A 127500-nucleotide genomic window follows, 5' to 3' on the forward strand; every position below is an offset into this window, starting at 1 on the left:
GTGAGAAATAAATTACAGAATTTTTAATCTGGGGTGAACTAATCTTTTATAAACAAGGTGGTATATCCCCAATTTTTTTTTCTACGCCTTCAATGATGTCACTTTTTTCATCTTTGTTTATAACAAATGCCACAGTAATTTCTGTTTGTTTTATAATTATATTTATCATTACAGTTGTTTTCGAACAAAAAAAGTTAATTTATATAGTGTTTCTTTTGTTAACATATTACATTAACTCACTAAGTCAAAAATATGCCATTTATCTGTTTTTATTCCCATCATTTCTATCATGTGTAGCTCACTACCTGAAAAATACATTCATAATCCATAGTGAAAGTAAAGAAATGGGATGCAATACTGTTCTTATATAAAAGCCCACTTTCATGTCAAGGTTGCAGATTCTCATCCAACAGCATAGGTGATTTATAAAGAGACAGACTTAAAACTGCAACGACATTACAGTGTGAAATGTTTCCTCTTTTTACAGCTTGCACTGGAAAACACAAAAGGCCAGGCAAAAGATACAGAGGGCAGTAGCACAAGGAGGCAGAATAGCTGACGTTGCTTATTTTGAGGCCTTGCTGGTGCTATTGCCAAGCCTGACTACATATGGCAGTGTACAGTCTGCTGTGGAGTGGGGGGGCACATTTCAGGAGAAAGTAGGAGTGACCTTCATGGTAATAAATACTCTCGCCCTAAATACTAGCTACAGTCAGACAAGAAACCACACTGTAGTTACTAGTGTGTTTAAATTTGTACACGTGCCATGAACAGAAACACAAAAATGAGCAGCAGAGCCATATCAGCAGTGTTACTGTTTAAATTGCAGTATGTCCACTAAAAGCTGTTGTTTGCCGATCAGTACTTTGAACTACATTGTTTTTCAATAACAACCCAATGTCGTTTCCTTTTGTGATGTGTGTAAAAGGGAGGCGTAGTGGGTGTGTTTAAGCAACAGTTTAACTGTCAATAAGGAGCATTTGTAATGATAAAAGGAAAAGGTCTTATCTGTTTTTGTCAACTATTGCTTATTCACCTCTGACTTGTGGGGATGCACATTAGACCCACTTTACAACACCACATACAGTTTGTAGTGCAAATTTGCCAGTCTAGCATGTGTATTTCACTTTATGATATGAATTAATAACAGAGAGATAAAAAAAATATAAGCAATTATCCATTTAGGGTCCATGATGTCCAATCAGTTTGCTTCATGCTGAACAAAGACACATTTTAAACACTTTAAGCTCGTCCAGTCAGTGAGAATGCTGTAAAATACCAGTCATGTTTAAAATTTATAAAACCACATAAATCAGGTTAGTTAGAAAAGCAATAAGCATCTAGGGTAATTTTCCTTCTGAACTAAAATGTAACGACATGTGATACACTACCAGTGTGCTAAAATGTTTTCATGACAGGCAACATTTCAATGTTTTCACATTAAAAATTATTAAAGGAGAATGCAAAGTTTTTTTTTCCTCACTAACACAATCATTGGGCTTTGTATTATTTGTGTAAAAAAGTGCACATTTAAATTTTTTACTTTTGCAAAAGATTTTTCACCAAAATCACCACTAGACAAAAAAGATTGATCATTTATATGTGAAAATATAACTACCACAATCAGTAACTGTATCTTTATTATGCAAGGCTGCTCTTTACCAAACATTCGATCTAGTAACAAAATGTTTAATTGTGTAAAAGAACAACAATTAGTTATTGTTTCAGTACATAAAGGTGTAATAGAAGGGACGTATTGAAATACAAATCTTTTTTTAATGTATTAAATAAATATCAAATGAGGTAAATGACAATACAAGGTATGTAATTTTTTTGTTATAATTATTTTAAGACTTGCACAGTTGTACATTTTTACAACATTAAATTTTAAATCAGGTAATTAAAGTATTTTTAACAACAAAATAAATCAAATGTAATATTAATGTATTATTTAAGTTAATTTTTATTAATAACAAATAAAAAAATAGACAGCACAAACACGTTGGATGAATAAGCTTTACAAAGCCTACAAAAATAAGTTTGACATCAGATTAGAAATACTCATGGATGCCAAGTTGTGTGTGCAATCAAAAAACCTTGTCGAGCATAACTATACAATGACTAGATTAGCCAGATCAGCAAACAGTCATGACACGTTTTTGTGCACTTTAAATGCATTTTCTATTTGAGATCATTGTGCAATAACCAGGGCAGTTCAAATAAGCACATACATATCTGATTAAACTTTTTTGTAAAATGTATCTAATTTCTATGTTTGCAAGGGCAATTGTGTTCATAGTTTTCAGTAATATTTTATTTATTTATTTTGGTAATTAAATGCATGTGTCTGCTGTGTGTTGGGCTTGTGTGTACTGTATTTACGCCATTTTAATTTAAGAAAAGCTCGAAAACATTACCTGAAGTAAAATACAAAACACACATTTAAACTCACGTGGCATAGAAAAAAACAACATCCGGGTATCTCAACAAGGGGGCGTAGTGTTTAATATTGTAACAAATTTTCATCAACAAAGACGATCAATGGTTATATCGTATACATGAAAACATGCAAAGAGAAGTGATTGGCAAAGGGGTGCGTTTAAATATGTCACTGGCCATTCAATTTTTCTGTGTTAATATGTCAATATACCAGGAACAAACACTGGCTTCCTATTTGCAAGCCCGTTGGTCTTTAACTGTGCTTTGGCAAGTTGAAGAGAATCAATGTAAAATCGGTGTAAATTCTCATTTAATGGCTATACCGCGTATATTTGACTGTTTTGTTTGTATCACATTCACCTTTGAAAAAAAAACGATTTTCTAAAATAAGTTTGCATTAAAGATTTATGAACAAACAATAGCACCCAATAAAATATTTTCATTGACACAACTATGCATCGTTTACTTTGACTGTGGTTTATAGCACACACGCGATATTCAAGTCTTTCTGCCAGAGCACATGGTGGAACAAGACTGCAACACAAGTCCGTGTCGTCTGCAGAAACGACATCTTGAAGAGCCACTACCGTGTGGATTAATTAACCAAATGCAAGCGGAATGCATAAATAGGCAATTGTTAAGACAATTAGAGAATTAAAGCTCGTACCATCGTTTTGGGGGGCAGTGGTCCATGCTTCAATCTCAGTCGCCATTGTACGCTTGTTTACCGTCCTCCTAAGCCTGCAGATCACGGAAACAAGTAGTCACCATGTCAGTAGCAAACGAGCAAAAATGGTTTGTTTTACACAACCATTAAACAGCAGTGCTCGGGTCAGAAGGAAATATCTGACCGTCTTAATGTACATTTCATTCGTAAATGCGTGGAGCTTAGCCTTACCTTAAATTGAAGGCTCGCTTGTGACTAAAGATTTAACAGTAATGTTGCTGGTGGTGTAAACAGTCCTTGAGGAAAAATAGAAGAATCGAGAAAATATCGTATTTAATAATTTAAGTCAAAAATGTCTACAAAAATAATGTATTTTTTTGCATGAGAAGTGCAGCAAGCACGTTGCAGAGGGGGACCAATAACATGGGGCAGTGTTTTCAACTTCAGACAGCTCAGAGTACGTCACATGAGTTGCGTGAGCCTCATGCATATTAATGACGTACCCTGTCATTCGTCCAGTAGGACCGTGAACTCTTCGACAGTGGACGAATGAGCGAAGCCTGTGGCTCATGAATATTGATTTTGTAACGTGACTGGTCACACACTGGCCCGACGCTACAGGAAGCCTACAGAGCAACGTCACAACACAAATTTAATATTCATGAGGGGAGGAGTAAAACGGATTCTTTGGTAAACAAACTTCAGTTTTTGTTTACTTTTTTTTACATACATTTTGATACCTAATGTGTGATATACTGAAACTGCTTAAACAATTATATAATTCAAAATTATATCTATCTATCTATCTATCTATCTATCTATCTATCTATCTATCTATCTATCTATCTATCTATCTATCTATCTATCTATCTATCTATCTATCTATCTTTCTATCTATCTATCTATCTATCTATCTATCTATCTATCTATCTATCTATCTATCTATCTATCTATCTATATATATATATATATATATATATATATATATATATATATATATATATATATATATAATTAAAATAATTAAAGTCTCTTTCTTATTTTAGGCAATACATGTGTTTGTCAACGTAAATTTCTTTTAATCCAAAATTGCATTAAAAGAGTAAAAACATGAGATATGCCTCAACTAGGGTTGATTTCAGTTCTGCATTCTACAAAAACTGCTTGTGCGTGCGTGTGTGTGTGTGTGTGTGTACCTATGGTGTGTACACTTCCGCCTTTTGGCAATTATTTTAAATTCCCCATTACGACACCAGATGTCGCTATGACCACATGGTTTCAATAGATTTTGCCCACTTGATTTCAGTGTATGGGTATGGATGGGGCGATTTACACAAAATATATAGAATAATAACTATACAATTGCGATTTACTTCTGGATCTGTTATAATAATCAATAGTATTTTCATACTTTTATATTAACTTGATCTTGAACTTAGATCTCATGTTTGTTTTATTAATCCTTAATGTTTTTGATCCTTTTCCAATTTTATTTTATTTTATTAATGTTTATTTACATGGGCATTTAGTAGAGACATGCTAATCAGCACATTTTGTATTGTATTGTATAGCATTGAACAAATTTATAAGCCATGAATATGTAATCATTTAGTGAAAAAGAGAATAAAAAAAATTACAGGTAGATGCACACGCATTAACTCCAAATTGTATTATGTTAATTTAATTCAGTTAAACTTAACAAAAGTGTGACCTATGGCACCATGTACAATTCTGAAGTAATATAATGTCGAGAGATACCAATAATCTGTTATATTACTATTAATCTATCTAATTTTGTTATCTGTGTTTTCTCTGTGTATTATATTTTGTATTCATATTATTTGCAATACTGCCCTTGTTACACTGTCTTGTTTATAACCAGCTACACTGCACTGCTTTAGCAATACAAATGTAGTTATTTGTCATGCTAATAAAGCACTTAAAATGTGTGTGTGAGATAGAGATAGAGAAAGAGAGAGAGACGATTATTCAAACAAATGTTTTGAATGCCACACATCAAATGTTTTGCTTGTTGTGCAAAGCCTAAATGTATGTAAAAAATAAATGTAAAAAAGAATTGTATCTAAATTGCTTAGAAAATGATTAGTTTTTCTTATTATATACATTTTAACACTTTTTCATTATGATTACATTGAATCTATAGATGATCATTATTTCTGTTTTATTATTTGATAATCATAACTTTACCAATTTGTATTTCATTGTTTGTTTAATACAACTGTGTTTTTATTTATTGTGGTTTGTTATTTAAATTTTAGAAGAGAAATGTGTCTCCTGCAGAATTGTATCTCTTGCCTCTCAGATATTCATTAACCATTTCCATGGACCCAAGTTTGAAAACTTCTAGTCCAAGATTCTTCAACAGCAAGGGTATGCATGGTCTGTTTTCTCTCTCCCTTATTTTGGAGTCCATTAAGTGGCCCCAACCCCCGATTTGGTGACGTGCACAGCTGCACTTGTGGGTTGGAAAAACACATTCACAGGCATGCAAAGGCAGTGGATCTTAAGTTTTCTTTTCATTCTTACTTGCAGGTTAGAATAAAGCATTTTGCATTCCTGTTTTTTATTAGAATTTATAAGATCTATATTAGAAATGCAATTATAGCAAATATTTCGTAAACAATAGTACGGTGTGTGCAATGTAGTGCCATGTTTTGAATAAAGCATACTTTTGTAAAATCCTTTTCTTGATCCTTTATGCATGCTTAAACTACTGCAAGAAAACTAGAAAATAAATTAAAATATAGGGAGAATCCTTTTTTTTTAAATGTGAAAGAACTACTTGTCTGTATGTTATCCTTGAGATCTCTTGACACCCCTCTGTCCTCTGTGCTCACACAGAACACAAAATAACTCCCTCAAGCCCAAAGTATACTTTGGCTATCCACATTGGCTATCCAATGATTTTCATCATTAAGAGAGTCTGCGGACATTCATGTAAACTGTCCAGATGTAGCCAAGGACGCAGCAATAACAATGCATGCAAGTGAATGTTGAGACAGAAGTGCTAACAGTACACGTGGAACTTGTCTATCCACAAGCACCTGCAATTGACTAAATGAAATAAACCAAGACTTTTAAAGGAAGACTAAACCTTTTTGTGTGTGGAAATAGGCTTATTTTACAACTCTCCTAGAGTTAAACAGCACGCAGAGTTGTAGAATTATTGAGCACTTTCAGCTTAGCTTAGTTTAGCATAAATCATTAAATTAGATTAGACCAATGGCATGTCTCTTAAAATATACAAAAAAGTGTTTTGATCATTTCAATATTTAAAGCTGGACTCTTCTGTAGTTACATTGTTTACTAAGATGTAGGTCTTTATGGCTAGGAACTATACTCTCATTCTTTTTTCATTCATTATTTTTTTTCGGCTTAGTCCCTTTATTAATCAGGGGTCACCAGAGGGGAATGAACCGCCAAATACCCAGCATATTTTTCATGCAGTGGATGCCCTTCAAGCCTTAACCCAACACTGGGAAACACCTACACTCATGCATTTACACATATGCACTACGGCTAATTTAGCTTATTCAATTCACCTTTAGCGCATGTCTTTGAACTGTAGGGGAAACAGGAGCATGCAGATTAAACCCACGCTAACACAGGGAGAACATGATAGATTGATTGATTGATTTTATTTGACAATTTTAGCAAAAATATACGAACAAGTCCAGTTAGACTTATTCATACATATTTTAAAAAACTGTCGAGGATAAAATACACAAAAAAGTCACAGGTTTATTTCCATTGTGGTCCTCGATATTCTTAAAAAATGAAGGAGCAAATCATGAATGGAGTGCAAACATTATCAGCTCAGCAACTCGGCACAACAAAATTTTCAACTGCAAAACAACCATTTAAATTTCCCTTCTAAAAACACTCTTAATTTGAATCTCTTTAAAAATCGTGGGCAAAACATTCCAAACAGCAGAGCTCGTACACAAAAAAGAATTTCTACCTGATTCACTTTTTAATCTATATGGGTAAATATATAGATTTTTTATAAATATATCTATTTATAATCTGCGTGGAGTTCATGCAACTCCACACAGAAACGCCAACTGACCCAGCCGGGGCTTGAACAAGAGACCTTCTTGCTGTGAGGCAATTGTGCCACCCACTGCGCCACTGTGACGCCCAAAACTCTTCCAGTCTAATCCAGTCTAATCTAGGGGTGCCCAAACGTTTTTGTATGAAGAGCCAAAAACCGAATAATATCACTGAGAGCCGTTAAAGCCGCCATGGGTAATTTTCCAATTTATTTCATAATATTTCAAAATAAATAGAAAACAATACTTTAAATTATACTATCTAATGCGATAAGTTAAATAATAACTTATTGCAATAAAAACATAAACAATCACTTTTATAATACAGTGACGTTTAATGCTGAATACACTAGTCAAGCAGAATCTGTCTTTGACTTGATTTTGCTTACCAATTCTCTGCATTGTAGGGTCACAGGATATGAACATTTAAACAAATCCTGACTTTTTTTACACCATTTAATGGAAACATCCATTAAAAGCAAATCAGTTTGCTTTTAACAATGAACAAATTAAAGTAATCATTAGATTTTAACTGGCAATCTTGAATCTATCCCTATCATTCTCCTTCTCTTCTAAGATGGAATGGTGGGAAAAATCAAAGGTCATCATTGGTCAACTTTGGCCCACAGGCCCTAGTTTGTTTTGGCATCTTTGTTCAATGATCTATGCTAAGGGGAGTTGTGGTAATAATATTACAATTTGTTATGGTAATAATAATAATATTTAAAAAAAAGAAAAAAGTACTTCAGTGTCATAATTTTGGGGCTTATTTGCTGGCCTTCAAGGGGGTGTTATGGTAGTCTCTGACTTGAAAAATATATAAATAAGACAAAATAAAAATTAGAGCATGGTATAATGTCTTCATTTGTACTTTAACTAAATCATCACCTTGGAATTTTAAGGTTCTATCTGTGTTCTGAATGATTTTGAGATATTGAGCTTTAAAGTTTTTGCATTCCATAGCAAACAGTATGTGTGTAACATTTAAAAAAAAATAAAAAGTCTTAAAATGTAAACAACTTATAAAAACATCCCATAATGTAAATAAGATGTCATTTAATAAGAATATGTCAATAACTCAGTTTTGACAAAAATGTCAGATAGCACCTTATAATTCTAAGGTGACAAAATGTAAACCAGATTGTACTTTTTAATTTAGACAATGAGCTCATTAGCAGAATAGTTGCATGAGTTTAATGGTTTGTCAGATAAAAGAGACCAACAAGTATCGCAAAGCCAAAGATCCCAATAGGAGATAAAAAAAGACGTAATGCCAACATTAACATACAAGTGGACAGGTCATGAGACCTTTTATTGTTTTGCACAATGAGGGGCTTGCACTATGCAGCCCAAAAGGATGAGATTAACTGCCCTAAACTTTCTGTGCATCTTTGCAATATAATACACTTGCAGGAAGAACCATTTGAACTCTTTCAACTGACCTAGTTCCTGCAAAAATGAGTCATAATATGTGCCATGATCTTAAAATTACACGTGTGTTTTCATGTCATTGTTGAACATTAACATTCTTAGTGGAAACATTGTGATATAAAACCAATGACGTCTAAAAGCTAAATGGAATAGAGCAAGCTAACTTGAAGTCCAAATAATGAATTGTGATAAAAACCCTGTAAAACATTTTGAGTTTGCAGTTTGCAAGAAGCATTATCTTTTGCAAACTTTGTGAAAAACAGTTCTCTGAAATCTCAAGATTGCATAAAAAGTCACAAAGTATTTTTAAATGCCTTTTTATCAGACTATTGTAAGATTAATAGTCTCTGAATAGATATTGTTCAATGGTGCTGCTGCACTTTTTATGAGTGGGTGTCCTGCAAAGATGTTTGCAAGAGCACAGTGCAGAATTTCTGCACAGATATGTATCTTAAACATGCAAATATGTTTCTGTTATTTGGCTGATCTCAACTGCAAAGTGTGATTGGAAATCAGAAATAAAATGACTTCTGAAGACCAATTCAAGACCTTAACCCAACTAAAATGCTTTGGCATTGAAAGTGCATCACAATTATCGTAATCATAAAGCTGCAGAATAGATTTAGGTTATTTCTAAAGAGTCCAGACAAATTTTTCCCTCATACAGTTTATTCTTCATATAAGAAGAATGACTTGTACACACAGGCATGCAGACACACACACACAGAATGGGTTCTTCACCATTTTTGGGTTAGTCGAGGTGCTATTTAGCACCAACAAGCGATTTTGGGGCTTTTATTATGGGAAACCAGTTTAAGTGCTATATAGCACCAGTATTCATTCTTTGATTTACATTTGGGGTGATTAAGTTGCAAAATATCACCATCATCAAATAGGTTTTATGTTGCATTTATTTAAAATATATGATTATGTAAGAACCACCTTTTTAAAGTGTAAAAGGAGAGTTCTCCATGATTTAATTACCTTGCTGTCATTGCAATTCTTTCTATTGTGAAATACAAATCTTGTAAAATTTATTTTTCGTCAACACAACCATTTTAGATGAATAACCCTCAAATTTCAAATTATCCCTCACACATTTTTAGTAGATTTGTATCAGTAAAATGGCAATTTGATTGAATTGTGTGCTAAGAATGCACTAGAATAGACTGTGTTTACATAACAGATGAAAAATGCAGGGCTGGATTAACCATATGGGCATTTAGGCATCATGCAGCGTTGTGTGAAGAAAATGTTTTTAAACGAATATGAGTTGACTAGGTAACTGTAAAAGAAAACTTTGGTCTGTTGAGCATCACTGAGTAACATGCAAAGTGAATATCTAACGTCAGTCATATCTTCATTCATTCATTCATTTTATTTTCTGGTTAGTCCCATTATTCATCTAGGGGCATCACAGTGGAATGAACCGCCAACTTATCCAGCATATGTTTAACACAGCAGATGCCCTTCCAGCGGCAACCCATCACTGGGAAACACCCATACACTCTCATTCACACACATACACTAGGGACAATTTAGCTTACCCAATTCACCTATACCACATGTCTTTGGACTGGGGGAAACTGGATCACCCGGAGGAAACCCATGCGAACGCAGGCAAAACATGCAAACTCCACATAGAAATGCCAACTGACCCAGCTGAGGGTCGAACCAGCGACCTTCTTGCTGTGAGGCGAGAGTGCTACCCACTGCGCCACTGCGTCGCCCTGTGATATCTTATTTTATCAAATAATATCCACTTTCTAAATACAAACACATGGTAAATCTGTAAAAAAGCTGTTTTAGTAAAAGATTCACACAATTCATTTTAAATCACACAATGAAAAACAACTGGTGACGAGCAAACAAACAAAATGAATACACTACTGTAGAAATTATTGTAGACACTGGTTAAGTTTATTCATTTACACATAAATATTGTTTTTCTGTAACTTCCTATTTAACTCCTCCACAAATCAATCCTTATGGTTCTTCACCTCAGTTGTCTCCTTTTCCCATTTTCTCTCCTCTGCTGAGTTCAGAATCTCCAGCAGAATGTAGGTCAGCAGTCGGTGCCGAGTTACCAATTAGAAACAGCTGTGTTTTTTTTTTTTTTTTGTCCACAGAGTAAGCGGAGGTCAGCAATTTCTGCTTTTTGTCTCATTTTTCTCTGGCTTTCGTACTTCTTTCTCATTTCCAGACAAAAAATTATGTGTTTACTCCCCATTTTCACCGATTTATGCCATTACCCCCTCAGCTCAATGTTTACACTCATTCTCCCCTGAAGAGATTGCTTATTATGTTTAACCATGAGTAATCTCAAAACTTTATTATATAGCGAGTAAAAAAGTATTGAACACGGCACCATTTTTCTCAGAAAACATATTTCCAAAAGGTGCCGTTTCTCAACATTTTCACCAGATGTCATTAACAACTTAAGTAATCCATACATAGAAAGAAAAACTTATTTGTTTAGAAATTAAGTTGTGTGTAATAAAATGGAATGCATAATGAAATGTCAAAGGGAAAATGTTTTGAACACTTGAAGAAAGGGAGTTGTAAATAGGCACTGAAAGACCAGACAGCAGCTGAAATCTCCCAGTAAATGAATATTAGCTGCTTCAGACCCAACACCTTATTAGGATGACAAAGGTGAAACCAGGGTGGAGATTTCACCAAGACCCAAAACAACGCCAAGGAAACTCTCAGCTGGTTTCACAAATGAAAATAAAGCTGCTAGAATGGCTCAGCCAATTACCTGACCTGAATCCAGTTGAAAATAAGAACTAAAGATCAGACTTTATAGAAATAGACTTTATATAGCCTCAAAGCTGTCACTAAATATATTTCAGTAGTTCAATGTCTTCTTCTTGTGCCACTACATTGTTATTACACATAATATTTTTTTCTTTTCTCTTGGTTTATTTATTTGTTTGTGTTTTATCAACATCTGGGCCATTTTATGTCAACAGCACCTATAAGCCTATATATCTACCAGGAAAAATCATGACATGTCCAATACACGTTTTACCCGCTTGATATATGTATAAATACTATTAATATGTGTAAACTATTATTTATTTTTATAGATTTTTTTTGCAAATGTCCTTGTAATCACAACTAGAGTGTGAGTATGTAATCACAAATGATATTTGAGTAAACTGCACAAACAAACACACACTGAAACATTTTTTTAGCAAGTTCTTCAGAGAAAAATAAAAAAAATAATAAATATTTATTTACTGCCATGCAGATACTTTTATCTATTCTATACTTTTTTGGCAAATCAATAATAAATTACTAGTTTGTTACCTTTTAAATAATACATAATAAACACACACACAGCAATCTATAGCTACAGGATCAGAAAAGAAGTCTTGCTTTGGAAAGTAGCCACTTGTAGTAACTTACATAAAGATGACCCGAGAGCCGACCGCGCCCTACACGTAATTATGTAAGTATCAGCAAACTTTGACGGTTTCATTTAATAATAAATATGTGTCCAGTATGACCTTACTTTTATAACTCGAATCAGTGATTTGCGCTCGTATTTTAATGTGAATGTACCTTAGTGAACGATCAGAAACTTGACTTTGAAAAACATTTTCTATCCGCTAAGTTCTTCCAGAGACAACTTTGCCACTGCCAGCATAAGTTTACTAAATGGGGTTATATGAAAACACGCCCTGTGTTTCTTTCAGCCAATCATGGGTACGTGGATGATACGTCAGACCAATGAGCGATATGGGGGTTGGGTCGCACGTACTGTTGCTAGGGCATGGCTTCAACATTGTTACTATCACTGACTAGCCAATCATATGACATTTCGCAATGTGTCAACATCTTTCCTGTGAATTTCTCTCTTTGAAGTCGTTGATTGGATACAAATGTTTTTAAGGCCCGCCTTTCATACTTTTCTGTCGTCTTATTGGACACAGAAACCATCAATCAATTACCAGATTTTAGTTTACGTGCAGTCTGCATTAATTTTTGTTGAGAGTCTGTACGACTCAGAATTGAACCGTTCATATCGAGCGTCATCACTTTTTTGTTTATTTGTTTGTTTGTTTTTATTTTGTTTCTCTCTTTGATTTATACCTTTTGTTAAAGTGTGCATTCGTTTTTGTTGTGTGTAATTTTATTTCTGCAAATACACCAGGATGGAACTTAATTCTCTTCTCCTACTTCTTGAGGCAGCAGAGTATTTGGAAAGAAGAGACAGAGGTATCATGATTATATCTGCTGAACTAAAACTATTCTTTGTGATATTTCGTTGATTTACCGGTCGACTGACACTTATAAACCTGTCTGTAGATCAAGTGTATCTTCATTGAAGCCCTGAGGGAAGATATGATCTCGTTGTCGTGGGATTCTAAGTCTGTTAAATAATCGGAAAGATTTGACTTACCAGCATGTCATTATTTCTAGCACTGTTAAAATGTTGTTTCGTTTTCAATATTAGGTCAAATGTAACCAGGGGGTGGGGGTGTTTGCTTTACAGTAAGTTAAGTTGGAATCATGATTCGTCAACTGTGAAGCGGGTTGCTATAAAATATATAAATTGTCCAACTTTATAACTCTGATTTTTGTTCATTAAAGCCCATACGTCTGTATTCAATGCTATTTACGTTGACTTTCTCACTAGAAGCTGAACACGGTTACGCATCTGTTTTGCCGTACGATAGTGACTTTTCCAGAAAGAAAACTAAATCACCCATTTCAAGAAAACCCCACAACAACAGGTAAATACAATGCAGTGACATTGCTATTATAATGGATGGACATATTACAACAGTGTATTCTAACGTTACATGTATTCGCCATTTTTGTTGTTGGGCTTGGCTGTGTATAAACATTGCCACGCGTACAGCGTCAACTTTCGGCCGCTGCTGCTTTCCCTTTTCCACTGCTGACATTTGCCTTCAACTCAATCATTTGTCTTGTAGTAACACCGGTCGTTTAATTTAGCACAAACTTTTTGGTGACCGAGGACGACTGCACAAATTAGTTATCGTACGTGCATGAAGTAACTAGAAGCGTATAGCTATTTACTGTACTTTACATTGTGTTATGTAAGCATGAATATTTTCAAATATGTGCCAGTGATGTTTTTTTACACATCAAAAAACAAACAATGAGTTGCAACAATGTTTTGACCAATCATTACATCTGAACTCAAAATTGTGTCACATGCTTATGTCATAGACAGTATGCTTATAGTAGTGAGGTTAGTTTAGGTGTGGTTAAACTCTTACTGCTGGGTGTGGTGTGAGCAGACCCAAGTCAGCTGCTACAGAGCTTTGACCCCTGGATCTGTTTTGCTGCATTAGCCCCCTTTTCCTTGCAATGTCAAAGCAAAACAGCAGGAGCCCAGTGTGCAGCCCTTCCCCCACAATATGCATAGAAAGCACTGAAAAAAAGGGGAAATCTACGGATCTAGGGCTGTCTAAGAAATTCATGACTTAAATTTGTTTTAATAAAATAAAAACATACACTCAATAATGTGCTTCTTATTAAACCCAAATTCCCATATTGAAGCTAACAAATAAACAAACAAATAAAACATCTGGCATTGCAGACGTGTAGTTTAATTTCAAAGCTTTTATTCCAAGCAGCAACATATTTTCTACACTAGCTGCAGATGCTAAAATTGAGCTTTAGTCGCACTGTTATCACAAATGACATTTTGACTTACAACTTTGTCTTGCTTTGCTATCACATGCATGTCATTTGCATTTATTTAATACTCAAAAAAGCATATAAGGAAAATGTGGGGGAAAAATCCATATTATGGCCTTGATGGAGCCGAAACTGTACACTGCAGTTTTGACACAATTATCAACTGATGCTATGACCTACATATTTTGCTTTTATCTTGCTTTCACTGCAATCCCTCAATGTCTTTGTTGGTTTGTTTGTTTGGAGAAAATGTAATTGCCCGATCATACACCCTAGCATTCATACTCTGGACTAAAATAGCAATGCGTTGTAGCGTGCTGAATTTCCTCTGCGTCATTGGATGCATGCTGATAGAGCTTTACTTACTGTGATATTGGCTTAATAGACACAGTAAAGATATGGGGAATGATTTAGCTAAAATCTAGATAGAATGTAGTGTGTGCGTGTATGTGAGTAGGGGCCAGGGAGCATCAAAATCATTCTTTCGTTCTTTTATGCATTTATTACAGTCCTATTGTATTTGTGTAGTGATCTTTTTTTTTTTTTAGATTATTTATATTTTGCATGACAATAAGGATGCTTTTGTATATTAACTGTGTATAACGCCTAGTTTAATAACAAGATTGCATATGTAATGCTAAAAGCAAATGCAGCAGTTTTGCAGTACTTAGGAAGATCACTATTATGCCAGATCGGTTCACTTTATCACCATTTCATTAGTATTATATATATATATATATATATATATATATATATATATATATATATATATATATATATATATATATAATTTATAGAGTCAGTGCACTTTTTAAAGTATATATACTTACATATATTTTATCTATTTTTACAGCTAAAATTAAATCTGTTTACTTTCTTTTAAGGTCATCACACAATGAGCTGGAAAAACACAGGTAAGAACATATCAGATATACTATAAGAGCCTGCATGTAATCACTAAATAAATGTTTCATATTTATATACAAAGTTCTTAACAGCCGCTGTCTTGTAGTAACGATTCCAATTGTATAATAGGTCAGCAGGGTTTAGTCAACATTTGCTTGGCAGCCATCTGTGATTATTATTATTCTCAAAAAGCTTATTATCCTTAATATTATAGCTTATTATATTAACGCTATTATTCATAAATTATGGTTGTGTCATTAGTTTACCGACTCAGCGGCTATGACTATATTATCATCCAGAAATAGTTGCTTGGGTATAATTTTGTCATCATCACATGATATTTTGGGTCATGATTTTTTTATCTTATTATCAGTGAGCATGGGTTGCACTTTTTTATATCATTCTGAGTGAAGTAGAAGCTTTAGGACTTTTTGTGTTTGGTGATGCAAACAAAGATAATAATAAAAGAATTACAAATCCTGATAAATGTAATTGTCTAAATAGCAATATGTAGTTAAAATAGGCATATAGGCAATTGTAGTTAGTGACTTAAATAGTTGAATAAAGTTTAAGCAAGTCATGTTACAACTTTTCTCTTTGTGCCAGGGTTTAAGAAGTGGATTTTCATATGTGATATTGATGTCGCTTGTGCTTATTTCTTATAGTTGCCAGTCACATGTTTGCGTTTGAGGAATTGACTGCTGCTCTGTGAGAAATATATGCGGTCATGTCATGTCTGTATATGTCTTTTTTTTAGCAATTGGGCTCCTGAACTATTGATAACACTATTCAGGAAAACAGGAAAACTATACAGGCAGGTTTATGACAAGTTTTGAAGGGACATACTAATACAAAGGAGATAAAAAGAGCATTCCAGAATCAAGCTTCCACAACTTCCTGGTTTGTTAAGTCTGTGAGGGCATAACACTTGATTGTAAATTTTGCAGTAACATTTGGCAAAAATAGTTGTTGCAACAGTTGAATGATTAATTTAAACTTTAGTTTGAATAGATGCCATATTGTATCATTTTGGAATAGCTTGAGCTGTGTCTATATATTAATGAAGCTTTTATTTCTGTTCATGAACCTGGATAAATTGAAGTCCATTTCTATGTGCTACACTGATTGACCGGCAGTTAGAGTTTTAATTGCACTGACTGTGACATATACTGCTAAATGAAAACGTTTGTGCTCTGTTTTTGAGTATCTAAGTCTGATAGTGTTTTCTATGGGAGTGTTATGGTACTTTACAAATCAGTTACAATGTCACTAGTCATTTTAAACTTTATTAGTTCAAATGCTCTGGTAGTATATAGAATAAATGTCTTTGTGTAGAGCAGGAAGTCGATTAATTCTATTGATTTTGTTTCCTTATACTGCTTTAGAGATATTTTTATCCTTGATTATGTCATCTGGCAGAATATCTGAAGTCAAAAAAGGTCAGGGTTTTCTCTAATATCATACTTCACACTGCTTGCAAAACCTAGACTTTCTCATTTCAATTTGAAAGGTGTTGTAGATTTATGTTCGCACATGACAGATAATATCAGAGTAGTCTAAATTAGAGAATTGTCTACATTAACATTCTAAAGTAAAAAAAAAAAAAAAAGTTTGCCATCTCACTTTTTAAACAGTACTGGTTCTCATTTCCCCCCAAATTTTCATTGGGATTCAAAATGTCTTTGTGAGATGTGTTGATAGGCCTCAAAACATACAAACCTGCTAGAAATGGTGAATCACATTATTATATTATTTGTATTACAAAATATAAATAAACACTGTGAATCTGATTGGTGGTATTTCCAGCATCCCTGCTGGTTTAAAAATAGGTTGAAGCAATGTGATATACATAGGTTCAACAAAAGCATATAGAATTGATTACTGTCCTTTGAACTCACAGCAGGTCTGTTTATCAAGCACTGCTAATCAATGCTTTCCCTGGATGTAGTTTCAGAACAAATTTAGCTTTTTTGTTGGGCTTTCTAGTAGCTTATCAATATGTTTTATACTCTTCACAGTCCTATGTTTTTTTAGCCTTAAAGTCTGCAGTTTTGTACAGACATATACTCTCTCTCTCTCTCTGTCTGTCTTGGTTATTTTTATAAAACACATGCTAAACTATAAACTGGCTTTGAGCAGGATTCAGTGCTACACAGATAATTATTGCTGTTTGTACTGAAGCGTTGACTGTAAAATTAAGTTTGTTTTGCAAGGCTGAAGTTCACTCACTTGGCAAGCTCTCAGAAATCATTTTCACCCTTTAGAAAGTTTGCAAAAAGAATATGTTGTTGACTTTGAATTAAATTAAGCATAAAGTCGTGCCATGACTCTCAGGTCAGATATTAGGAAGAAGGAAAAATATAATAAAAACAATCAAAGCAAAACCATTGTTTCCTGTTTCCATCTGGTGTGAAGATGCAACTTTCTTTGTTTATTTGTGTGATATTGCCAACTCGAAGGGCATTTTTTCTGTTGACTACTTGTGAGTGAATCACCATAGGCATCTTAATTCTAAACAGGGCCTCTCTGACATGCAGATGATTCCAGAAAGCACCACAGAGAAATGAATGCTGGTCAAATTTACCATTTTGAATAGCTTTTTACTATTATTACTATTAACTTATTATCATCGCCTAAAGGACATGGGCAGAGCTAAATAGGCATTTAAGGAAAGAAAAATCTTCAAATATCCAGTGTCCTTTTTCAATTGTTGTCCCACATCATGTCATTCACTAAAAATTATCACATCAAAGAAATTATGCACATAATAATTTCTAAATATTCTTGTGTAAAAGAGATCCTTACTGTGCGGTGACCACAGTGCTGTTTTGCCAAGTGTTTTAATGTGTGTTTTCATTGTTGCGTTAGGCGAAGAATATCCTCTAAAACACGAGAGCCTCATTCATTTATTTGAACTTATTTGCACTTATTAATGCCAATTTTAGGATTTTTAACTAATAAAAGAAGCCTATAGTGGTGTACTGTCTTGATTATTTGTGAGCTAAAACAAATGTCATCTTCAGGTTGAGTTTACGTGCATTTGATTGAGTTTACCCAAATTCTAAAGGCAACAAGTGAGCTAGTTTCAAGTTTAACTAACTGAAAATGTTTTGACATCTTGCATTTTTGATTCTAATGTGAAACATTCTATTATATTGTTGTTTCTCTGGTCTATAATATATATCTATTAATTTATATACATAGGCGATGTGGTGGCCTCACAGCAAGAAGGTCACTGCTTTGAGCCTCAGCTGGGTCAGTTGGCATTTCTGTGTGGAGTTTGCTCCGGTTTCCCCCACAAGTCCAAAGACATGTGGTACAGGTGAATTGGGTATGCTAAAATTGATCGTATTGTATGAGTGTGTGTGTGAATGACTGTGTATGGATGTTTGGCTGGGCTGTGGGTGGAAGGGCATCTGCTGCGTAAAGAGTGTATGCTGGATAAGTTGGCGGTTCATTCCGCTGTGGTGATGCCAGATGCCAAATTAATAATGGGACTAAGTTGAAAAGAAAATTAATGAATTTATATATATATATATATATATATATATATATATATATATATATATATATATATATATATATATATATATATATATATATATATATATATGAATATTCTTGTTCTGATTATCAGCCATTGTCCAAAATTTAAGCTGTTTTGTTGTGAATTAGCTGAAAACAGAGTAGTGATAGTAAGTAGTAGGAGGGGAGAGGGTTAAGGGTTTGGGAAAGTATCTTGAGGCGGAACTCGTCTTTGGTTATCTAGTGCTGGTGTGTAGCCATAGACTGTTAAAAAAGATGGACACGCGTCTTCACTTCCTTCCGCTGTTGAGAAGTGTAACAAAAATCTCCCACGCTGGCTACTGTCATCTTTTTGAATTGTAACTTACTAAATCAAGCACACAGTTACACCACACCCATTTTTTTGTAAAAACTAAACTATATATATATTTATATACACACACACACACACAAGCAGATGAACATGTTGCAAACTACCTAAAGTTATTGAAATAATATTTAAGCAAAAATATTGAAAATATTTGAAGTAGTATCTTATTTAATTATTATTTTTTGCTTTACTCATGTCCCACTTGGCTCATGTTTATATGAAGCAGTGAGTGTTTAGGACCTGTATCAATATAGCAACAAGGAGGTGATCAAAATGTTTTGACCTCACTTTACAGGATGCGTGATGCCATGGCTTAGTTACTTAAACTTACACAATAGGTTGGGCTTGGGCTGGGCAATTAACCGACACTGACCCCTCAAAAAATGTAACTACACGTTTCGACAATGCATAGCAAAAGCTCAGTGATTGTTCAGCCTGGTAGGGTTGACGAGTGTAGGTGGCACGGAGAGGGCAAAAAACATAAAATAAATAAATAAAACGTTGATTAATTGTAATCGAGTTAAAAATGTTCAATTAATCAAGATTTTGATTTTAGGCCAAATCGCCCAGCCCTAGGTTTGGCTCTAATGCTCCATCTTTTTAAACTGAAAATAAGCACTGTTTTTAGATACTTTCTTAACTAATGTTTTCCTACTGCTGTAAGTTTAGTTGTAGTTTTAGGTTTGTTAGCAGCAATTTTGCTTTAGGAAACTCCAGTGGTGAGGAGTGATGACATCTGTTTTTGTCCCACCTTGTCTGTTACACAGCAGAAGACACCTATTTCATGTCTCTTTTCTTTTTTACCTCCTCCCTTTCTAGAGTTGCCTCACTTTGCTAACTGGATGTTTCGGTACACAAGGAGGTGCAGTGTTTAGTATAACAAGAATCTCTAGTTTAGTGACCATTTATCAGTGCTCATCTTTTACCTATACAATAAAATAATACCCTGTAGAATAAATAGGGAAAGTTCACCCAACAATGAAATGTACTTACCCTTCACTTGTTCCAAACTTTTTTGAGTTTCTTTCTTTTTTAACATAAAGGAAGGTAGAAGAATACTGAAAACCTGGAACTTTGACTTTCAAAGTATTATTTTTTACTATGGGTATTTATTAAAACATGTTAAAATGTGATTATATTATGTAAGTAAAATAAAAAAAAGACATTTGTTGTCATGTAATTTTATAATTTTTTGGTTTTAAAATGAAATAAATCTATTCATAAATTCATATATTTGTATGTAAATATACATGCATGCACACACACATGAATAAAAATAAGGTATAGATCGTCAAAAAGCTTACAAGAAGTAAAGAGTGGCTGCTATACAATAAGTCATTTATGTTTCTTTGGTTTACACAAAAAAAAAAAAAAAAGTTTTTAATATATTTGGGTCACATGATTCATATTTGACACTTTCAAACTTACATTAAGGGCACATCGATAGTGCATATTGACGCAGGCTAGTGACCTGATCAGTGCACTGATTGAACAAGTGTACTGCTGATTGAGATGCACTCAAAATGGGTGGCCATCTTTGAAATGTCTTTCAGGCATGCAAATGCAACTGTTGTCTCTTTGAATAGACTGTACCTTGGGTTCGAATCATACTGACTACGAAACTTAAGAACAATAGTTTTCAAGTGAGCTTGGCTTGTTGAATGGTAAAAATTGCACACTTTGTTATATTTCTTAGTGAGCACATTCGCTGTAGATTAAGCTCTTCTTTTTCTAATGCCACTTTCGACCTCTTAATAGGGACTTTCCTTCAAGAAATTGTGAGTCTATACTAATTGATAATTGGCTCCTTTACTAGCAGATGTGGCTTCGCTCTCTACATTGGCTATGCTGACTATTAAATTTTTAGAGCAGTGCTTTAAAGGGAATAATTTTAGTTTTCTCTCCTGTTTTTGAGAGCATTTAAAGCTGTGGTTCTTAACCTTTTAGAGGCCCCTTTTTGTCTAATAAAAAATGGAAACGCCTTCTTAATATGTGCTTATGTTATTGTAAAAAAAATAACCCAATCATTTTGCAGAAATAACTAAACTCAATCCAGTTTGGTGTTGTGCATTTTTTGATTTTGTTTTTCACAAGGTAGTCAGTGTACTAGTCAGTTTTTGAAACGAGTAACCTGTTGGTGAACAACTAGTCAACCATCCCAGCTCCTCCCTCATCAGTTTAACTTACATTCAAAGAAAATAATCCCTGTGCTGGAATGGTCAGTAGCGATCTGTGTTAACACTGTAATCCAGTTCACTGAAGATGTGCCTGAACCTGCACCTTCACCATAGGCATTTGAAGCGGAATTCACACCGTGCTTTATGTGTTACCTGTCATTTCTGTGTCATTTTGAAATACTTTCAAGTGTAAATTGATTATTTTTAGAGTTGTTTAGCAGCTGATCTAGCATTTAGTAAAATGTCATTACAAATGGAATTGTTTTCCAGTTATGTAAAGTTCATTGTTTTGATTAAATATAATCTGACATCCTTTGACCTGAATGACCTCAAACCTTCATGCACATGTGATCATACTTTTGGCTAGAAGGCAGTGAGACAAACAAGACTGATCTCTGAAACACAGAAATGCAGGTCATACTCACATATGCTACAATTTCTGATGTCAAAGGCTGAAGGAATTTTGTTTATCACAGATCTGTAATTTCTTTAGGCCAGAAACATTTAAAACATTTACGCTCAATTCTACTACTGTTAAAGCGTAGTTCAACCAAAAATTCAATTGCATACTATTTGTTAACATGCAAATGGCATTTATTTATTGCTCTTAAAGAGCTGGTATTCTTTTCTAGTATTTTTTCAGTGATTTTTTTTTAACCTAAATTTGGACGGGGTGTAGATAAGCAAATTGCGAGCAACATTTTGTTTGGGGGGATTGGGGGCTTCTCATCTAATAAATGTAATTTCACTTTAAAAGAAGTGAATTATAACATGAGATTTGAAGCAATAGTTCTCCCCAGAGTAAACATTTGTTCATTATTTACTCACCCTCAAGCGGTTATAAACCTTTATGAGTTTCCTTCTTCTGTTGGACACAGAGAAAGATACTTTGAAGAAAGCTGAAAAGCTGTAATCATTAACATCTTTCGGAAAAACAAATACTATGGAAGTCAATGGTTAGGTTTTGAGCTTACTTCAAACTATATCTTAGTTTTTGTTCAAGAAAGACAAGTGAAGGGCCTGTAATTGATGACAACTTATTTTTTAGGGTAAAACCATCCCTTTAATGACAATAATAAAATAGAAAAAATATATTGTACAAACACTGAATATTTTTAAAAGTTATGTTGTACTATTTCGCTCGTGAATATGTATTTCAGTTTATGTCTGCAACAGGCTCCCCCAGTCTAGTTGCTTTGAAATACTGTATCCGTTTTATTTTTTATTTTTATTATTCCATATCCTTGAGATTTTAAGGGAATGTTTTTTTTTCTTGTCACAGTCTAATTACACTTATTGAGAGGAGGTTTACAACTCCATGCTCCATGCTATCTACGCTTGAGTCACTGGGCGTTGCGGGCACTGTTATACAATGGTTCAGATCTTACCTCACTGACAGGTCATTCAGGGTGTCTTGGAGGGGAGAGGTGTCCAACCTACAGCATCTAAACACTGGGGTACCTCAAGGCTCTGTTCTTGGGCCACTTCTCTTCTTCATCTACACATCATCTCTAGGACCAGTCATCCAGAGACATGGATTCTCCTACCACTGCTATGCTGATGATACCCAGCTATACCTCTCTTTTCATCCTGATGAACCCTCGGTTCCAGCTCGCATCTCAGCCTGCCTGTTGGATATTTCACAGTGGATGAAAGATCATCATCTTCAGCTGAACCTCGCAAAAACGGAAATGCTTGTAGTTTCTGCCAACTCGACTCTACACCATAACTTTTCAATCCAGATGGATGGGGCAACCATTACTGCATCCAAAATGGTGAAAAGCCTTGGAGTAACGATTGATGACCAACTAAACTTCTCTGACCACATTTCTAGAACTGCTCGATCGTGCAGATTCGCACTCTATAACATCAGAAAGATCTGACCCTTCTTATCTGAACATGCAGCTTAACTCCTTGTTCAAGCTCTTGTTCTCTCCAGACTGAATTACTGCAACTCTCTACTAGCTGGGCTCCCAGCTAACTCTATCAAGCCTCTTCAACTGCTCCAGAATGCAGCAGTACGAGTGGTCTTCAATGAACCTAAACGAACACATGTCACTCCGCTGCTAGTCCGTTTGCACTGGCTGCCAGTTGCTGCTCGCGTCAGATTCAAAGCACTGATGTTTGCCTGCAAAGTGACTTCTGGCCTTGCTCCTTCTTATCTGCTCTCACTTCTGCAGATCTGTGTGCCCTCCAGAAACTTGCGTTCTGTGAATGAACGTCGCCTCGTGGTTCCATCCCAAAGGGGGAAGAAATCACTTTCGCAAACGCTCACGCTCAATCTGCCCAGTTGGTGGAATGAACTCCCTAACTGCATCAGAACAGCAGAGTCACTCTCTACTTTCAAGAAACGACTAAAAACTCAACTATTTAGTCTCCACTACCTTTCCTAATCTGCAATTGCCTCTCTGAATATCACACTAACTGTACCAAAAAAAAAAAAAAAAAACTAATACCACTAATACTTCCCTTCTTAGACTTTACAGACCTGAAACTTGCCTATAGCACTCATTCATTGTTGCTCTTAGTTGTGTAAATTGCTTCCTTGTCCTCATTTGTAAGTCGCTTTGGATAAAAGCGTCTGCTAAATGACTAAATGTAAATGTAAATGTAAAGATGCTTTGACTTGTGCTGTTTGAACCAGAATTCAGAAACCGAATTGGATATTTTAGATAAAAATGGTACAATTGTTGTCATCATTCATTTGAATTATTTTATTCTTTGCATTATTGTTCATTATTACTGTAAAAGGGCACAGGACCAGACAAAGAATCTATACAGTACTATTCATTTTACTCATGTTAATCATTCACAGAGTTATGATGATGTGATGTTTGGCATGTTGTATACAGTGTATTTCATAGTTCATTTGCTTGCCATAGCCATATTGTTCTGATCAGTAAATCAGTATGGTTGCAAAGGGAATTGGACCCAGTTTTGTAGCAGCTCATGTGATGCCAGTTGCTTTAAGAAGAAGAAAAAATTCAGTATAACCGCCTGTCCTGTGGCAAAGGGAAGTTTTTTTTTTTTTTTTTTTTTAATTTAGCATATATAGCTTCTACAAAGTTGGTGTTGTTAGTTAGATATATAGATATACATATTTAGATGTCACCTACGCTATTGGTGTCTATTGGAAAGAATGTGTCAATAGAGCCACCATTTTAGTACAGGGCAGGTCTCCTTCAAAATTAGTGTGAGACCAAGGTGCAATGGAAGACTGGCCATCCAGAGTCACAGATATATAAACATATATACATATATCCATGATCGGGAGTTTTTCCTGTGGTCAGTATGCAAATATTTTTTAAAATTGCAAAAATTACAATTTTGCATCACTTTTCTATATCGATGTATAAGTGACCGCAAGCGTATTAATGACAGAGCATGTGTTTATGTGCATGGAAATGTACTATCCTCACTCCCTGTTAAATCTGATCTAATCCATGTCCTGAAACACACTTCCTTCCCTGCTTTCACTTCTAATTCTGATGGAGGGAGTGATTCGTTTGTGAATAAATCTCTTAGCTGACAATAATACAAGTTTCAGGCAGCGCAGCATCTTGTTGTCATATTTCATTTACATTGTTTGCTGATTTTATTTAACCAAACTAGCATAAGACTAATAGTGCGAGTTGGTGTCACTTTCCTTATGATCAGTGCAGTAAGTGACTGTTTTATCAATACTTGTTTAGCTCAAAAGTTTGTAACATACAAAAAACAAAATCTTACCCATGAAATGTTCTGCTTTTGTGCTCTGTTTTCTTTGTCTGCTCATTACTACACCAGTACGCAGGACTAAAGTCCAGCATCTTCACTTTGGCTTTAGTCTTGACTAGTGCGGTTGAATGACTTTTGTCCTGGGATCACTGCTCAAATGTGGTAGCGCTATTGACAAATGCTCCGGATCCATATGCATTATCTAGTGTATATATCTATGTTGTCAGTTTACACCATAACAGTTTTCCAGCAAATGCTTTTCCTGGTATTCTAATATTAATTCCTAATAAATGCTAATTTTTTACTTTTTGCTTCTTGGGTATCCTGTTGTGTTTGCACATTTATTGTGGATTAGATTTTTTTTCACATATAGGCAAATATCTCTTTGTTATTAATGGTTATAACAAAAAAAAGTGTAACTTTGGTTTACATGTGTCAAACCGTGGTCATCGTCTGAATTCGTACTTTTGTAAGCAAATAATGCAGATTTTCTCAGTTGTGTGCATTTTAGCTGTGAAGTTTTCTGTGGATTTACACTACAGAGCCAGTCACATATAAATAGTAAGTTAAGGACTCATTTTTGAGAGGTGCAAAAAGACTAACCTTGCCCACACCAGCTCTACACATTACAGTCAATGGCCTGTTTCTCAAAAGAGGGTCACTTCCTCCAGATCAGTGCCTCACAATGATGGGCTCTATCAATGTCTGTCTGAGAGAGGTCGGTTTATTTGGCAACTGTCTTAGTAACTCCCTCCCTACAGCTATTTATAACTTACTTTAAGAAAGAGAGAGAGACTGAAGTGATTTTGCCTGCCTTACCCAGTAATATATCAACAACAGATAAAATATTTAGAAAAAAGGTAAGATTTTGCAATAAAGTTCCATTAGTTAATGTATTTACTAACATGAACAAACTTTAAACAATACCTTTATTAAAGTATTGATAGAAAATTGTAGTTCTTGTTAGCTTGAAGTGCATTGATTAATGCTAACTAGCACAGCTTTGGATTTTAATGTGTTAGGAACTATTGAATTATGATTAATAAATATTTTACAAGTATTGTTAATCTTTAGTTCATTTAAAAAGAGACACACTTTATTTTAAGGTAGAATGTGTGCTGTTAGCAAACCATTAACTATGACTTTTGCCTCAATTATTCCTTGATTTGCAACATCTTATATTTATTGAAGTAGTATTTTTCGGTATTTCGTTTTTACAGTAGGCAGGATTAGGGATGTAGAATTAGATCATACAGAATATATTCTCTCTCTATAAGTAAACAGCCAACATCTCAATGAGAAATGTTACCTAAAGTGTTCATAAATAAGGAGTTGAGTCAGATAATCACACAAACAGTTCTCATATAAAGCTGCAATCACAGTCCATTTAATGTAGTTTCTAAGTTATGGTTGCATGATTTCAAACCCACAACCTCAATGTTAACAACCAACAGCATGATCCTAAATCATTCTCTTTGGTTTCAAATTTGTCCTCGTCTAATTCTCCCCTCCACCCTCTTCTTTGTTTCTTGCAGACGTGCCAAACTGCGATTGTACCTGGAGCAGTTGAAACAGCTTGTGCCTTTGGGTCCTGATAGCACCCGTCACACCACACTGAGCCTGCTCAAACGTGCCAAAATGCACATCAAGGTACAAACCAAATCAGCATTTCTTTGCACAATATCTGTTTGCACAGCAGTAAAGAGGCTAGAGCAGTTCCAGTCAGAAGGGAAGTTAATCAGAAACTGTCCACAGGAAATTTATGCCACTCTCCATGTTGCAAATCAGATACCTCACAGTTCCTGACATGGTGAAGATGGATGGTGATACTTTAGCTGTGCTTAAAAAAATTATGAACAAAAAAAGTGTCATCGAAGTGTGTGATGCATCTGACAATTCAGTTCAGAGAATCAGTGCATCCTGTGTGTGCAGTTTTTTATTTAAGGTTAATATTGATTTTTGAGTTGTATGAAGTACAAAATGTCAGAGTGTTGCAAATGTTCAGTTATCATTAAAGAAAAAACCCTACTAAATCATAGTTTAGTAGTGTGATCACAACCAACAGGGCGAAGCAGTGGCACAGTAGGTAGTGCTGTCGCCTCACAGCAAGAAGGTTGCTGGTTTGAGCCTCGGCTGGGTCAGTTGGCATTTCTGTGTGGAGTTTGCATGTTCTCCCTGCGTTTGGGTGGGTTTCCTCCGGGTGCTCCAGTTTCCCCCACAGTCCAAAGACATGTGGTACAGGTGAATTGGGTAGGCTAAATTGTCCCTAGTGTTTAACTGTGAATGAGTGTGTGTGTGTTTCCCAGAGATGGGTTTTGGCTGAAAGGGCATCCGCTGCGTATAAACGTGCTGGATATGTTTGGGTTCCATTCCGCTGTGGCAACACCAGATAAATAAAGGGACTAATATGAAAAGAAAATGAATGAATGAATGAATCACAACCAACATACATAATGAGTTTTATGATGAGACAGGTTAAAGGGTTAGTTCACCCAAAAATGAAAATATGTTCATTAATTAATTTTATTTTTCAGCTTAGTCCCTTTGTTAATATGGGGTTGCCACAGCAGAACGAACTGCCAACTTATCCAGCACATGTTTTTTTATGCAGCAGATGCCTTTCCAGTTCCAACTCATCACTTGAAAACACCCATACACTCTAATTCACACACATACACTACAGACAATTCACCTACACCGCATGTCTTTGGACTTTTCGGAGGAAAGCCACGCAAACACAGGGAGAACATGCAAACTCCACACAGAAATGCCAACTGATCCAGCCGTGGCTCAAACCAGCTACCTTCTTGATATCAGGCGACAGCGCTACCCATTGCACCACCGCATCGCCCATAAAAATATATGTTATTCTATAAGATATTAACCTCATGTTGTTTCAAACCTCTGAGATCTTCGTTCGTCTTTGGAACACAAACTAAGATATTTTTCTTTATAGACAGCAATAGTCCGATCTCGTTCAAGGTCCAGGAAAATAGGAAGAAAAAACATTACATAAATAGACCACATGCATTCAGTGGTTCAGTTGGAATATTGTCAAGCTACGAGAATACTTTTGTGTGCACATAAAATAAGAAAACAACTTTATACAACCTTTTTTTCTCTTTAGTGTCAGTATAGACCATTTTGAGGGATATAAACAATAACAATAGTCCAGACGTGTTTTCTGTTTTACATTTTACATTTCCATAGCTTCTTAGAGTCCAAAAAGTTCCATGTATTGATAAATAATGTTACAATAGCTGTTATAGCTTCGAGTTAGGATTGAATTGCCTCTTTTTACAGATATGAAATAGTTTGACAACAAGAAGGAAATTGTTTATGGGCCAATGAACTCACCACATTAAAATGGTCTATAGGACGCACATTAACAAGCAAAGGTCATGGATGCCACTTTAGCTATGAAGCCATTTTAATTCTGTCAAAAAGTTATTGTAGTCAGTTATTACTTAAAAACTAATTGTAAAAAATTTTCAAAATATAACTGCAGTGTACAAATTCTTGCCTTGCAAATTTATTTTTGTTAAATACAAACAAACACTCTGAATGCCTTTGTGTGACTTCCAATGTTTGAAATTGAGGTTTGGTGTACCTCAGCAGTGCAACATGAAAGCAGAATTCATAAAAAGCACAGCACTCTTCTGAACACTCATCTTATAGACCTTTTGCTTGGAATGAAAAATTACCCTTTATGCTTTGCGTGTATGCGCAGGGAGAATTGCTAAGAACTCCGGTCGGCAGCTTATGCATGTGACACGTGAACTAGGAGAATGTTTTTCTCATATTTTTGATGTGCTTGAACCACATGTGACAGATTAAATCGTCTTTAACGGACACATTTCTAAGTGTAGTGTCACAAAAACACTCTGTAATCTATTAAAAACACTATTGAAATCCATTTTTTTCTATTGTAAATGCTGTAAACGGAAGTTCTGACCATTCTACCGGAAGACGCTAGTCGCTATGGCGCTCTCCAAGCAGCAGCCAAGAAAAAGGTCTATACTAGCTTGACAATATTCTGATTAAACCACTAGTCATATGGTCAGTGTTGAGGATGTCATTTTGTGTTTTTCTGGTTTTATTCTAAAATCTCTTCATTTGTATTCTGAAGATGAACACAGGTCTCAGGGTTTTAGAACAACGTGAGGGTGAGTATTTAATAACACTAAACCCTTAAACCATGATATTTTGTTGTTGTTGTTTAATGTTATACAATCTCATTTAGTATAAGAAACTGTTATCACTTTTTTGCTTAATGTGTATAACACACTGCACAGTTGAGCTTTCAATTTGAAACTTTTCTTGAAAATGACATAAATGTTTCAAAAATACACAGAATACTCTTTTAATAGCTACATATTTTCCTTGTCCCTTTCTATATCACTAATGTCTAGTGAATGGAAGTGGTTCAACAACTGTCATTGTGTAGACAATGGCAACCCAGTGCCATGTGTCTGTTGACCCTTTTTCTTCTTTCCTGTTTGCTGCGCAGTATTTTTGCTCAATCTGCCTGATTTCCTGTCGTGCAATATAGATCTGTCTTTATATAAATATGTTTGTTTCATTTTTAGCTCCGAGAAATAGTGAATTTATGGCACCGTGCATGCTCTAGTCGACTGATAGATGGTACATGTCATACAGTGTGGCGTCTCTGTGCTCTGTGGTTTGATCAGTGGATACATGTGCTCTGCAGAAGCTAGAGGAACAGGACAGGAAGGCTCTAAACATGAAGGAGCAACTGCAGAGAGAACATCGCTACCTCAAACGGCGTCTGGAGCAGCTGTCTGTTCAGGGCTTAGAGCGCATTCGCACTGACAGCATGGGCTCCACCATCTCCACTGACTCTGAGCAAGGTACGGCACAGCTCAAACAAGCGCATATACTTTTACATCCAATAAAACATGTAAAAAAAACATTGCAGGGCGCAAACGCTTTCAGGGCGTGTCAGAATCCATATTTGCTAATATAAGGACGGGAAAATCCGCTTTGCGCCGTGGCGCATGGTCTAAAAGGGTTGAGTTTATTTTCTTAATGAGTTATAGGTGTGTTTTGAGAATAAACCAATCAGAGTTTCATCTCCCATTCCCTTTAAGAGTCAGCTGTGTCATGCCATAAGCGCATTCGCTATTTACAGGACGTAAAGTGGAAGTGGAAAAACTGAGCATTTCACAAGCAAACAGTTAACCGTTTCTTTAACAGAAAACAGTTAAACAGAGCATCTACCGCGCAAGAATGAGAGAAAATCTACTGTCACTTTCGCTCTCGTGGATAGGGAAACCTTTACGCACAGACATCAGTTAGCCTGTAAATAATACATTTCGTTTGTTAAGCGCAAATATTTGTTTCAAAACTATTTCTAAATTCAGTTCTAATTTCCAGCAAACGAATAAATGAACAATAATAACGAAGTGTGTTCGAAAACAGTGGTTTTTCATATATATGTAGGCTAGAAAATAATATGTTTTGTAATATTTTAATCCTTTATATTTATATCCTATATATATTCTTATTAAATCCTATATATAGGCCTATCCTTAATATTTTACATTTTTATATGTAAAGATATTTGCGTATTGCTCTACATCTTGTGTGTAGGCTATTAAGCAGTGTGTAAGCGAGGCGCAACTCTACCCTGGAGTTTAGATCGGGTTTGTTTTGGTCTAATGAAAAATCTATTATAGTTTCTCAAAATAGCAGATTTTGCTTCAGAACGCCTTCCTTTTTAGACCAGAACGCCTATGGGCGCACATATGAGCGCAAATGCATTTGCTATTAAAAGAGTGAGGCGCAACGCCTCAAAACGACTCTTGCGCCAAGCTGAAACTAGCAAACAAGTATTGTGCCGCGCCTTGCGCCACATTGCGCCGGCTGTATGATAGGGCCCATACTGTTAATTATGCTACACATTTCTGTACAGGCTATGGGAGATGTTTATCTTCACCATTTATTCACATATGTTGATATTATGTTGATACTGTCAGTTTGTGCATGGAAAATGCTACATTTTTGTATGTCCTCTTGGTTTCAATTGTATCTATTGTATATATCGATAGATAGATGGATAGAAGGATAGATAGACAGATAGACAGATAGATAGATGTACAGACAGACAGACAGACAGACAGACAGACAGACAGACAGACAGACAGACAGATAGACAGATAGATAGATAGATAGATAGATAGATAGATAGATAGATAGATAGATAGATAGATAGATAGATAGATAGATAGATAGATAGATAGATAGATAGATAGATAGATAGATAGATAGATAGATAGATAGATAGATAGACAGACAGATAGATAGATAAATAGATAGATGTATAGATAGATAGATATTTATATTTTAGTAGAGATATTACATTACAGACCAAATAAAGTGGATCTAATTGGATTTGAATTGTAAACATTAAATTAATGTTAAAAAGGTATTTTATATATATATATATATATATATATATATATATATATATATATATATGAAGTTTTTAGTTATGATTCTCCCCAAATCATTCTGCATAAATCTGCAGATTTTAAACAAAAGTCTGCACAGAAATAGCCAAAAATGTCTGCAGATTTTATCTGGCCCTACCTATGAGTATTTTATTTGCATTTTATGCATAGTAAAAGAAAAGTGTAGTTTCTTTGTTGGCGAAATTATTTTGTCAATGAAGTACATCACCATAAATGTAATATAACATGCTTTAAAATTGTCTCATTTCAGTTACACCTAAAGGGTCTCCTTCAGCTTTTGTTGAGTGGCCAAGTTCAGTCCTTGAGAGCCACACTAATCTCTTTCTCACATTAGTCCACTAATACCGGTCACTTGAAAGGTGTGTGCAATATCTGTGTCAGTGGTGTCCAAACTCGGTCCTGGAGGGCCAGTGTCCTAGAGAGTTTAGCTCCAACCCTAATCAAACACACCTGACCCGGCTAATCAAGCTCTTACTAGATAAACTGAAAACCACCTGGCTGATGTGTTGAAGCAAGTTGGAGCTAAACTCAGAAGGACACCAGCCCTCCAGGACTGAGTTTGGACACCCCTGGTCTATGTGTATACATGCATAAAAGCCTTAATTGATCAATTAAAGGTTTAGTTTACCCCCAAAATAAAAATGATATTATTAATAACTCGCCCTTATGTTGTTTCAAATCCATTCAAAGATATTTATGTGAAATCTGAGAACTCTCTGATCCTCCATAGACAACAAGAGTCCAGGCTCGGTACAGTAAAATACCAAAAAACATCCTCAAAACAGAGCATATGGCTTCAGAAATGTTTCGATCAGAGTGATATCAAGCTACAAGAATTCTTTTGTGTGAACATAAAACAAAAATAGTAACTCTGTTTAACAGTTTCTTATCCTCAGTGTCAGTGCACTTTAAAAGAGCCAGGATCGTTTCTGTCTATGGAGGATGAGGGAGCTCTCAGATTTCATGTAAAATATCTTAATTTTTTTATGGGAGTTCATTCATTACTCAGCTTATACAGTACACTACTTTGACTAGTATTCTTAAGTGTGCACCAGTTACAAATTCATCATTGCAGTGCATTGTGGGATTTAATGAGTACACCTGAAAACGTCAACTACAGTTTCAAACACCTTATCAAATGGTGTAGGTAAGGGTTGCACAATATTGGAAAAAACTTACATCGCAATATTTTGATTTACTGTGGCTTATATAGCAATTTTATACAGGATAACTCGAATAGCTGTATTTGCGAATATATCATTTTAGATCGAATGAGATGGTTTTTGTAGGGTTTAATAAGCATAATAATCTGTATGATAAAAAATTACAAGCGTAGATAAGTACAGTAGAGCCAATATGAAAAATTAAGGAGTCTTAACTGTATATATTGTCAGAAATGAAATAATCAAATGTACAGTAAAGTTGTATAGTCTTCATTGTATTAATAATTCAATACAATTAATCATTGGTGATGCTGCAAATGTAATATGTCCTTGTGCCCAAATGCTTTAAACTCTCCTAAAATGTTTACACAGGTCTTAAAAATACACACAATGGATAAACTTATACTTTATTATGGTTAAACTGAAATTAATTATTGAATGTCCTGCGATGTGACTATTGCAGATTCACACATGATATCAATGCTAAAATTATATATTGTGCACTAGTGTAGGGGGTGATTTCAGGCACACATGTTGGTTCGCATGTTTGGTTAAGGCTGGAGTGAAAATCTACAGTATTGTGGCTCTACAGGATCCAATGTGGCTGCCTCTGGTATAATCAAAGGACAAAATAGGCTTTTCTGTAAATATATCTGCAACGGAACACCAGTAGATAAGCAAGGAAACAGATGACCACTAATTCACAAGCATAACCACAACATTGACATTGCCAACGTTTTATGTCTCTGTTCATTAGAAAAAACAACCGTATGACTTTATCTTGGCATCTTTGGTTAATGAGCTTTTATTTCTTTGTGTGGACAGAAGTGGACGTTGACATAGAGGGGATGGAGTTCATGCCAGGTGAAGGTGATAGTGTGGACAGTATTAGCGATGGCGAGGACCACTACAGCCTGCAGAGCAGTTCCAGCGATGGAGGCCACCATTCGCATTCTCACAGATTACAAGCTCACATCTGCTAGGCTGCAACAGTGTATCACCTCCAACTTACCCATCAGCCACTCCCAGCTGGCAGGAAGCACCTGGTTGATTTCCACTCTTCTGAAAACCCTGTCCGCTTTATATCGGAACCCTTTCCCCCACAACACCCCCTGCTCCAACCCCACAAATGCACACAGGCAAGCAATATGTGGTTTAAATAAGTACGTGTGTGGTAACGCAGTATTATCTTGTCTGTTCTGCTGTGTGAGTGTGAGACTCTATGGCTCTGTTTTAAAACCATAGTAACTGCTTTTACTGTCTAGTATCTAAACAGGTAGTCCTATCATCAAAGGCAGAATCTGTACTGACCTTATATGTGATTAAAAGACACTCTAAAGTTGCTTATATGCATCACACAAATAGCGCCCTTCATGAACCAGTGACTTCATGAAATGTGTCGTCACTTTATTGAAATTTTGGCAAAAGATTTCGATTTGTGTAGTGCATTTTAGCTGCATTTACACTAAAACAAAATCAGAAAGAACAGTTCATTGTGACACAAATTGTTATGCTTGAGTAAACAAAAAACTGCCTCCATTCTGAGCCACTTTCAAAATTGATTTTAGATAGAAATAAAAAAAAGTAAAGGCACAATTCATCCAAAATTTACTCACCCACAAGTGGTTTCAAACAAGAGAAGATATTTTGACGAATGTTAGAAACTGGAACCACTGACTCCATAGGACGAAAAACAAATGCTGTGTATGTCAATGTTTACCAGTTTCCAACATATTTTGTGTTGAACATAAAAAGAAACTCAAAAAGGTTTCTGACAAGTAAATGGTGAGTAAATCTTGACTGGTTTTTGGGTGAACTGTCCCTTTATGATTCACTAGTTGGTTCCTTATTTGTGAACGTAAAGAGAAAGTCCTTATTGGTTGAAAGTTGCGACAGCAGCGAAAACACAAAAATGACGCTATCCAAAATGCATTAGTGTTTTAGTCTTTATGTTAAACCTTGAGTAGTAAATGATGTAGCAATAAACATAGAAAGCAATGGCTTTCTTATGCAGTGAAATGATTCTGGACCAAACCTTCAAGACATGAAAAGCTTACTAATTCCGTTCGTCTTTTCACCTGATTTGTTTAGATTGTATGCACTCAAACTGACAAGTCAAAATTTGTAAGACTGTAAGTTTTAGGGGGTGGGCAAAACTCTTTGTTGAGTTGTTGGTACTATCAGAAAATGACAATAATGCTTATAGTTCCACGTCTTTCCCCTTAACTTAATTGCTTACGTATGTTTTGAAGCCTTTGTTCCTCAGCAGTATATATGCAGTGCAGTGTGCAATATTCAGAATATAAAAGAAAGGTCTTTGTGCTGGGAATTCCAAATCTTCACAGACAGCCCCAGTTATCAAAGCAGGTCAGACCAAAATAAATTAGGAAACAAATAAGTATGTAAAAGACAAATGTACGTTTGAGAAAAGAAAAAGGTATATTCATCACTGAAAGTGATTTAAACAAGCGTAGTTTATATTTTCTGTAGTAGCTTTTGTATTATATTTTCCTAAATAGTCCTTCATTAAAAGACAAATAGAGGAGTATATGAATATAAATATAAATATATAAATAAAATATATGAAAATGACAGAACATAAGGCCGGGGCTAATGTTTGGGAGAACTTTTTCCCATATCTCCAACTGTCATGCTGTGCCTTGCCTTGTTGTATCCCCATTTTCTTCCAATCTCCTTCTCACATCCACAACCAGCCAGCTTCCATCCTCACAATACACTCTTTCTTGTCCTTTTGGCCTTTTGCACATAGTGACGAAAAACAAGGCTTTGTCTCCTCAACCTCCATCTTACGGACCTCCAAAAATATGCTTTCAATTTTGCGAAGCAACATCATCCGCATCTGCGACACTGGTCGTCTTCACTCGTGGCAGCTCGTCTCTCCCCATTGAAAAGCTATCTAACCAACTCTGCTCTTGTGGCTCTTTTCATTGGGTTTTTTTTTTTTTTTGTTGAATTTTTTAAATAGCTGTCTGTTTTTATTGTCCTTATGTTTAAGATGTGTTATGTATTTCAAACAATGAAGTGGAAGACCTTGGGAGAAGAGCATTGGAATCAATCATTAATGGCAGCTCTAGACTTCTCCACCCTCTCTCAATGGTAATTCCTGACGTAGTATTAAAGTCTGCTCAAAGGTATGATCACTTTAGCGTTACTGCTGCGCAAATATCTTGAGCAAAAAATGTCAATAACGTAGAGCTGTGGGTCAAAGACAAAGATTTACAAAGAAATTTATTCATATAGAACCCACTGTAAGTGATAAAGTGTCTGATTTAGTGTTTACATTTTTTTTTGTGCAAAATGTCCGACAATATTTGGTAGACAAGACTGAATCACATATAGTTAATGTATTCTGTAAATCAAGGTAAAAATCTGTGACTGTTGACCTGCTTGAAAATTAACTAAGAAGTGAAACTCAAATTGTGTGGATTAGCATGGCTTGATTTTGCTCATGACATTTCGCCCAGTTACTGTAAATGTGACCAAACTTTAAGCAGATCATAGTATTCGATCCTCTACCCATAAGAGCAATGATACAGCAATATGATTCTTCAATTTGTAAAGCAGTGAGGACTTGAGTGTAATGGTAAACAGCACTGTCTCAATACTATGGTGCATATTGTGACCAACTCATAAGATTTTTATTTTTATTTTAGTTTTTACTATTTTATTTCTCCATTTTTTTCAACACTGAAAGGAGAAAAAAAGTTTTTTTATTTTTGTTTTTTTAAAAGCTACATTTTTATGAAGAGTTTACATTGTATGTCATGGTATGCCTGACTGTTGTAGCAGAATCTGCTTTTTCAATTTGTTGTTCAAGTGACTCATTCAATCAAAAAAAAAAAAAGCTCTTGCACAGAACCTCCCATTACCATGCTTTGAGTGAGAGTTCAGAGAATTGGGGATGAGAATATGAACATATATGTTTGCATGTCTAAGAGATTATAACTTTTAATTGGCATTATAGACGAAGTCACATGTGAAATTAGAGCAATGTCAATTTCCAGTGTGGTGAAAGAAATACTTTATGACAGAGACAGGGTTATTCAGTGGCTGCAGGGTTTTTTAGAAGCTTTAAAAACACTACAGTGTGTATGTCAGCAGACAGCCACGTATATAATTACACGGAAAGTGCCAGGTGTCCGGGGATCTAAAATATCTGTTCCATCACTCAGACAAAAAAACAAAACAAAAAAAGTGGTGGTGCTGTGTTTTTTGGCCTGGCGAATTGAGCATATAATTGAGAATTCATAGGAGGAAAGCTAAATCTGAGAATCATTTGACCAAGAAACACAATAATAGCTCTAAAAAATCCCTTTTACCTTTTTTAATGTGTATAAAAGCACTAGACGAAAGAAAGAACTTCCATGAAAAGATTCCTGCCATCTAGATTCTATTAGATATAGACTTTTATTTTTCTAACCCCTCCCTATTTTGGGAGGCATCAGATGTAATATCAGATTTCTATCTTTGTATGACTATAGATTTGTGACCCATATTTTCTGCTCAATTTTTCTTTCCTTGGTTGTTTTGTTTAGTGTTGATGGAGCAGTTTGTTGACAGGTCAGCATGTTTGGCGTACTGTATCTCACAGAGCGCTTGCTTTTTAGCATGAGAAAAACTTGTGTAAGACTGCAAAGGGAGAGTTCTGTGCCAGAGACCTGTGAACAGATTTCCTATAAAACAAGTGATATGCATTCAGATGTTGTATAATAGTGTAAAGGTGTTTTTTTTTCTTTGTGTGCGTGTGTGTGTGTGTGTGTGTGTGTGTGTGTCTGTGTGTGTGTACATACACATATTTACCTGGTGCTGGCTATGTTTGAGCCCACACTCTATGGTATTATGTATTCTTGTATTGTAATATAAATAATTAAAATGTTTTATACACGCTGGCTCCTCTTAGTTATTATTAGTTATTATCAATTTTGCAGAAATGTTTATGTTCTGGGAAGATTGAGCATACTATATTGACCATAGGGGGCAGCACGGTGGTGCAGTGGGTAGCACAATCGCCCAGCCGGGTCAGTTGGCATTTCTGTGTGGAGTTTGCATGTTCTCCCCGTGTACATGTTTGTTTCCTCTGGGTGCTCCGGTTTCCCCCAATATCTAAAGACATGCGCTAGAAGTGAACTGAATAAGCTAAATTGGCCATAGTGTATGTGAGTGTGTGCAAGAGTGTGTGGCTGTTTCCCAGTGTTGTGTTGCGGCTGGAAGGGCATCTGCTGCGTAAAACATGTGCTGAATAAGTTGGTGTTTATTCCGTTGTGGCGACCCCTGATTAATAAAGGGACTAAGCCGAAAAGAACATAAATGAATGAATGAATGAATATTAACCATATTAATACTGTCAGTTTTTCACAGTTAATTTAATCATTTACTTGATGGTCTATGAGGAATATCTGATGGATTTTTTTCATTGTAATACTTTTGTCTTTTCACTGTATTTTATAAATCTCTGTTAAACTGGTTACAAAATTTTACCAGCTATTTTTTATAAAGTCATGCTCTTACCACAAAAAAATGATGTGTAATGTGTACAACATTTAGATGGTACAATTTTACAATAGTCATGCTTTTTTTTCAATAGACAAATAACGCAATACGGTCACGGTTGGCTGGACAGCTATATTCACTCTAATTAGCATTTATGAAATTAAATATAAAAATGGATGATCTACAAATTTTGAGAACTGGTTATGATGTTCTCTAAAACTTGTAATTTAGATTATTGTAGCCTGATTGCAGAGTTATAAACAAAAAAGTAATATCCCTAGCACCACCTATGGACTAGTCATTATCTGTGTGTTTGTACAATGTAGTGAGGGCCATTCAAGCCCTTTCTGCCAAATATGGTGGTTCTAGATTTTAGATGTCCACATACTTTAGGGCTGAAAAAAATTTATTAATTTATTTTCTGTTCGGCTTAGTCCCATTATTAATCAGGGGTTGCCACAGAGGAATGAACTGTTGCCCTTCCAGCCGCAACCCATAACTGGGAAACATCCATTCATTCCCACACATACACTATGGCCAATTTTAACTTACCCAATTCACCTGTACCACATGTCTTTGGACTTATTTTTCTGACAACTGCACATGCCTAAAATATTAAATATTTTAAAATATTAAAAAGGTATTTTTGAACTATGAATTATTTTAATAATGCATGTCAATATATGGTATGAAACATGCTGTCTGAGATTAATTTTAGTTTTAAAATTTAAGTGTTACTAATAAACAACACCAACTAAAAGATGATTTAAAACAGAAAGTTTTAAATTCTACTGAGGATTGTATAAATATAACTGCAATGATGTAAGTAACAAATAATTGCATTTTTGAAGTAACTTACCACACTGTATACTATATGATGCAGGTGGATTATTATTTATTCGTTTTTGTCTAGTTCTAATAAAGTTGAAACAATGCATAAATCTTGTTTAAGTATATGCCTGTCATCTAACCATGAAATATATTATATTCTGGAATATATATTCTTGTTTATTTCTATTTTTAAAACATTCTTTTTATGTTTGTTATACCAAAACTGTGCTGCTAAACAGTCTTTATTAATTTAAAACCATGAACTATTCTAACACTAGTTTCTCTTCGTGAAGACAGCTCTTTGGTAGAGCACGACCCCGTGTGGATGATGTCTTTTTTTCTCCTATAAATCCCTCATATGTTGGATTTATCATCGCAGAGGTTATGCGACTCCAGATCAGTAGGCGTCGCCTTCTAAAAGCTCGATGTTTATATCCAGTGTTCTTGACTTCGCTTTGCACTCTGGGAAGTTTGTCCTCTTCAGCTGTCATTGTAGATTCTGCTTGGTTGGAAAAAATAGACAAAAACAGTATGTCCGGATACACACCGGATCAAAAACTGCGCTTTGAGCAGTTAGTAAAGCTCCGCCGGCAGTGGCTGAAAGACCAGGAGCTCAGTCCTCGAGAGCCCGTCGTTGCACCTTCAACACCCGGCCGCATAGAGCGATTCTGGACCCGATTCCTGGAGCCCAAAACACTATGGAGACTTTACGTGAGTGTCTATATACGTAATATCCAAGTTAAACAAATGTCTGGTTAGTGATGCGTCATCAGAATTTGCTGAGCTGAAAAGCATTTTAACGGCTGAATATAACATGCAATTTGTCTTTTCTCGTGAACCAGACATATAAAGCCTATTTCGCCGGTGTTACAACCCTCAAGGTGGTTCTGCTCCCAGCCTGGGTCCTGCATTACTATCTGAAATACCACGTCTCTGTAAGTTCTTAAATAGTTTATTTGTTCTTTATGTCACTTTGTTATTCGAAATACTGTTGCACTCCTTGCTTTTCCTGAACACTGCTGCTTTCATTACTGCAGTGGTTCCCAAATCCAGTTAAAAACTTGGCAGAATACTCATGGAAACTTTGGTGTAATACAGTTTTGTATATTATTGAGGTGAAGTTGGTTTTATATTCGCAGATTCTTCCAGTGACATGCTTTCTATATTGTTTACCTTGGTACTTTGAATATTGGGTTTTAAATCACATGCAAGTATGACTTCAAAACAACATTAACACTATTTATGTGACCGTGAACAATGCTGTAATTTGATAGTCAATCGCTGCTAATACGGTTTTACTATTTAGAATCTGCAAAGAATATTTTTCTGAAATAATATTATCAAGGAGATAGTCAGAATGTGTGAATATAAAACCAACTTTACCCCAATTGGTATATTTACCTTCAGTCTACAGCACTCATTTAGGTTTGATTTTTGGCCCATCATAAGAAAAAGTTTGGGCACCCCTGATCTAAAATAAGAGAGACATAAAAAAAATGGGGGCCCCGAGGACTAGAATTGAAAACCACTACATTGCTGTAACAATGTAAAGGTTGTAACTGAAAGGATACTTTTTTGGGTTATCAACTGTAATGTCTGAAAGGAAAATGTATGTGTGTATAATGTGTAATATTTTTATTTATTTATATCATTATATTATCATTTTATAATCATTTGTTGTACATCAGAAACACAACACTTCGTTCTTGTTCAATGAAATGTTTATATTTAATATTATTTCAGTGTTTCTTTAAAGTATGTTGATCAATTCAGAGATAATTGTGTTTAGTAGAACCAAAACTATGAAAAGCCTAGTCCTTAATAACCATGTTCACCATCTTGTTTCAGAGAATGACGTATTCATTCATATTTCTGTTATACTCGATAAGTGTCACATAAAATTATTTTGTTATTTGTATATTGTTTGTTTATTATTACTGTGTATATATTGGTTGATGCTAAATGTTACACTCAATGTCTTAAATGCACTTATCTAATAGGCTGATGTTTCTTTGTTCCACAGGAAACACCATTTGCAATAAGCGCTCAAAAACCCAAACTGTTTCCTGTAAGTATATTTGGTCCAAGCCAGATGTGTAAAACATACACAGAACTACAATCTGCTAACCTGCGCTTGCGTTTGTTTGATCCAGGAATGCAAAACCTAGCTCAACCACTGGGTGTGAAAATTACATACTCCACCTTTAAAATTTAATATTTTTCTATTAAAAGGGATCTATATGCAAAAATCACTTTTATAATGTGTTTAAGGAGAAAACCCTCCTTATTAGTCATAATCTGTCCCTCATTACCATAAACAGCCCAGAGTGAGAAGCAGCTGTCTGCCATTGGAAATTTCACTTGATGAAGATAATATCAGCTACTAAGAGATTATAAATGTGGAGTTTTAGATGCACAAATGAACACTGTAGTCTCCATAGACTGCCTGTATCTGGGACACTTCTTTTCACTTTTTTCACAGGGATAATGTTAGTCCTGTTTTGAATCTGCCGTTATGCTGACACAAATGTTTATAGCTTTGCTCTTTTTTTTTTTTTTTTTTTTTTTTTTTTTTTTTTTTTTTAGAGAGCACAATCTCATAATAACATGCAATAATTTGAATTTAAATCAACAGTTACCAAAACAGCACAATTTGGATCAAGGCCTAAAAGGGGCCCTTTCAAAGAGATATAAAAATCTACCTTATTTTATTTCGAGCTGAAACCACATATCCCCACTGGGGACATCAGAGATTTAATATACATCTTATAAAAATTAGCATAATAGGTCCCCTTTATAGACTGCAAGTAAATAAATTGTTATTGGCATCTGAAGGAATTGAATAAATAAATATATATATTTTTCAGATCCTTGTAAAACAGCAAATTTAAATATGCATGGATAACAAAAATAACTCCATTATGAATAATTATGTGACTAAAACACTTACACAAACTGGTGGATTAAAAGCATGAATTATTTTGGTAATTGCTAATACTGTTTATAGATTAGAGAAGCTGTTTTGATCTAATTCATTTGTTGGCAGTCTTATAAATAAAGCACTTTATATAGGACATTTTGCTCAGGACATCCAAAGATTATACATCAAAAACTACACAAGTTCAACTTGAAAGTAACCCAGATGATCCTTGTCATATGAATTGATGACTTTTACTAAATTTGTTACAATTGCTAATGTTGCTTAAAGAAAGTAAATGTTAAGCTATGGTTATTAATAAATGCTCTACAAGATTTTTCATACTTAGTTCATGTTACTAAATGCATTAACTAATGGACGAATATTTTAAAGTGTTGCCTACATGCCTTCTCCAAACGTTATTAGCACACTAATATTCAGATTGCGTTTTGTGAATTGACATTAAATAATAATTCATTTTGATGTTTCTATAGTCCCTCATAAATAGGGCTGTGCGAATCGGGGGAGAATATATAATTGTGATTTTATTTATTATTTTTTTATTTTATTTTTATTTTTTTTAGATATTACGATTTTGGTTTGATTTGTGATTTAATTTTGTAGTTAAGCTTCAGCTTAATATTCTGTATCGTAATTTCTTACTGCTAAAATGCAGTGAGTGTCAGTTCAACAAGGAACTGAAAAGATATTAACTTACACCAACTTCTATTCAAAAATGTTTTGAAATATTCAGAACTAAAAACTAATTTTTTCTAGAGCAAACAGTAGTGAGTTATCGCGTTAGTTATCTCCTGGTTCCTTTATGGTGTTTTTTCATATGGTGGAACAGCTGCAAACAACTTGTTTGCCGTCACTTGCTATTAGATTGAGTGTCACTGGCAGTACTTTTAGTTGACTTTTTATCAAGATACTCCGCATATAGCTGTCTGTGGTGCTGATTGTTGTATTTCCTCATGCTGTGGCACTTTTGCGACAGCTCTTACAAATGACCTGTCTTTGTTCAGTGTCTGTGTCTTTGAAACTAAAATGTTCCCCTTTTAGCGAGTCGCGACATGCTGTTTTACTTTTATATTAATTTCGTCCATTAATGCTTCTGAAGCGGCAGACGCCATCATCCCACTTGTCTGTGCTTTCCTGTTTGTTTGCTTGCTTGCTTGTTTGTTTGTTTGTTTGTTTTATTATGGGCTTTCTGCATAGTTCGGTCACACAATTCTGAACAAACGTGTCCTCACTCAATTGGCTAGTAAGACTGTCACACACAGACTGCAGTCACACATTTGCTCTGGGTGGGGCTTGTCATGTCGCAGCCCTTCTCATTAGTGTTTCTTTGTGCTTTTTTAGGGAGACGTCATTTTGGAAACAGGAGAGGTTGTCCCAGATTTTCCCGAAGACAGTCATGGTCATCATTAATGATACCTGATTAAATTCAGTTTCAATATGCCTGTGTGCATGTTTTTGTGTATACTATGTCAATAAAGTTTATTATACTTTATCATGTCGCCTGTGCCATTTCACAGAGATTACTTCTTAAATGTATTTAATTACTCTGTCATGAAAAGTCACATTTTCAACAGTTTATACTAAAAATATCTCAAGCTCAAAAATAAATCAACAGTTGTTTTGTTATTTTCAAAATGTCACATCCATTTTCCTTAAGATTTTTACAAGTTGTAGTTATAATTACGATTGGTACAGGGACATAAATGCATGTTACTTGTTGAATTTACATGATTATGACATGGTGTGTGCACTATTGCACCCCTCTCACACAGCTCTCACATCAGTAAACACAGAAGAGGAATGTGCAAATTAAGTAGCAAAAGGAAGTTCTTGCTTTGTTTTGATGGAAGATTACAAAGGCAAAGTAATAACAGTTTTTATCAATAGCTTTGGCTCATTTCTTGATTGAAATTTAAATTTTTCAAAACAATAATTTAGACCTCTGAACAATTAGCTTCTTGTTCACCTCAGAGTGGCATTTCTTATTGATTTAAGCAAATTGCAAATGCTTTGGCACGTGTGTGCAAACACTAAGTACAATTGTTTGTAGTTTGGACAAAAACTACAAACTGCATATGGCCTGTTGATCAAAACTGATGAGTCGATTCTCATTTAAACTGTCAAATTCTTCACAACTTCTCAATCCTTTTTCATTGAGTAAGCCATCACAGTCAAAACAGTTTATTGAATTATTAAACATTTGCAAACACGCGTTTATGTTTACACCATAGATAAAAACCTGATATTGACAGTGTTTGTTATGTCTGCTAAATTGGTAAAGTACCTCTACAATATAATTTGCTTTATCTATTTCAGACTCAACTTTTTTTTATCCCAATTAGGGAAACTAAAGTTGCAGCAAGGTGTCATAACACATGCGAAGTTTCATGTACACATTGCCAAAATATAACCGCAAAACATACAATTCATAATTTTTTTGATGCATCTCCCTCCCCGCTGGACTCATTTAATGACCTAATGGCCACCATTATTGAAGACGAAAGATTTCCTGCAAATAGGAAATCTAAAACAACGTCCTGATGGCAGCAGCATCTGGGGTGCATAAGATACCCTGAGCTCTCTTTAAAACATAATTATGGTAAATTACAATTGGTAAATTTACAATCAGTTTTGGCAGCATATATGTAGATTGCCCACAGCCAAAGCACTACCTTTTTAAGAATGTAGAACTTCTGCAACATCTTGAGCAATTGGCAGACATGTAATCCTGGCAAGGTGAACAAAAGCGGCAGGATGTCCACCTAGAATCATTTTTAATAGATACTTTGTAGTATTGTTTATTTGTGGTAACAAGAAATATGAAATATACAATACAGTAATTGGTCAAGCAAGATTTCATTCTACATGTAATTCATTCATACAAAAAAATTGTAGCATATAGGCTAAATACAAATGTTCATATTTTTCTATGTACCATTTACTCTTAACAACTATCAGAATTTTTTTCAAATCTTAATTTCCATGGTTGACTGTCATGGTGAAAAAAACCTGATATTTTGAGCAGTGTGGCTCACACCATGACAAATACACTTTATATTTTGGTGGTCTTGGACCAGTTCAAAGAATGTTAAGACTGTTTTAAAAAATGTGCTAAAAAACTAAGTGTTTATTTTGGCTTCATTGTGAAGTTACAATTTACCTGTATATAAGAGTATATTCTTGAATTTACTCTACACGTTGCAGATTGTTTTTCAACTATTCTTAAACGTTTCTGAGAGCGTTCTTGTTTAAATGTATTTTAATCAAAAAGCATTCGTATAGATTTTTGGTCACTTTGAAAACCTTTGTTTTAGCGCACGGGTAATGTGCTTTTATTATGAAGCAAAAAACCGGAAGAATTGAAAATTTGATGCAGTTTACTTCCGCAATGTTCTGTTTTGTTACGTCATTATCAACACTGCTGATATAGACCGACTGAGAGAAGTTCATCGTTTTTGGTCGTCAATAAGTCTTTTTTATATTTTTTAAACAAGTTGTCAAACGAGTAACAATAAAATCCATCATAGACGATGCATTTCAGGATACCCGATTGTCGCGTAATGATCTTTAAACCAGCACGATTGTGTTAGACAGTAAGTTACATTATTTCAGGTCATCGTGATTTTAAGAATTCTGTAATACACTTTTAAAACAGTACAACTCCTAATGCTTTCTTGTTCGTTCCAAATATAAAGCGAGATGCTTCTGGCGGATTTAAGAGGATCTAAGAACTTCAAAAGTTTCAACGAATACACGAACGAGTAAGTTTAAAAACATTTTCAATGAGATGTGTAAAAAGTCATTTTCATAGCGATTTGTTATAGAAATGTATTGTTTCTATTAAAACACGAGCTAAAATTACACTGCAGAGACTTTTCAGTAAACACAAACACTAAATATACAGGCATTATGTTGTATATAGACTTTGTAATATGAATAAACATATTCTGATAAAAACTAATGTTATTGCTCTTTATGTAATCATATTTATACACGCACTATATATATATATATATATATATATATATATATATATATATATATATATATATATATATATATATATATATATATATATTGTGGGTCACTATGGTTTAAAATGTTTATAAGCGTTTTGACTTTAGTGAAAATGTTTATCAGAAATAGTAACAATTAGTATACCAGTACTATTAATAATGCAATTATTAATATTCTTAATAATTGATTATTAATTATTAATAACCGCCAATTTATCCAGCATATGTTTTACGCAGCAGATGCCTTTCCAGCTGCTCAGTCACACACATACATACACTACAGACAATTTAGCTTACCCAATTCACCTATAGTGCATGTGGCTGGACTGTGGGGGAAACAAGAGCTCCTGGAGGAAACCCACGCGAACACAGGGAGAACATGCAAACTCCACACATAAATGCCAACTGACCCAGCCGAGATTTCCAGCAACCTTCTTGCTGCGAGGTGACAGCGTTACTCGCTGCACCACCACGCCACCCGCTAATGACAAATATAACAATTATAATTTACTGTACTACCCTGCTGTGGCTTAGCTGGTCAAAGCTGCCAAGCTGGTGGATGTTTCCTAGAGATGGGTTGCGGCTGGAAGGGCATCCGCTGCGTAAAAACCTGCCGGACAAGTTGGCGGTTCATTCCGCTGTGGCGACCCTGGATTAATAAAGGGACTAAGCCGACAAGAAAATGAATGAATGACCCCATTAAATAAACCCCCAAACCTCCATTAAGTTTTATTTTCCAGAACTTCATTTCTCATTTCAGTGTATACTTAATAAAAATTATTGAAATGAATAAATTATTCCTTTAATTTATAATGTTATGTTTACTTTTTCAACAGCCACTTTTACATTGCATCCGAAGAACACTTCAAGTAGTTTAACAGTAATTCAAATGTTTCTTCTATCAGGTCATGGCATCACCACAGATAAAGGAGCGGCCATCAGGTGTTGTGTTAAACACAATCTCAAAAGGAGCATCTCCAGAATCAAAATGCCCAATCTGCCTGGATCACTTTAAAAACATATCATATCTTGATGTGTGCCTTCACAAGTTCTGCTTCTGCTGCATCCATGAATGGTCCAAGAACAAAGCTGAATGCCCTTTATGCAAACAGCCATTTAATTCATTCTATCACACTATTAAGTCTGAAGATGACTACAAGAGGTTTGACCTGCGACCAACTGAAAATGGCTCATTTGGAAACATGGCAGGGCAAAGATTCAGGTATCGCACCACGCTTACAGGTGACCGCAGACCAGTACAGAGGCGAACGTCTCCTCCTCCCGACCATGGGATCATATTTGAGGGTCTGAGAGGATCTCTTCCACAACGGCACAACAGAGATCTACATAGCATGATCAGGAGGCTGACAGTAAGGCAGAGAAGAGAGAGTGAGGGTAGGTCTTTGCGAAGTCTTCAAGATCAAGAAGTGGTTAAGTTCAGACGAGCCTTGTACAGAAGAGGTGTGCAGGTCCAAAGCGTGCAGGATGGTGGGCGTACGAGAGAGACCTCAGCAGAGTTCTTCAAAAGAAATCCTGCTTGCCTCCACAGGCTTGTACCTTGGCTGAGACGAGAACTGACTGTTCTGTACGGTGCTCATGGTTCTCTGGTCAACATTGTGCAGCACATCATTATGACTCTGATCACTCGACATAACTTGGACGACCAGGCTGTTCAACATGAGCTTCGGCCCTTCTTACTGTCCCACACAGAGCACTTCTTACATGAGTTTCTCAGCTTTGCTCGATCGCCGTTCAATATGGAGGCATATGACCATCGTGCTGTTTATGACTTGCCAAGACCGACAGGAGAAGGTAGCAGTTCGGAAAACTCTGTGATCGCCATCTCTGAGGATGAGAGCGAATCTTTAGTGTCAGGAGCCCAGGATTTTGCCACTCCTAGGGTGACCTCAAGCCAAACAGCATGGGATGATGAGACTCCAGGACCATCCTACTCTTCAGAGCGTTCTCAGGTGTTACCCGTCCACGTGAGGGACTCAGACTCTGATAGTAGTGTAGGGGAAGCAGTAATGCCTATTGCTGCAGTACGACATCAGGACCATCCAGCAAATCCTTCTACTATTCAACCAGAAGAGGATCATTCCTCTAGCAATGATGAGGACTGTGTTATTATTGGCTATGTTAAGCCCGTGGCAGAGAGGACACCAGAACTGGTCCAGCTTTCTTCTGATTCTGAAAATTCCGAGACTGAGCAGAATGCAAGTCCACGAAACTCTCAAGCTCCCCAACTCATTCGTTTTATTTCAGATTCAGATGCATCACCCACTGCCTCACAGAGACCCTTGAGGGGGCCAGCAAGTTCTTCACGCTCATTTGAAGACACCTCCATACAACTTAGAAAAAACAGTAAATATGACAATACTTTTTCAGGATCTAGAGAAGGATCCTCACAAAGCAAAAGGATACACTCTTCGTCTCATAGAAAGAAGCAACCATTGTGTAAAGAGAGCAAGAATAAGCAGAGAGGAGAAAAGGAAACAAGTCGTCACTCTTCATCCTATTGGCATTCTTATAGCTATTACAGTCATGACAACAGCAGAAAAGCTTATACAGAAACAAGCTCATCTTATACAAGCTACTACAGAAGTGTAAATGATCAGTTTGGTTCTCGATCACACGGCAAAAGAAGATGTAAGGACCTTCTGGACAGAAGTCGCTCAAGGAGTAATTCAAGAATAAGCCAGTCGAATCGGCGTAATAGGAGTCGCTCAAGGAGTAATTCAAGAATAAGCCGGTCCAATCAACGGAATAGAAGTCACTCAAGGAGTAATTCTGGAAAAAGCCAATCCAATCGGCGTAATAGAAGTTGTTCAAGGAGTTATTCAAGAACAAGCCCATTTAATGAACGGAATAGAAGACACTCAAGGAGTAATTCTAGAAAAAGCCAATCCAATCGGCATAATAGAAGTTGTTCAAGGAGTTATTCAAGAACAAGCCCATTTAATCAACGGAATAGAAGACACTCAAGGAGTAATTCTAGAATAAGCCAGTCCAGTCGGCAGAACAGAAGTCTCTCAAGGAGTAATTCTAGAAAAGGCTATTCAAATCGGCGGAACAGAAATCATTCTAGGAGTAGTTCTAGAGTAAGCCAGTCCAGTCAGCGGAACAGAAGTCACTCAAGGAGTAATTTTAGAATCAAGTCTAGCTCCTACAAAAGTCAAGATGAAAAATATCAAAGAAGCCTTTCTAGATCCCTTTACTCCAATAATGATGTCAGAAGTCGCTCAAGAAGCAGTTCCAGAATAAACACCTCTAGCCGCCAGGACCGAAGACGCTCAAGGAGCAGTTCTAGAATGAATTCCAGCTCCTCACGCCAGACATCATGCCACGATAAATATGGTAAAAAAAGGATGTACAAAACAAAGCATCATGAGAAACCCTCAAGGCAGAGTTCTAGTAAATCGGTTGGCGATTCTGATGAAGTAGGTGGAAAAAAGAAAAAAAAGAAGCATACTAAAAGGAGGAAAACTAGAAGTCCAAGCATAGATGACAGATCTGAGGGCCACAGTCAGAGACATCACAAGAGGAAGAAGAAACACAAGAAGAAGAGCAAGAGACATAACAGTAAGGAGAGGACGAGAAAGCTCAGCCCTGTTCTCATTACAATTACTACTGACAGTGACGGTGAAAGTGCTGACCCCAGTGAACCCTCAACCAGCAGTGTTTGTGCCATTAGATCTACTGTCTTAATAGCAAACATGGCTACAGAAGCTTTCCTAGACAATGAGCATCAGTCAACAGCTGGAACTGAAAATAGTTCTGTGGGTGATGCAGGAAATTACCCCTAGTCTGCTAAACTCCATTGCCATCATGATTTTGTATACAACGTTTTTGTGAACTTTTCAACTTGTTAATTCAGATACTTTTCTTTTTTGTGTGATGGCCAAATGCATTTTATTTTTAATAAACAGAGAAGGGTTGGACTTTAAATGTGATGATTATGATTTGATTTCTTTTTTTGAATACAAAATTTTTAGAGAATGTATGTACATGTACATTACAGATTTTAAAATTTCAAACCTGCAAGCAGGTTCAAAGTCACCAATTTTTAAACTGTTCGTTTTTTATTTGATTGTTTCAAATAAATTGAAAAGGCTAATCTAAATGTATTGACTTGCTCATTGCTTTCTGTAATGATCTATTTTTGTTATCACTAATTTGGTCAATTGTTTTTTCTCATTTATAAAATGTAAACATTATATTTACATTTATTATTATTATATTTTAATACTGAATCAATATACAGATTGGGAATATATTGGGAAAAAATTAAGACACCACTTCAAGATTTAACGGATTAAGTAGTTATGGGTTTAAGTAAAATATTAAGATTTTTTTTGATGATCTGTTAACAATTATTCCACATAAAAAGCAGCTTTTGATTTTAATAAAGCATTAGTAAATGTAAACTAACCTTAACTTGATTAATAAATTATTTAAACGTGTTCATTGGTTGATGCTAGTAAATACATTAACTAGTGACAGTTTATTGTAAAGTGTTTATTTAGAAAGTGATTATTTTTCAGAATATATTTGTTTTTCATTTGTTGTGATTGGCTTCACTAAATATTGATTTCTTGGCTCTACTGAAGTCAAAACATTAGTAGCCTATGGTGTTGTCTAAAGATAAATACAAAATTTGATTGTAAAAGTTAACATCTTTGGGTAAATAAGATAAAGATAAAACACTCAAATTTATATCTGTAATTTGCAAATACAGAAAAAAAAGAATTTTCAAGTGGTCTCCTAATTTTCTTCCCTATAGCTGTATATTGACAAGATTGACAGAATATTTTCTTTTTAATATTTTAATAATGTACATCATGTAAAATGTCGAAGAAAAAGTTCATCCAATGTGATTTGTTGCAAAAAGTATAAAAGAAATTTAAGACTGTGACATTTAACTGTAGGCTACAGTATCTACAATAATATGAAAAAATGCAGAGATCTAACACATAATTTTTCAAATACATGTATTTTCTCGATGGTGAAAACATCATTTTTTTTGTATTTATTATTATTGTGTTCCCAATTCCCATGCACAGAATGTCCCTGATCCTAGTTTACATCTAACTTGATACCGTCTGTAGTTTTGATTGTTTGTAAGTTACTCCACATTAGGGGGCGCTAATGCACTTTCTTCGTTTGCGCAGCGACACCCAAGAAAGAAGTAGAAAGCTCTCTTGGTATTTTTCTGCACTTTGAAGAAAATGACATCAAACAGTCACGTAAAGGTAATTTGAACAGTGTCATCATGAAATACAACACAAGATATATGTGAGAAAAATAGTTTAAAAATGGGATACTTCCGCGTTTTAACGTGAACTTACCAAATGTTGGATCACTTGGGTCCTGGAATGAACATTATGCTGTAAATCAGTCTACTGTATTCGTCAAAATATAAAGCTTTTCTAATATTTTAATGCCAGTTTTCAGTTTCGCATTTTATTTAGCATGAAGAGAATAACCAGGTACCACCACACGGATCACTGCCAAACAATTTCCTGGTTGATGGAGAAGCAATGATGCTAGCTAATAATGCTAGAGAGTACCTCGTGTCTACATGGGAAGGGTTAACGTTATATTAAATTGTAATATTATAGGTAGGTAAAAGACACACGAAATAACAACAAAAAGAAACTAACGTTAGTCATGAAGTATTTAAGGCTTAAATGGGCACAAGTATTTGTTGGTGCTGCACATGTAAAATAAAATTACGTTTCACGTGAGTGAGAGGAGAATGATTTTTATAGAAGTGTAAAACTTAAAAGTTTTATCAACAACTTTGACCAAAAAATGTATTTTTTTTTAAACTCGTGGCTGCTGATTAAAATTGGTTAATAGTTGTCATCAGCTAGTTAAGGCAGGTTATTGCTGGTTTCAGTTAGTTCTTTATGGTCATTAGTGGGTTTAAGCTGGTTCTTGCTGGTCATTAGCTGATTCTTTTCTGGTTTTAACCAGCTCATAATTAGCAAAAGCTATCTTAAACCAGCAGCCATGTGTCAAAACCTGCCTAACCAGTATGCTGATTTTTTCCACATGGAAAATAGCACCATCTATAAAATCCACAAAATAATGCCACAAATACAATATTCAACAGTTGACTTCCTTACGTCAACTGTTGGTAATGTCCATGATGTCTGCTTTTTAAGCTAGAATGTAAGCAGTTTCCATATTCTGGCTCCAACCCTTGACTTGAGAAAATTTAAGACCACTGTTTAGTTATTTCCAGTGGTGAAAAGAGTACTGAAAAAAATACTTATGTAAAATTACCATTACTTGCCTAAAAATGTAGTGCAAATAGAGTAAAAGTATCTGTTTTTATATTTTTTAAAGTATGAGTAAAAAGTAGACCTTTCAAAAGTACTCAAGAGTAGTGAGTATTACGGTGCAAAAAGCTGATGCATTTACATCTAATTTGTGAATGTGTTTAAACGTAACATTCTGTTGTGCATTTAGTTATTGCCCAGCAGGCACACAACTTCATAAGTTGCTAATATTATTTTAAATTTGATTGTGATGACAGGACACCAAAATTCAACATCTTTCCAGTGTCTAAGGACAACGTTATTTTGTTGTCCAATAATGACATCAGATGACGTCGATATTTGGTTGATTTTAGATTGTGTTAAAAAAGTGACCAAAATCCAACGCTGAGCCAATATCTTAAACCAATGTAATATTGACATCAAATACTAACATTTATTTGTCAGGTATGGCAACCAAAATCCAACGTCTGATAGAGATCATAGGGGTATTGTCTACAAAATGTCAAGCTGTAACATCATTAGACGTTGATGTTTGGTTGAATTTAGATTGGTCATTGGACATTGAAGTCAGCCTGACATTGGGTTCTGATGTCAACACATTTTTCATTTTCAAACAAAATGCAACATCCCCACGACTTTGGGCTGCAACGTCAATCTTATGTCATGTTGACATCTTGTGTCTGCTGTGTGTTTAAGGCCATTTCGGTCATCATACAGTAAACATCCATCATCTTGTCATCAGTGAAGGGAAGTAGTGGAGTAAAAGTACCAATACAGCACTAAAATGTACTCAAGGGAAAGTAAAAGTACACATTTTTGTGTTTACTTATTTTTTGATAACTTATAATTCCTTAGAAAAATGACTCGATTACAGTAATTTGAGAATTTGTAATTTATTTCTTTACACCGCTGGTTATTTCACACTTCAAGTATAATATTTTACTAAATGTTAAATTTTGGTCTCTGAACTGCAGACACCAATACTTAAGCGATTTGTAAAAGATGAATCACTATCCAAACTTCTGAGATGAACAAGTTTGTAATTTGGGAGCTTGTGACAGTTACAGGTATATTAAAAACAGTTAATCTTCCAGTTCTCACTGATTCACTGACTTAAATTCAAAATTAGAATGATGGCAGTTATCAAGTGGTTATTTATTATTTTCTAATTTAGGGTGCAATTTCTGCCCGATTAAACAATCTTTTTAGATGTTCCCACACATAGTTTCATTTAAGAGTAGCCTTTATTTATAGTGTAGTCTGGTTTTTGTGAAGCCAATGTTAACTTTCTTTCATTCATTCATTCATTTTTTTGTCAGCTTAGTCCCTTTATTAATCCGGGGTCGCCACAGCGGAATGAACCGACAACTTATCCAGCAAGTTTTTACGCAGCGGATGCCCTTCCAGCTGCAACCCATCTCCGGGAAACATCCACACACACATTCACACACACACTTATACACACATACACTATGGACAATTTAGCCTACCCAATTCACTTGTACCGCATGTCTTCCGGAGCAACCCACGTGAAGACAGGGAGAACATGCAAACTTCGCACAGAAACGCAACTGAGCCGAGGTTCGAACCAGCGACCTTCTTGCTGTGAGGCGACAGCACTACCTACTGCGCCACTGCCTCACCAAAATAAGTTCAACATCAAACGCTAATTAGTTATAATAATTTTATTTCAACGTTTAGGACCTTTAATATAGTTATGATATTTACTAGCACTTGAACAAAATCAAATATTAAAAAATGAGTTTCTTTAATCAAATTAAATATATTTAGAAATAACATTTTAACTCAAACCTAAACACTGCAATGTACTGCAAAAGCTATACTATTTTATTCATGTAAAAATAGAAAGGCCACATCCTGATATGAAGCAGTATACATTAATTCACCCTACTCTGAGCAAAGACTTAAAGAATAGAAGCTGAAAAAAATTAATCGAAAATAAGGGAAAATCCCACTTATTCTAGGGAAAAATCACCCTTTCTGCCCTCACCTAAAATTATGTGATTCTCAAATGCTTAATTGTGATGAGTCAGATTAGTGGTTAGATATTACCTACTTACAGTAATCTATAGCCTGTACTTAAATCAAAGCACTGATTTGGGTAATTAAATGATTGTAAAAATTTCCCCAATATAATGGCAAATGATTACTGTGATTTGTGATTGCAAAGAGATTGTTTTGTACTACTTTTTAAGAAAATGTTTTAGATGAAACTTTAAAATAATGCAAAGGTGAAAAATATGTTTTTTCTGAATGTCAATGCTGATGCTGATATGTGGTAATGCAGGGCAGACAATGGCCAATTTTTTGTTAGTGTAATAAAAAAAAATTATTATATTTTAATTAAATGTGAAATATTTCTGAAATGGATTTAAAAATGTTCAATCATTCTTTAGTCATACTCATAATTGTGACAAATGTTGCAGCAGTTGGACAACATAATGTACTTCTAAGGCTTTTTTTAGTCGAGGATGTAGTTGTTTAGATTGCAACTATGCAGCGCCATCCAAAAGATGGCAACAGAGACCGCATAATAAGCCCATAGATGAGGAAAAACCCAGCGTAATTTTAAAGGGCCATGAAACCCCACATATTCGATTTAAGTCTACCTCAGAATTTAAAAAAAAAAAGCATTTTAATGGGTGTGGAGCTCTGCGATAAGAGGCAGGAGTGGGCAAGGCCAGCAGAGTAGGGGGGAAGGAGGAGAGCGAACAACTGTTGTCAGTTGGCTGACAAAATGAGACACAAACCATGAGGTAAAGCATTATTTTATAGTTTACAAAGTTAAAATGCAAAGAAAAAAACTAATTGAATGCCCTGCTAAAATTTTTTATTTGTAATTTCATATACAACCACAATTTCTAGCATTATAAAGATAATCGTTTTTTTATAAACACTATAAATGAGGACTTCTCCCTCAATCCCCAGGTCTGAATGCAGACTCAGTGCAGCAGGTCTCTTGCCCTGTCTATTTCTATTTATTATGTCTATTTATTTCAACTGGGAGGGAGATGCACGATTTCCAGGAGATAATCACTCATCTCTATGCATTTGTGGGAGACTCCCGGAACTTCCGGGAGACTTGGGATGTCTGAATATCACATTTAACAACTATAGTTAGACGCGATCCAGCAGTACATCCTTGATAAACTGTCCGACGTGCACTGTTCACTGGAGCTCAGAGGAGCGCATGACAGTATGTGTGGGGTCACGTGATGTGCGTTTTCAGTGGACGGAGGGCTTTTCAGAAATGCTAGGTAAAACAGTGTGGGTGTGGATCATTTTCGTTCTAAAATGCCATTTTAACACTAAGACTTATTAGTGTAAACGGAGCCTAAGTGTGTATTTTGCGCGAGTGGGTTTGCAGCGGGGTGGAGGATAGGCGATGCCGGCTTTGCGACAGCATTGTGTTGGCGTTTGGGCATTGGCAATGGACGATGGCATTGTCAATCGGCCCAACTCTAACACAGACCTGTTAAAATCTCAAAAAAGTACTCAAGGGTTTCTTGAAACTTTAAACTACACCGAATCAAATCATTATAAAACTGGCAAGTGCCTTTCTAAGTTCATCTCTCTCTTTTGTAGTTTAGCATTTTTCCTTATTGTAAACACATCAGTAATCTTGTAGTGATTGCCCTGCTTTTTTCAGGATACAATCCTTTTTTTATTATTGTGGTCTCCTAATTGCAACAGAAAAATACTTGGAGATCTGTAAACTGAATCTTAAAATGTCCGCAAAATCACATGTTTTGTCATCACTTTAGACATTACGCTAGAGATTCATTCAAATACTAGCTCTAAAGTGATGTTTGTGAAGTAGCAATGGTTTCTGCTGTTCTGATGTCTGCTGCGGATGTGAATAAATGGCGGAAAAAAGTAGTTCCTCATACAAAAGGGTTTTTAGACTCTGTGTGTTTGATTTTTTTTAATTACTTTTTTATATACACGGTTATGCCTCCCGTACTGTTGTATAAACACAACATCACACTCATAGCAGTGGTACATAGCTTTATATCATCACTGGTGGGATGCTAAGGCACTCGGCTTGCATGCCTCCCACCAGTGCTGATATGCAGCCACATTGCACTGCTACTTGTGTGATATTGCTCATATATATATATATATATATATATATATATATATATATATATATATATATATATATATATATATATATATATATATATATTCTTAATATATAATATATACAGTGGCGATCGAAAGTTTGGGCACCCCAGGTAAAAATTTGTATTAATGTGCATAAAGAAGCCAAGGAAAGATGGAAAAATCTCCAGAAGGCATCAAATTACAGATTAGACATTCTTTTAATATGTCAAAAAAGTTAGATTTTATTTCCATCATTTACACTTTCAAAATAACAGAAAACAAAAAAAATGGCATCTGCAAAAGTTTGGGCACCCTGCAGAGTTAATATCTTGTACAGCCCCCTTTGGCAAGTATCACAGTTTGTAATTGCTTTTTGTAGCCAGTCAAGAGTCTTACAATTCTTGTTTGAGGTATCTTTGCCCATTCTTTCTTATAAAAGTCTTCCAGTTCTTTGAGATTTTTGGGCTGTCTGTCATGCACTGCTCTTTTAAGGTCTATCCATAGATTTTCAATAATGTTGAGGTCAGGAGATTGTGAAGGCCATGGCAAAACCTTCAGTTTACATCTCTTGATGTAATCCATTGTGGATTTTGAGGTGTGTTTAGGATCATTATCCATTTGTAGGAGCCATCCTCTCTTTAACTTTAGCTTTTTGCAGGTGGCATCAAATTACCATCCAAAATTTGCTGAAATTTTATTGAATTCATTTCTCCTTCTACTCGTGAAATGTTCCCTGTGCCACTGGCTGCAATAAAAGCCCAAAGCATGACTGAACCACCTCCATGCTTAACAGTTGGACAGAGGTTTTTTTCATTAAATTCTGTGCCCTTTCTTCTCCAAACGTACCTTTGCTCATTCTGGCCAAAAGTTCTATTTTAACCTCATCGGTCCACAGAACTTGTTTCCAAAATGTATCAGGCTTGTCTATATGTTCATTTGCAAAGTTCAAACGCTAATTTTTGTGGTGAGGACGTAAAAGAGGTTTTCTTCTGATGACTCTTCCATGAAGACCATATTTGTACAAGTATCTCTTTATAGTGGAAAAGTGTACCACAGTTCCAGTGTCTGCCAGATCTTTCTGGAGGGATTGTGCAGTCAAACGTAGGTTTTGACTTGTTTTTCTCACAATCCTGCGAGCTGTTCTGTCTGATATTTTTCTTGGTCTTCCAGATATTGCTTTAACTTCAACTGTTCCTGATGACTGCCATTTCTTAATTACATTCCGTACAGATGATATTGGCATCTGAATACGCTTTGCTATCTTCTTATAACCTTTTCCCTTTTTTGTGAGCATCAACTATTTTCAGTTTCAGTTTTCTAGACAACTGCTTAGAAGAACCCATGATGCTGATTGTTGGGGCAAGATCAGATGAGTTGGATGAGTTTGGGCATTTAAAACCTTTGAGATTGACATCACTTGGTCTTTCCATACGATGATTGAGAACAATCCATGACACTGTCAGGTCTCAGCTTTCCAAAGGAGGCAGTGCATGCTATTAACTCTGCAGGGTGCCCAAACTTTTGCAGACGCCATTTTTTTGTTTTCTGTTATTTTGAAAGTGTAAATGATGGAAATAAAATCTAACTTTTTTGACATATTAAAGGAATGTCTAATCTGTAATTTGATGCCTTTTGGAGATTTTTCCATCTTTCCTTGGCTTCTTTACCCACATTACTACAAATTTTTACCTGGGGTGCCCAAACTTTCGATCCCCACTGTATATGCACACTCTTGGCATTCTCTTGATGAGCTTCAAAAGGTAGTCACCTGAAATGGTCTTCCAACAGTCTTGAAGGAGTTCCCAGAGATGCTTAGCACTTGTTGGCCCTTTTGCCTTCACTCTACGGTCCAGCTTACCCCAAACCATCTCGATTGGGCTCAGGTCCGGTGACTGTGGAGGCCAGGTCATCTGGCATAGCAGCCTATCACTCTCTTTAATCAAATAGCCCATACACTGCCTGGAGGTGTGTTTGTGGTCATTGTCCTGTTAAAAAAATAAATGATGGTCCAAGTCCAACTAAACGCAAACCAGATAGAATAGCATGCCACTGCAAGATGCTGTGGTAGCTATGCTGGTTCTATATGCTTTCAATTTTTAATAAATCCCCAACAGTGTCACCAGCAAAGCACCCCCACACCATCGCACCTCCTCCTTCATGCTTTACGATGGGAACCAGGCATGTAGAGTCCATCTGTTTGCCTTTTCTGCGTAGCACAGACACGGTGGTTGAAACCAAAGATCTCAAATATGGACTCATCAGACCAAAGCACATTTCCACTGGTCTAATGTCCATTCCTTCTGTTTTTTAGCCCAAACAAGTTTCTTCCGCTTGTTGCCTGTCCTTAGCAGTGGTTTCCTAGCAGATATTCTACCATGAAGGCCTGATTGACACTCTCCTCTTAACAGTTGTTCTAGAGATGTGTCTGCTGTTAGAACTTTCCAAGTTTTCCCAATTTTTCGGACTGACTGACCTTCATTTCTTAAAGTAATGATACTCTCAATTTTGCCACAATTTATTTTACATTTTTACTGAAGTATGTCATTTTTGGCACTTCTTTGGCGAATCTTAGTGTTTGGCAAATAATTTTGTTTTTATTAAAGAAACAGTGCCATTATGTAAACAAACTTAGATAAATAAATACACTTAAATATCTTAAAATGAAGGACTTGCTGGTAGTAGTTATCAGTACGGATGCTGGTAAGGAAATTGATCTCTTTAAAAAAAACTATTAAATGTGATACTTCTGATATGTCTTTTGACAAACATTTCTCTCCTACATGCACCATATGTGTCTTGTTAAATTGATGTACAGAGTTTTTTGTTTTATTTTTAATCAACTATTTGCTGACATCCACCCCACCTTCGGATGTATTTATAACAGACCATTTTTTCACAGATTGGTATAATTGGTGGATCTGGACTTGATGATCCAGATATCCTGGAGGGAAGGACAGAGCGGTATGTAGTCACACCATATGGAAAGGTAAGTGTGTCTCTTGCCAGCATGCATATAAGTGGACATTTGGAAATTAATACATATATTTGCATAAGTATAAGATGTTTCAAAATTACTGATGATTGTTTGATTTTAAATCGTGGCTTCCCCATAATTTTTGTTGTACATTTCATCAGTTAGTTTTTTTGATTGGCAGAACCGGATATGTATTTATCTTCACTTATTCCCTCTCTTTTTAGCCATCAGATGCACTAATTTTGGGAAAAATAAAGAATGTTGATTGTGTGCTTCTTGCTAGGTAATTACACTCTTGCGTAAAAAACAAAACATTTGCATTGACTTTTTAATTTAAAATGTCTGCTTGTTTTATATTTATTAAGTATTGAATCTAATCTAGAACCTTTTTCTCTTCTACAAGGCATGGGAGACAACACACCATCATGCCAACCAATGTTAATTACCAGGCCAATATTTGGGCTCTAAAGGAAGAGGGCTGCACTCATCTGTTAGTCACCACAGCATGTGGTTCCCTGAGAGAGGATATCCAGCCTGGGGATATCGTTTTAATTGACCAGTTCATTGATAGGTTAGTGTTCTTTTTACTCTCACTTTAAAAAAGAACCTTTTAAAGATAAAACAATTTGATTGGAAGAAAATGCTGAGCTACTAACTAAACAATAATGTATGAACACAACATAAATACATGGATTTAATTGTGAATTTTTAACATAATCAAAAACCAGTTCAGAAAGGAAGCATGAAACATGTCAAAACAATACAAGTATTTCTTTGGGGGTTCAGTCATAATATTATTAAACTACAAGAATACTTTTGTGCACTCATAAAACAACAACAATAATGACTTTATTTAACAGTTGCTTCTCATCAATAAAAGTATAGGGGTCTCAGGGAGTTGGAATGAAATGAGGGTGAGTAATTAATGACATCATTTTCATTTTTAGGTGAACTAACCCTTTATCAAAACTGCTTAAATATTAGATAGGAGTAAAACACTTTTTTTCTTACAGTTTTTTGATCTATATTTTTATTGGGCTATAATTTAGAGATACAAATGAAAACGGGTTTTTTAAAAACAATTCATTGGGAACATGTATGTTGTCACTCTTTAGCATTTGCTCCCCATCCACCCTCCACCACCACAGCTCTCTGACCCATACTGCTTGCTTCATAACCCCACCATCCCTTTAACTTCCCTTTAGATTTCTAGTGTACACCTATTTGAGATTGCAGAGAATATATTTGCTGTGAGGAAGAGATGATACTAAAATAACCCTGTGTGAAGTTTAGTATATTTTTAATGTGGAAATACTTCACAATATTGCTGTAAAGTTGATTGGATTGTTCTGTTCATGTGTACCTGTAGTTAAATGGCTTCTGATTATCTGGAAAGACTTTTTGATTACTTTTTTCGTGTTTCTGTTTTTTAGAGATGTTTGCCCATAGATTCATTAGAGTATTTGTGAACCCAGAAACAGATATTGGGCAAGATTTTCTGGCTTTCATTCCAGCTGTCAGAGATGTTGGGGTTGAGGTCAGGGCTTTTTGCAGACCAGACAGTTCTTCCTCACCAATCTCACCTAACTTTGCCATTCCCTTGTTCACTGGGGCACAATCATGCTGAAATAGGAATTAGGTATTAGTCTGGGTATTAAAAACTAATTAAAATAAAAATAGTTTAATGACTTAAATGCAGGATTATTGTCTTTCTTGGATGTAAAGGGTTTGGCTAAAGCAACCTCACACTAACCCCTATTGACATTTTACAGGTGAAAAAAAAGATTTTTTTCCCTCCTGAATCTACCCACTTTCTAAGGTAAAAGAGACGTGTTAGTCATGATAAAAAGTGTTAGACAATAAGTATCTCTGCCTACTTTTCATTATCATATATTTTTTAAACCTGATAAAAATATGTGGATTAGGTTATCTGACATTACGCTGTGTGTACCTGTGTTCATTGGGACGGGAACATATACAGGGGTTGGACAATGAAACTAAAACATTGGCCAATTTTGTGTTGGTTTCAAAGCGAAATTTGACCAGTACTCATTAATTGCACATTTCACTTTCCCCGTCTTTCCAATATTCGAGAGAGTTACGGTCTGGAGAAGCTCTAAGGAAGCATACCACCCAGACTGTTGCATGCCCAAAGTGAAGCATGGGGGCTGGATCAGTAAATTTAGTTTGCAATATCAGTAGGTTTGGTCTGCAATATCTTAACATTTTCTTGGCCCAATACATGTAAAAGATAGGTGCGTCATTGCCAAGGACATCTGAACCATTCTAAGGACCATATGCATGGTTCAAACATTGTATCCTGAAGGCAAAGCCATGTACCAGAATAATAATGCACCAATACAAACAGCAAGACAGAGTGGTTTGATAAACATGAAAGTGAGGTTCCCCGTGGCCTGCATTGTCATTAGATCTAAGTATTATTAAGCCATTTTGGGCTGTCTTTGAGGAGCAAGTCACAAAACGTTTTTCTCCACCAGCATCACAGTGACGTGGCCACTGTTCTTAAGGAAGAATGGCTTAATTTCTTTAGCCACTTTGGAGGATTTGTGCCCGTCATTCTCAAGACTAATTAATGCTGCATTGGCTGCAAAAGGAGGGTCTACACCAGGGGTGTCCAAACTCGGTCCTGGAGGGCTAGTGTCCTGGAAAGTTTAGCTCCAACCCTAATCAAACACACCTGAACCAGCTTATTAAGATCTTACTAGATATACTAGAAACTTTCTGGCAGGTGTGTTGAAGCAAGTTGAAGCTAAACTCAGCAGGACACCGGCCCTCCAGGACCGAGTCTGGACATCCCTGGTCTGTACCATACTAATGAATTATTGTGGTGTAAAACCAGGCATTTCAGTTTAATTGCAGCTATTGCCTGGCGGCAAGACAGCAGAATAAACAATTATTTAAAAAATAGATGAATGGATTTCTTAAAAAATACACAATTACTTTTCAGCATGAATGTTTTATCTTTTATCATTTTGTGTATAATATCTTGATGAATTAGGAAGTTGTTATTATTAAGTAATATGTTTTATCAATATTATTCCTGCCATAAAATAGCCATGAGTTGCTGATGTGGTAATAAACAAACTTAAACATTTGTAGTATTTGTACAGGCTTTACATGTCGAGAGTAGTACAAACAGTTTTTTTAACTGTACAGAAGATTTGCAATATTTGAGAGCATTAAAACGTCTTAACCCAGTAACGTATAGCTGAAATATTTTAATTGTTTGCATAATAAATGCATTTTGAGATTTGAGCAGTTGTTTGCATATGACATGACTAAATAAAATTATACAGTTATTGCATATACAAATAAATCTCTCAGTGAGAAAATTGATGGAGGTACAAAAGCTACTACTGGATGATAAAGTTCCATATTTATAACTTGTATATTAAAGGTGCTGTAGGTGATCTGTCAAAATGCTAAGCATTAGCATACAAGCTTTGAAAACAGTCTCCCTCTCCTGCCCTACAAAACCACTCCTCATGAAACCCAATCGCGCACTGTTGATGATGACAGTAGAAAATCCACTAGATTATGTCATTCGCCAATTCCCAACGACAAACTATTATATCTGGCACATTTTTAGTTGTGTAGCAAGCAAAACTTGTCATAATGTGCAGTATTTCATGCAATATTTAATATTTTTCAGTATTTTATTTAATTCTTTTCACTTTAATTTAGTATTTATATGCTCTCTCTTGGGCAGATTGTTCAGAAATATGGCCTGGGTTATCGCTGTTATGCAGACATTAAGATTTATATCAACACCCATTCTGATTTCACTACTACTGCTTGGATTCTCTAAACCTGCTTGCTGTAAATCATGAGATTTTATTAATTTTCACTAAATCTAAGTAATTAAAAGTTTTCTGTCAACAATACCCAATACAATGCACGTCTAAATTATAAAAATTACATAATTTGCATCATAAATGTATTATTATTAATCTAATTATTACAGAGCTCTGCATTGTTATTTATTTTTTACATTCAGCTGGTGCAACTGATCCCTGGTGTTCAACTGGCTTTATTGTTCTTCACAATCACATTTAGTTTGATGCATTTCTTTTTTATTTCCTCAAAATTGTCGCACACCGCACTGAATTGAAGAACTACTAAACGTGTTCAGACATTCTATGATGGGCAACCCACCAGCCCTCCAGGTGTGTGCCACATACCTATGGCTGAACCGTTCTGCAGCAAGACTAGAGAGGTCAGTGCTGTTTTCCAGATCGCTGTTTCTTTCACTTTCTGTCGATCTTATTCTTGTTTTATTTATCAACTTCTTATCTCCTTTTGTAGGTGCTCCTGGAGGTTGCACAGGGACTTGGTGTGAAGTGCCACACTCGAGGGACAATGGTGACCATAGAGGGTCCTCGTTTCTCTTCTCGAGCAGAGAGCCTTATGTTCAGACAATGGGGTGCTGATGTCATCAACATGACCACTGTACCGGAGGTGGTTCTTGCCAAGGAGGCTGGCTTGTGCTATGCAAGTATTGCGATGGCAACTGATTATGACTGCTGGAAAGAGCATGAAGAGGCGGTGAGCAGAAGTGTGTGTGTGTGTGTGTGTGTGTGTGTGTGTGTGTGTGTGTGTGTGTGTGTGTGTTTGTGTGTACCTAGTTAAACTTATTCCTCTTTTTTTGAGACCACAAAGGACGTTCTTGTTTGTAAAAACAATGTTTACATACAGTAGTGACTTATTTTGTCAAACAAAAGCATCCTCATTTATTTTCTTTCAGTGAAAAATGTGGGTTAAGTTATACTGTATATAAAATAATATTTGTCTTTTGATGTCTTCATTTAGTTAGCTAAATAAACAGTTGTAGTTTAAATCTTAAAATTAAATCTTAGCAGTAGTCCTTAGCTAATACATTGTATTTTGCTGGCTTCTTGTAAGCCATTTGACTTCTTGCCAATATTCCCTCTAAACTGTACACAGCTGCACGTTTCTAATGTTACTCCCACACAAGCCAAAAAATGCTGTGCAAAAGGCAGACTCAGAAATGTGTCTTTAAATAAAACATACAATCTTTTTCAGTCAGTTCCAACTGGACTCCATTTTGTTTTTTTTCCGGAACTGAAACTAAACTGAACAGAATTTATGCAACCAGTGAATCTCGTTGTAATGATTCATGGTCAATTTATGTTTTGTTGTAACCATTTTCAGTCTAATCTACCCACAGCTGGGGTGAGGGGACATGTAACTTCCGACAAAATACATTATGAGACCTAAAATTAAAATCAAGATCATTATTAATAATAATATAATAGGAATAAGGTATTAGTCTGGGTATTAAAAACTAATAAAAATAAAAATTGTTTAATGACTTAAATGCAGGATTATTCTCTTCCTCGGATGTAAAGGGTTTGGCTAAAGCAACCTCTCACTAACCCCTTTTGACATATTACAGGTGAAAAAAAGATTTTTTCCCTCCTTAATATTATTATTATGAAAGCATGAAATTCTTGAAGTGGTGTTTTCTGACATGATTACTGATTCTGCCTCTGAACTGCATGGCTTCTTAATTGCTGCTTGCAGCTAAATCTATTATTATTTATTTTGTCAGTGACTATTTAAAAAAAAAAAGTTAAATTTTATCATTTACGAGAATGTGTTTTTGAAGTTACAAAACATGATGAACGGTTCGCTTTATTATGCTGTTATTGGTTATTACTATGGTTCACCAACACCCTTTTAAAATAATAATGATTTTCCATCAAGATTAAAGGTGAATTATATCATTTCCGTGTTACACGATGGAATTACAGGGAAAAAAAAAACACAGGACCTTTCCAAATAGCCCCTATACTCACCCCACCCTTTCTTAAGCTTATTATTATCCCTAATTTATTCTTTTTATGGTGCTTGTGTGTGAAAAACGTGAGCTTAGCTTACTTGAAGAAACTCTTTATTGAAACCCAAACATTGCATGAAGTGTATTCATTATTTAAATGCTGTTTACCTTTTTAAATATTTTTTTGTCAATGGCATTAAGTCAATGAATAAAACAAATAATTTTGGCATAAATCTTACATCATTGAGCTTTTATTTAAGCTTTTTTAAGACATTTATAAATGTATTAATTATGGCGCAGTAGCTTGTATAAAAAGTGTTTGCATATTAACAATAATCAATAATTTTATTGTTTTGTTTTTTTTTTCAACCAAGTTTATATACACTCACTGGCCACTTCATTAGGCACTCCTTACTAGTACCGAGTTGGACCCCCTTTTGCCTTTAGAACTGCCTTAATCCTTTGTGGATTTGTCAGCTGCAAATCCATGATGCGAGTCTCCCGTTCCACTAAATCCCAGAGGTGTTTTATTTGATTGAGATTTTGTGATTGTGGTGGCCATTTGAGTACAGTGAACTCATTGTCATGTTCAAGAAACTGGTCTAGTATGATTCACACTTTATAACATGGCGCGTTATCCTGCTGGAAGTAGCCATTAGAAGATGGGTACACTGTGGTCATAAAGAGATGGACATCGTCAGCAACAATACTCAGGTAGGCTGTGGCGTTGACATGATGTACAGTTGGTAATAATGGGCCCAAATTGTGCCAAGAAAATATCCCCCACACCATTACATGTTTACATGCCTAAATGCATTTAGCTGCTGCCATGTAACTGGCTGATTAGAAATGTGCGTTGGAAAGGTGTACCTAAGAAAGTGGCTGGTCAATGTATATTTAAAGCCTTGGTTCCATTCAAGACCATCTCTTCTAATGGTCCTTATGTTTGTGGCAAATACAAACCATTAAGCTTTAGCCTTTATTATTATTTTGGTGCTTAAGTCTAAATTGAGAGCTTCATGTTATTAGGTGCTTTTTTATAGTTTATTGTAAACAAGAGATTTGACAATGTGTTTATATATATATATATATATATATTTTTATTATTATTCTTTTTTTTTTAAATGCTATTTTAAAGAATGAACCTTATAATAGGCAAAAGTGTTGTTGCTGCGTCCAAGTTATTTGTATCTTAGTTTAGAAGAATTTTTATAGGATATTTATTTTTAAGTCAATAAACTCTCTGCAGATTATTGTTTCCGATAGCCGGATGACCGGTAAGACTGGTAGTTGGTGTTGGTGTTTACTTCCCCTTGCATTTCTCAGTCCGCCTTCCGAGTTCCTGCTGCTGACCTCTAGTTTTCACTCCCTGCTTCATCACATCCTTCCGTCCCAGTATGGTGTTCTCAGTATCTCTGTCTGATTCATACACAGACAATCATACACAGTTTGTTGGCAGCCAATTAGTCAGTTCCTCCAGAGGAAACCACTGTTGATAAAAAAAAAGTAAAAAGTGTGTAGTTCACATTTCCTGTCGGTGCAGTAGGTTAAATGTAGATCCTGACATTATACAACCAAATGGCTCATAGTTTAGAGACAATAGTCTATCTGTTACTTGAGCATAAAATGTAGTCCAGTTCAGCAACCTTATCAGAGCAACTGCAAACAAACCTGAGACTCTTAAGAGATCTAATCTAAATACTTTTATGTGGATTTTGTTTAGTTTTTTATGAAGATTTCTTTTAATCCACATAAATCGAGCAGTTTAATGCAAATCTAGTGAGGGACATGATAACTTTATAAGATTTTTAGATGTTTTTAGTTTATTTTATTCTGATATAAACATTGGACAGCTTAACTAGTTTATACATAGATGTGTGAGAACAATCCTCATTGTGCTGATGTGATATACTTAAGCTTAATTGAAATGCTGTAAATGCTGTCTGAACAATGTTTATGAATAAAAACCTTATTTAAATGTCTTTATAAAGCTACCATTTTTTTTAGAAAACTTAAATATACACAAACATACACAAACAATAATGTTTAATAGATTTTTGGTGCTTTAATTGACACGCTTTTGCTTTGTATCATAATTTTCTTGCAAATACCAAGCTGTTTTTTTTATTCTAGGTGTGTGTGGACAATGTTTTGAAAACCATGAAAGAGAACGCAAATAAGGCTAGCAGCATCCTGCTCACAGCAATCCCGCAAATCTGCCAGATGGACTGGGACAGCACAATAAATGCACATAAAGTGAGTTAAGTTTTTATTAAAATACTGCAATTATAAAGCAGCTTTTTTTCTTAACATAATATATGAGTTGAACATTTTCCATCACATCTGATTTTGTTTTTTCTCTTGGTTGTTTTTCAGTCGATGTCTCAGTCCTCAGTAATGTTGCCCAAACATTAACAAATCCTGCCATCGAGAAGTCATGAAAATGTAGTGTCTATGACTGCAGTTGTTTATCTTTAAACAAGTGTAATATTCTTACCACCATCAACCAAAAAAAAAAAAAAAAGGGGGATTTGTATGTTAACCACACTGAAATGGCTGTGCAGTTATAATAAACAAACAAATAAACAGATTTAGACATATGCATGAAAGCACTGGTAGAGGGAAAAGACGGGATCTTGGGATAATTACAATTGTTTTAGTGCCTTTTACATTAGCAGTAGCATTATCACACAAATATAAGCATGACATAAATAGCTTAAATATAAATACAAGTATTTTGGTTAATAAATGGCTGTCATACCTACAAATAAACGAATGCTGTTTTCCCTATGCAGTTTGTGTGGATATTATTCATTGTACTATATTTGAATTAGCAAATATGTAACTTAGTCAGCAACACGTTTGTTTTTCTAGAGTGAAGAACAAAGTGCGTATTTGTAACAAACTTGGATACAAATGTGAGGGGGACAAAAATGCAGGAGTGATTTTTTTTGGACAAGCGTTACCTGCTTCGTTTCCTTTGCATCTACACCGTTTTCTTTTACATCGACGCCTTATTTAACTTTTCTGTCTGTTTTTTTCCTCTCTCTGCCTTTCTAAAAAATAGAGATTTTAATACACTTTCCTGCACTTAGTTAAACGAGTTATGCATGTAAAATGAAGCGCCTCGTTTTCTATTAGGCTATATATAGTTTTTTAAGGTTAAACTCTTAATTAACATACGGGTTTAGTTTGCACCGGGTATTTGAGTAGCCAGAAAAAAAGAAACAATTATCAATTCAACACTACAGTACAGTTAAGAATAAAGGCTAACAAACATCCCGCACAAACTAAATGTTTCTTTTGTCAGTTAACCCACACAGTTTAACCACACAGAGCTAACAAACAGCTAACCACGTTAAGCAAAATTATTTAAATAATGCCTTGGTATAAATAGAAAGTTTCATTTTTATTAGTCGTACAATATTATAAACTTAATAAAAGCATGTTTAACCGGAAGAAATGAAAAAAGAAAGAGCTCGCCAAAAATATTGGATGTCCTTGCGTTGCAAGCCATTTGATTCAATGTTTGTCGCCATGCTTTTCAGGTTAAAAACAAATAGGTGGATATGTTATTTAATTATTTATTTATCTTTGGACATAATGCTGTCTACACTTTTTATTATGCGAACTATAGGCTAGCATGAGCGTATGATGGTTTGTGTCTGTAGCCTTTTATTGAAGTTCCCATTGACTAGCTAATTATAAATAATAATAATAAATAAACTTAAAAGATACAGAAATAAAATTTTAAATGATTAGAATCTCCAAACTACATGAATGACCATGTGCTATTGAGAATTATAAGTACTTGAGTGCATTAATAAGGTTACCACCTAAAGTAGCCTAGGCTATGCAGTGATGCAGTCTTTAAACATTTTAAACACGATTGAGTAATTCAACCACGTCTACGTTGCCAGTCTGTTGTGCCACATCCACTGGTCGTAAATCGCAGTGATCTTTTGTATTGGGGTCGGCGCCGAAGCGGATTAAAAGCCGCACGGTGTCAATGAATCCGGTTCTGGCAGCGTCGTGCAGAGGTGTGCTCCCTGTGTCGGGGTCAGGCACATTAGGGTCCGCTCCCTGTTCCAGCAGCACAAGAGCCAAAGGTGCGTTACCCATCATCATCACCTGGAGAGGGGGAAAATTGCTGTCTCATGAAAAAATAAACGCCAGTAACGTCATGATGTCACTGTAGAGAAGTGTGTTTAATCAATAATTTTACTGCCATCACTCGAAATCTGGAAAGTAGATACTTTTTGGTTAAATAGGAACGAAAGCAGTGCACATGCTGGCACTGAACATTGCTGTGCATGATGCATTCCTCTTTTAGCCTATCAATAAATTATTCACGGGCAGTAAATCAATTAAATGCAACAAATTGTGTTGTAGCTAATTCTTATTTTTCATATGATTAATTATGAAGATTCCTATAATCATTTTAAATAAAATGTATGCCATAAATATGCTTTGTTCACATTTGTGATTTTCTTAAACATCTTTCGTTTAATTGACATTTTTCTGAGGCAATTCATGCTCGTCAGAAGTTTTACAATTGCCTAATCTTTTACGATTTCTGGATGTATGCTGTCCATCTGTTTAAAGTGTGCTAAAAGATATCTATACGCACTTTATTGTAGGCTACCTCTTCGGCTTTTGATGTCCCGTAACCGAGAGCATGAACCGTAAAACCATTGGACATTGTGAAAATTAGATGAAAACTTTAACACCAAATATTATAATAATAGGCCTACACGATTATAAAAAGCAAAAATAAGTATGGTCTAAAATATATACTCCATTAGTCTATGACTGTGCTAGTGGTGGCTGATTATTTTGGTCAATATAGGCCAACTGTACAAATGTCAAAATATTAAACGTACATTCGTAAAAACAAGCATGGCAATAAGAGGAAAAGGGTTTTCGCAGTGATGCCCTTCTGGTTCTGCACAGAAAACCTATTACAAAGCTTCCAAAAGAAGTATTTTTATTGTCAAAAATGAAATAAACATTTTAATAGTTTAAAGGCACATTTTTCAAAAATTTTCTCCATAGATGCAAAAGGTTCTTCTTAAAACCATCGATGCCAACAAAGCTTTCGGGAGTGAATTAGCAAGTAGTGTGCCATTCTTCTCGCACATAGAGATATGATTTAATAGTTTAAAATTTATCTGAAATTAAGATCTATAAAATGTCTTATTTATTTATTGTTATGTATATAAATCTATCTATCTATCTATCTCTTATATATAATTGTAAACATTTGGTTTTTATACACAGTTATAGTACATTGGGACTTTCGTTTTCAATAAGATTTTAGTTTTCTTTGAATAATTTGAACTTTGACAATACATCCAAAACTCCTTGTCTTATTTCGGACTAATTTCTAAGAATGTAGCTATAAGTTAAAATTATAATGTTAAAATTAATGACATTACTAAAAGATAGAAAGTGTTGTTAGTATTATAGGTTGATAACACGCTATTGGTAAACATGTTTCAGGCCGTTTTAGTAGCCTAATAAGTTCTTAAACATGCTAAAATGAGTAAAATAAATACACAAATAGCCTAATATTAAAAAAAAAAAAGAAAAGTAAATCCCATATAGTCAAACAGGTGTGAAAATATGAAATAGCCTAAATTTGTTAAATAATATGACCTTTAATACAAAATAAGTCTTTGAATTGTATGTTACTAATTTAATGTTCCATATCTGCAATTAATCTTATTTATTTATTTGCATTTGTTTATTTCCGTTGTTTATTCTTAAAGCGCGTCTAAACCTACCTGTATAGGCGTTCTTCTAAATTTGTTAACCACATTGGCATTCACTCCGTTAGAAAGTAAAAACTGAACATGGGAAATGTTTCCGGTGGCTGCTGCTGTGGTCAGTTCATCCTCGACGTTCATCATCTTTATTGATTTTCGAAATTAATTCGCTTCACAGGTAAAACCAAATGATGATGATACTGCGAAAACAATCAGTTCAACGCTGTAATTTATTTTTATCGGTCTCCATGAATAACATGTTCCAATATAATGCGTAAATAAGCGAAACTGACTCGTTTATCAAAGTGTTGTGTCTTAAAATAATTTTTCGTAGCGAGATATTTGTTCGGACTTGTCTCTGTCATAAACGTCACAGCAAAACCGTGGTGCAGTACTGTCATACTGCGCCTGCGCACAACAGCTGAGTCAGGAAGACATGAGTTTACGACACAGTAGGAGAGGCTGCAGAGAAACAGAAATTAGGTTCTGCTAATGTTTTATGGCTAATGTAACTGGCATTAGCCTGCTTTTAGATCACAAGAAGTTTTTTTATTCTTTTTTTCGGGTACATAAGCATATCACAACGCTAATTATGCTAACATAATTGGGTTTTGTGCCATGGAGAAGTTACTCTTCGGGAATAGGCTAACTTTACCAGGAAAAATCTCTCGTTTTTCAAGAGTAAAGTCATTTTATGGATTTTGATTAAGACGCGATGTTAGCTAGGCCTGTAGAGATTAAGTTTGACTTGGCTACTTTAAAGTATATTATTTAGCCATTATGCTGTGTGGGGCGCTTAAGTTAAACTATATTTTTGATCCACATAAATTATAACAAAAAAGCATATACATACATTCGTGGTAGCCTATATTTATATTTTTTCATAATGGTTGTTCTGTTTTTGATTGTAGATGAACATAAATCTATTTTCTGCACGATAGAAAGGACGCGAATGGCCATAATTTTGCCCAAACATCGTCTGACTTACAGTTTTGTAATGCTATTTCCCCATCACACGACTGTAGCTAAACTATAGCCTGTATCCAGAAACAAGGTATTAAACAATTGTAGCAAATAGTTTTTAATTTTAGCAGTGAGTTTGTTGCCTCTCTAATACGTTGAAAATAAGTAAAAAGATAAAGGGTCCTGTGGCTGTGTAGATCATTTACATAAAGTAAAAATCACATTCTGAGATGCACCTGTTTAAAATGAAGAACAGTGTGCTTTTGTATTTAATTTTCTAACTTATTCATGTTTTGATGTTGTTAACATGTTAATAATATTGGTTAATGTGCATGCAAAATAGATACTAAAATATGAAATAGTAAATAAAATAATCATAACAAACCAACGCAGTACAATATTAAAGAAAAAAAAATAGTTGGCAAAGCCCCACTGGCTAAGTGTTAATAATAGAAAATTTAATTTAAATGTCATAGAAGCAACAATTAAAAATGAATTATTTTACTTAGTTTTGTTGAATAGATATTAAACAACATGTAGAAATAGAATAGTTGAACTATGTAACTAAAAGATATCCTGCACAAAGTTTACTTCACAACTCCAGTAAATAGGCATGAGCATTTTAATATTTAATACCACAGTTGAAATTCCTACATTAAAAGGGGGAAAAAAGAAGTTTTGATTTGATTTATTTATTTTGGATCAAAAATATACATAAAATATCATAAAAAAATAAAATAAAATAAAAAACATTTTCGAAAATGGACTGGGATGAAGCACAAGCCTATTATTTTCCCACCCCGTTACCACATACTTCATTCGTCTATTACTTAAACCTATTTCTTCTTTCACTCATCTCTTTTTTTTACATGAGACATATTTTATCCTTTTGGCATCTTTGACATGTTTAAATCCATTTGTACCTTTACATTTTGTAACATAGACCTAAAAAAAAAACAAAAAAAAAAAACATAGTACTGCAAATAGCCATTAATTAAAGTTTCATCATACCATTTTCAATCACCTTCATCATTATATTCCTTTTATAATATATATTTATTTATTTATACAACTTTTTAAACTGATTACCATGCTGACATTGTTTGAGAGTCTGATCTGTTCCATAATTTCACACCACAGACAGACATACACAAACTTTTTAAAGTTGTCCTTGTTTTCAACCTCCTATAAAATTTAGTTCTTCTCTCAGGTTATATCCCCCTTGTCTTTATTCAAAAAACTTTTGTATGCATTTTGGATGTAATTTATTCCTAGCTTTAAACATAAATTGTGCTGTTTTAAATTTAACCAAATCATTGAACTTGAGTATCTTTAATTTTAAAAAATATAGGATTTGTATGCTCCAAATACCCCACACCTTCTATCAGTCTGATTACTTTTTTTTCTGCATTGTACTTACGGATCGTAAATTAGAATAATATGTGTTCCCCCAAATTTCAACACAATAACTCATATATGGCTACATAAGTGTGTTATATAATATATACATTGATTTATTGTCCAGGATAAATTTTGTTTTATACACTATTGCTACAGCTAATTTTATGTTCCAATACAACACCAAGAAACTTAATTGCATATACTCTTTTTATATTTTCATTGTCAATATGTAAATTTATATTATGACTACTTTTTAATTTCCCAAATAACATAACCTTTGTTTTACTTGTATTTAATGACATTTTACTCAGATTTAATTTGTAAAAGTTCTAAAATAATATATTTGTGCATTTAGGCATTTTTGACATGACAATTTTTTGATTTATACATACTTATACATACTTAAACTTATACATACTCCCTTGTTCTGTCACGCACAAACCCACCCACAAACAAACATCATGCATGGGAACAATTGGCTGTTTGTGAGAATTTGAGAAGTAGCACAAGGCCATGTTACTGAGAATTAGAGCAAAAGTGATGAGTCACATGCATGCACTGCTTAACAGCTGGTGAAGATTGTGTTCAGGCAAAGCCCTCTCAACTTCTGCACTACCCGTCTGCTGGAGAATGTTATTCAGCAAATATAGTCAACATTTCTGACAGTACATCTGCATCATGAAAAAAAAATGTTTATGTTGATATGCAAACTTAAGATGAGGTTTTCTGTGTACATTTCTGTTGTGAAATGAGCCCTATTCGAGTCAAAAGTTTGTAATCAGTAAGATCTGTTTTATAATAAACTCATGGCTTTGCATTCCTTTAATATAAAAATATTAAATATAGAATATTAAATAAACTTTTTTTTTATTTAATGTAGTTTAAAATGTTATTAATCTTGTGGTTTAAAGGTGAATTTTAAGCAGGATTTGTCTTCAGTGTAATATAATCCTTGAAATATTCTAGCATCATGGTTGCTCAAGAAGAAACATTTATTGTTGTTGTCAGTTTGGGAAGCTGATACAATACAATATAAAAGTATCAATAAAAGTGTTTACCCTTATTCACCATAATAAATCGTTTAAGAGTGAAAGTAAATAAAAAAAAAAAGATGATTTTTTTTTTACATTCTTTGTTATCAAAGAATCCTAAAAGTAAATAGTACCACTGTTTCCATGATACTAAGAAGCAAGACAAAGTGTTTTCTTTTCAGCACTAATAATTGTAAGAATCATTCAACAGTGATCTACAATCAGCAGTGTTTTTGCACCATTAATAATTTATTATAACAGAAATGCAACTCATTATAATAAACAATTTAGCTTTAATTCACAGAAATTAATCAAAATTGAAACTACATTCAATTAGAAAACAGATATTTAAAATATTATTAAATAAATAAATGCAGAACTGCCTTTTTACAAACATTAATCAACACTGATTCCAAACTTGACTGGTAGTTGGAAATGTGTGTGTGTGTGTGTGTGTGTGTGTGTGTATGTGTGTGTGTGTGTATGTATGTATATATATATATATATATATATATATATATATATATATATATATATATATATATATATATATATATATATATATTATTTAATATTAATTAATTAGATAATTGTGAATAAAAAAATAATATTGTTTTGGTAAAATTATGCAGATACACCCAAGTGGTGCTGTTTAGGCCTCTGACTAAATAAATAAATGCCTCTAAGTTTTGCAAGATTTGTTTTGCCTGTTTAATTTGATATTTTATTTTTTAAATTAAATGTAACCTAGTACACAATTCTCAATTGAATGTGATGCTGACAACAGCTGTAGGCTACTTCTGTTCTAATGCTGTGTTTTTTGTGTTATTAGAATTGATCTAAACACAAGTTTCTAGTTGGGAATTTACATGAATTGCATTTCAAGTTATATTTATGGCTGGAGATAATTTTAAAAATTGGAGTTACAGAGTTAGGTGAGCAATAAACTGTAGTGACTGTTGACTGATTTTCCACAACATGTACATTGCTTTCTGATGCCATTACATTCATGTGTATTGATATATAAATAATCATGTATTGCAGCACTTCACAACCATGTTGATAGTAATTGTATGATGATACTGGTGGAAGGAAGTGGCAGAATGACACTAGGGAAATGGAGGACATGAAAAGATAACATTAAGAGAATTATTTTGCATGGCCCCAGCCTAAGGATCTAGATCCATTTTTCTGCTACCATCCACAAGGAAGGCCAAAAGAAGCTCTTCCCATTTTCTTCAGCAAAGACGCAATACAATATGAAGTGGTTGGCATATTGTGAAGAGTCACACGGTTTATAAATTTGCCAATGATAGTTTATAGAGATAACTAAGGATGGCCTGGGTGGATATGAAATTTCCCGGTGTGATATTGTGTCCCACTCCACCCCTGGCTAAGACAACACATCCAAGCTGATGAGAAAGCAGTTCGGTGTGAGAGAGGTCATCAAGTTCAGATTGGACAGCTCACCAACAATCGGTAGACCCATGCAGTTATCAAGTGGTATCCACGCGTGTTGAATAGATCCCTTATAAGGCCTCCAAAATTGACAAACTAAGAGCTGTATGGACGAGGAAGGCAAAATCTAGATAGGAATGAAAAGTTTGCTTGTGAATGACACATCTCACAGATCAAGGTGACATCAGTGTCCATTATTTTATTAGTTATTTAATTAGTTATTTATTAGAGATTTAATTAGTTACATAAATTATTCTCAAAAATAGATTATACATAATGTAACAGGTTATTGTATGAGAATGTATAAGAATATGAAAACACTGTGTAGTCACAAAGTCAAAGTTCATAATATAATTACCATTTATTAATATAATAAAGAAACAAATGTTACATTGCAACAATGCTGTTGTTTTCATGCCATTCAAGCCCATACATTTAAAGTCTTGTGTTATTTTGTGTTCTGTTTTATTCAAGTATATTCTTTAAGAATTCTATATCCTGACACATTGTAACTGCCAATTTGCTGCTGTGACTGGTCAATTGCTTCTATAGAAATTTTTCAATCAGCAGCATGTTGAAGACAAGAAATCTCTTCTTATTTTAGCACCCATATGCATCAGGTGGAACACACCTTTCTAATTTTGTGGATGAATCATAGAGTGATTGCAATCAAAGCGTGAAGAACACACCTAGGAGTGACTATTTTAATATCACCATATGTTCACTTAAGTGAATGTCTACCATTGCTGTGCCACATTGCTGAGCGTCATGGGGACCACTGTGCTAGTCTAAACAGGTCAGTCTCTCCATTTATTCAATCTGTTGAGGAAGCAGAGAAGCAACTTAGATTGTTCTTCTGGATCTGACATCAGCCCCTGCTCTGGACATGATAGGTCTGGTCCTTATCCTTATTCAGAAACGAACTGTAGCTTTCATCCTGCTGATTTCTGATTTGGATTTGGACCCTGGTTATAATCAAATGACACTAAACATTACCCTTGTGTCAATTAATCCTATTCTTAACTCGGTAACACTTTACAATAACAGTACATGAATAATGATGTGATAATATGCTAACTAAACATTACTTTATTATGAATTAATGATGAGTTAAGGCACCCGCTAATCATGAACTAACTTTAACTACAACATGATTCACAAAAGTTTTTGTGGAAATAACAGCTAATTACTTGTTAGTACATAATGTTAAATAATGTATAAATTAACGTTTAAGTTTAAGCTACTGTAAATGTAACCAACATGAACTCCGAGCTGTTATTTATAAGTATATTGTGACTATTTGGAGGGGCACATCACCATTAACTCATCCTTAACTACTCATGAACTCCTATGTTTAAACTGTTCATGTTGATGTTGACTGAACACTTTTTCTATTGCTATTCAGTATAAATGCTCTAGATGAACATGCATAAAAAGTTTATTATTAGTCAAGAATTGGTTAGTGATGATGTGCCCCTCCAGGTAAAGTCATGATATACTTATACATAAACATATTATGAGGTCTTGATGGTTAAATTAAGCATACACTAATGTGGTAATTATTACATTAATTAACAAACAAGCATGTACTAAGTATTTAAGGAAGCCGTTATTCACACATGACTCATGTGATAGTTCAAGTTAGCTCATGATTGTCGCATGTATTAACTCTATTAGTTCATAATAAAGTAATGTTTAGTTTACATATTAAAACATCATTATTCGTGTCATAGTGGTGCAGTGGGTGATTATGTCGCCTCACAGCAAGAAGGTTGCTGGTTCGAGCTCCGGCTGGGTCAGTTGGCATTTCTGTGTAGAGTTTGCATGTTCTCCACGTGTTGGCGTAGGTTTCCTCTGGGTCCTCCGGTTTCCCCCACAAGTCCAAAGGGTGAATTGAATAAGCTAAATTGGTCATAGTGTATATGTGTGAATGCAAGATTGTATGGGTGCCTGAAAGGGCATCCGCTGCATAAAACATATGCTGGATAAGTTGCCAGTTCATTCCGCTGTGGTGACCCCTGATTAATAAAGGGACTAAGCAGGATGTTTAAAACAAAAAAAACCCTGCATTTTCTCTTTGTGCTGCAAAAATAAAACCTGTCATTTCATAAAAGTCTTCTGAATAAAACAATTTGACACAGTGGGTTAAAAGATCTTAAAGATAAAGGGAAAAAATGTAGAAACAAAATGTTACCTATGTCCCCTAGTGCTTATGAATTTGTGCTAAACATAAGACTAAGAATTAGGTTATTCCCATTCCGACATCACTAACAAACCGGCACTATTCAGATGCAGAAGAAAAGTTATGTCACTCAAAAGACTCCAGGTGGCTCAATACTAAACTTTAATGTATATTTTAAAGAAAATCTAGTTGAAAAATCAAGGTAAAAAATCTACTTTGCTTTTATGCACAACGACTCACTAGGCTCTCTAACCTGGGATATGCTCTTTAATTCTTATTTTGTACTGGATTCAGGCTGTGTCATTCTAGCAGCTTTAATTTCAATCATAGTCTTGCTGAAATGTTGACCCTTCATCATCCCTCTGGTAATGTAGGTGTTGGGACTGAAGCAGCAAAACTTCATTTACATTGATGAGTAGAAGGGCTGCTTTCATTTAACAGCAGTACAAATCCAAACAGTGTTCAGTGACTTTTTCTAAACCGAAAATAAAAAATAAAAAAATCATGAAGGCTGTACACATTTAGATTGCAACAGTTTTGACCCACTAGCTATTAAAAAAACATTTTGTGCACACTCCAACACACACACTCACACACAGTAAGTATCTGCTGCTTTAACATTTCAGAATACTGACTTGCTTAAAACATTTTATAGTTATGCAGGTAGTTTTAGCATTAGAAAATATATATTTTACTTTAATCAAAAATGAGTGATGCCCTCTGATTAAACAGTGATGAAGTACTGCACACTGATGAATGAAAACCTGGACATTCACAGAGTTTGCGATGAAAATGAGCTTGTTTCTTTGTGCAAAATAGACTTGAGGATTGAAATTAAATGTAGCTGCTTCATTTTAGAGGTTTAATAAAGGTGGGTCATTTTAACCTACTTATACTGAACGGGTATGCTGAATTTTAAGACAACAGGATGGTTAAATTTGGGATTAGAATGGACAACACAGTAAATACAAAAAAAAAAAAATGACATTAAAAATAAAGATAGGGAGGTAAGATTTGTCAGAAAAGGAAAAGTGTAGTTGTTGCAGCTTTTTTTAAAAGGTTTTTTTTTAAGGGTAAAAGGTATGGCTTCACATCTTTACCGAAGCTGTAAATAAAATAAAACACACACACACACACACACACACACACACACACACACACACACACACACACACACACACAGTGTGTAGATAGATTTGCATAAATGAAGGCCTGGAGACCTCTTGCACAAACCTGGGTAAAAAATTAGCATAATGCAAAGTGTTATTATCATCTTCACGTGCTGTCTGTGAATGATGTCTACTTTGACCAGTAAATATTGTACTGTACCACAAAGTGCTCCACTGTTGATGTTTGTAATACTGTCAAACTTGCAAGGGTTCACCTAACAAAAAAAAATCCCCTATTCCTCTCACAAATCAACCCAAACACTCTGTAAGCTAAACATTATTTTCAAACCATCATCAGTGTTTATAAATTGCAGTAAATTATGTTTTTATGATTGTTTTATGCATATTTATGATGTGGACTATACTTCTCTTTTATAATAAGCTTTTTTTTCCCAGTTTCGATTTCTATGTTGCAGTCACAGTTTGAATGCACTTCTGCTTATTCTAGCCACTAGATGGCGCAGCATCAATAAAAATGACCTCAGAAGACTGACCTCACTTTGCACCTGTCTAATTATGCATTAGCTTGTAATATGCCACTTGCCAGCACTAGTCTCAGGTGAATGGCTTCAGTTTTCTTCCTCTTGCACTGCTCTGGCCAACTGCAATCAATTAGCAGACTTTAATCTGTGTAAATTGTCGACACTAAAGAAAATAAACTAAACTTCCTTTTCAAGTCTAGTATTTATTTCTAAATTTGTGATCTGTGGAGATGTTGGACAGATTTACATTATAAACGATTACTTTCTATAAAAATTCATATAGACTGTTCTGTTCTAATTCAAGAATTTCACACACAAACACACACCATTGTTGTCGTCATGAAGAAGTCTATTAAAATTACACATATACTGTAGTCACACAGATGACATGGTTTGCAGTGACAACATATATCAAGTTGTTTTTACAAATTCATGGATTACTCATTTATTACATTAAAAAAAAAGTTGCATTGAACTATGCTTGAGACAATTAAATCATATGACAGTTTTGATATTTGGCTAAAACATATTTAAAAAAAAAAACATTTTTAACACTGTATTTATAATAACAAGACGTCCATGGAAGACAAAGAAATGTTTAATCATTTACTGCATTTTAAATTATGATAATATTAGTTATATTCCTTTTTGTCATTTGCAACAGTTAATAAACAGATTCATGTAAACAGTCCATATACATATATATGATCGGCTGAAATTTGGTTGGTAGTAGTAGTAATAATAATAATAATAATAATAACAAAAGTGGGCGACGCAGTGGCCCAGTAGGTAATGCTGATCGCCTCACAGCAAGAAGGTCGCTGGTTCGAGCCTCAGCTGGGTCATTTGGCGTTTCTGTACAGAGTTTGTATGTTCTCCCCGCGTTTGCATGGGTTTCCTCCGGGTGCTCCTGTTTCCCCAACAGTCCAAATACATGCGGTACAGGTGAATTGGGTAGGCTAAATTGTCTGTAGTGTGTGAGTGTGTATTGATGTTTACTAGAGATTAGTTGCAGCTTGAATGGCATCCACAGCATAAAACATATGCTGGATAAGTTGGCAGTTCATTCTGCTGTGGCGACCCCTGATTAATAAAGGGACTAAGCTGAAAAGAAAATGAATGAATGATGGCAAATGTTACTTGACAATAAAAATACAGAATGGGAAAGAAAATACTTTAAATGTGGCATGGCGGTTGCTGTCAGATAGGTTGTTCTACTGGGATTTTCTTGCAGAACAACCGTGAGCTGTGCAATATGACAAAAAAAGTATTATTATCATGAAAAATGTTGAATCTCTATTTCTTTAAAGTTTAAATACAGATTGTTGCGTCTGAGATCAAGTTGTAACAGAAAATAAACTTGTTAAACTACTTTTTTCATATCAAATTATAACAAAAATGATCACCAAATGAACAATGCTCAAATATGAGGTTTTTATAATGAGAAATGTTTGTAAAACTTTTTGGCTTAGTCCCTTAATTAATCTTGGGCTGCCACAGCAGAATGAACCGTCAACTTATTCAGCATATGTTATATGCAGCGGATGCCCTTCCAGCTGCAACCCATTACTGGGAACCATCCATGCACACTTATTCACACACATACAATATGGCCAATTTAGCTTACTCAATTCACCCGTACCACATGTTTTTGGACTTGTGACTGAAACCAGAGCACACAGTGCACACAGTGTATTTAATAAAGTGGCTATTGAGTATATGTAGTGGTGTGAAAAAGTGTTTGCCCTCATACAGCTTTGTTAATTTTTGTCACACAGCGGATGCCCTTCCAGTTGCAACCCAGTACTGGGAAACACCCAAACACTCTTTCTTACACATATACTACCCCAAATAGAAAGAACCTATATGAGGATATATGTGCATATATGAAACCTATACGCAGTATACATGCACATATATGATAATATATATGCTGTATATTTGTGTATATACATGCCACATATAGGCAAAATTGAGGTGCATACAGTATATGTGCATATAGGCCATATAGGTCTCTTGTATTGCTTATTTATATTCACATATAAGCCCTATATGTACATACAAGATACATCTCCCATTAAGCTCATATCTCACTTTGTCATCTGTCATACATGATGCCTAGCTCGTATTTTCTATTATCAAGGCAATAAGAACTAACTAACTATCATTCATTTATTCATTTTCTTTTCAGCTTAGTCCCTTTATTAATCCGGGGTCGCCACAATGGAATGAACCCCAAACTTATCCAGTACATGTTTTACGCAGTAGATGCCCTTCCAGCTGCAACCCAACTCTGGGAAACATCAATACACACTCATACACTATGGACAATTTAGCCTACCTAATTCATCTGTACCAAATGTCTTTGGTCTGTAAAGGAAACCAGAGCACCCGGAGGACACCCACGCAAACGCAGGGAGAACATGCAAACTCCACACAGAAAAGCCAGCTGAACCAGCCGGGGCTCAAACCAGCGACCTTCTTGCTGTGAGGCAACATTACTACCTACTGCACCACTGCGTCGCCAAGAACTAACTGAAAGAATGCAAAAAATGTATGTATGTGTGAACACTTAAAATTGGTATCACATGTAATTGGTATGTTATGGAAATTAACTCTGGCAAATAAGTAAGAGAAGGTGGAAAGCTATGATGTCTACACGTTTTAAATGTGTAAATGTTTGTCGTTTTTGATTTGGTTTTGTTTTTTCTGTTCAGTTTTTTGCCTTATTTTTGTTCTTGTACTAAATTTTTTTCTAGTACTATTTGTTCTTAAGTAAATACATTTTTTAAATTTCTTTTGTTTATGTTGTCTAGCAGCTATGGATTTTAATAATTTTACTTATATATAGGTGAACATATAAGTGAACATATATGTGCATATATGCACGCACACACACACACACACACACACACACACACACACACACACACATTAGAGAGGTAGTTAAATCTAGCTTTTTTCAATTGAGACAATTAGCAAAAATAAAGCAATATATACCAAAACAACAGTTTGAGACAGTGATCCATGCTTTTGTGGCCACTCGGTCAGATTACTGTAGTGCACTGTATGTGAGGAGTAACAGGTCAGCTATTGCCCATTTGCAAATAGTGCAAAATGCTGTCTGTCTGTCATATATCTGTCCATTTTCTTTGTCTGTTTACCCTATTTCACCCACTAGAGCTCCATCACCACCACCAGATCCGGAAGAACCCATGATCACCAATGCCTACCGACTTGAGTTCACCAAACAGCTGCGACGCATTCGGAATTACTTCTGCCTATACTATAGGGAATCAAATAATCTCATCTCGGCCTGCCCAGTCCGTCTGCGTTGTCTAATGGTGAGTAAAGTCACATTAACTCTATATGTGTTCTATATACCCCAAATATAAGCTCAATTAATTGTGAATTCTCGTATCATCCCCATATATGTCCTGGTGTATTCCAGAGCGGCTGGCAACTTCATCTCTTCAAATTTCATAGCCCAACATCATATACCTACTGTACGCAACGAAAATCAGTATAAAATAACCACCATTCAGGACTCACCTTTAGGTGATGGTAAAATCTCTTGGCATACCAGAGAAGCCATCATCCAGTCCCAGTCATCATCGAGAAAAATTAATCCCACTCATTCTCCCCTGAGCTAATGTGGATGTCATCCTAGGCAGACCGTGGCTTGCCAAACATCAGCCTGACATAAACTAGAGCACCGGAGACATCAATGGATGGAGCTCCAGATGCACCATAAATGGTCACATTGCTCCCCCTGCTGTTCACACTCTGCCTCGGACCACCCTTTCTGTTCAATCCACTTCAATGGAAAACTCACCTCCCTCTTCAAACGGCTCTATCCCGTCAATCTACACCCCTTATCTCAGCGTTTTCAGCAAGGAACTAGTCACACAGTTATCCTCACATCAGTCGAGGGACTGTAGTATCGACCTGCTGCCTAACTCCAAATTACCGCATGGAAGGATTTATCCCTTATCCTGTCCTGAGTATGAGGCGATGGAGTACATTAATGAGGCTCTCAGTCAAGGGTTCATCAGACCATTAACCTCCTCAGCCGCGTCCAGATTCTTCTTTGTTGCTAAGAAGGATGGAGGACTAAGACCTTATAAAGACTACAGAGTCTTAAATGCAGGCACTCTGGTTCTGTCTGCTTTAGAGGAGCTTCACGAAGCCAGCATCATCACCAACCTTGATATCCGAAGCAGACAACCTTGACAACCTTATCCGTATGCAGGAGGAGGACGAGTGGAAAACGGCTTTGATGTCCTATGGCCTAGCTAACAGTCCTTCCATATTTCAAAGTTTTATTAATGAGATCTTCAGAGACTTCCTCCATCATTTTACTATAATTTAATTAGACGATATCCTAATTTATTCCCATAATCTGGCAGAACATCAATCTCATGTTTAAAAAGTCCTTGAATGTCTTCGAGAGAATCATCTCTGTCTAAAAGCCAAAAAATTTGAGTTCCATCAACCCTCGATCTCCTTTCTCAGGAACGTGATCTCTGCTGAGGGGCTCAGCTTGGAAAGAGGAAAGTTGGATGCCATCTTCCATTAGCACACCATTAGCACACCAAGCCTTTAACCACCTCAAGGAAGTGTTCACCACTGTTCCTGTCCTTGTCATTCGATCCTACACAGCCCTTCATCGTAAAGGTCGACGCAGCTGATGCCAGAGTTAGTGCCATACTACTTGCCTTAGAAGAATGGCGTCACTGGCTTAAAGGAGCACAGTTTACATTAACGGTCTAACCGGACCACAAAAACCTCTATTACCTCCGTGATGCCAAACATCTGAATGCTCGCTGGTCCCTATTCTTTGCCCGTTTTCACCAGAACCCACTTCCGATACCCCCGAACCAATCCTTTCTTCCACCATCTTCCTCGCGCCCATCCTGCGGCAGTTGGATGAAGAGATCCAATCTGCCACTGCTGAAAAACTAGCACCAACAGAACTCCCTCCTGGTTGTATGTATTTGCCTTTCAGATGCCGTATTACACTCCTGGATAGTGCACACCTTCCTCGGCTCAGGACATCCCAGCACCAGGTGAACCCTCTCGCTCCTCCAGCAGAGGTATTGGTGGTCCAATGACCAAGGACCCAGTACGTCCAGGGTTGCACAGTCTGTGCCTTCACCCCCACGCCTCATCATCTGCCCAAAGGAAAATTAGAGCCACTGCCTGTTGCCTGCCAACCCTGGACCCACTTAGGAGTGGACTTCGCCACCGACTTACCTCCATCACAAGGGTTGTACCACCATTCTTGTTGTTGTAGATCGTTTTTCTTAATCCTGCAAATTTTTTCTGAGTTACGGGCTTCCCGAGGACATTGTATCAGATCGAGGTATACAATTCATCTCCAGGGTCTGGCAGGCATTCCTCCAACATCTGGGCACTACCATTAGTCTATCCACCAGCTACCACCCACAGATGAACGGTCAGACCGAGCGTAAAATTCAAGAAATTTCCTGCTATCTCCGAACGTACTGCTTGCAACATCAGAAGACCTGGAGCCAGTATCTACCATGGGCTAAGTATGCACAAAATTCCCTTCGACAATCTTCCACCGACCCTTTTAATTTGTTATGAAACCTACTTTTCCTGTTCCCATGGTCGACGAGACCCCTGAAGTGCTTGCGTTAGATCATTGGTTCTGAGAGAGCGAGAGGGTGGGGGACTCAGCTCATGTCCACCTGCAGCAGGCAGTACGGGGGTATATCAATGCCACCAGTCGTCATCGTCTCCCTAATCTTACCTATCGGCAGAGTGACAAGGTATGGCTTTCCACCAGGGACATTTCTATGCCTTCATTTGCTATGCCACAAACCCTGCTACATAGGACCATTTACGGTGCACTCCCAAATCAACCTAGTCACCTTCCGTCTCAACCTCCCTCCTGAGTACCATATTGCACCCACCTTTCATGTATCCCTACTCAAACCCTATTTTGACCCTACTCCTCCCTCCACAGACCTCCCTCCCCTGCAGTCTAGGCGCCAGAGGCTGGAGAATGCTAGACGAGAACTTCAATCACACAAAGAACACTTCATACATATATTTGATATTCCATCCCCATCATGCCCCTTCGAACACTTCCAGGCCTTTTTACATTTCAGGAAACCCAAAATCCCAGCCCCCTCCCCCCAATTGTGGACACCACTGTGAGGTTTACGAGCCAGGAAGGCTCGTAGTGGGTTCTCAAAGGATTTTTAAAAATGACAAAACCTCACACAATGACAAAATGATGGCACAAATCGCTGATATAACGTGTAAAGTGATGGTTTATTTACAGTGTACGAGAGTGAAACCCAAAACCCAGCAAAGTAGCAAAACAAACAAAAATAAAAGAACAAATAAACAACAAACAAAACGATATATGTACAATCACAATAAAAATATACAAGTCACAGATCGCTTACGGCACCACAGTAGCTCGCTCGCTCGCCAGGTGAACTGACCCGGAATTATTGTTTGGGGCTGCCTTTAATTAAAAGGTAAGTATAAACATCAGTACATGTTCTCCAGTTTAGTATTTAAAAAACCATTAAACCCCAACAAGTCACAATTAATCAATATTAACTAAAATAAATCAAGATGTAAAGATATAAACATGAACATTTAAACACATAAAGACAAGTATAAACCCATTCCCCCCCCCCCCCCCCCCCCCCCTTCTCAGACGAGTCTGCTTCCGGTTGCTCTGGAGCAATCCACAGTGAACCCGGCACTATTTAGCCAGGCCACTGGGAGGTGCTCTGTTTGAATGGCCGATGGAAGAGCAACCAGGAAGACAGATGAACGAGAAACACGGAAGCCAAACAACTGGTAAAAATTAAACAAATAATAACCGAAAACACTTAGACGCGGACAAACCAAAAACATTAAACACTCAGACAACATGTGTATATGCGTGTATTTGTGACTATAGCGTGTGTTATGGATGGCGATGAAGAAATGCGTTTGTGGATGCGTTTGTGTGTGTGTGAAAACCAATGTGCTGTTGGCGGACGTGTGCACCCGAATCGCCTCAAGATTTTCTGGATAATTTTGGTAAGTGAATAATGTTTGAATGTTGAGCATTGTTTGTCAGCCAGGGACAAGTCACCCCATCACACACCAATCGCCCAGTAACATGCTTGTGGTGCCAGAAACATTGCAAGCAATCCTTCGCCTTTCAAGCTTCCTGCCAGTCTCATACTCCTGTCAGGCCTTTAAGACCTACACACGTGTCAGACTATGATACCTCAAGGAAGCCCAGTAGACCCTCGCCAGTCACCACCCACCTTCCAACACCCAAAGGCGCGGACAAGACCCAACCACGTCAAACACTTAAGGGGGCGAGGGCGTGACCCAGCCACGTCAAACACCTAAGGGCGAGGGCATGACCCAGCCACATCAAACACCCAAGGGCGAAGGCATTACCCAGCCAATTTCTCTTCCTTTTCTTCCTTCTAGCTCTGAGTACTACTCCGATTTTCCCCCTTATCACTCAATAAATTCTGGCATGAGTTTACCCATCCAAGCCCCTCTGCCACTTTCCCCGCCCATTTCTGCAGGAGTCGTCACTCCATTATTGCAGTAGTTTTTGCTGACAACCGCAAATACAGACCCTAGCAAGGTGGTCTTCGGACGCCTTCTAAACCTACATTTGTCTCAATCAAAGCCACTTCAAAGAGGCCCAGAATATCCGTACCAGGTAACACCCTCAGTCCTGCAGCCATGTGGGTGGTTTGACCCAGCCATGTCATACACTCAAGGGTGAGAGCATGACCCTCAAGCAATATCTAACTCTTGAAATGAATATTAATCTGATATCTGCGACTGGGTGGCCAAAGCCCTAGAATGTGACTCCAAAGGAACTTGGACAGATATTTGGATTTCAATCTTACTTTCTCTAATCATCTTATATTTCATTACCAGGAGAAAAAGAAGTCTTGAGTCTCACTCAGGACACGTGTTATGGTTTCCTCTACTGTAATATACCTAAAAGACAGATTGATGTGAAAATTCAAAAGCTAAATAAAAAAAGTAACCGTAACCTTCCAGCTTCAACCCAGCGCTGAGGGTTGTACTGGGAAACATCCACATACTCTCCCATTCAAGCTATGGGCTATTTATTTTTTTAATTTTTTTAAATCCAGTTCACCTATAGCACGTCTTTAGACTGAGAGGGAAACCGGAGAACCTAAAAAAAATCCCACCAGACATAGGGGGAACTCCACACAGAAAGGCTTCTTGGTTCAACAAGGACTCATACCAGTATCCTTCTTGCTTTGAGTCTACCATGCAAATCACTTAGCCACCGGGCTGCCCTTTCATTGCTAGTGTGAAGTAAAGTTATTAGCTATATAAAGAGTCATGTTTGACTATGAATTTGTGCATGTGTATTCTATGTAGGTATTTGTTTTCATATACACAACAAATTGCTTTGTATACAAACATCATTCTTTATTTTTTGTACTTGTATGTGTGTTTGTGGCAGTTTTCTTTGCTGGTAGTAAAGCTAGGGCGAAAGCAATGAGCGGTGGGGGGAGTGCAGGTGTGTGTGGCTCTTGTGGAAGTGTCAGCTGCTGCATTCATTGACAGTGTCAATGCACCCGCCGCCCCGGGAGCGCCAGCAGGCTTGCAAAGACAGACAGCATGAATTAATCCCAGGAGAGTGTGCGTGACAGTTTGACAGTGCTGTGAATTGAAAAGGAGGAGGCGCTAGGAATCGGGAGGCAACAGCATTTGTCAAATCATAATTAAATGATGAATCACTGTTGTGTTCTTTGGGACCCCAAACCCCTCATGGAGATATATAATACAATAAAGAAAAGAAAGCACAGAGTACATCATAAAGGATTAGGGATTTTTTTTTTGTGTGTGTGTGTGTGTGTGTGTAGAAATTTAAGAAATATATTTCTTTAACTTTCATCTTGTACCAGTTGGTTATTAAATTAAATACAATGGAATATAATAAAATTAATTATATTCTACTGACTGGAATACTAGGGTGTCTCAATGGTAAGCACTGTCCCCTCGCCTCACAGCAAGATGGTCACTGGTTTGAGTCCCGGCTGGGGCAATTGGCATTTCTGTGTGGAGTTGGAATGTTCTCTCTGTGTTTGTGTGGGTTTCCTCCAGGTGCTTCGGTTTCCCCCAAAGACATGCACCATTTTTTTTTTAAATAAATGACTGTCAACATGAATTGATTATACTAAATTGGCTGTAGTGTATGTATGTGAATGAGTGTATATCATATGCTGAATAAGATGGCGGTTCATTCTGTTGTGGTGACTCCTGATGAATAAAGGGACTAAGCCAAAGTAAAATAAATGAATGAGACTGGGATATACTGTAAGTCAAAGACAAAATGTATATTAGTTATATGAATTTCAAGTCTCTAATTCTGAAATTAGTTTGTCACAAACAAGATCATGGTTTAGGAGTACAATTTAAAATTTGTACTATATACTTATAATATATACAAAATATTCATTATGTTTTGTTTATGTTTACATACAAATTATTTTTAATATCTAAAACAAATATTAATTGGATAAGATAACTGATTACTATGTTTATGTTTGGCTGCACACTTCTGGTTGATCAGAGCACCTGGAGAAAACCCACACAAACATAGGGAGAACATGCAAACTCCACACTGCTGGGACTCTAACCAGTGCTGTGAGGTGACAGTGATATTACTGAACCACTGTGCCACCCCAGACTTCTATTTATGCAGCATTTTTTTAAATACAGTAAATGTCAACATGCATCACGGTTTTTAACACAAACTTAAATCTTTATGATTCCTGAAATTTTCTGGTTTAAATTTAAATTGCCTAAATCATTAAAATGATAATAATAAAACAAAACACAGTTCTAAAACTTCTGTTGTAATATCAGCAATTAGATTGCATAAGAATTACCATTATACTTGTTGAGCCCAAAAAATACAGTCATCTTACAAAGCATCTTAAATGAGTGAAAGCCATGAAACCCATTTATGTTCTTGCTTTCTCTAATCTTTTCAAAATCTGTAATTAAGCAAAACCATGAATGTGAAACACATGATGCACAACAGAAAAGTAATGTATAAGAAAAGTACTTTAGCACAAGGAGGTTAGTTTTATTTCTTTCAACAGAGCAGCAGGAAAGTGCATTTCACAGACAAACATGAATTCCAAAAGTATCAAGCAATGAACAGGGGAGACCAGAAAACTTATCAGAGAGTCAAAGCTTTGTACAAATTCAGATGATAATAATGACACTGTATTAAATACCAATACACAGTTGAAGTCAGAATTATTAGCCCCCGTTTATTTTTTTCCCAATTTCTGTTTAATGGAGAGCAAATTTTTTTCAACACATTTCTACACATAATAGTATTAATACCTCATCTCTAATAACTGATTTATTTTATCTTTGCCATGATGACAGTACACAATATTTTACTGGATATTTTTCAAGACACCTCTTTACAGCTTCTAAAGATATATTATTATAGAAATATATTAGATATATATATATATATATATATATATATATATATATATATATATATATATATATATATATATATATATAAAGATATATATTAATATATATAATCTTTCTATATATATATAATTCAAAACAATATTTTTATGTGAATTTAGGGACTTTTGTCTTGAAAATATTTACTTAAATAATCCCACTATTACTATTTTTGACTGTGTCCTCTTCCCAAAAATCATACATTCACCTTAAAATTGAATCAAATTTGTTTCATTTTCTTTGTATGTGTGTGTTTACTTATTTAAATAAACATTAAATGAAACATCTATTTTTCTGTATTATTTGCAATTGCTATGTTCCGGTCAACTATACTGAAGTTTTAAAAAGACAAAACCCAAAGAAAGAAGAAGAAGAAGAAAGAAAAAAAAACACACAGCTGGCCAACTCACTGCAGAATTTAATGTGTACCTCAACTCTCCTATCTCTACCAAAACTGCTCGTTGGGAGCTCCACGGGGTCACTTGTGTCTAGGGCTATGAAAAATGAGAAACATGTATTGTTCTCAGATGAGTCCAACTTCACTGTCTTTTCCACATCTTGGAAAGTTATAGTGTGGAGAAGCTCCAAGGAAGCATACCACCCAGACAGTTGCATGCCCAAAGTAAAGCATGAGGGTGGATTGGTGATGGTTTTCCGCTGGAATATCATGGCCTTCTCTACTTGTGCTAGATTGGTGCGTCACTGCCAAGGACTGCCCAATCATTCTGGAGGACCATGTGTACCCAATGCTTCAAACATTGTATCCTGAAGGTGGTGCTGTATAACAGGATGACAATTCACCAATACAAACAGCAAGACTGGTGGCAGAGTGGTTTGATGAACATGAAAGTAAAGTTCTACATGGCCTGCACAGTCACCGGATTTAAATATTATTACGTAGTGACATTGCCACTATTCTGCAACATGAATGGCTCAAAATCACTCTCGCCACTGTGCAAGACATGCATCTGTCATTCCCAAGACAAATTGATGCTGTATTGGCTGCAAAAGGAGGCCCTACACTATATTAAATATACAGTTGAAGTCAGAATTATTAGCCCCCTCTGATTTTTTTCTGGAGAAAGTCTTATTTGTTTTATTTTGACTTGAATCAAAGCAGTTTTAATTTTTTAAACACCATTTTAAGGTCAAATTTATTAGCCCCTTTAAGCGATTTTTTTTTCGATAGTCTACAGAACAAATCGTCATTATACAATAACTTACCAACTAACCCTAACCCGCCTAGTTAACCTTATTAACCTACTTAAGCTTTTTAATGTCACTTTAAGCTTTACAGAAGTGTCTTGAAAAATATCTAGTAAAATATTATTTACTGTTATCATGGCAAAGATAAATCAGTTATTAGAGATGAGCTATTAACATAGCTAAACTGTTATGTTTAGAAATATGTTGAAAAAAATCTTCTCTCCGTAAAAAAAGAAAAGAAATTTGGGAAAAATATTTATTTTAAGTCTTTAAAGTATATTTGGGCATAGATTGTTTTTTTTTTTTTAACCTAAAATATTCGACATTATTCTCGAAATTATCTAGAATAATCTATATTAAAGTGGCTCATTTGAATTCTGCCGAAGGCATTCAGAATATTAAAATATTAAATCAAATAATAAGTCTTTGAAAATGGGTATCTCAAGCCAGGTGGTGCATTAGACCAGGGGCTCATCTCCTGTTTCCAAAATGCGTCACAAACTGCTTGAAAAACTGTTCTCCTATGATAATTGGTGATGAAAATAACTAAAGTTCAATAAAATGTATTTGTGTTTACTAACTGTTTATTCAGTTAAACATGAATTTTGAACTTTAGGCCTACATAAGCTCGAAACAGCGATTTTTAATCATCTTATTCCGACTAAACTCATAACTAAAATAAACAGAAATGGAATTAAGACATGTGCAGTATACTTATATTAGTGGAATTATTGAAGTAAACACCGCGATCAAACTGTTACCTTCATGTAGGACTTTTCATCTTATTTTTCTAAAAGATCCATACAGTCAGTAAAGGACCGCACACACACACACACACACACACACACACATTACAAAATGCAGAAGTTTTTTTTTTCTTTCATTTGGCGTGCGTTCCATAACACTCTCACCAGTCCTTACTCCTTATTTGCGTCTGAATGAACAAAATGTTCATGAGTTAAAGTGAAACTGCCGAACTGCGCTAAAATATCAAGGTGAAAGCACCATAGCTTGCGTAGAACAGACCCAGCTCCCAAACCAACTTTGAGAATAGATTAACGGCAATATTTCTTTATTGCGTGATAAGAGTCTATCGGTAACGCCAGTAACGGCCCACGACTATATATATATTTATATAGGGGCAACGCAGTGGTGCAGTAGGTAGTCCTGTCGCCTCACAGAAAGAAGGTCGCTGATGGTTCGAGCCTTGGCTGGGTCAGTTGGTGTTTCTGTGTGGAGTTTGCATATTCTCCCTGCGTTTCTGTGGGATTCCTCCGGGTGCTCTGGTTTCCCTACACTCTAAAGACATGCGGCTAAATTGTCTATAGTGTTTGAGTGTGAATGAATGTGTATGTTTCCCAGAGATGGGTTGCAGCTGGAAGGGCATCAGCTGCGTAAAAAATGTGCTGGGTAAGTTGGCGGTTCATTCCGCTATGGCGACCCCAGATTAATAAATGGACTATGCCGAAAATTATTTCATATTTGTTTTAATTTGGCTAGAATAAAAGCAGTTTTTAAATTTTTAATCACCATTTTAAGGTCAATATTATTAGCCCTTTTAAGCTACATATTTTTTCGATAGTCTACAGAACAAACCATCATTATACAATAACTTACTTAATTATTCTAACCGGCATAGTTAACCTAATTAATCTAGTTAAGCCTTTAAATGTCACATTAAGTTGTTTAGAAGTCAAATCTAGTCAAATTTTATTTACTGTCATCATGGCAAAGATAAAATAAATGTGTTATTATAAATAAGTTATTAAAGCTAATATGTTTAGAAATGTGTTGGAAAAATCTTCTCTCCTTTAAAGAGAAATTAGGGGAAAAAAAATAAACAGGGGGGCTAATAATTCTGTATGCTGTATTCTGTACTTCAACTGTATATATATATATATATATATATATATATATATATATATATATATATATATATATATATATATATATATATATTAGGGATGTGAAGACCAGCCGGTATTTGTATCTGTATTTGTATTTGTTAAGGGGGGAAAAGTATTTGTATTTGAGTAAAATTCAAAATGGCGCAAAAATATATATTTTTTCTATTACACTTCTAATTTACCTTATAGTGAAAGTATTGCTTAATTATACCCATTATAATAATTATAGATATGCAATATTGGTTGTTGTTTTTGAACATGTGACAAGAAATGTCATTGAAAAGAAAATAACATAGAAGCCATTATCTCATCCATGGTTAAACCAACAACTAATAAAATACCGTTGTGAATATTTTAGACCCCACCACCACCGTTCTTGTTGAAGGACACTGAATAGACAGAATAAAAACAAATAATACTTCAAAAAACTGTTCTTCTTCTGAAAGAACTTCTTTCCAATGGACAGAATTCCAAAAACTAAAATTAGCTAAATAAATCTAAATAAAACCCTGCCTGGGAGATCTGGCAAAACAAAAGTATTCTATATAATACTAAAAGATACAGCCCTGCTTTTGTCATCTGCCTGCCACAAAAAAGACACAAAGTTTGTTTGTTTGTTCTTTTTTACATTTTTTTTAATGTTTTAAACTGACTTGCTGGGGCAGAATGTGGCTGTGTTGATGGTTTGGTGCTTGTGGAGGATTTAGTCGAACATAGCTGTGCTGATTGAGGAGATTGATGCTTGTGGGGGGTTCACAGACAGTATCAGGAGAGGATGCTTTTAGTGCATATAATACATTACATAGAAGGTTGCGCAGTGGCACAGTGAGTAGCACTGTCGCCTCACAGCAAGAAGGTTGCTGGTTCGAGCCTCGACTGGGTTCTCCCCATGTTGGCGTGGGTTTCCTCCGGGTGCTCCGGTTTTCCCCACAGTACAAACACATGCAATACAGGTGAATTGGGTAAGCTAAATTGTCCCTATTGTATGTGTGTAAAAGAGAGTGTATAGATGTTTCCTAGTGCTGGGTAGCAGCTGGAAGGGCAGCCACTGCTTAAAACTGCTTAAATGCTGAATAAATTGGTGGTTCATTCCACTGTGGCAACCCCAGATTGATAAAGGGACTAAGCCGAAAAGAAATGAATGAATGATTATGCATAGAAGATGTTGACAGATGTTTAATATCTCTGCCTCTGCTGATTTCACTTTTGCACACATTATACAGTATCACTTTGTTTTATCTACAGCACCACTGACTGTAAAATGCTTCCACACAGAACCTGAATGTTTTTTTTTTTTTTGACTGGTGGAGGACCAAGAAATGGCTCAGAAGCAGTCTCACTCTTTTTCAGGGTGCCCAAATGTATTTGAGGCGTTTCAAGTTAATAAAAAGTGACGGGAAGCTATGCTAAGGTTAACTAGCCTATAGCATATATCTTGCTGTCTGCAAAAGACAGTAATTTAGACGTACCATATAACTCCCATACGTGCATACTATTCGACACAACTGCACAAGCATTGATTTAACCTTTATAAACAAACGTTAACGTTACTCTGTCAACAGTCTATTGTCCAAATTACCGCGCTAACAGAGCGTTGCGTAAACAGAGAGCACCCGATTGCAGACGTCAATAATGCAGCGTAATGGAATATCCCGATCAAACTCCGCTTCAACTCCGCTACAAGTTTATAAACTGCATCTGGAACCCAATTAAGGTACAAAAACCTATTTAACAAAAATAGTTATGCAGTGAAGTATTTTTTCGTTCAGCCGAGCCTTCTCTGTCTGTTGCTGTGGAGAAGCTTGTGCCAGACACCTTTTACCTCCGCCCCGCCCTCCGACTTTTGACTGAGAGTCTCTCTCTCTCTCTCTCACTCTCTTACTCACTCACTCACTCACTCACTCACTCACTCACTCACTCACTCACTCACTCACGCGGGCATGCACTGTGTTCTCATGAGGAAACGCAGCTGTTTGATAGAATGTTTTTCTTGCTCCCGAATACAAATACTTTTTCAAGTATTTGTTCGAAATAAGTATTCGTAAAAACACGCTATTCGTGCCTTTCTGAATACCGTATTCGGGTATGGCTCCACCCATAATATATATATATATATATATATATATATATATATATATATATATATATATATATATATATATGTCTGTGTGTGTTTGTGTAAAAATTCTCTGCATGTTGGCGACCTGATTGCTGAGAAATTATGAGCCTTTTTAAAAAGAATGCAAAAAGTACTTGTAAGTAGAAAGCTCAAGAAGTTCTGTCAGGCAATTGTATCACTTTGAGGTCCTTGAGGGGTAGATTCTGGTAGAAGATTGGATTTTAACCCGACACCACTAGCATCTTGGTGCTTTATTATTTTACTCTGACAGTGGAACCTGCCTTCCACTCCGCTGCGTTCCTGCTGACGAATCTCTCAAGGATGGGCAGGGTGAAGCTCAGACGAATGCAATCGCAGCCTGCTAGATGGGTGTTCTGGAGTGCATGTTAATTCACTATCCCGCTCACCAGAAGCTGAAAAATGATTAATATTATTGGACACTAATATTACGTGCTACATTAAATAGCATCAAATAGAGCACAACAATGTACATTGACTATTTTAAGTTTTATTAGGTATTGTCCTGTATAGGGTTTAGACTATGATACGCCTGGTTTTAGACCACAGTAATTCATTAGGATGGTGTATGGAGATTTTGATTAATTTGCTTCTCTTTTCTGTAGCGTTTGGCAGTTTGTTAAAATATACGTCAGATTTTTTGTAAACTCTTTTATACAGTCAATCATAAACCCCTTTGTAATTTTGTTTTGTACATTTTATTGCAGCATTCACTTAGAAAACCACTGTTACCACTCTGTCTTTTGCTACTCAGTGGACAGAGCCACTAGCTAAACTCTGCGTGATACTAGGAAGGTAAGAAACATCTGACCAAACAATACAGATGAGCTGAAGGCTGCTATAAAATAAGCTTGAGCTTCAATAATGCCTCTGCATTGCCACAGGCAGATTGTCTCAATGACATGCCACATTAAAGCAGCAATGCAAACAAAAGGAACGCCGACTAATAATTGGGTGTATAAATTATTATACTTCTGAAAATTTCTATTTTTATGGATCTTTAAGAAAATCCACGCATTTCTGTGTGGTGTTTGCATGTTCTCCCCAGGTGAATTGGGTAAGCTAAATTTGTCCGTAGTGTATGTGTGTAAATGAGTGTGTATGGATGTTTTCCCAGTGATGGGTTGCAGTTGGAAGGACATCCACTGCGTAAAACATTCTTAGTGTGCAATAAATCTAGACTATTACAAAGTTTTTTTTATATGTTATTAAATTGCCTAAATAAACAATAGCAATTAGCCTAATTGGCAAACAATCTAAGAGTGGATTTAAGTGCATTGTCAGTGTTAGAATAGGAACATCTGCAGATATATCAGTGAAAGGACAAACTGTGTTGGCACAGCATCTCTGAATTGTGCACAGCATCTCTGCACAGCACCGTCAGTCTAAGAAAAGGCATGCATTCCGAGTTGTTAACAGGCCACTATAGTAAGTATACTTCAAATGTGGCATACTTTTGGGGACAAATTATAACCTGACACCCACAACTGTGTCATCCACAGCTCAGACATTTTTTTGTTACTTAATTTACTGTTGTAACAATGTTCATAGAATGTCGGTGAGGAAGAAGGCTATGTCGGTGAATCAGGTAAGAAACAAAGAGACTTATTTTTGTCAACTTCGAAAAAACACAAAATTTGTAGGGGTGTTTGCTTCCCTCTCAGGTCTCTCCACAGGCAGCTCCTAAATACTGTCACTCTGGTCCAATTAATGTAAAAAAACAGGTGTTAATAAAAATCTTAATAAGACGTACTTTCAGCCACTGGTTTACTTACTTGCTTTCTCTTTGTGCAGGCTGCTTGATCACGCCTCCCTTGGGACATACCCCCACCACCTATCTCAGGCTGGGCAGCCGTACACCCTGGAGAAGATGTCGGCCTAAGCCATCTACGTGCCTGGCCTGTGGGTCACCTTGAATTTAAGCGGCTGTAAAGTTAGATACAAACGGGTTATCCGTACATTGGCATTCTCATATAGTGAAGCCATTTGAGTGGAGCTTGATCAGAAAAGGTATTAGTGGAAGGTGAGGATGGCCTTCATGATTGCCAGGCACTCTTTCTCAATAGCCTCTCTCTTTGAGAGCTTACAGCTAATGTACAGCACTGGCCGCTTCTCTCCCCTCACTTTCTGAGACAAGACTGCCCCCAAGCTGATGTCTGATGCAGCTGTCTGTAAAATGAAATACAAAAAGCTAAACTAAGAGCGTGCAATAGAGGCCCCCCTGCAGAGTGCTGCTTTAACTTGGGTGAAAGCCTATTGACATCGCTCCGACCATCGGACGGCCGCTAACAAGGACCGAATAGTTAGTTACAAACATCTATAATATCCTGCCAGCCCCAAAAACTTTCTTACCTCCTTTTTGGTCTTGGGCCTCGGGCAGGCTGCAATCACTGCAGATTTATCAACTTGGGAATGCACCTGTCCATGACCCAAGTGGAAGCTCAGAATCCTCACCTCCCCTCACCCAATCGCACACTTCTTCAGGTTGGCCGTGAGACCAGCTCGTCTGATAATGTCATCAAGATAAGCAGCGGCATATGTAGAGTGCCATCTATCAAATGCTGAAACGTGGCCGGCGCTTCAAACAACCCGAATGAAAGTGTAATGAATTGGTGTAATCTGAACCACATAGTGAAGGCAGTCTTTTCTTTAAATAAAGGTGTTAAGGGGGTCTGCTAATATCCTTTTGTAAGATCCAGTGTCGAATAATGCGAGTAACACCTAACCGGTTGAGCAGCTCATCGTTCTGTGGCATTGGATATGCGCTAAATTTCAACACCGAATTAAATTTGCTGTAATTCACACAGAACCAGACCACGTCATATAGGGCTGGCTTAGTCGCTGTGGGACTCTTCTACTACCCCCCTATCCAGAATTTTTTTAAATTTCTCTTGAAAAACTTTTTTTTGAGTTCGGGTAAACGATATGGACGATGTCTCTCCTTAGAGCCACCCCAATCTCTGCTGCCGCTGTCTTACTGACCCTGGAACACGCCACCAGATGATCCTCCGCTAGCTGTATGGCCTCCTCGAGCATCACTGATCTGTGGCACAGGACCGGAGGGAAGGTAGTTAATTAATTGTTCAAACACCTCAGTGTCAATGACCACCTCGACCCTCTGACCATCTGGCACCAACCATTTGTGGCAGGTGTCCCGAAACTGCTGAGCGAACATGAAGGGCCGACCACTCTATGTCAGCTCCAGTGAGCCGAACCGCTGTCAGTGTTCCTCTGGCTTGCAGCCTGAACTATCCCTGGAACCATGCGCATTCTCTCGACCAACATGATATGCTCTAAAAAATTAACAGACTGTGCATGAAAAACATATTTTTCCACCTTGACATAAAGCCCATTCCCTAACAGTCTCTGAAGCACTCGCCTGACGTGTTGCACATGTTACTGGAGAGAAAAAGAAAATATCAGTATATCATCCAGGTAGACATAAACAACAGATCTATCATGTCTCTCAACACATCCTTGATGAGAGCTTGGAAGACAGCGGGAGTGTTGAACAGTCCGAAAAGAAGGATGCAATATTCATAATATTAAAAGCCGCCTTCTATTCATCGTCCCGTCTTATTTGAACCAAATGACAAGCATTGCAGAGATCTAATTTTGTAACAAAGGCTGGCCCCTGCAGCCACTCGAAGAGCGATGACATCAATGGCAAAGGACAGCCATTCTTAACCGTTATGTCATTCAACCCTCTATAGTCAATACAGGGATGGAGCGAACCATCTTTCTTCTTTACATAAATAAATCTCGCCCCTGCCAGAGATGAAGAGGGGTGAATGATCTTGGCTGCTACAGAATTAGAAAAATATTTCTTCATAGCCTCCCTCTCTGGAATAAAGAGTGAATAAAGTTTGCCTTTAGGTGAAGACGTACCTGGCAATAAATCTATGGCACAGTCATACAGTCAGACTTACTAAACACTCTCTTCAGGTTCGAGTACTCTGGTGGCACGTTAGATAAAATCCATGTTCTCCTCCTGCAAGACAGGACAAGAAACCTTAGAACGGGCAGACAATAGAAAAGACAATAGACATGACAACTCTCACTCCAAGAAATAATAGTATTATTGCTCCAGTCAATCTAAGGATTATAATGCATGAGCCATGGGTGTTCCAGGACCATCAGATCATGGACCATCAGTGTATGGAGAGTCTGTTAAAAAACAAATATCCTCTAAATGGTTACCGGAGGTAATGAGTCTGAAATTGTCCGTTGAAAGGGTAATAGATGAAAGAGTTGAACCGCTAAGAGATTGAACAGTTATAGGATTAGATGTTTTAAATAAATTTTAAGTCTTTTAGATAACATGAAGTCAATGAAGTTCCCCTCAGACCCAGAATCAATGAGTACTTGGATCAGAAAACTCTCCCCCGAATAATCCAATCTTACTCCCAGAAAGGTAGCAGCAAAAGAGGTTTTATGCAAGCTTACCATGCCTGACAGTAACCCCTTACATACTGCTGGGCTGACTCTTTTACTGGACAATGCAGCACCCTGTGTCCAATTCCTCCACAGTAAAAACATAGATCCAAATTAAATTGGCGAGCTTTCTCTGCTCTGTACAGTCTGGCACGACCCATCTGCATCGGCTCCTCCTCGGCCGGTGGAACCGCGAGAGACATCATCAGTTGGATTTCTCCTGTGGTGTGAATGTTGTTTAGATGGCTCTGATGAAGGCAGGAGTCGACTTGCATGGCTAACGCAACTAATTCATCAGTTCCACAATGAAGATCTCCTCCTTGATATGGTCCGCTATGGTTCCGTGAAGAAAAACAGCCCACTGAGCAACCGAATTCCACTGAGATTCCGCTGCCAATGTTAAGAATTGAATGGAGTATTCCGCCACACTCAGTTTTCCTTGACGCAGTCCCACTAACCGCCAGCCCACTTCTCTGCCCACCGCAGATTGATCAAACACCTTCTTCATTTCGATAGAGAATGCATCAAATGATGAGCAACACGGCAGTTTGTTCTTCCGGACTTTAGTTCCCCATAATGACGCTTTGCGATTGAGTAGCGTAATGACAAGAACTACTTTGAAAGCCTCGATGGTAAACGCTGAGGGGTTGAACTGACATGTCAAATGAGCATTTGGACAAAAAGGAACGACACAGTTCGGGCTCACCAGAGTAAACAGCTGGCGTGGGCAGGCGCGGTAGCCCCATGGAAACCGGAATATGTCTGAGCATCGATGTCCCATCTATGTCTGATGTAGATAGAGTGCTCTCAACATGCAGGCATTGCATCTGGGCAGTAAGCTCCGTGACCTCTATAATCGACAGTTCTCACCGCTTAATTGTTGCTAAGTCCTTAGGCTTGATCCATACGAGAGTTCGTGAGTGTAAGGAATTCTGTGATTTTAACACTTCACTCCACTCCAACTACAACACTTGCTGGAAAGTGATTTGATTTGATCCATGTAGATTCTGTCGTTATGTCACAAGAAGGAGATTTAAATGGATCCAATTGAAAGTACAAGTTTATTAGCTGAATGCTCGGTGCAATAATCAAGGAAGACAGGTTAACAGCAGTTCTGGTATCAACTCTGGTCGCAGGATAACTTATAAGTCCAGGAGAACAGCAAAAAATAACTGAAAAAAACTGAAAAACAAGAACAAACAAGAATGACTGAATGTCCAAAAAGTGAGAAACAGAGTCCTTAAGTGTGTCTCGATAACAGATTGCAGGTGGCCTCACTGATTAGTCAGCTGACTGAAATGTGTGCTGTCAAGGTAAGTCATGTGACAGACATGACAACAAGTAGAGAAGATGGAAATGTGAGCCGTGACAAAATTATAGAGACATACAAAATAGGCAGGACAAAGGGGCACAAGGACCGAAATTGAGAACCACTGGCTTACGTTAATCCAAACCCTAAGCACAACCTAACAGTCTACTTATACTCAAATGAGAATTAGTTAGTACATGTAGTATCAAAATGGGCTATGAAAATAAAGTGATACCACATTAATTTGATTGCAGTAAAAATTTAAGGCAGCAATAATTGTTTTTCTCTGCATATACTGTATACTGCTTTAGCACCAAACATTCATTCATTCATTTTCTACTCGGCTTAGTCCCTTTATTAATCAGGGGTCGCCACGTGAATGAACCACCATCTTATCCAGTATATGTTTACGCAGCAGATGCTCTTTCAGCTGCAACTCATCACTGAGAAACACCCATACATTCTCATTCACACACATACACTACAGACAATTTAGCTCACCTATAGCTCATGTCTCCGGACTGTGGGGGAAAGCGGAGCACCCGGAAAAAACTCATGCGAACATGAAGAGAACATGCAAACTCCACACAGAAATGCCAACTGACCCAGCCAAGGCTCGAACCAGCAACCTTTTTGCTGTGAGGCAACATCGCTACTCACTGCGCCACAGCACTGCCCTAGCACCAAACAAACATAATAACGTTTTAAATCAAATTATACATTTGTTTATACAGTTCTAAACTGGAATAATATTCCACAACCTTACTTTTTATGCATATTTGATAAAATAAATGAAGCTATGGTGAGAATAAGAAACCAAGACACTAAACTTCTTAACAGCGTACCACCTTCCTCCCCAAAAGTTTACATTTCTTCACAAAATACTGTGATATCAGAGAACTGTTCCATCAAACTATAATAGATCATTTCATTAAACTCCTTACACATTTGATTTCCACCTCAGAGGTATCAAACCACCAACCACAAAACTACCAGGCCATGTGTAGTCAACCATAAAACAGTTTTCCGTAATTGAACCCACCCAATGCAGATTAGAATGTGTAAAAGGGAAAATGGCTGAGCGAGAATGCTAAAGCAGACAGACGGGGAGAGGTAGAGCCAGCATAGATCTGTTGTCATTTTCTGTGCAAGGAAATGGGCGACGTGTGCGTGGATATAAGGGGTGGGGGTGATGTTAAGTGTTCTCGGTGTGAAGTCAAGCCCTCCTCCACAGATTGCTGTCTTGCTCTCGCCACTCGTTCCTTTGAGGTAATTACTCTTTCACCTGGACAAGCTAATCAGTGAAGGCGTGCCCTGCATCAGCACCCAGCAGCCTGAGCGCCCTCAACAAACACATCTGACACACACACACACACACACACACACACACACACACACACAAACACACTGTCGACGGAAAATCCAAATTAGAGGTAGTGCTCAAATATAAACTATGCCATTTAATTAATACAGAATCATTCATTATCTTATCAATTTGGAAATGCAGAATTTGAGCAATCAAATATTGCCTAGAATTTTTCAGTTTCCTGCATCATATAAGAATCACCAGCGCTTTTCTGCAGCTCACCTTCGATGCAGAGGACAAATGAATAGAAACAAACATGTTTTGCGTATGGACACACACACACACACATAGAGCCCTGTCAGGGGGCTGTGTGGTTAATCTTTATGCACTCTGTGACCTCCTCACTGCCAACCCCGCTAAATATATTATTCCCGTGGGGCTTTCAGTGCTGCTTGGTGTCAGAAATCAATATGTATGAGCCGTGTAGATGGGAATTTCTAATAGATCTCCACGGCCCTGCGCTACTCTTCAATATCTGCCTCGGACTATTAGTGCCGGCTCAGTGGCAGTGAAATAACCGAGATAATCTGTTAAGGTTCCGCTCTTAAGGTGGAACTGCTTTAACAGGTTTACTGGTGTTTTTTTTCCAGCAAAAAATAACTTAACAGTCATATTTTTCAGGGGGGGCGGGGGGCGGTGGGTAATGTGGCATTATATAAGATGTGAATTTGCAGGTGTTATTTTATACAATGTTTGGAATGATTGTTTTGCATAACATAACATATTGTGTACAGTAATTATGTTTAGAATTCTTGAATGTCTCAAATTTTAGAAGAATAAAATGAGAAAAGTGCTTGCTGAAAAAACGTTTGTTTCTGCATGTCAGTTTGTGTGAGTGTATGTGTTATCTGAGGTGTTGTCAGGAAGGGATATGGGTCAGAGTGCTAATTGATCATATTCCTAATGTGATGATTTGCTGCAGCACTTAACTGCAGTGCATGGCTTCTCCACTGGAAAAAAGACATGGAGCTTCAAGCAGCAGGAGACTGAATGGGGGAGGGGGTGATTTGAATGGAAGAGAGAGACGGAAGAGAGGGGAAGACTGACTCAGACAGCGTGAGGTCTCAAGGGAGAGAGAGACGCTGAAATTATTTCATGGTCATGGGCTTTTTCTCCCTCTCCCATCTCACATGCAGGACCTGCAAATACAATCTACAGCCATATATCTGCTGTCTTTTTCACAAAGGTGATCTCCTCAGTACTGTGTGCTACCGGCCAAAGCTGCAGACAAGGAAACTCACTATCCATCATCTGTAATTATATTAGATTAGAGGTATAATGAGGTGGGGGGAAGCCTCCCTTAAGGAAAATGTTCGTTTTTTTTGTCCCAGAGTGTATAAAGATGAATTCCTATTTTTATTTTTACTGAATAAAAATGGGGATTGACTGACTGAGCGACTTACATACATACACATACATACATACATACGTGATTGCTGGTACACAGTCCATTTCCAAGATAAATCTTCTATCATATTAAAATAATAATAATGAATTAGTTTTGAATAATAAGACAAATTTTATCAAGATTTCTTAAAATGATTTAAATGAAATAATGCATATACATTTAATGACAGTTAAAAAGATTTTAGTTGACTGTATCTATATGATCTTAAGACATGTATTTAATTTTGGATTGTTTATTTGTTGGTTGATGATGCTGTTTTAAGTGAGTATTATTTGATAAAAAAATACTCACTTTAGCAGACAAGGGTCCATTTCTTACAAATTTACAAACATTTTGGCTTTCATTGTATCTCACAATCTTACAGCATCTTAAATTTTTGTCTCTTCAAAAAAGTCAATTGTGCATACAGTATCTTTGAGGCCCAATATTAATATTAACTGTGTTTGTCCACTTTATACATTGATGATGCATCTTGATCCAGCATAGTCCTTTTGGTTTCTCTTATGGTTATTAACTAATTGCATGATTGATTGTTTTAATTGATAAATTGAAGTGGGTTATTTTATCTGACCGACATATTTCTAAGGGCAAAGTTTGATTGAGAATTATTAGCTCTTCTTTGATTTTTTTTTCTTTTTTAAAATATTTTCCAAATTATGTTTAACAAAGCAAGGGAATTTTCACAGTTTGTCTGATAATATTTTATCTTCTGGAGAAAGTTTTATTTGTTTTTATTTCGGTTAGAATAAAAGCAGTTTTACATTTTTTAAAAGCCATTTTAAGATTATTACCCCCTTTAACCCCCAGGGGTCTAAGGGTGTTTTTGGGCCATGGAGAAGTACTGACATTTGTGTTGTTTTTAGTATCTTAAAAACATATTAATGGCTAAAGCTGGATTACAATAATACCTGAGCAACATGTATGTATGTGTTTGTGTTTTTGAGGATTAAACGTTTATGCGTGGTTATTGAAAAATGGTGTAAAGTGTGTAAATGGTCTACGTGAGAAGGCTGTAAAACTCGGCCCGGATGAGGCTTTATACAGTTTGTGCTTCCGAGTTTTGTCCATGGGTTCTTGGCTATTACCCGGTTTGTTAAGGCCACTAGATCGAAGAGTCCAACTCAACTTCTGTGCTTGGAACGTATGGTTTATTTTCACAGCGTTATTAAGCATAATCTCTGCATGAATTCAGTAAGAGAGGCATCCGGGACTCCATGTGGTATGTAGTGATCAAAAATGTAACGCGCTACCGTTACAGCCGTCTGATCCATTAAGGGATACAGGTTGACAAATTTTTTATACAGTTCAATCATCACCAAGACATTGGTTGACAGAGGCAGCTCTGTTATATCTGCAGAGACAATTTGAAATGGTAGATCCGGAGATATGGGTATGAGCGGGGCCTGTGATCTGGGAACAGGTGAACGCTGAGACTGACAATCCACACATCGGGAACAATGTTCAGAAATGTCCATAGACATATATGGCCAATAAAAGAAACCTCTGGCCTTACTTAACCGTAATAACCATAATGCCCAACTGAAGGATCGCCATGAACCTAAACAAGTATATCTGGGATCAAAGACGTCGGAATGACTACTTGGAGAACATCCTCAGCATGAGAGGTGCGTGACACTCAACATAAGACATTGTCATGAAAAGTCAAACGATTGAGCTGGAACCACGTTTTTCTGACATAGCGTTATGAGTTTCGGATCTTCCACAGCGAGGGCTTGTGACCTGATTCTACCCATGAAATGACAGAGGCTAAGTCAGAGTCAGACCGTTGTTGATCCGCTATTTTTGTTGCTCTGAATTTGTATTAGATTCAAGGAGACATGATTTGGAAGTGAGGCAACCCCAAGAGACTCATTGTTCATCTTATGTTTGTGTGTCGGTGCTGGCAACTGAAAATGTTGCAACTGAAAATGTGACTGACTCTCTTTTGATGCCATGACTCTCTTGCGTGAACTCAACATGCAGGCGTCGCGACATGGAGTCTGTGTTTAAATGTTTAGCTCCTTTGTGGGGGCGCACGCACCAATCATAGAGATCTAATTCGACCGCCCAGTTCGACTGCTTGTCTACTTGTTGGATCATGGTCCAAGGGCAGCTTTTTGAGTCCAACCAACGGTGTATGATTGGTGATGATGGTAAAAGGGTGGCAAGCAAGGTAATGGCGAAAATTGGCGCACTGACCACACAGTGGCAAATATCTTTCAAGCAAAGGTGGACCACTTTCTTTCTGAAGCTGACAACACATGGCTGGCATATGCAATAACATGCTCCTTACCATCTACATATTGTGAGAGGACTGAACCGACTGAATGTAAAGACGCGTCCATGTAGAGTAAGAAAGGCATCGAGAGGTTAGGAATACCATAACAGGTGGTGATGTCAATGCTTTCTTTAAGGCACAAAATGAGTTGTCTGCATCAGCGGACCAACTGAATGTGACACCCTTGTGCGTTAACCAGTGTAGAGGTTCTGTCATGTGAGCAAAGTGTTTGATAAATCTTCGATAGTATGAACATAAGCCTAAGAAGGCCCTGACCTGCGTGGCGGATGTTGGAATTGGCCATGTCTTAATTTTCTTGACGTTTGATGGGTCAGGCTCAACTCCAGCACTGGACACTTAGTGACCCAAAAATGTAACTGAAGCCTGTGCCAAATGGCATTTAGATGGTTTTAGTTTAAGTCCAGCAGAATAAAAGCGTCCAAAGACCTCACACAAGTGTTTCAGATGTTGTGTGAAGTTTGCACTATAAACAATTATATCGTCAAGATAAATTAAACAAATGGTCCAGTGGAGACCGCGAAGTACTAACTCCATTAAGCACTGAAAGCTAGGTGGCGCATTAGATATCCCCATGGACATCATAAGAAACTGATAAATTCCCGCACCTGTAAAAAATGCCATTTTTTTCTTGGTCTGTTGGATTTTACCGTATTTGCCTCTATCCCGGAGTTAAATCGATCGTGCTGAACATTTGCGCTCCAGACAACCTATCTAGTGTCATCAACCAGGTGAAGAGGGTGTGAGTCTTTAACCGTAACTGCGTTGAGTCGTCTGTAGTTCACGCAGAACCGGTGTGTACCATCCTTTTTATTAACGACCACAACTGGGGCTGACCATGGGTTCTGCGACTCCTCAATAATATCATGCTCCAATAGTTTAGACACTTTGTCCTGAAGGATGCTCTGCACTGCTGGTGAGGTGCGATATGGTCGCAATTTAATTGGCGCGGTGCTACCAGTGTTAATGGAGTGGGCAATGAAATCTGTCCTGCCATAATCATGTGGGTGTACTAAAAATATCAGAAAATTCGGTTAACAGATCTTTCAGCGATGATGGTTTGTCTGCATTCAAGCAGGTGTCTGTTAAAAGCATGTCTTGAGTGGCATTAAATTTATTAACAGAGGTGGTTAGGGATGAAACTATTGCATATTCATCCTGCGATTTTCCCGTAATGCAAAAAAACTGACCAATTAGACAACCCGTCCCCAAGGAGACTGGTTGGCTTGTAGGATGAACAATTCTAACGATACCCTCACTGTGATGGCCAACAATATGTCCCCACATTAAACATTGGTATATACACACACAACCACATTTATAATTTTAATTTGGTATTTCTTATTCGTGACAGATAATACACAATAATGACAAAGTTTAATACACTTCACATTTTTATTTTCATTTCAATTATTTCATGGCATTAGTTACTAGTTTGGAGAGCACACTTTCTAGTTCTTTTGACAAGATTTATTGACATTTATTTCTTTGAGTTGGAGCTACCTGTGGGATCCAAGATGGCGTGGCTCAGTGCTCCAGAGACTGCAGTCTAACAGAGGTCCAGCTGCTCTAAGGGACCGGCTGGCATCATTTGACGACATTTTGTTTCACCTAACCAAACCAACATACAAATTGGCTGAGGGGGGGTGTTTGAATGTTTATTTCTTTATTTTTGGTTATTACTAGTATTTAAATGGCAAGTTTTTTTATATATTGGTTAATTATTTTAGGTGTATTATTTGACTATGTTTGGGGGTTGTTTTGTATTAGTTTGTGATGTTTAGTTTCCTTTTCATATTGGACTAGTCCCTGTCTTTTGAGTATAAAAGTCCCAGTTTCTTTTTCCTAGTCTTTTTCTCTTCGATTGTTTGATTTGGTAACATTTATTTGCTTTAAGTCTAGATCTGACCTTACTTTATTCAAATGCTTTAGTTTGTAACTTTGTTCCTAATTAATAAATTAATTTCTTTTGGAAACTTTGTGTTCGTTGCCCTTGACATCTTGGTCCCTCACATATGGTGTCAGAAGTGGGATCAACAGCGGGCACAGGTTTCCATTTTGTTTTTATTCCTTTTCCCTTCACTTGTTTGTTGGAGCCATGAGTCGATCTGATAGAAAAAGAGACCAAAATGCCGTGCAAACTGAGGCATAGGAAGATGAGGTGGAGACAATGGAGGACCGTGAGGAAGTGGTTCAGGAGGAGTTGAGAGGTAAAGAGCCAACCCTGACAGATTTGGCCAGTTTGTTTCAGGCACACATGGCAAAAATGGATGCTCGAGAGTTTAAGCGGGCTCAGGAAAAAAAGGAAGAAGAAAGACGGTTTAGAGCCCTGCAGCATCAGTTTGGATTGCTTCAGATGGAGGTACAAGCTCGTACTATTCCTAATTCTTATCCACTGTCTGTAAATATAGGTCCTGAAAGCACACCTGATGATTCCAGCAAGCCATTGTCACCATCAAAGGAAAGTGAAAGGAGGCTTTCTTCAATGGATTTTTAAAGTCAGTTTTCACTCAAAGACGCTAAATTCTAGAAACTAAGTGATTCTGATGAAGTGGAACACTTTCTGATAACTTTTGAGAGGATTGCTGTGGGTGGCCAAAGGCTGACTGGGCCTTTCAATTGATTCCCTTGCTAACTGGTAAAGCTCGAGCAGCATATGTACATATGGACATTAATGATTCTCTTAACTATGATTATGTTAAAGCTGCAATTTTGAGAAAGTACGATTTTAATTCAGAAACATATTGGCAAAGATTTCGTTCTTTGGAAGTAGAGTCCTCAGAGAGACCTAAAGAGTTGTATGCCAGATTGAAGGAGCTGTATGGTAAGTGGATTCAACCTAAAGGTAAAACAGTTGAAGAGATTGGTGAAATGATTATCTTTGAGCAGTATCTTCGAAGTATCTCCAGGTGTATCTCCAGTATCTTCAGGTGTGGATCTGGGAACGAGCCCCAGAAATGGCAGCGGAAGCTGCATCCCTGGCAGATGTCTCGTTGTATCAGCCAGTCTTCCAAAGAAGGGAGGAGTGTGATGGCCAACAATGTGTCTCCATATTAAACATACACACACACATTTATCATTTTTAATTTTGTATTTCTAGTTCATGACAGATTATACACAATAATGACAGTTTACAGTTTTTTACAATGTTTATGACACTTTTTTCAATACATTTAACAAGTTTCCTAAACTCTTAACGCAGTTAGCACAGCATCCGTCTTCGTAGGCTATACAATTAACACATTTCTTGTTGCTTTGACACAAAATGCATAGAGTTAACACCAATTTACAGTTTTTTACAATGGCTATGACACTTTTTTCAATACATTTAACAAGTTTGCTAAACTCTTAACACAGCAACACACCTAAAATACACAATTGGCAAAACAGTTAATTTCATGCTCAAAATCACACATTGTAAACTAAACCTCTAAACTACTTTTCAAAATACAATAATAAACGAACACACTACACCATGTATAACAAAACACTGCAATCATGTTTCAAAATGACATTACTGTTCAAAACACAAACACATGTTCTCTTCCAACAGAAACATTCAGTCAATCAGAACACACTGACAATAAAAACACTATCATCAGCTGACATTACAGAAACTGCATTAGTTTATGTGTCAGCTCTGCCCTTATATTTGAAGTGTCGTTACAGTTTTGTTTCGTTGGGTTAAGTAAATGCATGCATTTTCTTTCATTTACGGCAAAAATTCTATACAAAACGAAGAAAAAAAATTGCTTTATAAAATTTACAGTTTATGTAAAAAAAAAATACAGACACAGAATTACTGCAGTACAGACTTTTTTTTTGCAGAAAGACATCACTGCGAACAGAAAAAGCACCACAATTATAACAAAATAACAAAGTAATCTTCTATTCTTCCCTGTCTTTTGCCACATGTTCTCATCCACATTATACTTGATATCTTCTGTGGCCCGGCACGGTAACTGTGGCCCTTTGGCCTATTATGTTTTTCCTACGGCGACATCCCCAGCCTTGTCAACATTGAAAATTTCATGTGGTACTTGATTGGCCTCCAACTTCATGACTCTCTGAAAGTAATTAGACACAGTGTATGCAAATGCTGTACTGAATATGTACTGTATGTACTAATGAACTCCAGGTTTAAAGAGTAGTTTACTGCAAAACACTTTGTATAGAACAGTAATGACTGTATTGCATAATCTTACATGGACGTATTGGTGACAGAGTTCTTTGATGTTCCTTTCAAAAACCTCAAGAGTCCTCTATTAGAACATATGATCATGTGATTGGAAAAACCAAAACAAGACATGAGTGTGCTTTCTAGATATATATATATATATATATATATATATATATATATATATATATATATATATATATATATATATATTTTTTTTTTTTTTTTTCAGTTGCCAATGAGAAATAGCATATTGCGGTTATATAAATAAATAAAGAAATATATGGTCAAAAGTGAACAGCTGTTCTAATTGTGAATTGAAACACAAATATATTCCCTGTATTTTATTCAATTGCCAATGAGAAACATCATATTGCGGTTATATAAATAAATAAATAAATAAATAAATAAATGTATATATATATATATATATATATATATATATATATATATATATATATATATATATATATATATATATATATATATATACACACACATTTATTTGTTTATTTATTTATATAACCGCAATATGATGTTTCTCATTGGCAATTGAATAAAACACAGGGAATATAATTGTGTTTCAATTCACAATTAGAAAAGCTGTTCACTTTGACTTTATCCTATATAATTTCTGTTTAGAACATGGTGTTATCTGTTCTGACATACTGTGTTAAAGCATTTGTAAATTTGACTGTAAAATTACATTGTTTTGTTCTTGGTTGTGCTTGTGTGTAAAAGAAGTTCAAGCATTTTAAATTTGTGTTAACTGGATGCATTTTGTGTCAAAACAACAAGAAATGTGTTAAATGTATAGCCCACGAAGACGGATGTTGTGCTAACCGTGTTAAGAGTTTAGGAAACTTGTTAAATGTATTGATAAAAGTGTCATAGCAATTGTAAAAAACTGTAATGCTTGAACTTCTTTTACACACAAACACAACCAAGACCAAAACAATGTCATTTTAAAGTCAAATTTACAAATGCTTTCACACATTATGTCAGAACAGATAACTTCATGTTCTAAACAGAACTTATATAGGTTATAGTCAAAGTGAACAGCTGTTTATATTGGGAATTGAAACGCAATATATTCCCTGTATTTTATTCCATTGCCAATGACAAACAGCTTATTGCAGTTATGTAAATATATAAATCACAGCTGATTCCCATCTAGGAACTGGAAGTTTTTCCAATTACATGATCATATGTTATAAAAGAGGACTCTTTGGGCTGATCTTGTGTGGTAAAGGAATAATATAAAGCAACAAAGAAAAGAAAGAAAGAAAGAAAGCCTGCATGAGGGAGAGGAAGACGAGTACCAGGACAAGGGAGAGGAGTGGGACAAGGAAGAGGGAGAGGAGTGGGACAAGAACCAGGGAGAGGAGTGGGGCAAGGTAGAAGAAGAGGAGTTAGAATGCGTGGTGGCGCTCAAAGAAGGACCAAAGCTCGGGTAACTGATCAAATAAGAGCTACTATCATTGACCATGTCATAAACCACGGGCTATCATACAGAGAGGCTGGTGAATGAGTACCGCCAAATCTCAGCCAGGACACAGTGGCATCCACTGTCCGTATTTTTAGAGAAACCAACAGGTAGGATATTGCTTCTCCTACAGTAAAGTGTAACTAACCATTTACTGTATTAGAGTAAATGTATGCCTCCGGTCTCTAAAATGCAACTGTATTATGTCCCTCTAAGGATTCAATGTCTACCTCCCTCAGGGGGCAGAGGAAAGCTCTTGAATGAAGAACAGGAACTTGCTATTGTCAACATGGTAATTACTGACAATGAAATAAAACTCAAGGACATTCAGTCCAGAGTTGTAGAGGACAGCCTTGTCTTTGGGAACATTGCAGCAATCAGTATAACATCAATTTCTTGGACTCTAGCTAAGCACAGAGTCAGAATGAAACAACTATACAAAGTTCCATTTGAAAGGAACAGTGAGCACATAAAAGAACTCCATCACCAATATGTCCAGGTAAGGTTATGCAATACAGTCATTACTCTACTATACACAGTGTGTTTTGCAGTAAACTACTCTATAAACCTGGAGTTCATTAGTACATATAGTAGATGTACAGTACAGCATTTACACTGTGTCTAATTACTTTCAGAGAGTCATGGAGTTGGAGGCCAATCAAGTCCCACATAAAATAATCTATGTTGATGAGGCTGGCTTCAACTTAGCGAAAAGGCATCGCCGTTGGAGGAATATAATAGGCAGAAGGGCCACAGTTACCGTGCCGGGCCAGAGAGGAGCCAACATCACCATGTGTGTCGCAATCTTCAACAATGGTGCACTCTTGCATAAATGTCAGATTGGCCCCTACAAGACTGAGTGCCTTCTCCTGTTTTTAGAAGACCTGCATGAAAGACTGGTGCCAGAGGTGGAAAGGGGACAGGTTGGAGACCACTTGCCTGTATATGTTATCACGTGGGACAATGTGGCATTCCACCATTCCTGTGAAGTCACAGCCTGGTTTGACGCCCATCCAAGGATGATGTCTCATTTCCTTGCCCCTTACTCCCTTTTCCTCAACCCTATTGAGGAGTTTTTCTCAGCCTGGAGATGGAAGGTTTTTGACCATCGTCCACATGAACAAATGGCCCTCCTGGATGCAATGGATGCTGCATGCCAAGACATCGCAACTGAACACTGCCAGGGGTGGATAAGGCATGCCAAAAAATTCTTCCTATGTTGCCTTTCCAGAGAAGATATTAGGTGTGATGTAGATGGGAACATGTGGCCAAATGCAGAAGACCGGGCAGAATAGAGAATTACTTAAAAAAATTTTTTTTTTATTATAATTCCAGTACTTCTCTGTTTGCATATCTTGCAGCAATGTCCTTTTGCAAATAAAGTCTGTACTGCTGCAATTCTGTGTCTGTATTTTATTTTTAAATACTGTATTTTATAAACTGTACATTTTATAATGATACTCTGAGATGGTCGTTCATTTTTTGTATTGAATTTCTGCAGCAATAGAAACAAAATGCATGCATTTACTAAACCCAACAACACAAAACTGTAAAGAGTCTATATAAAGTCAGATCTGACACATAAAATAATACAGTTTCTGTAATTTTCTTTGATGATAGTGTTTTTTTAGTCAATGTATTATGATTGACTAAATGTTTCTGTTGGAAGAGAACATGTGTTAGTGTTTTGAACAATGATTTCATTTTGAAACATGTTTACAGTGTTTTGTCAGACATGGTGTAGTGTGTTATTTTATTATTGTTTTTAGAAAAGTAGTTTAGAGGTTTGGTTTACAATGTGTGATTTTGAGCATGAAATAAACTGTTTTGCCAATTGTGTGTTTTAGGTGTGTTGCTGCGTTAACAGTTTAGCAAACTTGTTAAATGTATTGAAAAAACTGTCATAGCCATTGTAGAAAACTGTAATAAACTTCACATTTTTATTTTCATTTCAATTATTTAATGTCATAAGTTACTAGTTTGGAGTGCACACTTTCTAGTTCTGTTGACAAGATTTATTGACATTTATTTCTTTGAAATTTGAAGTTACCTGTGGGATCCAAGATGGCGTGGCTTGGTGCTCCAGAGACTGCAGTCTAACAGAGGTCCGGCTGCTCTAAGGGACCGGATGGCATCATTTGATGACATTTTGTTCCACCTAACCAAACCAACATACAAATTGGTTGAGGGGGGTGTTTGAATGTTTATTTCTTTATTTTTGTTTATTAATAGTAGTTGAATTGCTAGTTTTGTTTATATATTGGTTAATTATTTTAAGTGTATTATTTGACTATGTTTGGTTGTTTGTTTTGTATTAATTAGTGATGTTTAGTTTCCTTTTCGTAATGGACTAGTCCCAGTTTTTTTGTGTACATAAGTCCTGTTTGTGTGTTTGAAGAGAGGGTCTGCTTTTCTTTTTCTCTTTGTTTGTTTGTTTGATTTGGTTACGTTTATTTGCTTTAAGTCTAGATCTGACTTTATTCAAGTGCTATAGTTTGTAACTTTGTTCCTAATTAATAAATTAATTTTCTTTTGGAAACTTTGTGTTCGTTGCCCCTAAAAGCTTGGTACCTCACACTGACCATCTTAGGTGTTGTTAGAGTGCGCGCTACACTTAATGATATAGCTTGGGGAGATTGAGGCTCTACAATGCCCACTAATGAGTCTGTGAAGGGATTAGTGACAACACCATCTCTAATAGCAACCGCAATTGCCATCTTTGACATCGGTGGGACTGTTACCTGAGCAACCGTAATCGTAGCAATCTGTATTGGGCCGACTGACTGTGGTGCTGAAAGAGACGTAACTGTGTCATACAGTCGTAGCTGCTAATGCGGTATATCTACTGTAACAGAATGCTGGATCATGAAATTCCACCCAATAAGCATCGGGTGGGTGGCTGTACGTGTTACATGACAAAAGTATGACAAAATGACGGATCCCTAACATGTACAAGGGCTGTAATTGAATCTAGTATATCCAGGGGTTGTCCTGTGACAGAGGAGGCCAATACAAATGACTTACTGATAGGTTGAGATGCTAACGCTGGGATTGATTTGTGTTGTTGAATTTATGTCAAGTTGAATGAATGGTGTGGGTGGAACTGGTATGTAATACAAATTATCAGACTGGACCCTTGGTTGTGTAGGAGCTGACAATCTGTCCTCAATGATAGCTTCTACATGTTACCCTGACATGGTGAAGAAGGCACTGTATCCCTCTTGATTGGTGAGAAATGTACATGACCCGACGGCGATGTGTGTGCAAGTCTGTGGTGTGGGGGTGTTGACGGTGAATTATGTGCACAATAATCAGAATTCCTGTAATGTGGGTTTGGTAAGGGGGAACGTGTAGCATGTGGTCTATTGTCATGGCCGGAATGGGGTTGACTCTCTGGAAGGGGAGCGGTCCGGTCTAGTGTGCGTGTAATAATGTCTGCAAGAAATGTGATAATCAGAATGTGTGTGATATGGAGTGTGTGACTCACGACCCAGTGGAGAAGGGGAATAACTGCGACAGCTCTGACGACGGGGGTCTTTATAAGATGTGATGTCATCATAAGAGTAGTGGTGATGTGAGAGGCTGTAGTTATCATCAGGTCGTAATTGTCGTTGTCTCTGCTGGTGTTGTGACTGGCGACAGCAGTCCTGACGACAAGGGTGATGACCAACCCATTCAGGCTGATGAGGCTGCGACATTATGTTGTAATCGACAGCAGCGCAGGCGTGTGTAGTTTTTGTTACCGTGTGCTGAAGTTTAGCAATCTGGTGCGATAATACATCCAGGCGGTCATCAGTAGGCTTTTGATGAGACTGGCGTAAAGATTGTAGATCCATCCGAAGGTCGGCAATAGCTGATGTCAGTTCTCCGTTGGGAATTGACGTCGCCGTTTCAGATGAAGGATGTTGATGCACAGTGACTGGCATGACAGCTGTTGGATTAGCCACGCTAATAGCCAATTGTGCACGTTCACATTGGCTGTCTATTTTTAAAGCATCATCTTAACTTACTGCTCTATGTTAATGTATTTTCAACTAAAGTCCAGGGTCTAAGCCAGTTACAAATCAGCGAAAAATCTCACAATTAAGAACTGTGACATCATACTGAGGAAAAGCTTCAGTCACTAAGCTGGCCAGTTCGGCTGCATAAACCTGAAGGGGTTCCTGAGATTTGTGTGGTCGAGCATTCAGATATGTTTGAGATGTGGCAAAAAATGTTGCACGTCCAAAAACAGCACTCAATCTGGCTTCTGTTAGATCATAGTCTATTTTAACAGCAGGAGAAAGTGACTGCCAGTATGCAAATGCAGGTCCTGTGAGTTTAGCAGGAAGGAGTGCAGCTTTATCAGGTGGTGTGGTTAAGACATTCAATGCAACTTTAAATCTCTGTATCCATGAGCCAAATGGTTCAACACCATCACCCAAAAAAGGAGCAGGAAGATCAGTTCTAAAAGACAAATTTAAATTTCCAACAAGAATTGCGTTTTGTGGCTGCGGCTGCACCACAATATTATCATCGTCAGACGTTTATGTGCGAGCAGCGGCAGCAGAGGGAGAGAGAGTAAAAAAATGGCACATAGTCCAGCTTGCAAAAAAAATTACAGCTCGTAAAATATTGTGAACAATACAAATGTGCCAGTAAGTCAATGTGATTGTATTTCGCTGTGCTGAGTCGAGCAGAAAACATCCATACAGAAAGCGAAAGCACCAATAGCCAACCAAGCTGCCATCAGTGTAAAACTCAGCCTGATGAGGCATCTCCCTTGGTGGCCAAGGAGTACAAGGTTTTTCCCCAGGGAAAGTGCACTATATCAATCAACCTTTGTCCACAAGGTGCCCATACCTGAAGGAATAAGCTAAGACTCCTGTCTAAGGCATGTAGTTTTTCTGCGTCTCTTACAGCCAGTGCCTACACTGCCATGTGCCAGGCAGCTTCTGCCCTGCACGCTATGGCTACATACTGAATGAGGTGCACTTTTCTTCCCCAGGCACTGTGCATGACCTTCACACTTTGACCGACAATGCTTTCATGTTCACCAAGTTGGCCGCCCTTGCTTTGGGAAGACGATGGCCACACTAGTGTTCCATGAATGCCACCTCTGGCTAACACTGGCAGATATGTGCTACATTGACAAATATTGCTTCCTGGTTAGTGCTGCTTAGCCCGTAGCCCTGACTCTTTCTAATAATAAGGCTATTGTGATGTAGTGAACACACTGCAGGGTGTGAGAGGTCTGACACCACAAATAAACCCCCCAAAAATAATGGGAAAAAATCCTAAAACACTGGCTTGACCCAGAGGTGTAAAAAAAGTGACATTTATTTACAAGGATGTGAGAAATGTAGTATGTATATATGTATGAAAAGTTCAGAGTGCTGCCTGAAATTTTGACCAAAAGCATTTTTCTTAGACTCCTATGTTTACATGTATAGTATTTCATTTTAAAGACCTTATTCTTTGCCATAAACATGAAATTACTGAATCTACACACAGGAGCCTGATAAAATGCAAATTTTTAAAGAAAATTTCAAACGGCTTTAAGTTGTTTTTGCATCGGAACTCTTTATAAATATACTGTGTCCAAAAAAATATTAAAAATGTATATACAATAATATATAAAGAAGAATATATACAACACAAAACAATCATGGTAAAATCAAAACGTAACCACTGTATACTTGTATCCACTTACTATGAAGGAATTGTTCATGTTCATTATGTGGCTCTGCCACAGCACGCTTACCAGGTAAAGTGACCCCCCGGGCTGGAGTCTAGTGTTTTTCTTTATGCGCCCGACTCTGTCCATCGATTGGTGCAAGTCATATTCAGGTAAGTACATAAACATACTCTTCATAAACCTTCACCTTATACCTTATACTATACAGCATGGAAGTATGTGATTTTTTTTAAAGCAGCCCATGTTTCTGGATGCGGGGGTTTCCTGTCTTTGGATGATGGGCATGAGCACTGCATCACAAGTTTGGTGATCCAGTATGTTGAAGTGGAGCTTGCAGAAAGCACATGCTCTAACCATGAGGGCATGTCTATTGTGCAGGTGGAATTGTGGCTTGCTCGTGCAAGGGTTTAAAGATCACAGTGGGGGCCAATCCATCATCTCCAGGTCTGCTTCTCTCAGAGGTGCACATTGAGATCATGCAGGTATGGAGGTCTTATTTCTCTTCCTGATCCTTGTATGCTTCTGCATTCACCTTCCTGGTTGGCAGCCTTCTGCTATCATCTCCCTTGTTGGCCAAGGAGAACAAGGTTATTCCCCAGGGAAAGTGCACTATATTAATCAACCTTTGTCCACAAGGTGCCCATACCTAAAGGAATAAGCTAAGACTCCTGTCTAAGGCATGTAGTTTTTCTGCGTCTCTTACAGCCAGCGCCTACACTGCCATGTGCCAGGCAGCTTCTGCCCTGCACGCTATGGCTACATACTGAATGAGGTGCACTTTTCTTCCCCAGGCACTGTGCATGAGCTTCACACTTTGACCGACAATGCTTTCATGTTCACCAAGTTGGCCGCCCTTGCTTTGGGAAGACGATGGCCACACTAGTGTTCCATGAATGCCACCTCTGGCTAACACTGGCAGATATGTGCTACATTGACAAAGATTGCTTCCTGGACGTGCCCATTTTCCAGGTAGGCCTATTTGGCAAGGATGTCAGGTTTACCCAGGAGTTACCCAGGAGTTCACTGCAATGAAAGAGCAGTCAGGCAAGATGGGACAGGTTATCTATAGGCATGGTGAGATGGGCCTCCCGAAGAAGAGAGAATTGGCAAATAAAAAAAAATAAAAAAATAGCAGTTTTCCCTCTTTCTGGATGTGAAAGCCTGAGCACAGCCAGCATGGGAGGTGATGCCTTACAGCTCACAGGCTCCCAAGGTGTCAGAGGACAGACTCCTTTCTCTCGCACCCCCAGCCTCTGCAGGATCCTGGGAGGAAGGTAAAAGCCAATCTCTAACGTTTACCTCTTTTTCTGGATGAACCACTTCCCAGAGTAAGAACTCCTACCCTGACCTGCCCCACTGCTGGTGCACCAGTTATCAGTTATCTGGTGCCACTAGTTATCAGTTATCTGGTGCCACTTGTTCAGGCTCTGCCAGCCTGGTTAGTGCTGCTTAGCCCGTAGCACTGACTCTTTCTAATAATACGGCTATTGTGATGTAGTGAACACACTGCAGGGTGTGAGAGGTCTGACACCACAAATAAACCCCCCAAAAATAATGGGAAAAAATCTTAAAACACTGGCTTGACCCAGAGGTGTAAAAAAAGTGACATTTATTTACAAGGATGTGAGAAATGTAGTATTTATATATATATATGAAAAGTTCAGAGTGCTGCCTGAAATTTTGACCAAAAGCATTTTTCTTAGACTCCTATGTTTACATGTATAGTATTTCATTTTAAAGACCTTATTCTTTGCCATAAACATGAAATTACTGAATCTACACACAGGAGCCTGATAAAATGCAAATTTTTAAAGAAAATTTCAAACGGCTTTAAGTTGTTTTTGCATCGGAACTCTTCATAAATATACAGTGTCCAAAAAAATATAAAAAATGTATATACAATAATATATAAAGAAGAATATATACAACACAAAACAATCATGGCAAAATCAAAACGTAACCACTGTATACTTGTATCCACTTACTATGAAGGAATTGTTCATGTTCATTATGTGGCTCTGCCACAGCACGCCTACTCACCAGGTAAAGTGACCCCCCGGGCTGGAGTCTAGTGTTTTTCTTTATGCGCCCGACTCTGTCTATCGATTGGTTCAAGTCATATTCAGGTAAGTACATAAACATACTCTTCATAAACCTTCGCCTTATCGGCATTTCTTTAAACAAAACATTTACGGCAGCTTAACAGGCAATAAAAATACATATAACATTAAACACGTACAAACAGGACAGACAATAACGCAGGTTGTACCCACACAAAACACAAATGGTACGGTTGGACTTTCAGCACACGGACTACCGTTGCATGGCTTCTCATGTCATAAGTGCGCGCCATCCTTTTATTCAGCTTGGCCGGTTAGGCGCTGAAGTCTGAGCCCCCCTAGAAAAACAAACAGACAAACAAAACAAAAACATAAAGACAGTGAGTGGGTGTGTGTAAGTGTATGCTTTGTGTGAGACTGGAAGGAGATGTCAACTGTCAAGGGATGACGGAATCCTGGTGAAATGACACATGCACTCGTCATTCACAGCTGATGGAGGGGAAGAATGGAGGTAACTGGTGTGTGTGTACCAGTGTGACCATCGAAGATGGAGAGAAGTCTCACTTCTTCACATTATCCTCACTCTCTCCAAGCCACATACTATCTGGAAACCTAGAAAAGAAGTCAGCTACATTGTTCTTCCTCCCAGGGCAATGACGTATTCAAAAGTTGTATGGTTGCAAGGCCAGGTACCATCGAGTCACTCATGCATTATGGTCCTTTATCATGTGAATCCAGGTAAGTGCCAGATGGTCAGTCTCTAGGTCGAACTCCTGCCCCAAGAAGTAGTAGAGAAGCGATTCAAGGGATTGCTTAGATAGACACTACTTCTGTACTGTAGAGTACCGGGTTTCCTATCCTCTCCAAAAAGTCGTCAATCCTTGGCATAGGGTAGGCATTGAACATCGACTGGGCATTCAACCTTCTGAAGTTGAATCAGAGTCTTAAGGATTTCATCTTTCTTCGTGACGATGACCAGTGGACTACTCCATTCTGAAGTAAAATTTTCATTTGCCCCAATTTGCCACCTTGAGGAAATCTCTTATCAGCCTTGTCATGCCCCAAATGGACTGGATGGAAGGCTTACCGATGCTCTGCTGCTGCCTCCTCTCCCTCAGATGGCAAACTCACCCAGTCTTCATCCTTAATCTCAGATCCGGCCTTCTCCATTTCATCATCCTCTTCCGGGTGGCCATCCCACTGACACCAAAATGTAATTTATTTAACCCAGAGTGAGCCCACTACGAGGCGTGAAAGGCCTGACACCACAAATAAACGTAAAAAATGGGAAAAAATCCAAAACCAATGGTCTGACTTGGAAGTGTACAAACAGGAGGTATTAATTTAAAAGGATGTGAGAAATATAATCCAGTGCAAAAATATGTATACAGTGTTCAGTGTACAGTGTTCAGTGTCAGTTTAGGTCTAACCAGCAGTGCAATAGCAGCAAGTGCAGGATACAGGAATAAGTTATAAAGTGCAGTTATAGAAAAATATAGTAATATTTACAGATGGATGTACTATGAACATTATATACAGGTTGGATAAGCTATGAACAGATTTACAATATATGAATATATGTGCAGGTTGCTATTAATAATCAGTAGTGTGCAGATAAATAAGCATGATTACAAGTGTATATGTATGGTGGGTGTGTACATAATTACAAATGCCTATATGCAGTGGGTATGTACAGTTCAATAAGTAAACAGTTCAATGTGGTGCAGTGAATGTGCAAATTTTAAATGTGCAAATGTTAAACAGTGCAGTTATTGTGAGGAGTTTAAGTTAGAGGAGAGTGGGAGGTGTTTTTGTTGGGGGGGGGGGGGGGGGGGGGGGGGTGCAAAAGAGTCAGTGTGGGGCAGAGTTCAGGAGGGAGACAGCTCTGGGGAAAAAGCTGTTCCTCAGTCTGCTGGTTTTTGTCCGGGGGAGCCTGAAGCGCCTGCTGGAGGGCAGGAGAGAAAACTGTCTGTGAGCGGGGTGAAAGGTGTCCTTCAGAATACTGCGTGCTCGGCGCAAACAGTGTTTCTTCTGGATGTCCTCTATGGCTGGCAGTGTAGTCCCTGTGATGCGTTGGGCAGTTTTCACCACCCGCTGCAGTGCCTTACGCTCAGCAACAGAGCAGCTTCCATACCAGACTGTGACACAGTTTGTCAGGATGCTCTCTATTGTGCAGCGGTAGAAGTTCACCAAGACGGTTGATGAAAGCTGGTTCTTTTTCAGTTGCCTTAAGAAGAATAGGCGCTGGTGAGCCTTCTTGATCAGGCTGGAGGTGTTGGTGGACCAGGAAAGGTCCTTTGAGATGTGGGTCCCATTGGCAAACTGCCTTGTTTTAATTATTATCATCACCCTTTGGACTAATATGAACTGGGAATGATGGAATTACTCTCTAACAGAGGCTACATGACATGTGCTGCTGAAGATTGCAGTCACAGATGAGAGGTTTTTACTGACTGTAGGCTATACTTTGTGTTATTTTGAACCTAATTAAGGACGAAATGTATGTGTGTAGTTTTTCTGTAGTTGGTAACATATCGGAGACTGTAAGGGGCTGTATGTGTTCATATATGTTCATTTATTTATTTATTTTATATAATTACAGTACATAGTTATATAGTTACAGTAGGCTATTTTGCACTTTCATTGATCTGAAGTTATAATCAACTCCTGTTTATAGAAAAGTTAGTAATAAACATTTATACAGAAGTATTTATGTGTGTAAAGCGTCTGTTTTGTGAGAAGTGCTTTTAATATGGTTTGTGAACGACCGGTGCAGCATTACTGTAGACATTTTCTCGAGCAAGAATGATGCAACTGAAACTTTCTGTCTTATACCATGCCCACCAAAAGGGTACCCTTTATAGTGGAAACGCAAGCCTGATAAAGGTGACCTGTACCGAACCGTACTGTACCAGTCAGTGGAAACGAGCCATTAAAAGCATCAATGATGTAAGGATGTGGGAATTATGTTGATGTACTTTTAAAAGCCATTTTTGGTGTCGTTGGACTCCCCTTGACATATTACAACACATGATGCATAGAGCATGATAATAACTTGTATGGCATGCATTCTTTAATGCCCCGAATTAAAGACCATCCTCAGGCTGCGGGAGGACTCTAAATTTGCATACGAGCAGCCTAGAGACAAAGAGAAGTTTCGCGCTCAAACTCTGCCCTGAAATCATTGGTCGAGTATGTTGAGAGGGCATGTAACGGAGCCCACGCTTAAAAGCTGGCCCCTCCCCAAACTCTAAGCAGAATGTCCGAAAAGTGTCTGAGCCTTGCAATGGCAGCTGTATGAGACGGGTTCAGCAGGTATATAAGGTTTCCATACCATACATTTGACCAGCTAAACATTAAAGCACAATTTGCAGCGGTCGCCTGTTTTCCCAATGTAATCTGAGCAATCTACCGCACGCACATTGCTATAAAGACACTTTCTGAAGATGAATTTGCATGCGTGAATCAGAAACATTTCCATTCAATAAATGTGCAAATAAAATATGATGCTTATTGATATGAACTTATTGATGATTCCTACTTTTCTTTCTCGTGAATAGTTGGCAAAATCTGATATGTAGCGGGGGAAAAAACAAGAAAGAGTTCATCAGACGCTGGATTCGAGCCGAGTTCATGCTCGAACGTATCAATTCATGATCACATGCGTCTAACGAGTAGCGCCACTGAGACTAGTAAACGTCCTGCAACAATTTACAGATATAAATCACACTATTTCTTTTTTTTAATGCACGCAGTGCGATGTTCAGACCCAACTGTGTTGACTGCATCAGCTAAACTCTCCCACTCTATTTTTTTCTTTTGTTGTTAATTCCGGAGAACAAACTTGCAAATAACACCGCTTTTCTCCGGTCTACCTCCGAAAGCAGCACCTCCAATTCACATTCTGTTCAAAGTTTCTCTTTTTGCTTGCTTTTGCCATTGCTTTTTCGTTGGGTTTTGCCATTAGCATAGTCATTAGCATATTCATACGGGGGAGGAGGCAGGGGGGGTTTTTGTGCTCGTGCATGTTGCGCTCAGTTTCACGTTCATTCAGATGTACAAAAGAATATGCGTGAGATTCGGCGTACGCAGTGTTTCATACATCTGAATTTTTTTCTGCGTACGCACATTTACAGCTTTGTGCGTACGCAATGTTTTAGTAAGATTTCCACGCAAGTCTTCGTACATGAGGCCCCAGGTATTTTAGTTATGCAAATAAGCTGTGCCCCTTTTATCAAAAAGGTGTTTTTTTTATCTTGGTGATCCTTAATAGTGTGTGGAACTGAAGTAGATTTGCCACTTTTTATCTGAACCCTCTATTTCCTCGCTTCGCTATTTCTCTCTGTTTGTTACATGTTCTATAGATCCGTATGTATCTATCTCCATGTGGTATACCTTTGTTCTATGTTTTATTTTATGTTCGTGCTTTTGTTTGTTATATGTCAGACTAGTCAATAAATCCCATTATAATCAAGTGAATTGTATTGTTTGCCTCACAGAAAAAGTCACTGAAGGACAGATTCCCCTGCCTAGCTGTTATAAGTTGATCAAAACTTATGAATGATTAATCTACTTATGGGGTTTTCAAAGTGTGAGGCGTGCCTCCCCTGGGGGGTGCCAGAGCATGTCAGGGGAGGCGCGGGAAAAAATATAATATAATAAAAATATAATTATTAAGTTTAATTATTATATGTATTTTTTATTATATTTAAACGTTTTAATTAAACAAAGAAAAAAAAATAATACGTCAAATATAAGAAAACCTTTTTTACCCAGAAGGCCATAGCTGTGAATTCACTTCTTTTTGGCAAGCCCGCCAATACAGGTATATGCCTGCTAATTCAATGGGTCGGTTTCTGATACCCCCCGCGCGATTCAAAGCTGCAATGAGGTTCACGGCCCTTTGGCCGCCGGGAAGAAGGAGGCGGAGAACCGACACAGTTTTAAAATGATTTATTAATAACAGTGACGGCAGCTCCTCACGGAGACTGCCGTCAAACTGAAAGCAAAAGTAAAATATGTCCGGGGCCGGTCCTCTCTCGGCTTCCTCTGCCCTCGTTCCTCCTTTTATGATTCAGAGCTCCTTCCGTGGGATCTGAGGCAGGTGCGCACAGCAGGTGTATCCACTTACGCGGTGGCCTCACTCCGTTCTCACGGCTCTCGGCCACGCCCTCTCACCACAAAAGCCTTCAAGTTTAGGGCTTAAACCCAAAAGACGATGATATGATGATCAGTATTTGAGTTTAGGATTTACGTGGACAGGACCAGGGGCCTGTTTCAGAAAGCAGGTTAAGTTAAAACTCAGAGTAGTTTAACCCTAAAATGAGAGAAACTCTGGGTTTTCCGTTTCAAAATGGCAGGTTTGTTAAACTTGAGAAAGCAGGGTAAGTCAAGCCTGTTTCTAAAAGAGAGTTAACTTTAACTCAGAGTCAGTTACCGAGGTAACTTACTCTGTGAATCTAACCTGGTCCGGAGCAGGTTTTATTCCCTAAACTCTGAGTTTCTGTCGGTCTCCTCCCCTTTTTAAAGATGAAGCGGTATTTCTCCCATTAGTCTTACATTTCCACACACCTATTTTAGAGCTCATTTTGGAAATGTGCATAAAAAAGATTGATGGAAACGTCATGATTCACATAACTTTTGAAAATACACATAATATAACATGTGCATAACTGAGTAGGTTAAACTTTTATTTGATAAGAAAAGATGCGCATAAACTACGAAGTGCACTTAACAAATTACAGTATGTACATTAAAAAAAGCTTTGTTAGAGATGATGATGAAAATGTGTGTGAATGTACAAACCAGCAGACTGAGCACACTGTAGAACATCTTAAATGTTGTTTTAGTCATTCTAAAATGCATTTACTGTTTCAGTATTAGTGTATATTATTAATTACCTCCGACATCTAGAGCGTGTCAAGACGCCTGGCTTCAAACGCCCCCACGTGTTCATTGTGTGTCAATTGTCTTCTGACTGAGGCTCAGGACAGGTACATTAATTAAATAAAAAATCATTGATGCAGCTTCTTCTACCGCTGTAATTCTGTTTTTACTGTTGATATTTGGCGCAAGTTAATCAGGAAGTGACGATTGTGTTCTCTTCGACTCTTTGGATAAAAACGCTGCTTTATTTTTAGGCGTTATTCCAGTTTTGCACAAATTTATGTAATAGCCTATATTTTGATGGAAATCTATTAAAACTGATAAAAGTGTATAAAAGTTTAGAAAAAAAGTATAAACGTCACACATTACATTACTTATTTTATTATACTTAAAATGTTTAAAAACTTAAAATTAAAAATTATGCATTAACTTGAGCAGCTGTTTTCCCACGCTAACTGTCTCTGTTTCACTGATGGTTGCTTCTTTTTAAATATATACGCTCATATTTGCTATAACTTTGCATGAGCACATCAAGTTCAGCTGGAGAAAGAAATGCTGATCTCTTTTTTTAAGATGTTGCCATAGTCACTCGTAATGTCTGCGCTCCATTGATAATGCCTTTTTATAGTCACGGTGTGCGCGCTTAACTCTGAGTTGGTCTACTTAAAGTTGATTGACCCAACTCAGATCAGCTGTTCTGAAACCGAAAACTCAAGAGTTTTTAATCTCTCGGTAAATCAACTCAGAGTTCAAGTTTAAACTCCGAGTTGTTTGAACCTCCTTACTGAAACAGGCCCTAGCTGATGAACCACGACCTTTATGTGTGGTTTGTCAAAATATTTTGGCTAATGACAGCATGAGACCTGGGGCCTGTTTCAGTAAGGAGGTTCAAACAACTCAGAGTTTAAACTTGAACTCTGAGTTGATTTACCGAGAGATTAAAAACTCAGAGTTTTCGGTTTCAGAATAGCTGATCTGAGTTGGGTCAATCAACTTCGAGTAGACCAACTCAGAGTTAAGCGCGCACACCGTGACTTTAAAAAAGCATTATCAATGGATCGCAGACATTACGAGTGACTATGGCAACATCTTATAAAAGAGATCAGCATTTCTTTCTCCAGCTGAACTTGATGTTCTCATGCAAAGTTATAGCAAATATAAGCGTATATATTTGAAAAGAAGCAACCATCAGTGAAGAAGAGACAGTTAGCGTGGGAAAACAGCTGCTCAAGTTAATGCCTAATTTCACTTTTTAAGTATTTAAATATTTAAGTATAATAAAATAAGTAATGTAATTTGTGATGTTTATATTTTTTTCTAAACTTTTTTATACATTTATTAGTTTTAAATGATTTAACAGTGCACTTGTGTGTCTGCCTTTTTTATTGATCAAGTGATAGAGGTTAATATAACATTTAGAAGGTAAGCAGTACTAAAAATAATTTTTAGAAAGAATAATAATCCCATTAATCTAGTTACAGTGCATATCGAAGGTGAATTTAATTAAATTATTTATTTAAAAAGGATAAGCCATTCTCGTACAGTTCTTCTGTGTGTGACTAAAATGTAGGCAATAGCTATGTTTCCATCCAAATATATTACATAAATTTATGTGCAAAACTGGAATATTGCATAAAAGATGCGAATAAAATTCCATCCAACGAGTCAAAGAGAAAAAAATCGTCACTTCCTGATTAAACTGGCACCAAATATCAACAGTAAAAACAGAATTTACTGTGGTAGAAGAAGCTGCGTCAATTAATTCTTTATTTAGCCTAATTAATGTACTTGCGCCTCGATGTCAGAAGACAATGCTGAAACACAATGAACACGTGGGGGCGTCTGAAGCCATGAGACGTGGAGACTCTTGACACGCACCAGACGTTCGGAGGTAATTAATAATATACACTAATACTGAAACAGTTCAGGCATTTTAGAATAACTAAAACAATATTTAAGACATGTTACAGTGTGCTCAGCCTGCTGGTTTGTTCATTTACACACA

General features: G+C 36.7%; 6 protein-coding genes across 12 annotated transcripts in view; 4 read left to right on the forward strand and 2 right to left on the reverse strand.

The window, feature by feature from the left end:
- The window catches only part of pdcd4a (programmed cell death 4a), a 20023-nt gene extending 16478 nt beyond the window's left edge, over positions 1–3545 (reverse strand). Inside the window, exons 1-2 of one of the 2 annotated variants that reach the window (XM_087235402.1) lie at positions 3338–3545; positions 3107–3180 (exon numbers count right to left, since the gene is read on the reverse strand). In XM_087235402.1, coding sequence (XP_087091528.1) covers positions 3107–3152 — 46 coding nt within the window. In that variant the 5' untranslated portion in view covers positions 3153–3180; positions 3338–3545. 2 annotated transcript variants of the gene reach the window in all.
- A 9060-nt stretch (positions 3546–12605) lies between these two features.
- On the forward strand, positions 12606–37549 carry mxd4 (MAX dimerization protein 4). Of its 2 annotated transcripts, XM_087237248.1 has the most exons (7): positions 12606–12837; positions 13259–13355; positions 15177–15206; positions 26523–26637; positions 29117–29153; positions 29699–29858; positions 33470–34208. In XM_087237248.1, the coding sequence occupies exons 1-6, from the start codon at positions 12774–12776 to the stop codon at positions 29818–29820; spliced, it is 465 nt and encodes a 154-aa protein (XP_087093374.1). In that variant the 5' UTR covers positions 12606–12773; the 3' UTR covers positions 29821–29858; positions 33470–34208. The 2 variants fall into 2 exon arrangements, with proteins under 2 accessions (XP_087093374.1, XP_087093372.1); XM_087237246.1 differs by lacking the exon at positions 29117–29153 and having other exon boundaries at positions 33470–37549.
- A 1910-nt stretch (positions 37550–39459) lies between these two features.
- On the forward strand, positions 39460–43416 carry ndufb6 (NADH:ubiquinone oxidoreductase subunit B). Its single transcript, NM_200808.1, has 4 exons — positions 39460–39697; positions 39829–39921; positions 41010–41054; positions 43266–43416. The coding sequence occupies exons 1-4, from the start codon at positions 39518–39520 to the stop codon at positions 43332–43334; spliced, it is 387 nt and encodes a 128-aa protein (NP_957102.1). The 5' UTR covers positions 39460–39517; the 3' UTR covers positions 43335–43416.
- Positions 43417–45324: 1908 nt separating this feature from the next.
- On the forward strand, positions 45325–50063 carry toporsa (topoisomerase I binding, arginine/serine-rich a). Its single transcript, NM_001305555.1, is given in 3 exon segments — positions 45325–45517; positions 45620–45685; positions 46846–50063. A coding segment is annotated over 1 exon segment (2898 nt). The 5' UTR covers positions 45325–45517; positions 45620–45685; positions 46846–46848; the 3' UTR covers positions 49747–50063.
- Positions 50064–51101: 1038 nt separating this feature from the next.
- mtap (methylthioadenosine phosphorylase) lies at positions 51102–67940 on the forward strand. Of its 5 annotated transcripts, none has more exons than XM_087235316.1 (8): positions 51102–51192; positions 59255–59341; positions 59554–59612; positions 59733–61960; positions 62129–63566; positions 63656–63895; positions 67284–67406; positions 67527–67940. In XM_087235316.1, the coding sequence occupies exons 5-8, from the start codon at positions 63534–63536 to the stop codon at positions 67563–67565; spliced, it is 435 nt and encodes a 144-aa protein (XP_087091442.1). In that variant the 5' UTR covers positions 51102–51192; positions 59255–59341; positions 59554–59612; positions 59733–61960; positions 62129–63533; the 3' UTR covers positions 67566–67940.
- Positions 67941–68538: 598 nt separating this feature from the next.
- Positions 68539–71308, reverse strand: cdkn2a/b (cyclin-dependent kinase inhibitor 2A/B (p15, inhibits CDK4)). The gene is made up of 2 exons (XM_087237254.1): positions 70937–71308; positions 68539–69281 (listed from the first exon to the last, which is right to left on the reverse strand). The coding sequence occupies exons 1-2, from the start codon at positions 71060–71062 to the stop codon at positions 69030–69032; spliced, it is 378 nt and encodes a 125-aa protein (XP_087093380.1). The 5' UTR covers positions 71063–71308; the 3' UTR covers positions 68539–69029.
- Between the last annotated feature and the right edge of the window lie 56192 nt (positions 71309–127500).

This window comes from Danio rerio, chromosome 1 (assembly GCF_052040795.2).
Source record: "Danio rerio strain M-AB ecotype USA chromosome 1, GRCz13ab, whole genome shotgun sequence".
Lineage (NCBI taxonomy): Eukaryota > Metazoa > Chordata > Actinopteri > Cypriniformes > Danionidae > Danio > Danio rerio.

Coding starts and splice junctions, on each gene's coding strand:
- mxd4 (XM_087237246.1), top strand. CDS start 12,774: ATGGAACTTAATTCTCTTCTCCTACTTCTTGAGGCAGCAGAGTATTTG. Junction 13,356..15,176: donor AGAAAACCCCACAACAACAG/GTAAATACAATG, acceptor CTTTCTTTTAAG/GTCATCACACAATGAGCTGG. Junction 26,638..29,698: donor GTGCCAAAATGCACATCAAG/GTACAAACCAAA, acceptor TGTGCTCTGCAG/AAGCTAGAGGAACAGGACAG.
- ndufb6 (NM_200808.1), top strand. CDS start 39,518: ATGTCCGGATACACACCGGATCAAAAACTGCGCTTTGAGCAGTTAGTA. Junction 39,698..39,828: donor AAACACTATGGAGACTTTAC/GTGAGTGTCTAT, acceptor CTCGTGAACCAG/ACATATAAAGCCTATTTCGC. Junction 41,055..43,265: donor AAAAACCCAAACTGTTTCCT/GTAAGTATATTT, acceptor GTGCTTTTTTAG/GGAGACGTCATTTTGGAAAC.
- mtap (XM_087235316.1), top strand. CDS start 63,534: ATGGCTGAACCGTTCTGCAGCAAGACTAGAGAG. Junction 63,567..63,655: donor TCTGCAGCAAGACTAGAGAG/GTCAGTGCTGTT, acceptor CTCCTTTTGTAG/GTGCTCCTGGAGGTTGCACA. Junction 67,407..67,526: donor GCACAATAAATGCACATAAA/GTGAGTTAAGTT, acceptor GTTGTTTTTCAG/TCGATGTCTCAGTCCTCAGT.
- cdkn2a/b (XM_087237254.1), bottom strand. CDS start 71,062: ATGATGAACGTCGAGGATGAACTGACCACAGCAGCAGCCACCGGAAAC. Junction 69,282..70,936: donor TTAGAAGAACGCCTATACAG/GTAGGTTTAGAC, acceptor CCCCCTCTCCAG/GTGATGATGATGGGTAACGC.